The 144,179-nt window shown below is 42.3% G+C and overlaps 3 protein-coding genes and 1 pseudogene across 4 annotated transcripts; 2 read left to right on the top strand and 2 right to left on the bottom strand.

Annotated features, from left to right (window-relative positions):
- Positions 1-23,473: 23,473 nt before the first annotated feature.
- LOC124527990 (60S ribosomal protein L39-like) lies at positions 23,474-23,630 on the bottom strand (annotated as a pseudogene).
- Positions 23,631-82,555: 58,925 nt separating this feature from the next.
- CCN6 (cellular communication network factor 6) lies at positions 82,556-108,999 on the top strand. The gene is made up of 6 exons (XM_047103007.1): positions 82,556-82,760; positions 83,721-83,809; positions 98,056-98,353; positions 102,206-102,448; positions 105,799-105,992; positions 107,282-108,999. The coding sequence occupies exons 1-6, from the start codon at positions 82,556-82,558 to the stop codon at positions 107,561-107,563; spliced, it is 1,311 nt and encodes a 436-aa protein (XP_046958963.1). The 3' UTR covers positions 107,564-108,999.
- Positions 109,000-109,070: 71 nt separating this feature from the next.
- On the bottom strand, positions 109,071-126,097 carry TUBE1 (tubulin epsilon 1). 2 transcript variants are annotated; one of them, XM_047102350.1, is made up of 12 exons: positions 126,008-126,097; positions 125,833-125,906; positions 125,118-125,170; positions 122,114-122,171; positions 119,487-119,602; positions 117,388-117,509; positions 115,250-115,437; positions 114,856-115,031; positions 113,875-114,015; positions 110,915-111,055; positions 109,924-110,098; positions 109,071-109,426 (listed from the first exon to the last, which is right to left on the bottom strand). In XM_047102350.1, exons 1-12 carry the CDS (start codon positions 126,030-126,032, stop codon positions 109,268-109,270), a joined length of 1,428 nt encoding a protein of 475 aa, XP_046958306.1. In that variant the 5' UTR covers positions 126,033-126,097; the 3' UTR covers positions 109,071-109,267. The 2 variants fall into 2 exon arrangements, with proteins under 2 accessions (XP_046958306.1, XP_046958307.1); XM_047102351.1 differs by lacking the exon at positions 109,924-110,098.
- Positions 126,098-137,301: 11,204 nt separating this feature from the next.
- Positions 137,302-138,999, top strand: FAM229B (family with sequence similarity 229 member B). The gene is made up of 2 exons (XM_047101805.1): positions 137,302-137,426; positions 138,882-138,999. The coding sequence occupies exons 1-2, from the start codon at positions 137,302-137,304 to the stop codon at positions 138,997-138,999; spliced, it is 243 nt and encodes an 80-aa protein (XP_046957761.1).
- Positions 139,000-144,179: the final 5,180 nt, after the last annotated feature.

Genomic DNA, 144,179 nt, shown 5'->3' with positions numbered 1-144,179 from the left:
AGGCGACGAAGGAGGCCACACTGAGACCCCGTGTGAGAGGAATGAGAGGAAAATCAGCCTCCACTTGCAAGAGCTACAGGGAGGAGGAAGCTTGGGGCTCATCCCCGTTAGGCCCAGGGCTCCCCTTCTGTGACAAATATTTTGAAACGCTCTGGCAAGGATAAAAAGGAAAGTAACTTACAGTACGATATTTTATTTTGACCTGTAAAAATGTTTGGTCATGACCTCACTAAAAGGCCTGACGAAGTTGCTCGCTGTATGAACCCATCAGGGGAACACTGCGAATGGGCCAGATCCGCAGGCAGTCGGTCAGAGGAGTGCGGCCTGGATGGGATTCTCCAAAGTTGCTGTGCAACTCTTAAGAAAGTGCCCCAAACAAAGTGCCCTCTTCCCTCAATGTACATGGAAGTTTTATTTCTGGGAAATTCACTATACTTAAAAACAATGTCAAAAATACTTTGGGTTTATACATAGAGTACAGGTCAAGTCTAGCTTTAGATGATTATAAACAGAACACAGAGCGATTCTTCATTGTGCGGGGCTGTTTAGCTCATTGCAGCAAACGCTACCCCATCACCCACGACTGACGTTTTAGCTTTCCAAAGTGCTTCCTAACCACGTGACAGGGGACGGCTCAGAGATGAAGCTGGAGGGAGATACAGGGGTTTTTGCAGATGAGACCTCAGGGTTCTGGAGGGCAGAGTGAAAAAGGATCTGGCAGGTAGCGGGGTGTTCGCAGCTCTAGAGATAAGAGCCTGGGTGGCAAGAAGCCGGCCTCCCCCGTGGAGGGAAACAGACAAGTGAGCCCTGACAGGAGCTACTCCCAGAGGTCTCCCAGGGGAGGCTGGGAAATCAGGTCAAATTACAGCTTCCTTCTCAGATGGGCCCAGTAGGCAGTTTGCTGTAGAGAAGCGGGGCTGTGCTGAGCCTGGGGCAGGGCCCCCTCAAGGGAGCATTTTTTCCACATTTCCTCAGTCTTCATAGTTGTCAGCTTAATGACTGCATAATGTTCTGTGGTGCTGGTATACCATGAATTATTAAACTATTACCCTATGTTGGAAATTTAGCTTGTTTCCCTTTTTTTCTTTCTTTCTTTTTTTTTTTTTTTTTTTTTTGCTATTTAGAATTTGTTGCAGAGATTGTTTTCAAGTGTATATCATTTGGCTTCAAATACCTCCTGAAGATCAACCTCTAGTAGTCCATGGGTCCAAACACCTTTTTAATTTTTTTTCATGCTACCATTTGCTATCCAGAAGGAGTTTTTTTTAAAACCAATTTACGGTGCCATCAGAATTTGTGAGTATATTGGTTTCACAGCAATCTCATCAAAATTAAGCGTCATTTAAGCTTTTCCTTTTTACACTAGTGGTTATAAAATGCGACCTCAAGATTGCTTTTAATTTATTTTTCTTTTATTATCAGCAAAAAGGATTTTTCCATGTTCATTTACTCTTTGCATTCTTCTGTGTGAATTGTCCATGACCTTTGTGCGTTTCCCTTTGGAGGTCTCAATCTCTTTGTTCTAAATTTGAATGAGCTCTTCACAGAACGCGCATACACACACACACACACACACACACACACACACACACACACACATCCATGGTCTGTCATTACTGATACAAAATTCTGCCTTCTACGCTGCACCCCTGCCCTATCTCCACCATTCTGTTTTCTTTCCCTTTTTGACACTCTGCTTTTGATGAAAAGCTAGGCAGTATTCAATTTATTATTAATAAGTTGTGTTCCTAACGCAGAGGTTCTCAACTTTGGCTGCACACTGGAATCACCAGGAGAGCTTTAAAACCTATGGATGCCTGGGTTTCACTTCTGATTTAATTGGCCTGGGCATTGGGGTTTTTAAAAGCTCCCCAGGTAATTCTAATATGCAGCCAAGGTTGAGAGCCATAATACCAAAATTTGTAGGTTGGTTGTTGGGTTAAAATGAAGTGGGAGGTTGTGGTGAGGATGATGGAAGTAGCTGGAGTGAGGAGTAAGCCTGGGCCTCTAGGGGTGGTGGTCGGACAAGTTACTGTTGAGGGTGGGAATTGGGGTGAGGGTCTTGGCTTCCTGCTTGCATAGTTCTTGGTCCTAGTCAATGCCTGCTTTTTTCTGATTTCATCCAGACACAGGGTGCTTGCTTCTGATTTCCTAGCACTGTCCCTTCTAAGCAGGCCCTTTCGTCTAAGACCCACTATGGGACAGAGCCTACCCAATCTTGTAACTTCACCCCTCTGCACCCAACTGTGAAGCAGTCATGTGGCTTTAAAAAAAAGAATTAGAGAGTAAAGTCTCTCTCTGAGCATTTCCCAGAGTCCTCTCCAATCCCCTTTTCTCTCTCTCTCTCTCTCTTTTTTTTTTCCCAAGGCCCAGTGTGGAGCCCAAGGCAGGTCTTACATCACAGTCCTGAGGTGGAGACCTGAGTTGAGATCAAGAGTCAGACGCTGAACTGACGGAGCCTCCCAGGAGCCTCCCTCCTTTCTCTTTTGATTACATTTTAGAGACAGCAAGATAACATATGTATCCCAAATCACCCCAGTTCTCACTGGCTTTGGATAACAATGAGATTACATTAACCTTAAAGCCTACCTTTTGCTGGTTTGTTGCTTCTACTGACTGACAAGGCCCTCAGCCTCCCAGCTGAAGCTTCCTCCCAGGTATTTTTAGAAGTCCCAGGATCTGTCTTCTATGCACTTATAAGCAAGGGCACTCCTATTTTTCTGCTTTAGCCTTATTACTGATATCAACTCCTACAAACTCATTTGAGGATGGAACTGCCTCTGTTGGGAAAGCCTCTGTTGCCTTGGTTGCTACATAAAACCATCCACATAAGTGTCCATATTTTATTTATTTAAGTTTATTTATTTTGAGAAAGCGCACACACACGCATGTGCACACACATGCACATGGGGGAGGGACAGCAAGAGAGAGAAAAGGAGAGAGAATCCCAAGCAGTCTCCATGCTGTCAGGGCAGAGCCCGATGCAGGACTCAGTCTCACAACTGTGAGATCATGACCTGAGCCAAAATCAAGAGTTGGATGCTTTACTGACTGAGCAACCCAGGCGCCCCTAAGCATCCCTATTTTGGAACAAAACCTGACTTAGGTTCTACTGGGCATTTCCTCACAGACTCTAATGAGTGAATTCTGGGATAAGGCATAGGAGGGACTTCTCGAGAAGGAAATGAGGAAATGGCACCAGGCTGCATCAACAAGGCCAATGCTGGGATGATGGGACCTCCCTGTTCCCATCATATTTCCCCCAGACTGCAGCCGGGTTGGGGTGGGGCAGTGGCAATTGCAAAGAGCCACCAGATGATAAAGGAGAGGAAAAGCTGTGTAGAAAGAAAGCTATTGTTCCCATCGGCCACTTCAAAGGCCTGAGACTGCCTTGGGAGACAAAGTTCCCTGAGGGCAGAGACATTGTCTTGTTCGCTGTGTGCGCGATATCTGGTGCCATCTCCGAAATAGGTGCACAGTAAATAATTATTGGATGAATCTATGGAGTCAGACGATTTCCCAAGTCCTACTGTTTCTATGTTGGATTTTCTTACCAGTTGAATTACTACTGAACCTTTCTTTTTTTCAAAGTTTTTTAAAATGATTGAATTCTGCTCGGAAGCTGTGTCAAGGGGAAATGAAAGCACAGCTCAACCACCTAAACATTGAACTGATCATTTACTACTTGAATCAATCAGTAAGATTCTGTTTGCTGGACCGTGGAAGAGGGATAACACTGGCCATTTTCACAATGCCGTGTAAAAAATAAAAATTGCTTGGAAATAAAAACCAGAATTAACTGAAGCACACCTAATTTATTATCTTGAATTAACCAACACTATTTGCTCTTCCTCACGTTTGGATTTCGATGACAAATAGACAAATGGCAAATAAACATAAGATATGTTGGTGTATTAGATGTATATTTTAAAAAGTCATTTTGAGGGGCACCTGGATGGCTCATTCAGTTGAGCATCTAACTCTTGATTTCAGCTCAGGTCATGATCTCTGGTTATTGGATCGAGCCTCATGTCAGGCTCCTGGCTGAGCGTGAAGCCTACTTGGGATTCTTTCTCTCTGTCTTTGTGTCTATCTCTCTCCCTCTGCCCCTCTACCCTGCTCATGCTCTCTTTCTCTCTAAAAAAAAAAAAAAAAAAAAAAAAAAAAAGCTATTTTGAACAACTTCTAGAGGATACCTTGAAGTAAATAAATATTTAAAAAAATCATTGATAGTTTTTAATAATGGAAATATTGTAAGAATCTGAATCATTAAGCAGTATGTTTAACTGCATGTTTAACTAATATATATTTATGCATTTAAGATCTTGTACACTTTATTCTCTGCTTATTCCATCAAGCTTAGGTTTTATTATAAAAAAAAGATTATATTGGGGCGCCTGGGTGGCTCAGTCGGTTGAACATCCGGATTCGACTCAGGTCATGATCTCACGGTTTGTGAGTTCAAGCCCCATGTTGGGCTGTGTGCTGACAGCTCAGAGCCTGGACCCTGCTTTGGATTTTGTGTCTCCTTCTCTCTGTCTCTCAAAAATAAATAAATGTAAAAATAATAATAATAATAATAAATGATTATAAACTACCAATGTTTAAAGTCTTGTCTTCCAGGATTTCTCAGAACACCTGTTTTTGAGATCACTGAATGTATTTTTTTTAATGTTTATTTATTTATTTTGAGAGAGAGAAAGGGACAGAGAGAGAGGGAAGGAGAGAGAGAATCCCAAGCAGACTGTGCTGTCAGCTCAGAGCCTGACTGAGGGCTTGAGTTCACAAAATGTGAGACCATGACCTGAGCCAAGGTCAAGAGTTGGATGCTTAACCGATTGAGCCACCCAGGCGCCCCATTGAATGTATTTTGAATAAGAAGTTTCAACATTGTTAGTAAAAAAGTTGGTATATTTATGAAATGAAAAATCTTAAGCAAGTAACTTATTTTTTAAAAAATAGAATGATCGTGTGATGTCTCAAATTATGGCAGTGATTGTGGGCTTCAAGCTCTATTAGAGTAGAGTGGGCTGTGTGTTTGCACATTCTTATTAAAAGCAAATTAGAAAATCTTGATAATATGTATATAAATGTATTTTTAAATGGAAAAGTTAAAATCTTGTACAAAAAATTATCAGGTCAGTCTTAGCGAAGACAAAAAAATCTGAGAGGAAAACTATTTTTGCCCTAAAATCATTTGCCAAACTGCTGAACCCAGCAAACCTGAATTTGTTTTAATGGCCCGAGGGCCTAAGGAGACAGAAAACAAAGCCAGGGCCTGAACAAGGTAGGGATCTAATGGGAGACCCTACTCATAAAACTGGGACCCCCAAAAGGCTAGACCCTCAGGGTAGGGGTCAGCCAGAAATAAACATATCATTCCTACTCCCACCTCCAGTGGACAGATGGTAAGAAAAGTAGCTTTGGTCCTGAGCCAGTATTGGTGGAACTGGTCCTGACACATCTTAACCACAAAAATCTGTCCTCATGCATTTTTTTTTTTTTTTTAGCATGAATTCACATCATTTGGGTAGTTAAAAAACTTTAAGCCTAAATTTAGATCAAAGTGGTCAGGGACAGGCAGTGGCCTCAGGCAACTGGGCAAAAGCAATAGCAAATTCTGTCTGAATGAAAGCCTCTTCATAATAGGCCACAAAGAAGTCCCACAAATCAGTTTCCACGGAAAATGAGCAGCAAAAAAACAACTAAGCACATAAGGAAATTGGCACATTAAGGAAACCAATAGGAAAACAGAAGAAATAGATCTACAAAAGCTTCAAGTAATAGGTTATTACACTCAAGAAATAGAAAGCCACCATACTTACTAGGTTTAGAGAAGTAAAAGACAAACTTGAAAATATCTACAGAGAATAAGAAATTTCAAAGAATAGCTAAACTGTGTTGAAAAAGAACCAAGTAGAACTTTTAGAAAAAACATAATTGAAACTTAAAGCTCTTCATATGGATGAAAAATAATGGATGAAGATAAAGAGAGAATTAGTAAAGTAGAAGATAGGTCAGAAGAAATTGCCCAGGATGATGTTTTTTTAGTATGTGTAGCATCAGACACAGTGTTCCAGGTCTCATATGGGAAAGAAATGATAGCAATAGGCTTTTCTGCATTACAAATGGAATATGGCACTTCTGGGTACAGTGTCTCCAAAAGTACGTAATTCTGGTGAACTTGCAGTGCTGGATGAAAAATTTAACTTTATTTGAGATTAGAATGGAGTTCAGTTTTAAACTTTTACTGATTGTCCTTCAAGACACCACATGTCCATATCTTACTCATTCTATAAGTCTTTCTCTACGTTTTCTAGTCACTTTATAACCTTTTTACATTTGGCCTTTGAATTACAGCTATGTATATTGTGTGTCTGTTTCTTGCTAGATGGAGGTCTGGGACTCTGCTGGTATACTGTTTGATCTAGCAGGTGCTCCAAAACATACCTGTCACTTGAAAGAAAGGAAGACTGGAAGAGAGAGAGAGAGAAAGAGAGAGAGAGAGAGAAAGAGAAAGAGAAAGAGAAAGAGAGAGAGAGAGAGAGAGAGAAAGAGAAGAGAAAGAGAGGGAGGGAGGAAGGAAACTTCCTAACTAAATATAGGGTGACTGTAAATGAATTTCTTTCAAGAGGATGTTTCTGCAAAAGGATAAAGAGAATATAAAATAAATTCAGGATTACAAATTTTGCAAAGGACTAGAAGAAACATAGTTTAAATGAAGTTTGCAGATGCTGCCATTTGGGAGGAAATGCAAACACCGAGAAAAAAGTCAATTAGATGTGAAAGGATGTAAATTCATAAGATGGGTGGAAAGAATAAAATGACTTTTCACTTTAGAGAAGCACAAAACTATGCATCCGTAGAAAAATAATTTAGGAGATGCAAAATTGTCTAAAGGTAAGTGAAACCTGCAAAGAAACATAAGCCTGGGGAAAAATAACATTAATAGTTCTATTAAGAACTACCACTTAGGGGCACCTGGCTGGCTCAGTAGGTAGACCATCTACCTGACTCTTGATCATGAGTTCCGAGATCAGATGAGATCGGGCGCGTTCAGGGTGGTATGGCCGTAGACTCTTGATCATGAGTTCAAGCCCCATATTAGATGTAGAGGTTACTTAAAAAAATTTTTTTAATGAATTAAAAAAAAATTTTTTTTTAACGTTTATTCATTTTTTTTTTTAAATTTTTTTTTTCAACGTTTATTTATTTTCGGGACAGAGAGAGACAGAGCATGAACGGGCGAGGGTCAGAGAGAGAGGGAGACACAGAATCGGAAACAGGCTCCAGGCTCTGAGCCATCAGCCCAGAGCCTGACGCGGGGCTCGAACTCACGGACCGCGAGATCCTGACCTGGCTGAAGTCGGACGCTTAACCGACTGCACCACCCAGGCGCCCCTATTCATTTTTGAGACAGAGAGAGACAGAGCATGAATGGGGGAAGGTCAGAGAGAGAGGGAGACACAGAATCTGAAACAGGCTCCAGGCTCTGAGCTGTCAGCACAGAGCCCGACGCGGGGCGAACTCACGGACCGCGAGATCATGACCTGAGCCGAAGTCAGACGCCCAACCGACTGAGCCACCCAGGCGCCCCTAATGAATTTTAAAAAACGCATTTTAAAACCACTTTAAAAAAAAAAAACAAAAAGGTTTTTTTTTAAAAAACTTTAAAAACATTTTTAAAAAACAAGAACAGCCACCACTTAGTTGAGTACATCCTATTTGCCAGGTACTGAGCTAACCACTTGGCACACCTCATTCCCTGAATACTCACAGCCATCCTATGTATCGGATTAGAATTCCTCTCTCTCTTTTTTTCTTCTTAAATCAAGGAGACTGAAGTTCACAGAGATAAGATAACTTGCCCAAGCTTGCATAGCTGTTAAGGGACAAAGCCAGGATTCAGCCCAAACCTGTGTGGCTCACATGCCTGCTTTTTCCTCTTCCTCCCGTACTTCCGTCCCATGGGACTACAGATAGTTACAAAATGCTGACAACAAAGAATAGTTTTCCAGCAAAAGTTAATCCAATTCAGGGAAATGACTTCAGATGTTTATAAAAGAGAGAAAGTTGAGGTCAAATACAAAAACTAAAAATCTCACTTTTATGACCACACTACCCTTCAGGAGATGTAGATTCAAATCTGACAAAGCAGATAACTTACATGTAGAGGTAAGCGTGCTGGAATTAGAAAGGCAAGACTGACTTGGTAGGTTAAAATAAACCTTTAATGGGGATAGAATTATAATGAACAATGGCAGGGGTAAATTATAACATCTTAAATGAAAAGAATCCATGAGTCCTTACTGGCCAAGTTTATAAGCAGTGAGGAGGTAAAGCACTTTAGGATGCCAGCTAGAAAATGTGGAAGCAATGACAGAAACAGAAAAACACCACTTTATGGCCACCATAGTATTAATGTATTCAGGCGAGAATCATCAATGGATTTTTTAAAATTTTATTTTATTTTTGACAGAGACGGAGACAGAGCATGAGCGGGAGAGGGGCAGAGAGAGAGGGGGATACACAGAATCCGAAGCAGACTCCAGGCTCTGAGCTGTCAGCACAGAGCCCGATGTGGGGCTTGAACTCACAGACCGTGAGATCATGACCCGAGCCCAAGTTGGACGCTCAACTGACTGAGCCACCCAGGCGCCTGGAATCATCAATGGATGTTAAATTAATTGGGTGAAAGACTGTTGGGGAACAGAATGCTTAAATAGGCTCACAGAATCCCCTACAGATTTCCTATTAATTATAAAAAGAAAAAAATACCTCTGTAATGGAGAGATCTAGTGGACATCACCTTAACCCCACAATCAAACTTACCACCAATAACAGGACAAACGAGCATCATGTATCCTTGGTGTGACATAAAAGGAGGGACACAATATTCCTTATGTATTAAGTTGAAATTATCAGTTGCATAAGCTGCATGAAATTGCTAATATTTGACTGGTTTTGGTCTATAAAATAACCATTCCGTGATTCACCTTAACAGTATTTCGGTTGTTTATTGTAGGTTTAATGATGAATAAACACCCAGAGAAATCTAAACTGAGGGCATTCTGCAAAACAACTGGCTTGGCCTCTTAAAACAGTGTCAACATCATGAAAGAATTAACCAGAAAAAAAAAAAAAAAAAGCTGAGGTTTTTGTCTAGATTAAAGGAGACAAAAGAGACATGAAACCAAATACAATAATTGCTCCTTGTTTAGATCCTGGGTGTGGGGTGGAATAACTCAGCTATCATGAATAATATTGGGGTAAATGGAGACATTCGAATGTAGACTGCATACTACATAATAGTATTATGTCAATTGTGAAATTTTATGAGTATGTTAATTGTACTGCAATTATGAAAAGGGTTTCTTTTTAAATAGCAGATATATGTTGAAGTAATTGGAGCAAAGGGTTATAATGTCTGCAAATACCTCCCTGAAGATTCTCAGGTTTGGCCAAAAAGGAGTGTGTATTACATATGTATATAGAGAGAAGGCATAAATGTGGCAAAATATTAAAATTGGCCAGTCTAGGGGAATAGTATATGAATATTCATCGTACCTTTCTTGCAACCTTTCTGTAGGCTTGAAATTTTGCAGATAAAACATTGGTGGGGAGAAAAAAGAATTGTCAATAGTTTCATTTAGCATTTTCATTCAGCATACCAGAATGCTGGGCTTCTGGGTACTTTCCTGAATGGAAATCTTTCGACTCTACAACCAACCGTGTAATGGGGATGGTTTTAAAAAAGACCCAGTTGAAATTGAAAGGAAAGGATAACGATGAGGAAAATGAAGAGTTTCCACTTTTCTGCTACTCGAACCGCTAAGCGACATGGTGCATTCGTGAACAGAGTCTTGCTTTGCACAACACAGCTGTCCATCAGCACCTCAGTGGCCACAGATCCATTTTCATTTGTGCAGTAGCATGAAGCTCCCTCAGAGATTCAGAGATTTTTATTTCATTATTTTTAAAAATTTTTAATCTTTATTTATTTTTGAGAGACAGAGAGATGGAGTGTGAGCTGGGGAGGAACAGAGGGAGAGGGAGACACAGAATCTGAAGCAGGCTCCAGTCTCTGAGCTGTCAGCACAGAGCCCAGTGCAAGGCTTGAACTCACGAACTGCAAGTTCATGACATGAGCCGAAGTCAGATGCTCAACTGACTAAGTCACCCAGGCTTAAATTATTTTTTAATGTTTATTTATTTTTGAGAGAGAGAGACAGAGCGTGAGTGGGAGAGGGGCAGAGAGAGACAGAGACACCGACTTCTAAGTGAGCTCCAGGCTCTGAGCTGTCAGCACAGATCCCCACTCTGGGCTTGAACCTATGAGCCTCTAGATCATGACCTGAGCTGTGGCTTAACCGACTGAACATGCAGGCACCCCAAAAGAGAATCTTAAGCTGGATCCCACCACTGGGATCCCACCACTGGGATCATGACCTGAGCTGAAATCGAGAGTCAGACGCTTAACCAACTGAGCCACCTGGGTGTCCCTGAGCTCCAATTGTTTATTTTATATATATATATATCATATATATATCATATATATATCATATATATAAAATATATATCATATCTATAATAATATATATCATATATATGATATATATATCATAAAAACTCATATAAAAATATATGAGTTGGGTTTTGACTGGAGCACTAAGGGTGTAGTGTAGGCAGGTGTTCCACTCTGTGCTTGGCCACCCCCTGCACGGTGCCACCTAGATTTGGAGGGGGGACGTTGAAATGGCCTTTTCTTTTTCTCTCCTAAGGACTTCATCTTCTCCTGAGCACCTCATTGTTGTTTTAGCTCTAGTTTGCCACTTCTCACGCCAGGCTTCCCGCCAAGATTGTCTTTGTTTTATCCCTGGCCTTCAGTCAGGGTTTCAGTTCTTTGCAAGAACCCCTTCCCGTCTGCCCTGGCATCCTTCACTCTTTTCCTTCTGTCTTGTCAGCTTTCCCTTTGTCCTTTTGGCTTTCCTGCTTGCTCTTCCTGCCAGCAAGTCTGTATTATTTCCCCCTGTTCCTGATCTTATTTTCAATGTAATTACGTTTCTTTGGGAGATGGAAATAGACGGATGAAGGAGAAAGTCATCTTTTATCTCACACACACACACACACACACACACACACACACACACACACCCACTGCCACCCCAGGATGATGGTAAAGTAAGAGATTGTTAGTATAAGGAAATTTCTTTCAGCTAAAGTTTTGATTTCTCTAAAAGAGTTTAATGGTCCTTTTTAAAGGCTCATATTAACCTTAAAGTATTGGCTATCGAGTATAGCATCCAGATCTGGATTGAAAACCAGTTTCACCATTCAGTGCGGAATTTACCTCGATATCTCTGGTGTTTTGTTTTGCTTTCTTAAATTTGAGAAATGGGTGTGATGATAGTGCTTTCTTCAAAGGGTTGCTATGGAGATTAAATGAGCCGATGCATCTAAAGTATCTGGAGGAGGGTAGGCTCCCTCCGGGAGCTTGCTGTCACCATGAAACTCCTCAGGACTTTGCTGACCTGCTCAATCAGACACAAGCTCACCCATTCCTCCTTAAGACTCCTATAGCATAACTCTTCCACTGGTTATTAGACTGTCCTTTATTGTCTTTCCTCCTGCCTTCTTCTTTCCTTCCCACTATTCTCTTTCTCTCTCTTCCTCACTTTACATTTTCTTCATCTTCCCTTTGTTACCTTTCTTGTTTTCTTTCCCTCCTTCCACTTCCCACAAAGACTTAAAAAAATATATATATATATCCAACACAAAAAGTCAAAATTAATAGTTGAAGCAAAAAATAGGTGCAGGGAAAATGGGAATAGAGATAACACAAAGTCAGAGTTAAGAGGAAATGTGTAAGTACATGCTATGGTTAGGTGTAATTGCTAGTTGGGACCACCATTTTACTGAGCTCCCTAGCAGCCAAAGGAAAGATAGAAACAATTAAGGGTAGTGAGGTCTATGAGATTAAGGGGATGCTCAAAAATTGTGGTTCTTTTCCCGAGCACTTTTGTAGATTCTCATAAAAGGAATGTTAGGTGATATAAGGAACTGATGTCAAACATAATAATGAGTCTGCTTTCATAACAGATATGATAATAAACTGCAGAGAACTGTTTCTTATGATGCCTTTCAGTATAGGCTGATGATATATCGCTGAAGTTCAATCCAGTAAAAGCATTTTTATAAGAAACTAAAATAGTGTGCTCAATGTATGCAATCTTCCACAGTTTGGCATGCTGCAAGGATACATTTTAGAATACGTGGAAGAATAAATAGACTCATGTCCTTCAGGCAATCCTCCATCAACATGATCTCTGGCAACCAAGCTTTTGGAAAGTATATGAAAGTAGAGTCCGAGGCAAGTCCCTGAGTATGGATACCCTCCCTTGTTGATGAAGGACAGAGAGATCAGACTGGATAATCAGGTAGAGAAGAAGACCAAGGCCTTTTTTGTAAGAAGTAAGAGTCAAGCAAACTTACCTGCCCGAACAGAACTACCCCATTTCTGCGTGTGGGAAGGCTGAGAGATCATGTAAAGGCAGCGTCAAAATAGTTCATAATTCTGACACTGGGTGGTACTTTATGATATGTTACTAAGTGATGAGAAAAGCTGGATACCATCTTGGGGACAAAGAGCACAAACACAGGCACGAAAAGACAATCCAGCAAAATGTTGATAGAAGAAACCTCTGGGAAGTAGGATTTGGGGTGACGTTTCTCTTTTCTATGTGTTATTCTACAACGAACAGATATTACTTTCATTATAAGGGAAAAAAAAGAAAGCAATGACAGTTATTTTCAGAGGAAAAAGAGCTACCGTGGACTTCTTCAATACGTGGGGTGAAGAGGTAAAAGCAGTCACAAAGTTCTACCACACTCACTGAGTTTTAGAATCCCTTAGGCACCTTTTAAAAAATACTGATGCACTGCGCCTCCCCCCCCCCCACGCCAGATCAGTTGAATTAGGACCTACAAGGGTAGTACCCAGGCACTGGCATTAAAAAAAATCCCCTAGGTAGTTATGATGTACAGCTAGGTTGAGAGCCACCACCCCACGCTATAGACCTCACCTGGGATAATTTAACCCTGGACAATGTCCCAAGCAGACAAACTCTTTTCAGTGGCCAAAAGGACCTTCCATGACCTGGTCCTGGCTTTTCTCTCCAACATCAGTTCATTCCAGTCTTACTCACTCAGCCCCCAGAACAGTGGCTGGCACACAGTAGGTTCTGAATTTAAAGCAAAGTAGGACTGAATGAATCCATGGATATGGTTTTCTGACTGTGCCCACAGAAAAAATCATCATCCATGTCGAAGCAACATAGTTTTCTATGAATTATTTACGAATTGTATTGTATCGATTGGTTTTGATGTCTCAATAGACTCTTTGAGAATAGATTGAGGATAGAAAGGGTGATAATTAGTTCTTTTGTAATCATTGGGTATGAGGACCATTTATTTGTTAGGCCAATTTAAAAACATTTTTTTAATGTTTATTTTTGAGAGTGGGGAGGCGGTAGAGAATGAGTGGGGGAGGGGCAGAGACAGAGAGGGAGACACAGAATCTGAAACAGGCTCCAGGCTCTGAGCTGTCAGCACAGAGCCCGACGCGGGGCTCAAACTTGGGAACGGAGAGATCATGACCTGAATTGAAGTCAGACACTTAACCTACTGAGCCACCCAGGTGCCCATTAGGTCAATTTTTTTTTTCAATGTTTTTATTTATTTTTGGGAAGGTCAATTTTTTAATGCATCAAAAGAATGCATGCTCCATGAGGATAGGATCTTCCTTTCTCACTGCTATATCCCCTTGACCTAGGAAAGTCTCTGGCTCATAGTGGGCACCCAATAAATACTTGCTGAATGCATATTCTTCAAGTAAATGATAATAAAAGTACAATATTCATGTAGAGGTAATAAAAGCATAACATTCACATAGAAGGAAGTATGTATCTTTCTACTCTCTACACGATGGGTTAGGACATTCATAGGGGGTGGGAGGAGGTGTGCACACACTCATGCAAAAATAGTGTCAAATTATTTAGACAATTGTTGAACAAAGAAGTGACTGAAAAGTTAAAACATCATACTGAAATGTGGCTTTGGAACTCATCTTTTGGTACATGAAAGGATTAAATGAGGCCTGGCTGGTAGCAGTTTGGTCTCTGCACAGCCACCGGAATTATCTTCTAAAAATGAAAAGTCAGATCATTTTTCTCCTCTATTCAAAATCCTTCAGGGGCGCCTGGGTGGCTCAGTTGGTTGAGCGAATGCCTTCGGCTCAGGTCATGATCTCACGGTCTGTGAGTTCGAGCCCTGCGTCGGGCTCTGCGCTGACGGCTCAAAGCCTGGAGCCTGTTTCAGATTCTGTGTCTCCCTCTCTCTGACCCTCCCCCATTCATGCTCTGTTTCTCTCTGTCTCAAAAATAAATAAACATTAAAAAAAAAAGAGAATAAATACTCTCAAAAAAAAAATCCTCCAATGATCTTATCTCACACCATATAAAAAATTAACTCGAAATAGATTAAAGACTGAAACATAAGAGCTAACACTATAAAACTCTGAGAAGAAAACACAGGGGGAAAAGCTTCACGACATTAGTTTGGCAATGGTATTTTGGGTATGACACCAAAAGCACAGGACACAAAAGAAAAAGTAGATAAATTGAACTTCATCAAAATTAAAAGCTTTTGTGCATCAGAGGATACTAGTAAGAGAGTGAAAAGGCAACTTACAGAATGAAAGAAAATACTTAAAAATCACATATTTGATAAGGCATTAATATCGAGAATACATAAAGAACTCTTATAACTCAACAGTAAAAAGCCAAACAGGGGCGCCTGGGTGGCTCAGTCGGTTAAGCGTTTGGCTTCAGCTCAGGTCATGATCTCACCGTTCGTGGGTTCGAGCCACGCATCGGGTTCTGTGCTGACAGCTCGGAGCCTGGAGCCTACTTCAGATGATGTGTCTCTTTCCCTCTCTGCCCCTCTCCCCCTTGTGCTCTGTCTCTCTCTCTCAAAAATAAAATAAACATTAAAAAAATTAAAAAAAAATTAAAAAAGCCAAGAAAGCCAATTAAAAAATAGACAAAGGACTTGAATAGACATTTCTGTAGAGGAGATGGACAAATGATCAATAAGCACATGGAAAGATGTTCAACATTTCTAATCATTAGGGAAATGCAAATCAAAGGCACAACAAGGTACCGGTTCACACCCATTAGAGTAGCTATCATAAAAAACAAAATGGAAAAATAACAGGTGTTGGTGAGGATGTAGAGAAATTGAAACCCTTGTGCAATGTTGGTGGGAATGTAAAATGGTGCGCTCAGCAAAAGCAGGATGGTGATTCCTCAAAAAATGAAACATAAGTTACCATATAATCTCACAATTTCATTTCTAGGTATATAACCAGAATAATTAAAAACTCAACGAGAAACGTGTACAGCTCCATTCATAGCAGCATTACTCACAATAGCCAAAAGGTAAAAGCAACCCAAGTGTCCACTGATAGATGAATGGATAAACAAAATGTGGTGTTATATCCATACAATGGAATCTGCCACAACATTGATGAACCTTCAGAACATTCCGCTAAATGAAATAAGCTGGTCACAAAAGGACAAATCTTGTCTGATTGCACTTACATAAGGTACCTAGGGTAGTCAAAATCATAAAGTAGAAATCAGAAATCAGGAAGTAGAATAATGGTTGCTGGGGGGTTGGGGAGGTGGGTAGTAAGAGGGAATGGGGAGTTAGTGATTGATGGGTACAGAGTTTCAGTATGTGACGATGAAAAAGTTCTAGAGATGGACGGTGATGATGGTTGCACAATAATGTGAATGTACTTAATGCCATTGAAATGTACACTTAAAAAGACTTAAAATGAGGGGCGCCTGGGTGGCTCAGTCAGTTAAGCGTCCAACTTTGGCTGAGGTCATGATCTTGCAATTTGTGGGTTCGAGCTCTGTGTTGGTCTCTGTGCTGACAGCTCAGAGCCTAGAATCTGCTTTGGATTCTATGTCTCCCTCTCTCTTCCCTCCCCATTCATACTCTGTCTCTTTCTCTCAAAAAAAATTTTTTTAAGCGGTTAAAATTACAAATGTTATATTACATATATTTCACAATAAAAAAAAATCTTTACAACCCTGCTTGGAATAGGTATATTATTCTGTTACTGTCCCCATTTGACAGGTGAGGAACTTGAGGTTCAGAGTAGTTGATTTGCCCAAGGTTGCCTAACTAGTGAGTAGCCAAAAAAAATGAAATAAACCCTCTACTGACCCCCCCACTTCAGAATAAAGGCCAGAAGTCCTTAGCATCTCTTTAAAAAATTTTTTTAATGTTTATTTATTTTTGAGACAGAGAGAGACAGAGCATGAATGGGGGAGGGTAAGAGAGAGAGGGAGACACAGAATCTGAAACAGGCTCCAGGCTCTGAGCAGTCAGCACAGAGCCCGACGCGGGGCTCGAACTCACGGACCGCGAGATCACGACCTGAGCCGAAGTCGGATGCTTAACTGACTGAGCCACCCAGGTGCCCCCTTAGCATCTCTTTTAAATGACCCTCTGTAATCTGGCCCATGTCCGGCCACTTCATACCTCTCTAATGCCTTCTCTTATCCTTTCCCTGTGGTTTACTTTGCTCCAGCCACACATGTCAGGGACACCCCTGTCGTAGGACATTTGCATTTGCTGTTATCTCTGCCCATGGTGCTCTTCTTCTCTCCTTTACCACTTTCAGGTTTTTGCTTCACTGTCACTTTCTCAGTGAGGCTTCTCCAACCACCCTATTTAAATTTCAAACCCCTCCTCCACCACATATATACCTGTGTTCTTCCTTCTTCATTTTGCTGATTATCATTTATCTCCATCTGACACAATTTCTCTCTCTATATTTTACTTACATTTTCCTATCTGACTTGCTCCATAAAGACTAGAATTTTTGTAAGATTAAAAAAGTGTTTATTTTATTTATTTTGAGAGAGAGAGAGAGAGAGCACAAGCAGGGGAGGGGCAGACAGAGAGGGAGAGAAAGAATCTCAAGCAGGCTCTGTACTTTCAGCGTAGAGCCCAAAATGGGGCTTGATCTCATGAACAGCGAGATCAGGATCTGAGTTGAAATCAAGAGTCAGATGTTAACTGATTGAGCCACTCAGGTACCCCAAGACTAGAATTTTTGTCTCATACATTATCTGCTTTATTCCCAACATCTTGAGCAATGCCTGTCACATAATAGGTGCCAAGTTAATATATGCTGAATGAATGAATAAATAGTGAAAATATTTGATGCTTACACTCTGATGAGTATGACATGTCACTCTGTTTACCTCTATGCTTTTGATTATCCATTCACCTGTGTATCAACTCTAATCTCTGTTAGCTTATCCGTATCAGCTTCTGTCTCCCCAAAGTGTCTACATGATTCAAAACACACAACAGTTGCATATATGTGTATGTTAACTGAGCATTTGTGGAAATGAAGACTCGAATGTTAAAGAGAACCAGTAGGTTATGTCACTGTGTCACCCTCAGAATACCTCATCACAAAATTTCCCAAATAAACTCATGGTCTGGTCTTGGGACAAAACGAAACTGTTCATTATCCGTAAGTGCAGTCCTACTCTTGTGGTCTGTCTTCAGATTGAGAAAGTGAAGCTAATCAGATGAGAAGTTTAACTACAAACAACGTCTCTGAATTCCTGCCTCTCAGAGGCTCAGGGCAAGCACAGGTTAAGGGAGACACATAGGCATTTTGTAGAGGGCATGGCTTTAGGTACTACTTAAGTAAAGAACCCTCCCTTAACCTTTAGGCAACACAGCCTACATGTCTTGTTTTAAGAGTTGACTGCAATTGGGGTGCCTGGGTGGCTCAGTCGGTTAAGCATTTGACTTTGGCTCAGGTCATGATCTCATAGTTTGTGAGTTCGAGCCCTGCGTCGGGCTCCTTGCTGTCGGTTCAGAGCCTGGAGCCTGCTTCAGATTCGGTGTCTCCCTCTCTCTCCACCCCTCCCCCGCTCACTCTCTGTCTCTGTCTGTCAAAAAAAAACGAACAAACGTTAAAAAGAAATTTAAGAGTTTCCTGCAACAGTCCAGATATCTCTTCATTTCAGAAATCCTCAGTGGTGCTATTGGGAGATTCTTGGCCTTTGTTTCCCTACCAGTGAATGGGTCCAGCCCCAAGAAAAGGAAAATACTCAGTAGTAAAGGACCTGGGGTCTGGAAGAGATGTGCTCCATCTGCCAAGGCATTTTCTGCAAATGGCTGGGTTTTTTTTCTCCCTACTTTTTTTTTTTTTTTTAAACACTTGCCCAGCAAACTGCACAGTAAGTCATTTGTGCCAATAAAATGACACTCTTCTTCTAGGCCACAGATTAAGAATATAAATTATCTGCTAGAAATTGGCTGAGGCAAAATATATATTTTTTATTCCCCTACTCCTTCCCAAAGCCTCTCTCTCCCCCTCTCTGTGTCACACACATGTACACAATTGCACACTCATAAAAATTGGATTTCCCAACGTCTCCCACTTGCCTAGGAAGCAAAACACAAAGTTGGATGAGGAAACGTGACTCAGCCCCCTATGTTTGGTATTTACTGCCAAATAACAGATTTTCAGGAAGAAAAGTCCTATTTCCCAAAGCACCACCAAAGTGAAAGGAATCGGATCCCCAGCGTTTGCCTTGGAATCTCCAGGAGGCCGTGGTCGATTGAGGGACAGCGGCTAGTGGTAGCGGGAGCCCCAGAATGCTTTGCGGCCTCTGGTGGGACAACATTTTCGGACAGCTATTGACAATTCTCATATCCACGTGACAGAGTCCATATGGTCAAAAGAATGTGACCCAAGCCTCCTAAAAGCAGCAGCATGATGTTTGTACTTGGAAGCGTGTTCTGTTCAGGGCAATTTTAATGGAACTGAGAGTTTAGTGGGCAGTGGTACAAATAACCACAATCGCATGATATTTCAGAAGCAACCCAGGCTTCTCCGAGCGACAGCCTGATTTTGTGGTAACAGAATAGTCTGGGCTCTGGGAAGTCCAGTCTGAACAAAGACTCTGAGATATGCACTTCCAGGACTCTCTCTGGGTGTCGTTTTTTCTTACCTGTGGAATCAGATGCCACTACATAGCGAACAGAAGTGTCGAAAGGACTGGTGTTTTATGACGCTCGTGCTGGTTTCCTTAGCCTCAGCCACAGCTATTCTCCATGACTTTCTGCTGGACTTTGAAGAATGTTGGTATGATAATCGCAGGAAAGACCCTTTGCCTCTGGAAACCATGTGTTAGTGCACATTCATGGAGCCTCAACTCCGATTCCAAGTCCAGGAGGGACTATGTAACTCAAGGGGACAGTCCCCGCCTCTTCACCGATCACGTTTGAGGTGAGAAATATGGATCTCTGAATGACTAAATGTAATGGTTTGGGGAAGTCAGGCTTGAGTTTTGTATGGTGTGGACTTAAATTCCATTTCTCTCAGCACTGGGACAGCCCATGGCTATAAGGGAAGAGTGAGCAAAACAGAGAACATGTCATTTCAGTTTTGAAGATGTTGCACTTTTAATAATGTTTACAGAGAGGTTTGTTCCCGGGAGCCCCACAGAACAGTGTGGTTAGGTTGTCCAAGGAATAAAGACATTAGTAGAGCTGTCCTCTGGTCTCTCCTCCAAACCACCGTCTGTGTGTTCAGGGGAAGGAATCTCAGCTTATTCATGTGCAGCGCTGTCTTTCCACAGGATATGCATTGTTTTGAAAATAGGAGAAAACCTCAACAGCTCTGGAGCATATAATTATGCTTTCTTATTACCCAACAAGAATGTTCTCCGGAGTGTTGTTGTGATGATAATAGTTGCAAGTACTTGGCAGAGGGAAGGGGAGCCGAGGAGGAGGGTGGGAGGCCAGGGAGCAGAGTGGCTTGACTTCCATTCTGCCGATTCTGTCTTTCCTGTCTAACAGCTCTCACGGCTCTGTGGCTTTTCTTCAAGTCAACTAGGTAGATTTTGGTGTGGGTTCCCAGGCTCCGTGTGGTTATCAGTGTAATAAGTGATTTCAGAGTATTAGGGCAGATTCCACTACCACTGAATCATATACAGATTCAAGGCCAGATGATGACATCAGAAACATATGCGTTCGTCTGGAAGCAACACTTGGCCGAGGAAACAGCAAGATCTCCAGTGGGAGAATTAGGCTTTCGTTGGCCTAAAAAGGACCCCAAGAGGTGAGTTTCTTTATCTCTCGCCTCCAGGCGAGGAGTCACTTAAAAACATCCCCCTTACTGGTTGATACGCTGTTCTCGAATATTTCTAGTAAAGCTTTTTCAGAAAGCTAGCTTAAGTGCTTCACAAACAGGGCAAAGCTTTGCGTGTGAGGAATAAACTCCGTATGCTATAACTCATAATTACTATGATTTTATAAACCTGGAATTTCCTAACCAAGCTTTATTTTCATTCAGAGCGGCATCTGTGAGATATTTCTTCACCAATCACATCTGCCCACCCAGATTCCCATCCAAATTAAAAAAAAAAAAAGGTATATTCCCAGATACGTGTTTTATATAGGCACATCACTATATTGGGTGTGGTAATTCCTCTAAATGCTTTTTATCAAGCCATGGGGCAAATTTCAAATCATTTTATAACTTGACATCACATTTGAGCTTTATGCAGTCCCTGTGGTTTCCATAGTAACAAAATCACTTCATAGTATAAGAAATATCTGGAAGATTATAGGAAAAAAAAGAGGAAATCCAAATTGAACAAAAGGCAGGAGCTAAATTCAGAATTTCTTGGGCTGCTGGTTTCATTACTGTTTTACTTATCTCAAAAGATGAGTACAAATCCTCTTGAAGCTACCAGGTGCAAATTGCATCAGTGTTCTTGCAATCTTTCAGGATCCAAGATCATCTTACTCCAAGTTATGATCTTACAGATGGCTACATCCCCCATTGTGTGTGTGTGTATATCGATGTATTATCTATGTACACACACACACATACACACACACATACGTACACACATTGAAGATCTGTGGTCTTTTATTAAAAAATTGGTTTCACCATTTTAGATTAGGAACTGGTAGTAAGATAACTTTCCAAAGGACCTGCCTCATTTTCTCTTTTATGCACACACAAGCACCAAGACACTCTGACATCTCCAAATAAATAGACATGCTATTTATTTATTTGGATAAATGGTGTGGTTATTTGGCAACGCCGTTCATTCACTCACTTGCTCATTTGTTAGAACCATATTTATTGAGCATCTCTTATGACAGATAGAACCCTTGTACCAGACACAGAGCTCTAAATTGACAAGTTGGATACCTGTAGGTACAATGTGGGTAATATATGAGAGGTTTAGTAGGAAACTTCCTGGTCTCTCAGCTGGTCTCTGTGACCAATAGTTCACATTCCCCAAGCTTCCAGGTTTCTGGGCAGCTCAGGTGGCAACATGGGTCCCTCACCTAATGGACTCTTTTATTACAGGATCGGGTTGTTGGATCTTTCACTTATTAACTTCTCTAGATGAGGAGGCTCATGTTATTAATCCTGCTTTTCCTACTATTCTGATTAGATGAACCCAACATAATATTAGCATTTTGACCTAAAGTGATGAGAACTAGGACAGGATTAGCTGGGAATGTTAAGACAGCATCTATGTTTGTGACGCATCATTAAGCGAGTACTAGTTGTCCTGGGTGATGAATTTCCCCTTTGGGTAGTGTTAGAAACTGGAAGCAAAGGGAAGCCCTTTGCCCCAACTCTACTCGGTGATAGGGCATTGGGACCATTAACTGCAGGGCCCGAAGAAATGTCCTCTTTGGAGAAACATCTCCTTAGAGGTTGACAGAGTGAATTCTGACACCCTCCTTCTGTGCTCACCAAACAGCTGTTTGGACAGTTTTGGAGGTCTTTCTAGGGGATGGGCAGGCTCACGGTGAACAGTGGAGAGGGCTTAGCTGTGATTGCTGCAGGCTGCAAGGTAGGCGTGCCCAAGAATACATCAAAGGCATTACTGCCGATCTCTGGAAAGAAGCACTGGTAATTAAAATATTTGCCATCTTTCTCTTTGAGGAGGACTTCTGTCCCATGACAACATAATGGCACTAATAAATGTGATCTGTCAGAGTGCGTGACTGGAAATGCATACGTTGGGTAGGGACTTAACACTGCTTTTAGTGAGCCTCTGTCCCTTCCATCTGGGGCAAACCTCTCCTCTTAGGCATTCAAGGCTACCCTTCTGCCTCCTTCAAGACTTGGTTCTCTCCATTATTCATTCCTTCTGTCTTGTATCTTCAACTATTTTCCTTACTTTGGCTTCTCCCTCATATACATAAATAGGTGCAAACCTCCTCAAACCTTAAAAAACAAAACACACAAGGAAATGAAACCTTGAGGTCAGCCCCCTTTTTTTGACCTCTTACAGTCCAGCTCTTGTCTCCACTCTGCCAAAATTCTTGCTGGGGTTACAGCCATCTCCCAACTGCCAAGTTCAGAGTCCTGTTTCTGCCTTCAGACTTGCATCCTCTGTAGCAGTTGAGGCTCAAGAACACCCTTTCCTTTTTGAGAAGCACTCATCTGGCTTCTATACCATTACTCCCTCTTGAATTTCCCCTATATCTCTATCTTCTACCAATTCTGTGCAATATCCTTCACCACTTCTCCGTCTCTGTCCATGGCCAGAAATCAACATTTCCCAGGTAATATCCTACCCTTGGTACTCACCTCTTTTCTCTTACTCTGTATATTTTCCCATATGAAATACTCGCCCACATGCCAATTGCCATTTTTGTAGATAAAATGTGACCAAATGTTAGCAATTTCATACAGTTCAACCCAAAATAATTTCCCCATCCCCATTTCCAGCCCCGATCTTTCTCCTAAATTTAGACAAATATTTCCGAAGATCAACTGGACATTTCCAGTTGGATTGTCCTCAGTCACCTCAAAATTAATGCATCTTAAATGGAAGCCTTATGGAAAGCATAAACTCCTTTACCTCGAGTATTCTTGATTTTGACTTATGGTGTTACTACCTCCTCTCTTTCCCAGGTTAGAAATTTCAGTCATTCTTGACCTGACTTGAAAAAATGAACTTTTTCACTTCCATAGCCAATCAGTCACAAAGCCAGAGAGTCCCACCTCATAAAGATCCCCACTACATTATCTTAGATTAGACCACCGCCCTTTTTCACCTGGGGGATTGCATTGGCTTCATCTATAGCATTCCTGCTTCTATTTGCACTGCATTCCACTTCATCCTTTTTTTTTTTTTTTCCAATCAAAAGACCTCACGTGTTTATTACTGAACCAACCCACTGGTGCAGAAGCATAATAACAGAGAAACGTCATTTCCTTGATGAAAACACATCTACCTTTCAGGTAGTAGGGAGGTTTACAGAGTGGTGGGATAGGGACACATGACCTTCAGGCAACATAAATGTGTGTCATCTTATGTATGATCCCTTATAGAGCCAGCTTGGTTCTTCTCCAATGCCGCCTCTTGGAAGTTGTATCGGATTTTATTACCAGTTTTCATCTGAATCCACCGGGTAATGGGACGATTCTGCTTTTGTTTCTTGGCCAGGAATCGCATGATCCTGAAAGTCTTGTGAGAAGACATGGCGAGACACAGTCAGCAGCACACAGCATGATGGTGGAGAAAGGAGAGAACCCCACTTCATCCTTTATCCTGCCCAAAAATATCTTTCTAAAAGGCAAACCTGGCCATGTGACTCCAAGATGCCTCATAATCCACTTCTTACGGCTCAGCTTCTGTGACTCTGACCCTCAAACCCTTCACCAGAGTCATTCTGATGGAATAGCTCGTTGTTTCCTGAAATGCCAGACTCTTTCACAACTCTGTGCTTTCTTCAGTCTGAATTGTTCTTCGCATTCTCTTAGAAACTCCAACTGAGCCTCTGAGAGCCAGTTTAAAAACGTTCTCTTATATCAAGCCTCCCCCAACTCTTCTAGCCAAGTTGGTCCTGTGATTTCCAGATGCTTTGCCCCATATTTCTATTTTAGCACTTTCCAGGTCATCTGGTAGTTTAATTTCTCCATTTACACATCGGTTGTCTCCCATAGATTAAAAACTCAGATCATGTCTCTCTTCCTTCTATATTCAGAGTATGTCCATTTCTTCTTTTGTTGAAGTGATTTGAGTGAGGCTCCCGTGGGATTTCAGAGGAAGTTGTATTCAACCTTTCCTTTAATATTCCTTGACAAATTAGAAAGACTCCCTTTTGACATAAGGTCTCTGTCTAATCTTGATGATCAGAAGGGAGGGGAGCCCAAAGTTGTTAGATCACGGATCTTCAGGATGCCAGCTGTTAGCAACACCCACTGAAACCCCAGACTAGAACAGAGAAGGAAAGAGGAAACCACATCCAAGTCAATAACTCAGAGTTAATATAAAGAATTGAATCTCTGGCCATCTTCTCTCAGATATGGTGGGCTGCTCTTAATATGGCGAAACTGCCCCTACATTGCTTGGCCCCTGCCTAGCACACTGACTGCCATTCCATGCCTCCTGCTTGAGGCAGTACCAAGTTATTTGTATTTCTCTACATACAATGTACTCTGAACTGCCTCTTTGCTTTTGCTTATGCTGCTCTCTCTGCTTAGAATTATACTTCAGGTTCCCCTGTCCAGTTTTTTAAAAGTAGGCTTCATGCCTGGCACAGAGCATGTGGGGTCTGAACTCACGACCCTGAGATCGATACCTGAGCTGAAATCAAGAGTTTGATGCCTGGGGCACCTGGGTGGCTCAGTAGGGTAAGCATCCAACTTCGGCTCAAGTCATGATCTCACAGTTCGTGAGTTCGAGCCCTGCATCGGGCTCTGTACTGACAGTGTGGAGCCTGGAGGCCACATTGATGTCTGTATCTCCCCCTCTCTCTGCCCCTCCCAAGCCCCTGCTCACATTCTCTCTCTCTGTCTCAAAAATAAATAAACTTTTAAAAAAATTAAAAAAGAGTTGGATGCTTAACCTACTGAGTCACCCAGGCACCCCTCCCCTAATCAGGATAAATTCAGCCATCACTTCTTCAAACCCATTTCTGACCCATTCCTTTTCCTTCCCAGGGTGGGTTAGATGCTCTTCTTAAGTGCCATCATGTGCACTGGCACAGGTTTTTTATGGCATAATGTTGGCCAGCTGAGGAAATAAGTTCCTGAAATCTAGCCCAAGTTCCACTGCCTAGCATGTGCCTTGAGGGCTGAAATTGTTTTCTTTTTTAGCAGGGCTCGAACTCATGAACTCCGAGATCATGACCTGAGCCGAAGTCGGGTGCTCAACTGACAGAGCCACCCAGGTGCCCCTGAAATTGTTTCCTAATACACACAAAGGCAGACTCATAGTGCCTTGTGTATATCCCCATCACTGTCATGACCAACCTCAGTGTACTATGAAGATCTGTCTATTTCCTCCACTGGAGCCCTGGGGGTCCAGCTCCTGTACCTAGAACAGTGTTTGGCCCTGAGTAATCGTTGAAAGAAATGTTTGCTGGATCCTCACAGTTCTTAAGAATTAGACACTGTTCTAGGAATCTTAGGTGCCTTAAGTCATTGATTTCTCATGTCAATCATTGCACAAGAGTGAAAACGTTAGCACCAAGCAGTGAAGAAAGCTGCACACGTCACATGGCTGGTGAGTGTGGAGCGGGGACTTGCTGTAGCTGGGCTCCATGTAGCCCATTCTCTTAGCCATCGCACACACCACCTCTTGACTGAAAACTTGTCCGGGCTCTGCTTCCGTGTATTTCTCCTCCTTCAGGAAAAATATGTCCTCGTGTGCAACATCTGGGAACCATACTCCCCATCAGGGCACTCCCAGATATCCATGTGTCTCCTTTACACTGTGTAATCTCCTGTGCCCTTCTGAATGCAGGTTTCTAGTGGAGGCTGTTCCTGGCCTGCTTTTCTAGAGAATTCTAGGATGATTCCACATGCAGAAGGTGAGCTGGTCATGTCTTCTAGGCAAAGGTGTGTGGGTGTGGGAGTTGTTTGCAGCAGAGGCAAGGCATGTATTGTGTAAGGAAGAGAGAAAACAGAGATGATTGCTTCAAGCAGAGTGACAGGAAGACAAGGACGAAGGCTAAAGCCACGGGTGTCCTCACTGAGAATAATTACGTACAGAAAGGGAGGTACAGACCTAGAGTGCTCTGAGAACGGAGAGAGGCATCTGGAAAGCTTGGTGCTTTGTGGTCTCACATTCCTGGGAGAAAACTCCCAGGTCAGGCCCAGATTCTTGACCATGTCTAAGGTCCTCAGATGCTCTCTGATATGTGCTCAACCATTCCTCCCTCCTGGCCTCCGCCCCTCTTGGGCCGCAGCATCCTTGTTAGCTGTGGAATGAGAAGGAGGCCTCAGAAGAGGCGTCTGGCTGGCTCTGGGCTGAGGCGAGCCGCTTCACATAAGAAATGCCAGCGGTGGGTGTGAGGCCAGGCCAGTGGCGCAGGCGGTCGGGAGTCGGGAATTTGGTCTCTTGCCCTCAAACTGACTCAGCCTGTGGCCTGTGGGTCACAGCCTACGGTGACTCGGTTTCTCAAACCTTGACACAGGGGTAATGACACTCGCTACTTTGTGAGGGGTATTAATTAAGGGTTGCAAACTGCGTGGCAATGCAGGGATGAAAGGGGTTAAACACAAAGTGTAATTGTGACGCATGATCCATGTCAGGGAAACATGTGGGGAAGCATATAGGGAAACATGCTACCTGTGTTGTGTATTGGAGTCACATTGGTCCCCAAACTAAAGTCAAGAGGAAAACATGGATTTGTATGTGGGATGTGTGTTCAAAGGCTGACACTTTGCCCTGTAGTTTTGTAAACAGGAAGAGGACGGAGTCTCAAATGTCACATAGTTCAGGTTTTGCTTCGGAGACCTTGCTCCTTTACCGTTCAAACCCCACAGCGATCTTGCTGACAGAAAACATGTCCCAGGTGAGCACAGCTGGACAGTGGGTGGAAGGTAGGCACATCCTTGCTTCCAGAGTGGCCTTTCATCAGCGGCTAGAGAATGTGAACGTGCTTCAGTTCTCAAAGGCCTGTGGCCCGTCCCACTTCCTCCTGGCACCTGACCCCATTCCACCACCCCGGAGCACCTTGGGACAAGAAGCCACAGATGATGTGGCTCATGACAGAGCTGTGATTATAGAACGCTACTCTGCTCTCTTTGTTTCACCTGTGCTGCCCTGGGATCCTGGCATGGCTTCTGCTGAATCAGTCAACCTGATATCGTATGTGGGCCCAATTTTCTGGAAATGAAAATCAAGGTGTCTTGTTGGAGAAACCAGAGTGCCTTAGAGACCGCAGAGGAATGCTACAGATGTCACATCACTGTGTGTGTGGAAACTGGGCAGTGACATGCCTGGTGGATGTTTGTCTCCTCTGTGCCTTGATGTGTGAAGAGATTAAATAATGAAGAAAAAGGGTCAACCCTGTAATGTCCTGAAAAGCTTTGGATTCTCCAAGGTTCATCAGGTTAGGCAATAACTGGACCATCAGATCATCAGGGAGTTCATGTTTTTGTTCAAGAGCTGTACTGAGCTCTTTTTGAGCACTTTCTGTGTGCCAAGCACTATTCTTGGGTGTTGGAATGTATGGCAGTGCACGAGCCAGATGAAAAACTTGTATCTTATGTGGGTATCATTCTGGAGGAGAGATGCCCATAGTGGAGGAGAGTTGTCCATAGTGGAGGAGAGATGCCCATAGTGGAGGAAAGTGCTTGTAGCATCACCGCTTGAATGATTACTTCTGTTTCTGGCTGTCCTGTCTCTGTGCAGGATTAGGACCTTGGTCCAATCCTAGTCCCACTGCTGCCTTCTCTATAAATGAGCAAGAATGAAAATGTCTAAAATGAGGGGTGGTGGTAGTTGTTTTTAACTTAGAAGTGGGAGTGATGTTAAAAGTATTTAACAACTGGTATAGCATAGGTGCTGAAGCATCACAATGGATACTGTGGTCCCGGCTGGGCCAGTGTTAACCCTTTAGTTTCTGGGTCATGCCAAGGTCCAGAGGACTCAGAAAAAGAGCCGAGGTAGCTGAGATAGTGAGAGGCTTCACAGAGGGGGTGTTTGGGGAACATCTGTTTACCAAGTGGAACAGAAATATTCTGATACTTGAACTGCTGTATCCGCATTGGACAAATATTGATCCTACTCTTGAAAGGCTCTAGAAGAAGGATATGCCCATGTAAGGTCTCAGTCAACATCCAACAGCCAATGGAGGAAATGCTGTTAATTAAAAAAATTTGAATCTGGGGTGCCTGGGTGGCTCAGTCAGTTGAGCGAACGACTTCGGCTCAGGTCATGATCTCGCGGTCCCTGAGTTCGAGCCCCGCGTTGGGCTCTGTGCTGACAGCTCAGAGCCTGGAGCCTGTTTCAGATTCTGTGTCTCCCTCTCTCTGACCCTCCCCCGTCCATGCTCTGTCTCTCTCTGTCTCAAAAATAAATAAACAAAAAAAATTAAAAAAAAATTGAATCTGAGTTGGGACTGAGTCTCCACAACCTTATGAGCTAACTTTGAAAACAAGGTGGCCGGGGCGCCTGGGTGGCGCAGTCGGTTGGGTGTCCGACTTCAGCCAGGTCACGATCTCGCGGTCCGTGGGTTCGAGCCCCGCGTCAGGCTCTGGGCTGATGGCTCAGAGCCTGGAGCCTGTTTCCGATTCTGTGTCTCCCTCTCTCTCTGCCCTTCCCCCATTCATGCTCTGTCTCTCTCTGTCCCAAAAATAAATAAAAACGTTGAAAAAAAAATTTAAAAAAAAAAAGAAAACAAGGTGGCCTTAGAAGTCATGGGAAGTGGCAGCCGGGTGGAGCAGAGCTGTCCGGGACACCCAGGCCCAGCGAAAATAAACAGTCTTCAATGAAAAGACTGCAACAGCCTTGGGACATGCTCTGATGCAGTGATGTTTTCTTCTGGATCTACCCTTGCCTGGCCAGTGCTTGGTTCACAGAAGAGCTGGCCAAGGAGGAAGCCACACCCCTTGGCAGGTAGACTGGAAACGCTGTTGGCAAGGAGCATGTGCCACGCAATCCTAGTTGTGGCTGCTGGGGTGCCAGCATATTACTGGTCCTTCAGGTTTCTAGTTTGTCATCATGGCTGACAACACCTCCTGGCTTTTATTGAAGGCCTAATTGGAGAGTGTCTGATGCCCAGAGGGCTTTGCTGGTTGACTACCTTGAAAGTGGTAGAAGAGAGATATTGAACTGAGGTGAGCTGTTCCCCGTGCATTCTTTCCTCCCTCACAGGTGGAGCCTGGCAAAAAATATCTTCTCTATGGGATACACACAATAACTCCAAGATGGCTCAAGCGATTAGAGGCTGGCTACCCGAGAGAGTTATCCGCCCACCTAAAAAGGAACATAGCCTAATCTCATTAAATTTGCTGGCAAATTATTTGTGGGGTAAAAGAGGGATGTCAATTACACTCTTTTCCAGGGAAATGCCCCATCTATGGCCTCTGTTGGGTTCCCACATTTACACCGCTGACAAGTGGTGACAAGAGGACACCAGGAGAGTTCATTCACAGACTTGCCAGAATACTGTGACGTAGCACACAAACAGAGAGCTGGGCCAATCAGGTTTCGCCCCTTGTGAATGTGGCCCAGGAACTATAGAGAGTCTGGGATGGGGATAAGTAGGGGCGGTGGCTGACAATCACTGGGTGGAGTCAGAGTAGGGGTGCTTGAGGCATTCATGGCTGTGCAGGTCAGATGGTGGAGGCGGAAGTAGGGGAAGAAAACAGGCAATATTGGGGTGTAGCTGCTTCATTGCTTCATTCAGCCATTATTAATGAGTACCTACTCTACATCAGGCACTCTTACAGGTGCTGTGGGTATAGCTGTGAACACAGCAGCCCACGTGGAGCTGACGTTCTAGTGGGGAGACATAAAATAACTGAGAAAAAGAAAAATGCATTAGATAGTGACAAATGCTGGGAGTTTTAGAAATAATGCGGAAAAAAATGGAGGGGGAATAGATAGAACAAAACTGGTGAAATTGAGACATCTGATCAATGATGAATGGAAGGGTTTCGTTATACCATTTTGAGCATGTTTAAAATTTTTCAGGGGCGCCTGGGTGGCGCAGTCGGTTAAGTGTCCGACTTCAGCCAGGTCACGATCTCGCGGTCCGTGAGTTCGAGCCCCGCGTCAGGCTCTGGGCTGATGGCTCAGAGCCTGGAGCCTGTTTCTGATTCTGTGTCTCCCTCTCTCTCTGCCCCTCCCCCGTTCATGCTCTGTCTCTCTCTGTCCCAAAAATAAATAAAGGTTGAAAAAAAAATTAAAAAAAAATTTTTCATAACAAAAAATTTTAAAAAGAATTCAGGTAAGTTGGAGAGGAAGTATTAAGGGAGGGTGGGCTTACAATTTCAGATAGAGGGAAGGCTTCACTGAGAAGATGACGTTTGAGCAAAGACCTAAAAGAAGTGACAAGGAGAGAGCTGGGGATGAGTATTCCAGGCAGAGGCAACAGCAAGTGCAGAATCCCTGAGACAGGGATGTTCTTAGAGTTTAAAGGGTCACTGGGTAGGCAGCATGGCCAGTCACAGCAGTGTGACTGAGGCGGGGGGAGTGAAAATCATATAGGATCTGTGGGTCATGGTAAGAATTTAGTCTGTTTCTCTGACTGAGATGGGGAGCTACTGGAGCATTTTGAGCAGAGCAGTGACGTGAGTGGACACAAGTTTTGGCAGATCTTGGAGATTTTGGAGTGAAGATCTATTAATTTCTACCTCTGAGGTCAACTGAGTGTCCTTGAAGCCACAACCACCCTCAGTGCTTTCAAGACCTAGCTCAATTATAGCTCCTGGTCTTGGATGTCCTTGGAACTCTATATCTTCTTCATTTCTTCTGTGGACCCATAATAAATCTTGTTGATTTGACTTGGCTTCAGGGGGTCTCTACTCCTCAAATCGAAACAAATCACAAGGAAAGCCACTTTTTTCTCATTGTATGGCTGCCACTCTTGGAGAGCAGGCAAGGTACGCTTTAGAAGCACTTAGGCTGTTGGTAGCTCAGAAGGTAAGGAGACAACACCATAGCTGAGAAGGTGAGGGGACAACATCACCACTCAGGAGGTTACAGGACAACACCACAGCTCAGGAAGTGAGAGAATGATACCACAGCTCAGGAGGTAAGAGAACACCACCACAGCCCAAGAGGTGAGAGAACGCCAACACAGCTCAGGAGGTGAGAGAACGACACCACACGGCTCAGGAGGTGAGAGGACAACACCACAGCCGAGGAGCTGAGGGGACAACACCACAGTCTAGGAAGGGAGGGGTTAACAACACTACAGGCCAGGCGGATGAGGGAACACCACCACAGCTGAGGAGGTGAAGGGATAATACTACAGTCTATTCGAAGTAACACTCCCTCTGATTTCATTAGCTCTCAGATAGTCTAAACTTCTGAGTTTAGGTATTTTTGCTTAGAAACTTCAGAACAAGGACTACACTTGAACCAAAAATAAATTTAGATACATTTATTTTTAAATCCCTGTTATGAGAAATAATAAAATCCAAGGCATTCCCTATGCTCCTCAAGTACTGAAATGTGAACCACTACCCAGAAGATGTATAACTGAGTCAAGATGGCCATTAAGGAGAAGAGATTTTAATTATTATTTCTTTTGCATTTGGTGGTTCAAACAGGTGCCTTCCTTCAGTCGTATTTTACTTGGAATTTTTCATGTCAATAAAGTTGAAGAACTCCTAAAAATAGCACCTAGTGCTGAGTCTGCCAGATTTCCAAGCCCTCCAGTCCCTGAAGTCAACTTCTCTACTTACTCCGATCTAAACCCAGAAAAGCCACCCCTTCCAATGCTTTCATGTGAGCCTTGCCCACAGATAACTCTACCAAAGCCAGGACTCACACATGTAAATGTGCTGAAGGTGCCCGTGTGACTTCCTCAGATGAGAATGTCACAAAACCAGTTCGTTAGACACCTCTCATGCTCTAGCTAATGAATAAACAAGTATGAGCTGGACAGCTTCTTCTAATAATGTAGTTTGCCTGTGGAATCCTTTTGTACCCAGAATGGGTGAGCCAAATGCTATATTTTCTCCCCATTGTAAAAGTTTTACTGAGAAAGGAAAATTAAAAAAAAAAAAAAGATTTTTTTGAATCTACTGCACTCTTTTTAACTTGTGATAGGAAGACCTGCCCCCCGTATTGAGGCTAAGTAGCATGTACCTAGCATTTATATACAGTGTTCTATATTTCCCTTCTACGATAGTCTATAATCCTTTAATGCCTATCAACTACCTCTCTCTCATGAAATTGACTGCTTTTAGCAATCTTCTTTTATGGAAAATGGTGGGTTAGGTGGAGAAGGTGGCTGAATCCTTTTGAATCCTTCCTGGGAGTGTACGGGTGCAGGGATAGAGTCAGAATGCACGTTAGTCAGCGTTGGTGCACGCAGAGAAGCAATGATCTGGAGCTGGGGCCCACCTCAAACCACCATGGCTAAGCCCTCTTACAGTTGTTACCCCAGGCAAACTAGTGTGAATTTGTACCCTCATCAACATTATGTCTTTCTCTAAAACATGATAGAAACGTGGGGAGAAGGGGGCTCTTGCCTATCCTTGTGGGCGTGTGTTTTTTTGTGTTTTGTTGTTGTTGGTGGGTTCTTTTTATTTGTTTGTTTGATTGGGTTTTTTTTTTGTTTGTTTGTTTGTTTTGTGTGACTCAGCCTGAACACCTACACTCAAGGAAGCAAAATTGCAGGATGGTCCCCAAAAGTGAGGACTCCATTGTCACAAGGGCATTGGTTCTTCCAGGCCATGAGGATATTTAGAAGGGTGCTGGCAGAGGTTTCTTTCCCTCAGTTCTGCGTCAAACTGAGCCCCAGAGAGAATGACCTACGTATTGAGGAGATTCTGGCTCAAATATAACTTTGACCCCATCTCTTTTTTCGATCCGAAGTACCTAAATTAGAATAATCTCAGTTTATGACTATGAGCAGGGAGACAATGGGAACTATCAGCCTATGCACAGCTGCCAAAACCTTCCCCAAGAAGCAAACTGGTTTTCAAAGGATGATTAGCTAATAACACATTCTATAAATACCTGCCACTTTATTAATATGCCTAAGCCAAGTTAATTTGCTCTGGCTTTCCGTCGAGGTCACCCAAAGCTTGAAGCCAGTGTTCTTCACTCTGGTGTGGTTTTTCAGTTCAAAACAATGACAGAGATCATTTTCTTCTGACTCCCTATGGGAGTATTATCATTTTGCTTCCTGTATTAGCTGCTATAACAAATAGACCAAACATTTTTTCATGGTTAACACAATAGGAGTTGATTTCTCCCTCATTTCCTGACTGGCAGGCTTTTCTCCATTTGATGATCCCGAGACCCAGGCTTCTTCCATCCTGCCTGATGTCTTGCCTGAGATCAGTGATAACTCTGTGCCATGAAAGAGGGAGTAAAAATGTTGATGGACATCTAGCCATTTATGTGCATTATTTGTTATGGTCCTTTAAAATGTGGTGTCACTTTGGAACATGCCCAATTTTTATATTCTGCCTCTTATACAAAATCTTTAACTGCCCATGAAAGTCATGGAGGAAAAGTCAATATTACATACCTAGTGTGTGTGAATTCAGGCCCGTCAGGGCCTGTCAAGAGTCTGGGAGGAATTCTGTCTGCCTGAGATCTGGATGAACGTCAAGGAGAGACAGCATGTGGCTGAGCTGGCCATGAAAATAGAAATCTTTTACTTTGCAGACAGTGACCTGGATGAGGAAAGAAGCACTATAAGAAAAGAAAATGGTCTGAAGCTTCTGGGTCTATGGATTCTGCAGGGGTGCATGGGGCTGGCTATAGAGAGAGATAATTAAGGATAGCACTATTGGGACTTTTGGGACTTATAAGAATCAAACCTCCTACACATCTTACTATTTACACATGACTTTACCATTCTACTGTATTCATCAGATAACTTAATTATTCTAGAAAACTCTTATCTGGGAGGTAAAAGTTGCAGATAATTTGGGGCACCTGGGTGGCTCAGTTGGTTAAGTGTCCGACTTTGGCTGGGGACATGATCTCGTGGTTTATGAGTTTGAGCCCCGAGTCAGACTCTCTGCTAGCAGTGAGGTGCCTGCTTCGGATCCTCTCTCTCCGCCCCTCCCCCACTCTCTCTCTCTCTCTCAAAAACAAACGTTTTTAAAAAGTTGCAGGTAATTTTATTGATTATTGCAGGAACTTGCTGATAGACCTGTAAAGTCTTTAATTTGAAAAAGCCAATAATGGAAACAGCCCAAATGTCCATCAACTGATAAATGGATAAAGAAGATATGGTACATATATATATAATGGAATACTACTTGGCGATTAAAAAGAATGAAATCTTGCCCTTTGCAGGAACATGGATGGAACTGGAGGGTATTATGCTAAGCAAAATAAGTCATCAGAGAAAGACAGATATTACATGATTTCACTCATATGTGGATTTGCGAAACTCAACAGATGAACATAGGGAAAGGGAAGGAAGAATAAGATTAAAGACAGAGAGGGAGGCAAACCGTAAGAGACTCTTAAACACAGAGAAAAAACTGAGGGTTGCTGGGTAGGGGCATGGGTTAAATGGGTGACAGGCATTAAGGAAGACACTTTTTGGGATGAGCACAGTGTGTCATATGTAAGAGCTGAATCAATGGGTTCTAATTCTGAAGCCAAGATTACACTATATGTTAACTTGAATATAAATAAATTTTTTAAAAAGCATTAAATGATAGCTTATAACCTAGGACTTGTTGAAGCCTCTTGCTTCAAAATCTTTGCCTTGCTTTGTCTACCAATACTAGATTTCAATATCATGATGCTTCCTCAGTCCTGAACATGCCCTCACATTGAAACACCTGTCTCAAGCCAGCCTTCAAAATCTCACTAACTGTATCTCCCTAGCCCCTCTTGCTCTGCAGTGTGACCGAGATTCTGAGGACAAGTGCTCTCCTGCACCGTTGTGAGCAAAAAGCTCGGCTTTGCCTTATCAACGAGTCGTTTGGGTGCTAGTTTACACAGCCAGCTTTCCACGATGCCTTCCGGTCCAGAGCCTTTGTGCCAACTTCCAAAGGGGAGGGAAAGTGAAACAACATGAAAATTGTACTTGAATGAAGAAAGTGTCCCATGGCTGGCCCAAGCCACTGAGTAGGCCCAAATGTCTCATACTTCAAGTTACTAGAGGTCTTTTGAACAATGTGAGAGAAAGACCCACCTCCAGACTGTGATTCAGAGAGCTACAACAAGTAGCCAGAGTTGTTGCAGGATAGCAGGGGGCAATGGTCTTGTAGGAAGATCCTGAGGGTGGAGAGCGGCAGAAGGAAGAAGAAAAATAAATGGTGTCCAAGACTACACTCAAGACACCTGAGTGGCCCTTGAACAGGCAGCAATATATATTCCGTGGATAAGGCTCTTCACCCAGATCCTAGCTACTTTTTTCTACACTGTGCTCCCCAAGCCAGGGTCTGCGTGGTTATGCACAAAAGTTGGCATTTGGGAGACCTCTGGTCATAAAAGTAGAGTCCCTCTGTGATCTGTTTCTATACACCTGAACAGCCATGAGAAAGAGAAAATAGGAGAAGAGCAAAAGGATGTCTATAAGCTGCCCAGAAAATGAAACTGAGAGACAGAGTAAAGGCTTATAGGCTCTGTGCTATGGAGGAAGAAAAGAAGAAAGGGAGTTAAAAAATAGAAGATATCCAGAGTAGGAAAGAGTCGAGATCACAGGAGAACAGTCTATCAGGAGAGAAGCTGCCTTCTTCCTGATGAACTGAGATCTCAGCCCTGAGGACACTAGGACAGTGGAGCAACATCTAATTCGGGGCTGGGTTAGGGATGGGGGGAAAAATGAGGAGAATCTGTAATCTCTACAGGGTAAATATTTGCATTAAATGCCACCGATAAAACCTTCACTTTTCCCAAGAAAATTGACAGGTGATCCGTCATTCACATCATAAATTAGTGAGTCGGCTTACTTGCCTCCTGATAGTTACATGAGGAGTGAGAAAATCTGAGTTTGTATGAAGGTAGGGGAGTTGGAGGGGTATAGGGGCACTGGGGGAATGAGAGGGAAAAGTTGTGTAGAGCTTGACACAGTTCAGAAGAGATCAGATATGACAGGATGTCACCATGGGGCCCTGAAGCCAGAGGAAGTAGTTTGACATTCAATGTGGGGGAGGGGGGCGTGGGGGGTGCAGGATGTTCTCACAGGGGAGAACAGGACCAGACAAACTTACTTATAAATTTATTTCCCAGGCCAGAAATTCTGGGAATTGTATTGGCTAGAGTTTTTAATTTGTATGATGCAAATATGGTTAGCACTGGCCCCCGTGCCTGAAAAGGGAATGCTTTACTTTACGAGGTAGTTAGGAAAAGATCTTAAGAATAAAACAGAAACCTCAAAGATCTGAGCTTTATATATAAAGACAGCAGCCTGTTTTTCTGCAAGTGGAACAGATCATCTGCTCAAGGATGTAGGCCCTCTTCACTCTCAAGTCCAAGTGCTGAGAAACCAACACTGAGAACCTGGAAGCTGGGTTTGTGTCCTTGGAGAGCCCTGGTGATGTTCAGCTGAGCATTCCGTTCTATGTGTTGAGACCCGGTAAGAATTGTAAGCTCTCCTTTCTCCCAGCTTTCCTGCTGCAAAGCAGAAAAAAATAAATACAAATAAGGGCCAGAGAGGTATTTCACTTGGAGAAGGTCCCAGGAAGACACAAATAATTTATTAAGTGGAGCAGATGTGGCCAGAGAAAAAGACTGGCCAGAGAAAATCCATCGGAAGAGCCTGGTCCTTGCTGATAGTTGATCTGGAAGACATCCTGAGATTTCTACACCCTTTAAAAGTGACCCAGCATCACCTGCACCGCCAGCCTCATCATGGTAAATATTTATTTAACACACATATACATAGAGTATAGAACATTGCATTTAAAAAAATAACATTTATTGAACTTACCTTTAATATAGAGGAGTGTGAAGAAGTAAACAAACAAAAGGATAGGTTATAATCTTACTTTTGATAAAATAGATCAATAAACAAACCTATCCACATGGTCACAAAACACAAATATACAGAGAGGTATAATCCATGATTTGTTTATCCAGTTCCTGATTGATGGGTACATTCTCTTTGTTTTCCTTTTTTTTTTTTTTTTTGGTACTACAGATTTTGCCACTAAGAATATCTTTGCATGAACACCTTGGTGAACATTCACCCAGATACCCGTAGGTTAAATGTCTAGCATTAGCATGGCCGAGTTAAAGGGATATGCATAAAAATCATGGCAGGTTACAGCTACCCTTCATTGAGCAATTATTATGGGATGCAAAGAGTTCTATATATTATTTTTAACCCTTACAACAACCTTGAAGGCCCATTAATGTGATCAGTGGTTCCAGGAGGGGTGAACTGGAATTCAGGTGGAAGAAGACACCTGCCTAGGTAACGGAGCTATGAGTGACAGAACTGGAATTGAGTTCCAAGTCTTTCTGATTCGGAACTGATGTGGTCATCTAAAGGTTACAAATCACATTGAAGAGAAGATCATCACACAGGAAGGGTCTTGGCCAGCTACTCGTCCAAGTCTTTTAATTTCAGATATGGCAGAGACACCTCGAATGTTTTGCCCAAAGCCTGTGGGGCTGGGTCAGGACCAAGGTCCCTTCTCCCGGGACAGTGATCCTTTAAGCACATCAGTGGGTATGCATGTTTGGGCCCACAGAGGCCCTTCACCCAAAGAAAAGCTTGTATGAATCATATAAACTCAGAGCTGCTCTCCTTGAATCGAGGGAGGAGGCCCAGAGCCTGGGTGGCCCTCATTCTCCACATATTCTCTCTGTCGGCACCTTTGTGGAGCAATTCGAAAACCACTGGTGTGGAAGCCACATATGTGACCTTAATCATGCTTGGTGTCCTGGGCAACCCCCGAAGCTCTGACCTCTCCCTCCAAACACCTACGGCCTTGCGGGCCACCGTTCACTCTGGCGTCCCTTGCCCACATCCCCCTGCCGATGGGAGGTCTTGTGATTGGCCCATGAGTGCTTCCTGCTCATTGCACATGCTATGACAGCAGTTTGTACTGAGGACCCTGGGGTTATATATATATATAAAAAAAAACAAACAACCCACCATTATATAAAGAGGAAAAGTAGAAGGAAGAAGGAATATCTTTTAAACATTTTTAAAATATGAAACTTTCCTCTCCTGCCTGGGGTAGCATTGGTGAGGTACCACTGCTAAACTGACGAGTGTGATAAGCATTCTTGGGCCGGATGCACCATGAGAAGATGGATAAAAACACCAGGAGCCATGCAGCTATAAAGGAAGCCAAACAGGAAATTTGATGTGAATCATCAGAAAACAGACTGTACGAGAGGGGCCACGGGGCTTAGTCAGAGATAAAGCACGCGTTGCGTTGTTCAGGGTGGTGAACGGGAGGAATCACATTAGCCAAATCGAAGCTAGAGGTGCAGAGCGTCCAGGTTTACGTAAAGCTGATGTTAACGGATTATGCTGTTGGAGACAGGACAGTTTAGTAAATTGGAAATGAACTCTAGCTTTAGGCACTATGAAAAGAGGCCACATTGATGTCACCAGTGATGCCGGGTTTCTGAGGTGCTATAAAAACCTTTGGCAGACCGTGCGGCCTCAGCTCATCTCATGTCCACTTGTCCACCCATTTCTGTGTCACCTGCCACCGAGGGGGGGCCGGGAGGCAGTTAGCATTGTCATACTTGCTGGCGGGCACGGAACAATTGGAGTTACACACAGACAAGCCGGGTTCCATTCAGTAAGACTATCATCCAAAGGGGAGTGAGGCTCCCTGCATTCTCGGCCCTTTTGAGGGAGGTCCCAAGAGTTGTCGCTCCAGGCGAGGGTCTTCTAGTCCCTAGTCTTCTCCTCTAACTGGTCTCTCCCACATATGCAGGGAGTGGAAGGGAAAGGTGGGAGCAGGTCATCAAGAACTGTGATGCTGACCGAAAGCTGGACAACCCCAAGCACTGAAAGAGCCCAGGGCTCCTTTTCCCCAGAAGGGAACTTTGGAGGCAACGCTGCCTCCTGCTCACACGGGCCCCCACTCTGAGCCTCAGAACTGACAACATTTGCAGATCCATCGATACAATACCAATAAGAGGAAGTCAAAGTGGTTTTGAAGATGTTCAAGCCCTATCCCGTGAGGACACTAACAGGCTGGAATGGAAGTTAGCAGAAAGTGTGGTAGAAGGAGCCTGGGCTTGGACTCTGGAGCTCTGGTTTCAAGGGCCCCTCTTGCCCCTGGGCTTAGGGGCTTACATTTTGTTTCTTTCCTTTCCCCTTATATACAGAAGAGGGACTAGAGGATCTCTGAGGCCAGTCCCACCAACACTGGTGGTAGGGTGCTATCTCCTGACTGCCTGCCCCCCTCCATCGTTCCCCTCTCCAAGCCACCTCATGTAGTGATGAATGTAACGCTTACTGAGTATCTGTTATGGCACTATTCACAGTGCTTTATGGATATGCACTCGCTTAATCTTCATACAATCCTATGGGGTAAATACCACTATTTTTATCTCACAGATGATGGAACCGAGAGAAATTAGCCCTGCGTCACATAGCTAGGAGGTGCCAAAGCCAGGATAGAAACATCATACTGCCTCAAAAGAGTATGGTCATTCCAAAGCGGGCAGAGGACTTGAATAGACATTTCTCCGAAGAAGACACAAATGGCCAATAAGCCCAATAAAGATGTCCAATGTAACTAATCATTAGGGAAATGCAAATCAAACTCATAATGAGATACCACTTTACCCATTAGGATGGCTATTTTATCTATCTATCTATCTATCTATCTACCTATCTCTCTCTCTACCAAACCCAGAAAATTACAAGTGTTGGCTGAGGATGTGGAGAAATTCGTATCCTGTGTTTTGTTTGTGGGAATGTAAAATGGTGCAGCTGCTGTGGGAGACAGTTTGTTCTTCAAAAACTTAAATATAGAATTACCGTATTGATCCAGTCATTCCATTCCTAGGTACATACCCCAAGGACTGAAAGCAGGATCCCAAACAGGTCCTCGTACACCGACGTTCGTAGCAGCTGTATTCACAACAGCCCAAAAGGGGAAACGACCCAAATATCCATCTACAGATGAATGAATAAACAAAACATCTGCCCATCTACAGATGAATAAATGAGTAAAATAAAACAAAACAAATACGCAATCGAATATTATTCAGCCTTAAAAAGGAAGGCAGTTCTGACCCCTGCTCCAACATGGATGAACCTTAAAGACATTATACTACATAAATAAACCAGTCACAAAAGGACAAATATTGCATGTTTTCACTTAGATGAGGTACATAGAATAGGCAAATTCATAGATACAGAAAATCACATGAAGGCCACTAAGGGCTGGGCAAAGGCAATGGGTCGTTGTTTAAGGGGTGCAGAGTTTCTGTCTGGGACGATGAAGAGGTTGTGCAGGCAGATACTGGTGATGGTCACACAACAATGTGGATATATTTAATGTCGCTGAATGACAGACTTAAAAATGATGAAAATGGCCAATCTTATGTATATTTTGCCACAACAAAAAAGAGTGCAGATGCCTCCCTAGAAGCATCATGTCCCCCCCCCCTTTATCACTGTTGGTGGGTCCCCACTTCCCCTCCAACTGAGCCACAGCACATCGGCTGCAGGCAGGAGGTCCCCTCACAAAAGCCAGGCTCCCGTCTGCTTCCCTACCCCTGTGCTCCTAGCCCCTTTTCACGACCCTCAAGAAGTGGGTGCAAGAAGTCTTTGCCTGTCTCCACTGGTGCTCTGGGCACTTTTAGGAATTTCCTGAAGACTTGAAGTCTGTGCCACGGTCTTGTACCCGTGTCCGCAGGTGTAACGACTCTGCGTCACCATCTAGATGCTACTTTGGATCCAGAGTAAAGGACAGAGGTGGAAATGCAGCAAACGATAAATAAATGCTTTGTGACTTGCCTTGAAACGAAAGTACTGCTGACTTATACATCAACTCTGGCCTCTATCTCGCCTTTGCGACTGCTCTGTGTGGAATGAATTGCAATTTCCAAAGTTAGAACTAAAGAAGGGACAGACGAATGTAATTAGGAGACTTAGGAAAGGAATACCAGGAGTCCGCCAGACCGACCTCTGGGTCATTAATAATGGCCTTCGATTTGGATACTGCTCTTTGAGGAGAAGCTTTAGAAATCTCTGCATCAGGTGAGGCTGTAATTGCTTACAGTGTTATCGGCTCTGTTGTCTTGTCATTTTATTTCTTAGCTGTTTTATATTCTGGGCACAGAACCAGCTGGGAGGGATACAAACCCAGTGGCGTCTGTGGTCGTGGCTAGCTGCAGGTCTGGCTGGTATTTAAACCTTGGCTTTTATTCAAGTCGGTCTTATTGCACCTTCCTCCAATTGCTTGTTGGGTCACCTGGAAAGAAGTGATACAGCTGGGCAGTGGAGGAGGGGAAGGCATAGCAATAGGGGAAGTGTTCAAATGCAGCGCTTCGAAAAATTCTTAATTAATTTGAAGCACCTCTGATGATATGCTTTCCCCCCCTTTTACACTTCCGTCTGTGTAAGGAAGGGCAAACGTACTCGCAGGTGGGTGCATCCTGACGCACCTGGTCTGGGTGTGACCCAGCAGATTTTCCTGCAGCGGGAGCCGGCTGGTTGCTCCCTCTACGGGGAAGACGGGGAAGACGCCAGGCGGTCGGGCCTCACCGGGAGGAGAGGTTGGATTGTGATGAACAGCGACCTCTAGCGCGTGGCTCAGGATTTGCACTGGGCTAAGAGAATGAAAATAGCAGCAGGGACGCGAATTCTTAAGAAATTCCCCCCCAAACAAAGGCGAGATAGACATTTCCTCATTGTTTTCCCTGGTAGAGGCGCTCAGGACTGACGGCTGAAGAGTTCCTTCCTTTGTGCCGCACGCTACCATCAGTGCTGGGGATGCTACTCAAATATTGCTGGTTTTTTTTTTTGTTTTTTGTTTTTTGTTTTTCCCCTCCAGCAGATTTCCTCCACAGAGATCCCTGGGATTTTTTTTTTTTTAAGGTTTTTCAGTTGCCTTTAGAGCTTAAACCAGAGAGTTCACCCAGGAGGACAGCATCAACGTCTCTGACCGTGGGTGTATGCGCGTGCTGGAGAGAGGGCTGAGGCCAAGAGGAGCAGAGAGGGGAGCGCAGAGGTGGCGTCCCCTGGGAGCTGTGGGGATGGCGGGGGGCTCCTGCTCACCCACTCCCTCAGCCACAGCAAGTCTCAGAGGTGCTGGGCTCTCCGGTTCTACTTAAGGTGGTAGGCTATTGAGGCCTTCCTTCCCTCTCCCCTGGTGCTTGCAGCGGCACAGATCGGCCAGCCCAGAAGGCTATTACCCTCTCTTCTTCCCTTGTATTCTGCCCCTCCCGCTCTTCTGAAGCCAGGTTCTGAGTCTCAAGGGCCGAGTTTATGTCAAGCTAGTTCACGGGCTGATGATGTTCATTCCCCCTGAATAATGGGGCCAGAGGGAGACCTCCCAGCTCTTTAGGAGCCAGGAGGAGATTCTTTGGAGAAAGGCTAAAATCCCAGTTCCTGGCCCATGACTTTGCTGTTTTATCACGGGAATAGGGGTTTGGGGGTTGGGGAGGGAATACATTTTCCTATAACTCCAACCCATCGAAGGTTGATAGAGTCAAGCACATGTTTACTGTAACAACTGGGTTTGCCCTGCTGCTGCCTTTTAACAAAGCTTCGGAGTAGAAATGCTGCATCTTTACTTATTTATGATTTATTTTTCTTGCTGTGGTTCTTCAGCTGTGAGCACATCACCGTGCTTGGGCTTTTCAGGTTTCATCAGTGCCTCCTCCCCCTCCCTGAATGATTAGATCAAGGATCTAAGCAGTTGCCTCGAGAAGGAGTCATCCTCACAGTTGAACCCGTAGATTTATACCATACTCGGTCACATGCTCCCCTGATGTCACATTTCTGTGCCAGGGGTGGGGAGCTGACGGGTGAGGATAGGCACACCAACGCGGGGACAAGATGAAGGGAGTGTGGAAATTATAAGATGAAGGGAATGTGGAAATTACATGACCTGGTAGAGTCAGGGAGGCCTGTGGCTGGTATTGGCTCAATCAGCAAGCTTACCCAGACGGCATGGCTGAGCCTGTGGCCCAGCTTGGGAACAGGTTTGGGGCAAGGAGAGGGACAAGTGAAGAGGCCAAGCTGGGCAGAGGTCCCTGGTTCCCGATACAAATGTTCAACACCTCAGGCTCTGTCTTTGGTGATAGGGAAAGCTGTTAGAATCCCAGCCCAAGAAAAGCAAAATAAAAATGACGCTTCAATGAAAGCAATACCAATAGACGAAGGTAATTCTGGCTGAGGTGGTGAGGTTCAGTGGAGGAGGGTAGGTAGATTCAGAGGGAAGAAATTGGAGGAGGAAGAAGGTTTCCAGGGGAAAGGATCGGTGTCTGTTCTCAGGCTGTGACAGTACAAAGAGAAAGATAGGTAGGAAGGCTAAATATTGAGAGAGGAGGGCAGGATTTATTAACGAACTGGATTAGAAAAGACTAAAAATGCACTGAAGCTTTTTCAGAAGTTTCTGTCAGGGAGTTGGCAAAATGGTGGCATTTACTGACTGGGCACTCAGGAAGAGCCAGCTTTTTCTGGAGGTCGACGGTGAACCAGGTGAGGATTATGCCTTGGAAGCAGGGGCCCTGCTGGAGAAAGACCCAGCTCACTCTTGATTCTTGCCGTTCCCCATCTATAGCACCTCTGCCTCCATTGGCACCATTTCCATTCATCTAGCGTGCACATTCACCCGGCCCACGCCAGTGGCTGTCTGTCCTTCCCCAAATCTCCACACTGCCTGCCTCTCCTTTCTCATCTCATGCTCTTACCTCTTACTTACCAGAGTGAGCTGAGACACCCAGAAGGAAGCTACCTGCTTGCCCCCATCTGGGTTCTTCGCTTCCCCAGATATTTACTTGGCTCGCTTCTTCATTCAGCATTCTGCTCAAATGTCACCTCCATGGCAAGGACTTTTCTAGCCATCCTATCTAAGATAACACCCCTGCCTTCCTCTATCCCCTTACCCCGCTTTATCTTTTCTTTATGGCACTTCATTGCCACCTGATGTGTATTTATCCGTGCTTTCTCCTCTTCCCCACTGGACTGTGACTCTGTTGTATTTAACACTGAATCTCCAGGACATCCAACAGTGCTGGGCACATAGGAGATGTTCAATAAACATTCATTCGGCAAGTGACTTACAGATGTCTCTATAGCTAACATTGTCGGCATCTCTTTCCTTCTGGAAATGCTGTCCTCCTTACAACATTACTTCTTGTCTCTTCCTCTTTGACAACAATTTCTTTGTTTTCTGTTCTCCTGTTTTTCAAGGCGCAGATTCTTCACCTGTGTTTTTCTCTTTCTTCACTTTATTCACTGGGGACCACACGTGCTCTCAGAGCTTTATCTCTCACGTCTATGCCCCTGTCTTGGCATCTCATCTGAGTTCAGGCCCATATTTCCAGCTGTTTGGTAGCCATTTCCGTTTTGAAATCTCATTGTCACCTAAAGCCCCCAAATCCCCTGTCAGACTCCCTTTCCCCTCCCAATGTCACTACTTTCCCTCTTCCCAGCTAAGCCTGAAACCTTTCAATTTCTTTGCATTCCTATCTTTAAAATTTTTCCCAAACCACACCAAGTCCTACAATTTCTTCTTTCAGAATTCATTAACTAAGGAAATATTTATTGCCTAGGATATGGAAAACACTGTGTAAATGCTTTGGAGTTGGTGCTATAAAGATTTCTTCTTTACCCTCAGAGACTTTGTAACCAAAGCTTAGAGGTAAAACATGTTCAGGAATAGTTTTAAGGAGGAAAATAATGAGTTACAGATTCAGGTTATGAGGATATAGACGAGAGGAAAATTACTTCCATTTGAGTTCAGGAAGACGTCTAGAAAGAGGGACATTTGAGATGGGCCGTGAAAATTAGGTCATGCTTGGACATGCTAACCCTGGGGTTGGCCTTTCAGCCAGTGGGAACAGCATGAACAGAACACCAGACACAAGACAGCCATAAGTGAGGAGGGAGGATGATCGCTGAGCTGGGCTGGAGCTTGAAGTAGGGGTGGGGGGAGCTGGAAGGAAGGTGAAGACAGGCCGGAGACTTATTTCTGTTGGAAGGCAGGGGAAAAGATTCAACAATACGGTGCAGGTAAATAATGCATCGGAGCTGTGTTTCAGGGAAGTTAATCTAGTTACAGCTTTGAAAATGGATTGGAGATAAGAAATGCAAGATAGAGCATCATCATCTAGGCTGGAGGCCACAGCAGTCTGAATGTGGGTGGTAGGAGTAGAAGCAGATGTGGGAATGCAGCCACAGGGGGATGGCAGAGGTACTGCTGAGGTAGAATGAACAGAACTTTGCATCCAGTTGAACATGGAGGACAAAAAAAGAGGGAAGAGTAGCAAAAATGATACTGAGATATTGACCGCAAGGGTCCAATCCCCAAATCAGAAATAGGGAAGAGTAGAGAACCACATGTGAGGAGGAAAGTTATGAGTTTAGTTGCAGTCACAGTGCATGTGAGGCACCATTGTGACATCCAAGTGGAGCTTTCCAATGGGTAGTTAAACCTGTAAGCCTGAAACTCACGACAACGGTCAGACCTAGAAGTAGCAATATGGAGGCCATTACCAAGGTAAGGGTTTAGGTCGAGAGATGGGTCACAATTGCCAAGGGATTGTGAAAAAGAGAAGACAAGATGGCCAAAAATGGTTCCTTGTGAAACACTTACACTGATGAGACAGGAGGAGGAAGGATCCAGAGAAGGCCCATAAAGAGAGGAGAGAGGAGAGAAAGGGTCAGAGAAGATGAGGGTGGCAGTGTCAGGAAGGAGTCATGGACTCTGTAACCACTAAGATGTGGGAAAGGCGAAGGTTGAGAAGAAGCTGTTTAATTTATGTAACCTCATGTCCTTCCTTCATCTCACTCTCACCCATGCTCCCCTGGCAGAGACCCTCACTTCCCACATCTGGGAGCCTCCCTTCTAAGGTCTCATCCCTGCTCCCATAGTCCACCAACTAGACAATCTCTCCCTGACACCATTTTCATGATATCATTTCTGCATTCTGTACAGAGGCAGAGAGGTGTAGTGGGAACAAAGTTAGACAAAGGGTCAAGAAACCTGGTTGTCTGGCTCTGCCACTAACTAACCATGGGCGCTTGGGCATGAATTTGTCCAACCTATAAGGGACAAATGGGTTGTCCCTTGGGCGCCCATGGGCGCTTGGGTTGAATTTGTCAACCTATAAGTCCTCTTTCTCTCTAAATTCTAGGATTTCTTTCTACAACATCAAGGCCTAAACAGTCCTCCCAGGTTTATTGGGGTCTCCCCAAATTCTGTCTCAGTCTGCCCTCTCCAACCTTACTTTCCAGGTTCTCTAAATGCACCCTACTCCGGTTAGACTGGTGTCTTCCTGGTCCTATAACGAGAACGCACAGATTCCTGTCTCTGTGCTTTCTTCTACTTGGCTTTTCTTGCCTGCATGCCTTCTGATCTCCCCCATGCATGTGCCAATCCTAAAATCCTCCCTGGGCCAGCTCAACACTCACTTCTTCCATGAAATGTGCCCTGACTCCTCCAGTTCTCACTGATATTTCTTTCTGCTTAACTCCTGGGCATCTATACAGAACATCTAAATCCTATTTTTATTATTAAAAAAATGCCACTGTTTTAGGCACTGTTAGTTTTGGTTTTCCTATGAGTTGTAAGCTCTTTGGGAGGAAATGGACCACATCTTTTGCTTCCTTTGTATTCCTCACAGTATATTTCTTAGCATGTCACTGAACACCTAGCATGTTCTTTATGTACATGTGTCAATCAGGTTTCCTTCGAGAAATGTTCACACACACACACAGACTTATTTTAAGGATTGTCAGATATGACTGTGGGGTTCTGGAAAGTCCTAAATCTATAGGCAGGCAGAAGGCTAGAAACTCAGGCAGAAGTTGATGTTACAATTTTGAGGCAGTATTTCATCTCCAGGAAATCCAGTTTTTGCTCTTAAGGCCTTCACCTGATTGGACAAGGCCCACCCGCAACATTGAAGTTCATCTCCTTTACTTAAAGTCACCTATTGTAGATGTTAACCACATCTAGCAAATGCCTTCACAGAAACAGCTACATTAGTGTTTGATTAAATAACTGGGTACTATTGTCTACCCCAAATGACACAAAATCAACCATCACAGAACACTTGCTTATGGAATCATATCAAGGAGTAATTCATTGTATAGGATTCAAGAAGGTGGAATCTTCAGAATAAGAACGAAGAAGGATCACCGAGAGACATTGATAAGAGGCAGTGAACCTCCAGGACATTCAGAGAGCGGAAGCCATGTGGTGTTCCGGGATGAACTGGTTGGCAAGAAGCTTATAAATCAGTAGGCATCTGCAGATTCTGGATATTTGAGGGTTAAAAGGAAGAGAGGGGGACACTACTCTTAGAAGGTACTGGAAATAAGTCCATGCAGAAAAAGAGTGGTGTGGGGTTGGGGTGAGATAAGGAGAAGAGAAGAAGCAGGGAAAGAAAGGAAGAGAGATGGGGGAGGGAGGAAGAGAGAGAGAGAGGAAGAGAGGGAGGGAGGAAGGTTGGAGGAAGAGAGAGAGGGAGACATACCCAGGATTTTAAAATCCCAAGTCTTTGTTTGTTGTTTATGGTTAAATGAAACTAAGGTGAATTTAAGTGGCTTCAGAATTAGGAAGAAATTTTGCTTTCTTCTCGGGGAATAGACAGAGGCTAATGAGAGACTGGAAATATGAGAATGAAGTCAAATGGAACCTACAGAAGGCAATGCAGATACCTGTAGTGAGGAGAGAGTTCTTGATGGATTTTTCAGATGACATAAAGCCAATTTTTATCTGGAAAGGTTTATTTCAAGCAAATTTGTGTAGCTAAAACCTTGGGGGAGTAAAAAAAAGCCCCCAAAACAACCCAAACAAATAGAAAAGCCAAACAAAACTGCTTACAGCAGAAATCCAGATATTTGCTGCAAAACAATTAGTAATAGCATTGGCGAAACATTCTCGAAATAGACGAGCTTCACCATTAGCCTTCTGTGAATTCAAGCAAAGAGGCATCATTATACAAATTATACGCCTGGAGAAGGGGCTTCTGCATTGGGATGAACTTGTAAAAAGAACATTTAAACCAACGGCAATTTTGCCTATCTGTAATTTGCTCTATTCCCCTCGCTATCATTGAAGATATTTACGCTTGAGCAAATTTCTCACTCTCACTCCGATTTCTCCTTTTTCTTAATCCAGCCATGAAGTCATAAAATCCCCTGTTTGGGACAATATGATTTGCTGCCATGGAAACAATTACCATGTCACAAATTCATCTTGCCCCATGAGATGAAAGAGGAAAAGCAATAATACTAATATTTTGCAGTTCAATAGTGCCATTCATCCAGCAGTCACTAACTAGTAAATACCATCGATTTGCAGGTGGGGAAAACTGGAGCAGCAAAGCTCTCGTGCCTGGTCTCAAGCTCTGGAATTGCAGACTGTGGCAAGACTGTCCAGATATTTCTAATTCCCACCCAGAGTAGAAGCTAAGGAGCCAAACTCTTGGTCTCCGTTACTCTTTTCGGATGGGGAATGAGAGTCGGCTCCTCTCCTGGCGCCTGTACTTCACCAACTGTTCCTAATTATGAGAGTATTTGATGGAACCTAGTTTGATAAACAAACGAAAAGCCCTTGGTAATTGTCACAGCGGTGAAAGCATTTACATCCATAGGAATGGAGAAGAAGTTTTGGAAAGCGCACTGAAACTCCAGCACTCACAACCAGCTCCACCTTGGCCTGACACCCCGCCCTCCATCCCACCTGGATGCTCATGGGCTTGGCTCCTGGCCGTCATTGATCTTACCTGGAAGCTAATGGCATGTAAACCCCGGGGCCCCCTCACGTGTCCAGACCCCTTCCCGAGACTCTAAGAGGTGCCCTGGCAGTGTGTTCACTCAGACCGACCTTTAAAAACATCTACACTCTAACTTCCTCTTGTGTTGGGTGGTGTTGGAATAGCCTTTTGGGATTCTGGTAAGGGGAAGGGAGTTATGAATGCCTTTGGATTAAGAGGTTTTAGTCACTTCTGTTTATAGTGGAATTATTGCTAGCCATTTCTGACTCACAGAGGCTTCCAGGAGTACTCTTACTGCCCTGATCCTCATGCATGGTGAGAGGCAGTAATAGGTCTCAAGAGCCCATTCCTGGAATCAGGCATTGTTGGCCTTCTTTCTTCATGGAGAGATGTGCAACATGCAATAATTTATCCTTTATTTTTAAATGGATGACCTGGCATTCCTCAGATCATTGGACACCTTTTTTTTTCTTTCTTTCTTTTTTTTTGTTGCTATAGGTTTCTGAACCTTCATAGGGTTTATTTCCTAGCCTCCTGAGTGCATGTGGCTTAGTTAGGTTTGCAATGTAGTAGCCCCTTGCTCATCCAATCCAATTAGCATAATGTCATTAGTATAATGGGCCAGTGTGATATTCTGTGGGATGTTTAACCAGTCCAGGTTTTTATCTTGGACTACGTTATGACAGAAGGGAAGAGAGTTAATACTGCCCTCAAATCAAACTATAAATATACAGTGTTATGTGTTTCTGATCCTCTTTTTTGATAGGGATGGAAAATAATACATTTGCCAGATCAGTGGCTGCATTCCATATACCCAAGGCTATGTTCATCTGCTCTAGCAAATATGCCACATCTGGTATAGCAGCTGCATTTGGGCTTGATTGAATGGCAGTCATTTACTGTCATCCTCCAGGATCTGTCTGGTTCTTGCAGGGGACAGACTGGTGAATTAAATGGAGGTCAGAGGGGGTTTGCGAGCCCTATATCCTTTAAGCATTTTTTTTCCTGCCATCCCCCCAGAAAGCTACAATGCTTTTGATTTACCATTTTGAACTGGGTTTGGGAGAAGCGTCGTTTCAGAGGTTTCCACTTGGCTTTCCCACAGACCAATGTGGGTGTATGTGCACCCATTTTTTTATTTGGGGACTATGGAAATGGCAATCAATGGGTCCTTAGATTCAGTGGGCCCAGTGTAAGCCAGACCTGGGCCAGACTACCCTCATTTATTACCTAGAACCCACATGTCCTCAAGAAAAGGAGGGCCATATCGGTGCTTTGAGTCTCCAGTTACAAATGTCAAGTCAGATCTCATATTCGGTAGACCTCAAAATGTTTCACATCCCCCTTTCCTTAGGGTGCCCATGGCAAATGGACTGGAGGAATCCTTACTGGCTACACTTGCCATGATGTTATAGGGTCCTTCCTTCCAGGACCCAGCCTCCCCTTTATTAGGTTCCAGGTCCATAAAACTTGTTCACATCTGGGAACCGGGCAGGGGATCATGGCTTTTTATTGGGATGATAACTCTCAGCGTCCCGATCATTTGTCCTTGATAACTCTTAATTTCAGATTGAGTAGCATCCTTGCTGGGTGCCCATTAATTTTGTCCTGGGGATATTAATCCTTAATAGAGAACAACAGGTGCTTCTGCAGTCTCAGAGGTTTCAGAACAATCTGGAAATTGAAGACGGTTGAGGGCATTAGCCCACATGCCCCACCCCATGTATCACTTGGATTAAATGAACTCCAAGGTTCATTTTCATCCTGAAATATCTTTAAAGACTGACCTTTTCATCCATGTCTACCTTTCCCTTAAGGGGAAGCAAGGAACAGACTGTGGGAGCAGACCACAAACGTTTGAATTGTGACTCTGGAACTTCCTAGCTGTGGGAACTTGAGCAAGCTACTTAATATCTGAGCCTCAGTTTCTTCATCTGTAAAATGGTCACAACAAAATACCACCCCTCAGAGGATGAAATGAGTTAATATGCATAAAGCACTTATAATAATGCATGGCATATATTAGGTACTTTTCCATAAGTATTTGTTGCCCTGGTTCCTTCACTCAACAAGCGCATGCTCACTTTCAGATATGGGCATTCGTTTCTGCTGCCACTGTGCCTCTGTGGTGGGTTGCATTTCACCTTTATCACAGCACTCAGCACATTCGTTGTGGTGATTTGGCCTGTCTGATTTTCCTGCCTTGCTCCGAGCTCTTCAAGGGTGCAAGTGTGTTTTGTCACCGCTCCACTCCTGACACAGTGCAGCTGTTCAGCAAATGCTCTTGTGGACAAATAAGTGGGCTTGTGGGACAGGGACACCAGCCTGCCTTAGGCTGGGGCCTCAGGTGATTTTGGGGCCCCGCCTTTTCTTAGTCAGCTGCAGCTGGGTTCTCTGTCAGGTGTGGGCATCTGGATCCCTCGGTGACTATTCTCAGGCTGACCCTTCTGGCAAACAAATCATCCTCCAGGAACTCATGCCTCGATCGTTGCTTCTGTTGTCCATTTCACCTACTTACCCTGTGTTCCGGCCCCTTGCTTGTTTTGGCTTTGGGGCACTACTCGTTCTCACCTCTTCTCTGGTTTTGGGGTTATTCATTAGCTTCTGAAAACCGACACCCCAGATCTGCCCACCTCTGCTTTGACCTCCCCAATTCTTTAGTTTTTGTTTTGCTCTCCAGGTGGTGCAAGCAAGTCCCTTGTCTCTGTTCTGGCTTCTTGTACTAAGACCCTTGCCTAGCTTCTGGCATCTTATAGCTGGAAACATCCTTGACATTTCCCATCTCCAGCCTGGGTGTTTGGTTGGTCTTGCCTGATCATCCCTTCTAGAGGAGAGATAGCACAGTCACTCACAACCACTACCCATTCTGTGTCCAGGGAAGACAGAGCTAATCAATCACAGCACTCTTTTAGTGTCCCTATGAAGTTGCAAAGCATGTGCAAATTGATACTCCCCGTCCCATCCTGTTTGCCATTCCTCGATTACATGATGGCCCTTGCCCATGTAAATTCATCTTACTATTTCTCCTCTGCTTCTCTGCACTTGGCCTTTTTCCTGTCCATTTGACAGATGAAACCTGCCTACCATTCTTCTTAGCTTCTGGCCCCCTACCAGACATCTCTGGGGGCTGTTGGGCTTCAGCTACCAGGTTGCTACAGAATCTGGCACAGTTATGCCCATTATGGGCCAAACTATCCCTCTATCACCAGGAAGCAGCCTCTCTGCCTCAGGTTTGAAGGAAGCCCAAAGAAGTCACAGATCTCTTCTGAAATAACAAAGAGCCACAGACTGGGAGCCTTAAGGCAAAATAAATTTATTTCCTCATAGTTCTGGACACTAGAAGTGTAAGATCAAGGAGTAGACAGGTTTGGTTTTTCCCGACACTTCCCTCTTTGCCATGTGGATGGCCATCTTTTCTTTTCTGTGCCTGGTTGGTTATAGGATTACCTTTGGGACAGAGCCAGGTCAGATTGATTCAAAGTGTTTTCCCGGGAATCACTCAAAATTGGCCTCCCAACTAGGTTCTACGGAGAGCCCAACTCTTCTGTGCATTCACGTGTCCTCCACAAAACAAATCCTTACTCCATCCTTCTATCCCTTAGGACCATAGTGGTGATGTGGGTCAATGCCATTTTTTAGCCCTGTGCTGGGGGTGGAAGTTGTGGTGTGAAAGGTAAAAGGTTGAAGTAGTCTTCCTTCCACGTTGTAGTTTGTTAAGTCTCCCTTCTTCTCGTTTGGCTCCTTGTCACCTGGTACCATCTCCTGCCCTAGAAAGGCCAAGAAGAATCAGGCTGGAAGCCTGGGGCAGGATGCTATACCCCAGGGCCCAGGCTTTTGGGAGAAATGCACTTTATTCCTTTGTGCTCTTTCCTGAGGTTTGTCTTCTCTCAGCCCTTTGCTCCATTGCAGGGCCAAGATCAGTGTGTCACTGAAAGAAGGGGCTCGGGAGGCTGGCCACTCTGCCTTTGATATTGGCTGCTTACACTGCCTAATCTCAAGAATCTCAAGGGGTTGTCTCAGCTGTGGGGTTCCAAGGAAAGCTGTATACCTGATTGAAGAGGTTACAGACTAACTGCCTGCGGGCACTAGAGGTTGTATATTTTGAAGAAATAAAAACTTAAATAATAATGCTTAAAACGTGAGGATTTCACTCAGAATTCCTTATTTCTGTTTTCTCTTAAGAAATAAGATGTTATGTCAATGTTGGACCCATATTATCATGGCACACATTGGCAGAAGTCAAGTGATGGCTCCTCCTTTAGATGGTGTCATGGGCTAAATTGTGTCCTCCCAAAATTTATATGTTGAAGTCCTAACCCCCAGTACCTCAGAATGTGACTGTATTTGGAGACAGCCTACAAGAGGTAATCAAATTAAAGGGGGTCATAGGGTGGACACTGATCTAATATGGCTGGGATCCTTATAAGACGAGGAGATGAGGACACAGGCAGACACGGAAGGAAGACTATGAGGACACAGTGAAAAGATGGCCATCCACATGGCAAAGAGGGAAGTGTCAGGAGAAACCAAACATGTCTACTCCTTGATCTTATAGGTCTAGCCTCCAGAACTATGAGGAAATAAATTTCTGTTGTTTAAGGTCCCCAGTCTGTGGTACTTTGTTATGGCAGCCATAGTAACCTAAGACAGATGGGGATGTTCTCCAGTGGGCCATGCTTCCCAGCACTCCTCTTTCTGGTCCACTTCTGCCATCTCCATCACTTCTCTGACCCCCGAAGGCATTTTGTTTGTGATCCAGGCCTCACAGGAACAGAGAGAGTGTTTTTTTCCTGGTTGAAGGGAAGGGACCTCCACCTACTTCCCTCACAATCCTACAAAGTGGCAGATTGATAAATTCTGAATCTTGGCCAAATATGTATACATTTCATCCCAAATAACCTCTTTTAGGTATTTAGGATTTATTTATATTCTGAGTGACCATGGGTAGCGTGGGCCAAGTATATTCATCTTGGACTGGCAGTCCTGGGACTTCTCTGACCAGGCATGGGATTTAAGAGGCTGAGCTGGTGTGGGGGTAGGCGAAGGTGACTCTCAGCAGGCAGGTGGAATCAAGAAAGATCCAAAAGAAAGCTGAGGCAACATCTGAAATGAGGGGCATGCAGAGGCTATACATGGAAAATTAATCTGAAGAGGCAAGGAAGAGTCTTGGAAACTAGGTCTGAGGCAACAGGACATGGAATGGAGACATAGGTCAGAAATATGCTTAGGGTGAGGGAGGAAGTAGGGAGAGCTGGCCTGAGCTGGAAAAAAAATCCATCAGGTCATTTGTAGAGTACCTATGGTTTTGTCCCTGGGGTGGAGGGAGCTGTTAAAGGTCTAGAAGAGAGCAATGTTGCCCTGCATTCAGGAAGGACAAGCAAAGACACTCCTCTTATTTGCTTCTCAGTACAACTTATATACATTGTAGGCCTATATTTGAGTCATAAACCAAATTAAAGTGTACAAAGTCCACAGAGGACAGACTCCCCACTTACCCCAGCACCATAAGACCTCACCAGTTCACACATGAAGGATTAACAGGGAACTGACATTAATAGTAATGCATATAGCCCTCTCCCTCCACTACTCTATCCTATTGTTTTTGTCCCAGAATATGATATTCTTCTTTTGATCCCTTCTATGTGAGAGGATAGGGAATTGTTTCCTCCTTCTGAGGTTTCTGTGAGGATAGTTTTGTTTATGCTAGTGGAGGAAAAGCAGGGATTTTGAGTAATAGATTGAACAAAGGCCAGTCTTTGCCCAAGGTGGAATAGACCATGCCAATAATTGTCCTCGTCGCCTATTTCCTAGATTTATCAGTGCTCATGAAGCAATGCTGGCACCATGGCTTTATTATGTCAACTTTCCACGGTATATAGAGAGAATAAATCATTTTTTATCCTCTCTGTACCATAACTTTATACACACAAAGACTCATGGCTCCCCTTAATCTCTTTCCTTACAAACCAAACATAGTCCTTCTTATTTGTGTTTTCTTGTAAGCCTTATTTTTCCAAAAAAAAAAAAAGAAAAGAAAAGAATTCTTGTTCTCATTTTCTTCTGAAACTTCTTTGGTCTACATTGATTTTGAAATTTGGAACTTGAAGAAGAATATAGTTAGTATCCCCACTGGGTCTGGACTTATGAAGGCCAAATCAAGAGTAATAAACACATGCCTATTTGACCTTGGAGTGAGTCCCTGCATCCCAGCCCAGCACGCCATTGTTGGTTGTTGCAGTGGGGCCCCCTGTGGACCTCCAAATTATTTATTACTCACACTCAGCCAGACCAACAGTCCCAATTCTCAACTTGCCCCATGTTTTTTCATATGGGAATCAACTTTGCTTTTTTAAAAATTGAGTCTCATTTTATTGATCTGAGCCCAATCTCTAATTTTGACAATGTACATGTTTTATTATCCTCTCTCACACAATAGGCCATTATTTTCAGTGCCCTGATACTTTATCATAAACATTTTGGCCTGACAAGAATCACATCTTTTGAAAATTCACATAATGGAATTTCAAATTACAAAATAAATGTACCAATTGTGTTATTATCCCCTAGCCATATCTATCTTATGAAAGGAAGCATTTGCTTCATTAAATAAATAGTAACTTGTATTTTAATGCTCCCCCCAAATCACATCTGTAGAGGATGTATTAAGTTGGCTAAAGAAAACTTTTCACTAATTTATTCATACTTTCAGTATTATTGTGATTCCATTATGTGCAAGGACTTGGAGGACATAAGGGAGATGAGACATGTCTGCTCCAGCCTTAAGGAGCAGACTCCTCTTTTCAACTGGCCATGAATGGTAACAGGGACTGAGTGTATATTCTCTTCTCTCCGTAGACATAATTCAGATTCACAGTAATCAATAAAGGCTTATTCTACAACTGAGCATAGTGGAGAACTACTTCCAATAAACCACTCCCCTTCCATCCTCTTCTCCAAATACACATACCATATTTGCCTCTGGTCTAATGCATGGGAAGTTTTATTTATTTTTTAATTTTTTTAATGTTTATTTATTTTTTAAGAATGAGAAAGACAGAACGTGGGTGGGGAAGAGGCAGAGAGAGAGGGAGACACAGAATCCAAAGTAGGCTCCAGGCTCTAGGCTGTCAGCACAGAGCCCAATGCAGGGCTCGAACTCACAGAATGGGAGTCATGACCTGAGTCAATGTCGGATGCCCAACCGACTGAGCCACCTAGGTGCCCCGGGAACTTTTATTTTGTAATAAGAGCAGGAAAAGAAGATAAGATAGATGGAGGAGATACTGTAACATCTGTCCCCACCCAGCCCAAGGAGCAGCAGTGGGGTTATGCAGGTGAGGAGCTGGTGGAATCATTCAGACTGTGGACATAAACTCAGGTTACAAAGCATGGCCCAGAGTGGTGAAGGAGAGAGCTTTTCTCCCAGCCACATCAGGAATCTCATGTTGTTCTGGTGCTCTGAAGACTGGACATGTCGGGACCATTAGGAGATAACGCCTCTCATATGGGGCTCTAGATTCTCAGAGAAAGGATGGCCATTTGGAGTGTACGGGAAAGTCTCATTACTGCTAACTTTGCTCCCCTTCTGAGAATTCCTAATAAATGTAGGAAATGGGGGTGTGACAACCAGCTTAGAGACTTAATGGGTAGTATGAGATAAAAGTTGAAGACTCCTAGCTATGGTGGAGTGGGGAGTTGAAAAAGGGAAAACTAATATCTTAAATTTACATTACATATCTACATATTGGGTACTTGACATATTTTGTCTTACCTTATTCACATGATAGATACTGTCTTCCTTATTTTCAGATAAGTAAAGGGAGACTAAAAGAGGTTAAGTAACTTAACCAAACCAGGATTTGATTATGAGTCTGCTTGGCTCAAAGGCTATAGTTTTTTCCATGACATTATTGAATTGTTTTTATGAATGAGATTCCCTTGTATGCTCTTCTATTGTCATGTCATATGATCTAACCATGTAAACTTGGTTTACTTTGGGAGGGAGACCTCTCATAATTTTATAATGATAATGTGACTCATCAATACTCTTCCCTTATAGAACACTTCCAAGTTGGGGCACCTGGGTGGCTCAGTCGGTTGAGCCTCCAACTTCTGCTTAGGTCATGATGTCACAGTTTGTGAGTTCAAGCCCCACATCGGGCCTGCCAGAGCCTGCTTAGGATCCTGTGTACTCCCCCTCTTCCCCTCCCCCACTCGTGTTCTTTCTCTTAAAAATAAATAAGCATTAAAAAAAGAATACTTCCAAGGAAACAGTGAGAGAGTATACAATGTTTTAGTATATTTCTCTCCTGTAATAGAAAAGGCATCCCGGGGCGCCTGGCTGGTTCAGTTGGTAGAGCAAACTACTCTTGATCTTGGGGTTGTAAGTTTGAGTCCCATGTTGGATGTAGAGATTACTTAAAAATAAAATCTTAAAAAAGAAAAAGAAAAGAGAAGAAAAGAAGAAGAAACAGAAAAAGGGTCCCAAATCTGATCTGGGGCAGAACTTTTCTATGTGATAAAAAGCTATGACCTCCTTCTGGAAAAAAAGTGCTTATGGAATTTTCTGCTTGAACTTTAGTAGAATGAAGATTTGGTCTAGGTAGTTAGTTACCTACCCACCCAGCTGACTCTCAGCTGATTGTCTGAAAGGAGTTCACAGGCCTTTAACCAGACATTCTTTTTATTTTGTACCTAACAATGATGTTTTCACTATTCTCTTTTCCTGTAAAATATCTCTGACTTGGCCTCTTCTATAGGCCTTTTCCCCTTGCAAGCAGGATATTAGAGATATTTTGATACTCGCTCATAACTAAATTATCTGAAATTTTTTCCTCAACGCAAATAATAATAAACACTAATAGTGAACATTTATCAAATTCCTACAACATAAGGCAAGGTTCTAAGCACATTCCATGTGTTATTTTGTCTTCATAACAACTTGATAAAGTAGGTACTATTATCACCCCCATTTCAAAGATGAGAAAATCCAGACAGACTCAGGGAAGTGAAATAATTTGCCCAGCATCTCACGGCTTGCTATATGGTGGTGCTGGTCTAGGGAATCCTGACAGTCTTCTTCCCCACAATGCTTGAAAGTCTACTCTCTTATTCTGAAAGGTTTGATTACTTTTGCCTTCATGGAACTTTGAATGTGGATGTACTGATGGTGTCTATTGGGTTTTGCACTGGCTTTTCAGTTAGAGAGAAAAGAGGCAAAATGTTACCCTTGCTTATCTGGTTGAAATGTGTCATAATCATCTCATCTTCTTTGTTTGAACCAAATTCAAATTTTGGCTTTTGTTGGGGGAGGTGGAAAGGTTTTGAGCTGAGGAGTGACATGACCTGAGCTGTATTTTAAAAGGCTCACTCTACGGTCTGTAGAAGAGACTATAGGAGGACAAGGGCAGAAGTAGGGAGGACATTTAGGAGGGGGAATGGTGTCTAGGACCAAAGTGTGAGAATGAGCTAGAGTCTAGTATATTTTGAAAACAAAATGAAAAGGATTGGTGGGTTGGCTGGGGTAAGGAGTCAAAGATAGCCTGAGCAAAGGCTGGATCTGTGGATGCGAAGGAGAAGAGGGCATCCTCTGCACCATCTGCATGAGGATAGGAGCAGTCTACACCAGCTCCTCTCCACAGACCAGGATTTCTGCAAGCCTTTACCTCTACTCTGTTGAAATTTTCCTAAACCCTGAGGGAGAGAATAGCAAGGTTTTTAATTTTTTTCATTATTTTTTATCTTTTAATTTTATTTGGGGGGGGAGGGGCAGAGGGAGGGAGAGAGAGAATCTCAAGCAGGCTCCATATTCAGCACAGAGCCTAACACAGGGCTCAATCCCACGACCCTGGGATCATGACCTCAGCAGAAATCAAGAGTCAGGTGTTCAACCGACTGAGCCACCCAGGTGCCCCACAAGAATGGCAAGTTTTTGATGGGTCATGCTAGTCACGGTTCTTTCTTCTTGAAGGTTTTCTCTTTCACCTGTTTCCAGCACTGCATATTCTCATAATGCTCACAGTTTTGATTTGATTCTTATTTTTGTTTTAATTTCCTCCTTTTAAGCTGTGTTTTCCGTATTGTATTAAATATCTTTTGAGGTATCTTCCCAGGCCATGATCCCCTTCTTCTGAGAATTGTCTCCCCCAATCTCAGGTGAGGTCCTCATTGGCCCTGTAATTTTTTATAGACCTCCTGTGTAATCCTTTTTTTAAAAAAAATTTTTTTAACGTTTATTTATTTTTGAGATAGAGAGAGACAGAGCATCAACGGGGGAGGGTCAGAGAGAGAGGGAGACGCAGAATCTGAAACAGGCTCCAGGCTCTGAGCAGTCAGCACAGAGCCCGATGCGGGGCTCAAACTCACGGACCGAGAGATCGTAACCTGAGCTGAAGTCGGACGCTTAACCGACTGAGCCACCCAGGCGCCCCTACCTCCTGTGTAATCCTTAACAAAAAAGTAACTACTCCCTAATTTATCAGTTGACAAACCTGGATTTTCTTATGGAGGTTTAGCCTGTGGATAAATCTTACTAGTGCTCACAAGAGCATTAATGGCTTCATGTTAGTAATAGAACAGATAGTAAGGGATCCATATGTATATATGTATCTGTATATAAGTTTATGCATATTACACAGATTCGAGCAGGACCCACTAGCCCACCTTACTGAGTGCTTGACAAAGTGAGGGACACCCAGCTGAAACTGACTTACACACAAACATGAATTCTTTGGCTTCCGTAAGTGAAACATTGAGGGCAGCCTAGCTTCAGGAATGGCTGAATCCAGGCAGTCACATTACATAATTAGGAATTTGTCACTTGGCACTGAGAAAGAATAACATCTGGCCATTCGCAGCAACGTGGATGGAACTGGAGGGTAATATGCTGAGTGACATAAGTCAGTCAGAGAAGGACAGATATCATATGTTCTCACTTATATGTGGATCTTGAGAAACTTAACAGAAGACCATGGGATCTTGAGAAACTTAACAGAAGACTTATATGTGGATCTTGAGAAACTTAACAGAAGACCAGGAGAAGGGGGAAAAAAAGTTACAGAGAGAGAGGGAGGCAAACTGTAGGAGACTCTTAAATACTGAGGAAAAACTGAGGGTTGATGGGGGGTGGGGGGGGAGGGAAAAGTGGGTGATGGGCACTGAGGAGGGCACCTGCTGGGATGAGCACTGGGTGTTGTATGGAAACCAATCTGACAATAAATTATATTAAATAAAAAAAAGGAATCTGTAGCTCTGCTGTTTTCGTCTGTGTTCTCAGTCAGGCTCTCCTGACCTGAGGAGCCCCAGCAGCTCCGGGCTTACATCTCACCAGCTGGAAACTTCGGTGAAAAGAGAGCTAATTTCAGTGATTGAACGATATCATCCCAGTGAGACCCATTTTCCTGACCCTGCTCCCAGCATCCTCCCCAGTGAGGATGGTGGGACACAATACCCTTTGGCTCTACAGAACGGGAGTGGGAAGGGCATAGTTTTCTGATAAAAAAATTATCAGATGAAGGAAGATGGATGCCAGGCTGTCCATCAACAGGTGCCCTCTTTAAGATTTAACTTCCGTTTCTGCTCCCTTGGGCTCTATCTTTGGTGCCAAATATCTCCCACTGGGGCCCGGGTTACCAGTGCCCACTGAATTCCCAACTCAAGACCCAAAGTGCCTTTTTGAAAGTGAAACAATGAGGTTGTTTCTTAAGGAGCTTTAAAAAAAATACTTCCTCCTCCACTGCCCGCTTGAATTTAATCTTTTATATTTCCATCAGAAATAATTTCTAGTGTTCTTTCATCTGCAAATAAGCAGTGGTGTTGTCTTTGTCTGCATGTATTATTTATCATTCAATTCATGGTGTGTATTTGTCGATCAGCCTGTGGGCGTCTGTGCCTGAATTTAAATGAGAATTTATCTGTGTGGTCAAAGAAACCCTTTAGGAAATCAACTCCCAGAAGAGGCCTGGAAGGCAGCAGCTTGGCCTTGTGCTGTGCTGGGAGCAGGAAGCTACATCAGAACAGCTAGACCTACAGAGGGCAGGGAGCCCCTCTCAGCTCTAAGATCACCAGGCAAGTGTGGATCTAGAAACATCGAGGGCATCTTACAGATCAAGCACAGCCTCAATGCAGCCCCAGCGAAGACTTTCTAGATTATATGACAGCAGTGATACAGAGTGGATGGTTAGCTTGCATCTCACAATTGATGAGAACTCACTGCCCATTCTCCCACGTTATGGTTTATAATTCCCCTCAAAAGGGACAACTGCAAGGAAAAGGAAGTGAGATACAGTCCACTAATTCCCTTCTACTATTTTTTTCTAACATTTATTTATTATTTTTTGAGACTGAGAGAGACAGAGCATGAATGGGGGAGGGTCAGAGACAGGGGGAGACACAGAATCTGAAACAGGCTCCAGGCTCTGAGCCATCAGCACAGAGCCCGACGCGGGGCTCGAATTCACGGACGGCGAGATCATGACCTGAGCCGAAGTCGGACGCCTAACCGACTGAGCCACCCAGGCTCCCCAATTTCCTTGTACTATTAAGCGGTTATGAGTTTTCAGAGTTTGTTGGTAGAAATTACAGTCACTACTTGCAAAACAATAACAAAAACAAAAAAACACGTCTCTGCATGTAGTCTGTTGAAAATAATAGTTCTCCCTCCGCACCAAAGGGCTTCTGTCCCCATGGCAACAGGCGAACTCCTGGATATAAGCTGGAGTGACAAACACTCGGAGACCTTTTTGCTCACTCTGTGGACCCTGGGTTTGGTTTTATTTGTCCTGGCTGGGAAACCAGCCAATGGCCCATGCCCTGGGAGCTGCAGGCTGAACGTGGAGCCGCCCAGACTTTATCGTGATAAATCCCTGAGTGCAGACCTCTCCTTTTGATGCACCTTTAAAGAGATTTTATTAAAAGGACGGATGCTTTTTTTAAAAAGAATCACAAGTTGAACATTTTCCTTTAGCGTTGTTGAAACGAAATTTTTAGGCCTTATCTCCACAATGGGGTTTCGGTTTCTTTCCCCTCCTTCTTTCCTTCCCCAAATATTAACGGAGCGAATGAAATACAAGGCATCGCTGCCGCCAAACTGGAGAGGCAAGACTCACGCATGAATCAACACAACGTGTGGCAGCTCCCGCTCAGCCCCGCCCTGTGGCACACAGAGCAATTCACACAGGGCACCGTGACCTAATAAACTGGAAGGACCGTCAGACTACAACAATTCCCTTTGTGAATCTCATTCAAGAAAACATTTCAACATCCAACCAGTCCCTAGAGTATTGTGGATTTTGCATGCTTATTGGACAGGCTGTCCTTCTAAACGCTGCCAGAACCTGGGCGGCATGTGAATCATGACCCCGGGGACTATGACGGCCTTTCCTCATCCCTTGTGCTTCCTTTCTTCCGCCTGCCTTTCCTGTCTTGCATTCCCACTTGCTAGAGAATCTCTCTTCAGTCCCTAACTGCATGGTGACTTACCTTCATTCTTGATGGGGAACATCGTCTCCTAAAATTTCACAACATAGAAATGTCAATTTCAGAACGCCTCGCTTCCAGCCGAGCGCACGGGGTGTGGGAATTTGCCTGATGGAAGCCCCCTTTTGACACTTGAATTGCTTACTATCTTTTCTCCTTTGGGTGACAGAGTTCACATACAGCCTTCTCTTTGTCTCACGAATACGACTTTTCTTTGATATATGATGAGGTCCAATGCAGCGTGCCTTCTAGAGCCCCCATCAGGTGCCAGAGAGCTTGGTTGTGGGGGAAAAGGGCAGACTGAGGGGCCAGACACTCTGCCATTGACACAGCGTGGTACTTTGGAAAATCCCTTTTCGCTGTGCCTTCATTTGCTCCTCTTTCTAATGGGGACAATGTACATCATAGGGCCATTGTGGAACTTATGAGTTAACTTACATAAAGCACTTAGAATAGTGCTTCGCACAGAGTTAACTACACATTAAGGATAGCTATCGTTAGTCAGAGTGATGATACTGTGGCTAACGTCTTTTAAATGTTTAGTAGGGGCCAAGTATTATACTAAGGGTTTCATGTGAGTTATCACATCTAATCTGCATAAAGCCTTATGGGGTACATACTTGTTACCTTGGTCTTGGAGATGAAACTTGTCACGCAATGTCCCTCAGTTAACTAGTAGCAGAAACAGGCTACTAACCTGGTTTCGTGTGGCACATACACTTAGTTACTATGCTGGGCTGTGTGTATGTGAGTTTTTGTTTTTGGTTTTTTGGTACTGGGAAAGTTCTGGGTAGGAAAAAGCAACCTTTTCCAGAGAGTGATTTTCGTCTTAGTAGTACCACCTCTGGAGTCGAGAAGCTAATTCCTATCCCATAATGACTAGATCTGCGCAGATAATTTTAAACTAACGATACCAGTGGGTCCTCCCCGTGAACGTCTCGGTGTGCACACGCCTCTCGGATTCCTGGTAGATTATACATGGCCAGGGAAAAGCTTGGCCAGTTTCAGAGATGGATCCAAAGCCACATTGAGGAAGAGGAGTGGATAGCGGCTTGAATGGCACTTAAGAGTGCTTCTCCTCCCTAACACCAGCCCTCTGTTCCAATAAATCAGTTTGGTTGTCACCTCAGAGGGAACTGAAAACAATGGAGTCCAGAACACAAATTCTGAAAAGAACAAGAAGGGGCGGGAGTGGGGGCTCTCCACAGGGCAGAGGCCTGGGCAGCTGGGAGTACTTGAGGGTAGTAGACACCTGAAGTCCTCTGGGAGCCCCTTAATGAAGAAGATGTCTATCAGAAGAACTAGTGATGATAACTCTGCCTAGTTCTGGCCTTGGGTAGCCCGGGAAGGTTCTGGGAGCCAACAGCTATCGTCCTCACGTGCCAAATCTCAGCTTCACCTGCACTGGTTATTCTTTGGGAGTATTTAGTACTGGTGTGTGAAATTTCACCCTGTTAAAATAATTGATGTGATAACAACAGCAAAAAACATCCTACTGGGCTCATGGGCTCTAGGGGAATTGAAGCTGCCCTTTGTTCTTTCCCTCTTTAACATGCATTTTCCAGCTAACTGATAAACCAATCCCCAGCCTCCTTCGATAAACTCAGTGGACTGCTCTGTCCAGAAATGAAAGTCTCTGTATTTACAAGAAGCCATCCCCTACCCCACAGCTTCTATGCCGTTTGTGGCTCTGTCTCAATTCACAAAGGACATGTTTCATTTTCTTTTTATAACGGAGAATTGTAAACTATATTGGCTATTGCCAATAGCATTTGCGGATGCTCGCAATGAAGCAGGCTGGATTCTGTACATCAGCTGTCTTCTTGAGGTCCTCGCTCTGTCTTCTTTGAAGAACGGTAGTCATGTCACCTCCATAAGAAGAGGCTCTAACTGTCATACTTCTTTTTTTTAAGTTTATTTATATATTTTTAGAGAGAGAGAAAGGAGGGGGAGGGGCAGAGAGAGAGAGAGAGAGAGGGAGAGAGAGAATCCCAAGTAGGCTCCACACTGTAAGCACAGAGCCTGATGCAGGGCTCAAACTCACAAACCACACGATGATGACCTGAGCCGAAACCAAGAGCCAGACGCCCAACCGACTGAGCCCCCCAGGTGCCCTCTAACTGTCATGCTTCTGCATTTATCTGTGATTCCTGTGCCAATGGCATGAAGCTGTGTGACTTCACAGAGCCTCATTTTTCCCAACTAGGACATGAGTCTATCAGAAGTAATCACTGCACAGGACTCATGTGACGATTAAATAATAATGCCCAAAGCCTCTGTATATGGCTCATCACAGAGTAAGCACTCAATAAACAACAGCTCACGTTATCCCTCCAGTCTTGTTGGAGCCTGGTCTTGTGTCCTCCTCAGTGTCACAGTTATGAAAAGGTAAGCTTCTATCTTCTAGAAGCTCATGAGGGAACCTTATGATTTTTTTTAACTAACTCCTTACAAGCTGGTGCTAATTTACTTACGCTTCCCTTCATTAGCATTAAAGTAATGTCTCACACTTCCTTAAACCTAAAATTAAAATCAGAGGCTGCAGTTATTGCCCTCCGTTACAGGAGGCATAAATAAACTTCTCGGAGAGACTTAGAAACTTGCCTAGTTCAAGGTTAATTAGCTCTACATCTGCAGAGCATGTGCATAATGGAGCATTGCTCCCACCAACTTAGAAACCTCATTATTAATAGACCTTTCAGTGCTTGGAAGCAGGCGATATCTCATCTCTAAGGGTTAAGGCATTTCTGCTCGTGTTGGGGCATGGGTGAGGGTGTGGTCCATCTGACTACAGTGATCAAGGGTTTCAACTTCATGGGCACGTCTTCTTTGGGGAGTTTTCAGAATGTAGTCAGCCTTAGCAATAACAAGAACAAGGACTCACAAGGCAACAACAAGTGCAAAGACTGTTTTGGACAAAACAGTCAAGTAGAATTTTTAGCATCCATCCTCTTTGGATCCTAGAATCTCAGCTAGAACAAGTCCAGCGGCCATTTTCTCTGCTGTTCTAAAAGCTAGGGCAGGTAAAAAGATTCTTTCGGGGCAGCACGGGAGGAGATTCTTTTTGGTACTGCCTTCTAGGACAAAGCGCTTTGAACAATTGTCAGTGCATGCTGTCTCCAGTTCCTTCTTTCCATTCTTTTCTGGGACCTCTTGCATCAGACATTTGTCCCCCACTCTACATCGACTTTTGTGGAGATCAATGGTGACTCCCATGCTGCCAAGCCCAATGCTCTATGATCTTGTTTTACTGGACCCATCAGTGCATTTGACATGGTCAATCATCCTCTGCTGTTCCAGAAACATTCTTTGCTTGCCTCTCAGAAGCCTCCCGGTTTTCCTCTGGCCTCTCCAGCTGCTCCTCAATTTTCTTTGCTGACTTCTCCCAATATCCCAGACCTCTGATCACAAACCCAGGTTTTTGGACATCTTTTTTTATCTACCTGCCCTCCCTCGGTGGTCCAGTGTCATGATGGTAAATACCACCAATATGCTGATGCCTTGCCGATTCCTACCTCCAGCTTGTACCTATTCCCTGTGATTCAGACTCGTATTGGGAATTGCTTATATACCATCTCTGCTTGAATATCCATAGTAGGCTGAGGAACGGCCCTCGAGACCATATCAATGTCTTAATCCCTGCCATCTATTATGTTACCTTAAATGCTGAAGGAAGACTTTGAGGATGTGATCATATTAAGGTGGGGAGATTATGTAGAGATAGGGAGATGATCCTGAATACCTGGTGGGTCCTAAATGAAATCACATATAACTTTACATGAGGGATGCATAGGGGGATTTGACATGCAGAAGAGAAGAAGGCAATGTGACCACAGTGGCCAAGATGAGAGTGATGCAGTCACTTGGGGCACCTGGGTGTCTCAGTCGGTTAAGTGTCCAACTTTGGCTCAGATCATGATCTCATGGTTCATGGGTTTGAGCCCCACATCGGGCTCTGGGCTGACAGCTCAGAGCCTGGGGCCTGCTTCAGATTCTGTGTCTCCCTCTCTCTCTCTCTCTGCCCCTCTCCCACTCTCACACTCTGCATCTCTCTGTCTCTCAAAAAAAAAAAAAATGCAGGAGAGTAACACAGCCACAAGCCAAGGAATGCCAGCAGCCTCCAGAAGCTGGAAGAGGCAGGGAATGGATTCCCCCTTAAAGTCCTGGAGAGGGCATGGCCCTTCTGACACTTTGATCTTGGCCCAGTAAAACTGATTTTGGACTTCTGGCCTCAAGAACTTTGAGAAAATACACTTTTGTTGTTTTAAGCCACCTAATTTGTGGCAGTTTGTTACAACAGCCATAGAAAACTAATACCATATCTACTGGGCGTCTGGAAGACTAAGCATCCAGGACCACACTCCTGGGATTCCCTGCAAACCTGCTCTTTTCATAGCTCTCCTTATCTCAGAAAAACGAAAATCCTGTACTTCTAGCTGCTCAGGCCAGAAACCCTGGAATCATCCATAACTTCTGTCTGCATTTCACATCTCACTTAGTGAATCCTGCTTGCTTGATCTTCCAAATGTATCCAGAATCACCGTCAGTGCCACTACCATCCTGAGTCATCATGTCCTGCTGGAATCATTGTAAAAGCCTCTAACTTGTCTCCCTGTGTCCTTCTCTTGCCCCGACACAGTTGAGAAGACAGTGTGGCAGCCAGAGATCCTTCTGATGGCTCCCATGGCACTGAAAGCAGAAGCCAAGATTCTTATGACTTCCAGGCCCTCTTGGACTTGGCCCCAGTTACCTGCCTCACTTCGTCTCCATCCCCTGCTTCTCAGCAACTCTCCTTCCACACCAGCCGCTCTGGCCTTCTTCCTCTTCTGTACTACTCCTGCTGTGGGCCTTTGCACCTGCTGTTCCTTCTTCCTGGAATGCTCTTCTCCCAGATATCTGATGGCTCATCCTTCACCTCTGTCAGGTCTTTCAAATGTCACCTTCTCAATGAGGCCTCCCTGGTCATCCTGTGTCAGATTGCCCGCCCCCCCCCCCCCCGTGTAAATGCTGCACCCTACACATCCCTGCTTCCATTTCATTCACTTATCTATTATGTTCTCTTTTTTCCTCTCAACAGAATATGAGTTCCTTGAAGAAGTGGGTTTTTATTTTTATCCACTGCAATATCCCAATGCCTAAAACAGCACCGAACGCATAGTAAGTGCTCAGTCAATACTTGTTGAGGGACTGATTGAATGAATTTCCTGGTGGTCATTTTGGCCAGGAGAGTAGGGAGAATCACAGCCTTTCCCAAAGAATCTGTGCAACAAACACATGTTTTAATTGAGGTTCTCCAATGGCTACATCTCAGAAGACTTTTGTTAAGCAAAACATCCTTTGTTTAAAGTGAAAAGAGAATGATAATTCCTGAATTTTTTTTGACCTCGGCCATTCCCGCATTGGCTGTTTCTGTCCTTTATTCATAGGTGTTTTATTTCTCTAAGTTGTCCTACTCTTTTGAGTTTCCAGGGTTGTATAAATTATGAGAAAACTAGAAATGTTCAGCAGAAACTGATGACAATCTAGGATCATTTTGCTTTTTAATGGTTTAGTATCAGAAACAAGAAAGCACTGTAAAACATTCTTCTCTTCAAGGTCACATCTGGCCATGTGAGATCCTTAGCTCTGCACCTTGCATGGCTCAGTCAAGTGTCTAGTGAATAAAAGTAATTGCAAAGCACCTCGGCACCCATCACTCTCGATAAACCCGAGTCCTTTTACATATCCATGCTCTACACTGAAGCTACATTAAGAAATGTCACAACCCAGCAGAGAGTTGTAAATTAGGACTTACTACACCAGAATTTATGACATCAACTCCTGTCACTGCTACATGGAAAAGGAGAGAGTTTTGACCATTAGAAGACCTCATTGGTCTTCTGTGTCAGGTACCATTTCTAAGCACTCTAAAAATATTAGCTAATTTAATTCTCATAACAACTCCATGAGATAGGTAGCATTGCTAACCTCATTTTAAATGGAACTGAGGCACAAAGATTGATTTGCAAAGGCATCTGTATTAATTTTCCCAGGGCTGCTATAACAAAATACTACAAACTCTGTGGCTCAAATAACAGAAATATATTGTCTCACAGTTCTGGAGGCCTGAAGTCTGAGATCAAGGTATCACTAGGGTCATGCTCACCCTGAAGACACCAAGCAAGGATCTATTCCGGCCTCTCTCCCAGCTTCTGGTAGCTCTTTGGCTTGTGTCCATGGAACTCCATTCTTCGTAAGAAAGTCTCCCCGTGTGTGTGTGTGTGTGCGTGTGTGTGTGTGTGTGTGTGTGTGTGCTTGTCCGAATTTCCCCTTTTTATAAGGATACTAGTCATACTGGATAACAAGCCCACCCTACTCTAGTGTGCCCTTATTTTACCTTAACTGATTACATATGCCAACAGCTCTGTTTCCAAATGTTCCAAAAACCTCTCATAAGGTCACATTCTGAAGAACTAGGGAGTTCAGACTTCAACACAGGAATCTTGGGAGGACGTAACAGCAATCATCCACCAGTTAGTAAGTGGCAGAGCTAGGACTTGAACCCAGTTCTGTGTGTTGACACCACAACATGCTATGGCTTGTGCATGGACAGGGTATATAGTAAAAATGGTGGTGGTGGTGGTGCAAGGTGGGGTACTAAGTACTTGACCATGGTAGTTGCAGTTATTGCCATTTTATGGTGTTCAGGGTATTTGCTCTCATGTTCTACCTTCATGGAAAAAAAAATAGAACTATGGCAGGTGTTTCATAATTTCAATGGATTTTAGATGCTATTAACCGTTCTATTGCATTTCTGACAGTTTTTATGGTTCTCTTCTGGGATTTTAGAATGTTATGAGGGGACATCATTGAGTAAAGGATGGGGGTAGGTGGGCATGATTCCCTCTACCCTGGGACTGGCCTGAAAGACAATAACTTATTTTTGCATTAATTAATTAGTAAATAGTTACTGAGCTCTCCAGTTTTGCTGGGCTGTGTGCTGGGCACAGGAATAACCCGTGGCCATGTCAGCATAAGGCCTGCCCTCTCAGAGCTCATAGTTTCGTAGCAGATGGGAAATTATGATGGACGCTGTGGAGAGTGGTTGCTGTAGGCTGCAGAGGTCCAAGATCAGAAACCATGCAAGGCAGACAACTTGCAAGTGGTGAAAGCCAACTTTTAATATTGATGAACACCAAGTACAAGTATGAAAAGCTCTGAATATATTTTCATATGTAAAACAAAAAACAATACTGTGTATAGCATTTAGATTGCTCTCCTATTACTCAGCGATGAGAACGGTGAGGGGGTGGTGTGGGGAAAAATCAAAATGGCTGCTTTCCTATGTCCCTTCATTGTGATTTTTTTTAACGTTTATTTATTTTTGACAGAGAGACAGAGCATGAGCAGGGGAGGGGCAGAGAGAGAGAGGGAGACAGAGAATCTGAAGCAGGCTCCAGGCTCCGAGCTGTCAGCACAGAGCCCGACGTGGAGCTCGAACTCACAGACCGTGAGACCATGACCTGAGCCAAAGTTGGATGATCAACCGACTGAGTTAGTGTCAAGATCAAGCTAGAATACAAGCCACTGGACAGTTAACAAGTGTCAGGAGTCTTGTTTCTGCTCAAGATAGGATCCATTTTTATCTCAGTCCCCAAACACCAAAAATAGCTCTTTCCATCACATTCTTCCCTTCCTCCACTGCACCTCCACAGTGGTTCAGGGCACTGGTAGGCCCAGAGAACACACCCAGAACAGATCTCAGGGCAGAGAGTGCGTGTAAAGCCAGTGCCCAAGAGACAGAAGAAGATCCAGCTGGCAGCCAGCCTGGTGCAGTGTGTGTAGGACACAAGAAGCAACGACTCAGCCTGGCAAGAAGCCAAAACAGGCAACAATCCTCAGAGGAGGGCCAGTCGAGACCGGGCAACACAAGGGGAAGAGAAATCTGAACACATCAGAACACAAACCAAGGATCTGGTTTTCACTAGTTCCTGAATGATAAAGAAGTAGAATTGTGTCTCAGATCCCAAGGCATACCCTCATCTGAAGTTGTGTGTTTAGAGATTTCTAAGTAAGCTGTGTGGTAACATGCATCTAGTTCTCTTTCCAGTGTGTTGATCTAATCTTTTCCCAGCAAACACTTTTGGTATGTTCCTAAAGTCCTAAAGGACCCTCTCAGGGATCACTTTTGATGGTTGTCTAGATGGAGTTGACCCTACCTAATAATTCAAAGCTATTCAGTGGCTGTAGCAGGAAAACTCAGAAAGCCACCTTCCCTCCAGAATGGAGCTTAAAGAAGTCTACTTCAGTCTGACTCTGTTACACTTTGCACCCCTACTACCCAGCAGGGACTGTGTCTTGATTTTTACTTCCCATAGTGCCAAGTATTGTGCATGCTAGGCATTCAATAAATAAATATAAATATATAAAAACTATATGTTGAATTAAATTACATGTTCTGATGCTATCAGTAAATTCTGCACATTTTGGGCAGGGGTTTTCAGACACCCTGTTCCATCTAGCTCCATAGGGCTACCAAGATCTATGAATCTTGACCATCTAACCACATCCTGTTGTGCATATGTACCAGCAACCAAAGTGCTTGCCAAGCAGTTGACTCTACCCAAGTCTCATGTGATAAGAGATTACCCATGATGATATTGGATGGTTGTCTCTAGGGTCATGGGAGGACTGCTGTTACTGTTTGTTAATCAGGTGTGAGCTGAGATGGTCCTTGCTGAATGTAGAAGAGGGCAGACCCCAAATGCACCTTTCACAGAAAAAAATCTCAACCTCCCAACTGGTCTTCAAACAAATTCTCTCACCTTATGAGGCAAGATGCTTGATACACAGAGTAAATAACCCCAGTTAAAAGACATGGCCATTAGTCAAGGTATAGATTTGAATTCTTCCTGAAAGGGTCAGAGGACTGCCACCCTCCTAGTGGGAGCTTTTAGTGTCATGAGTCTGGGTTGTGAATTCCGTGGTGGTAGGGTGATTATTGTCCTCCAAAAGGCCGAGTCAGAAGAGCCTGGTTTCAGTCTGCCTTTGCCGCTCCCTCCCTCCTCCGTTCCCCCCAGTTCTCGGAGCTCACTTTACCAAAGTGTGGGCTTGTGAGGTCAATGACCTCCGGGATACCTACCTAGGTAGAGGTCAATAAAACTTGGATGGAGTAATGGGTTTCGAATTTGAACTCTGTGTATATATCTAAAAGTCTCTGTGACTGGTCACTCCTTTATATTGGCTAGATGAAATGCAACCCAAATGATACAGATAAGTGTGAGATCCAGAGAAGCAACAGGCTTAGCCAGTGTTTAATGATGATGCAGTCAGGTGGCACAAAAAAAACCCACAAAAGCATAGGGCCTTCATGGAAAGGCCCAGCTTCTTCCTACACGAGTCCCATATTGTGAGAAAAGGAAGGACCACCGAAGAAACACCTTACTATTTAACCTCCCTGACTCCCCACATCCCTCATGGACAACCCCCTGCTGGTACTCATTGCAGACTTCTTGTTCGTGAAGAGGATGACCTGGGCCCAGTAGGTTTTCTCTTGTTCTTATGTTCAAATTATTAAGGTTGGGCTGGTACACAAAGAGGCAGTTGCCCCTGGACTGGTCTGAGGATCAGATAAATGTGGGGTCATGGTTTGTGTGCACAGACAAGGCAGGAGGAGGGATGGGAGAGAACGACAAGATGCCCACCATTGTTCCATCCCAGAAGATTCAATGAGATCTCTGCTGAAGGCTGTTTGGAAGCCTCCTCTGTGGACTGGAATGCTCTTCATCTGGAAGACTTCCCTGCTTAAGATTCAGGAACCATCTAATTTACTCCTCACCATGCAGATTTCTACACGTTCTGTCTTTGACACGGTCAAATACACAAGATGCACTAGAAAGGATCATAGGGTGAGGAAGGCACAGGAATCACAGTATTTAAGACTCAATGGTTAGTATAGACCACTCCCTCGAGAATGCCTGCTCAGGGATGCAGCACGCGCATGCATAGTTGATCTCCCTGGGGCCTTGCTCGTGCAGGAGGAGAATCTGATCTCAGCAGTGCCTTCTTTGCTCTCACTCATCATTCCTCTGCTGTTCTGCAGTTAGTAGGGGTGCACCCGTTGTGTACCAAGCACTGTTCTCTTTCAGCTTCTCCTCCTCTGTTTCCTAGTGATCGTATCAGTTCAGGGAAGTCAAAAGTCACTGTCTTCAGGAAAAGAGTGGCCTCAACCCATCCGTAATCTCGGAATAATTCTACAAAGATGTGATTATTTTACTTGTGTTTGACACAATTTGACACCAGTGATTTAGAGAAGGTGACTGTGTCCTGGGTCTGGGACAGTACGCTCATTTAAAATCATATATGCAACATTTTTTTTAAATGTAAAAAAAAATCATTTATGCATGCATGCATTCCACGGACTTAGGCACCCACTGTGCCACCAAACTTTAATTAACTCTTCTGAATTAACCTCCTTCCTCTTCAGGCTTTTTGTGATATGGCCCCACCCTACCTATCTGATCCTACTTCCCACACAAGTATAACCTCTTTCACTGTGTTCACACGAGGGTAGATCATAAGCATGCTGCTGCAAACCAGCATACGGTGCTTGCTGTCCCCCAAGCCCGCTCTCCGTGATGCTGTTGGTCCTTACTATACCGCATCTCACCGTGGCAAGCGTGCAGCGCATCTCCAATAAAAATGTGGCTCCACAGATTCATCCGTGAAGCCACAATCTTTGAACACCCACAAGATCATCAATAAGGAGCCGCCTGATGCAAGAGAAAAAGAGGAAATGTTGAGAAACAGGAATCTAGGGCAGTTTCTGCTTTGAATTTGGGACTGAAGCTAATTTAAAAGGCTGCCAGAAATCTGGAACCACTTTGCTGGCTGGAAGTCGTTGGTGAAAGCACAGAAAAGAGTGTTTCCTTTTTCTCGTGGCCAGTTTGTAACATCCTGGAAACGGCCCTTGGACCCCAAGTCTCTGTTCTCCATGCCCTGCTGCCTTCATCGGGGCCACGTCTTTTTGTGTTGTTGGGGTGTCCTCTCCCCAAGACTGAAATTAACCTCAACCTCATTATATTCCTTCAAGTCTTGCCTATTCCCCACCTCCCAATATGTGGACCAGTATTGTTAATCCTCTTCTTTATTCTGGCTCCTAATTCATGATCATCCTTTCCTCCTTCCCCAGAGATGAGCTGAAAGCGTACCAACATCAAAATGATCTTCCTCCAAAGTATTTATTAAATGACTCTTTGCAGGCAGTTCTGGGCTGGGCAGAGCACCAAGTGAGTTCAGGGAGCAAGGTCCATGCCCCTCCGGGTGTCTCACCCTTCTATAAACACCAACATGGATAGAATGTTGGCCAGTTAATACGTACTTTCTCTTTAATCTTTCCTGTGCATTATTTCCTTTTGTTGTTTTGTCAGCAAAATGAGAATAGGATCACTTGCCTCACAGAGCTCTTTAGAGGAATAAATGAAGTAATTTACCCAAAAGCACTCTGACAACTATAAGGGCTCATCTACATGTTTGACATTATTTCAAGCACCCTGCATAATACCTGGCACCTTGGGTGCCTGATCATTTTTTGTTGAAAGAATCAGTGAATGAGTGAAACAAACAAACAAACAAACATAGCCTCTACACTCTGGTTAGAGTCAGGTTGGCAAGAATCAGGTTGGGAACACTCATGAAATACCATGAGAACTGTGTGACCGCACCTCATTGATGGAGATGCCCTTTTTGAATAGCAGCAATGATCTGGAACATAGTTGAAAACCAGTATTCCCAGATGAGCCAGAATAAATGTCCCTAAATGCATGTACTAGAGCGCATGCCCCTTATTCATTAAGGAGGGTTTCTAACATAATTGATTTATTTTTATGATTTTGCTCATTCTTCTAACAAACATGTTCCTCTGGGCTCCTAAACTCACAGCAACACTTCAGAGCAAGTGGAAGGTGGGAGCTTCTTGCTAAAGGGACTTTACTGTGGGTCCCAGAGGTATTGCTGTAATACAGCCAGTTGTCATAATTGATATTTTTAATGATGGTCATTGGTGATCAAGTGATACCTACAGGAGACTTTGCATTTTCTGCAATCATTTAAATTAAATAACACATTTTAGAAATGTTAAAAAGAAAAGAAACTTACACACTTAAAACGTCAAGTCCAGTGGTTAGAAAAATGTTGGATAAGGGTAGCATGGCCAAATCAGCAGATGTGGAAGCAATGCTGTCCAGGTTTAGTGCCTAAGTGCCGCGAAGCAGAGGCTTCAAGCAGAGGCTATTCACAGTGGCTGTCTCTTCTCAGAGGAGAGGGTTGAACAATAATAACAGTTGGTATAGCAGGTGACTTACTCTGTGCTCTGCACTATTCTGGCTTTGTCTGCATTAACACATTAAATCCTTGCAACGACTCTCCGAGGCAGCCTTTGCTATTATCAGCCTTTTGAGGATGATGGAACTGAGACGCAGGGCAGTTAACTTGCCCAAGGTCACACAGTGGTGGAGGTCAGTCTGGCTCCAGACTCTGTGCTCCTCGTCACTGTGCCCATTGCTTCCCCAGGTTTTAAATGAGGAGAATAAAACTCACTGATAAGGGAGAACAATAGAAGCAACGTGCTGAGCGGGAATAATGAAGGAAAAAGGAAATGTTAAGACAGTACGTTAACAACTGTGAGATCGCAAAGAAGCTGCTGTGAAAAAATCCATGAAAAAAAAACTGTGGTTTGGGGAATTGTCTGAATGCTGTCCCAGGAGAGACCATCACTCAAAAATAGGGCACATCATATATAGCAGGGATGACGATGATTCCATACTGTGTGTGTGTGTGTGTGTGTATGTGTGTGTGTGTTTAAAGACCACTCAGGCCATAAGCAAACGTGGATTCAGCACCTACCATGTAAGGTCCCCTGTGTTAGGCTACTCGGGCTCTTGTAGTTTGGATTTGACAATGGTAGGTTAAGTGATGTAATGATGTAAAATTTAAAAACGGCAGATGGGAAAATTTGTCTTGAAATGGGAGCAAGAAAACAAAGTCCTCTCCCTGCTTGTCTCTGTAGCTTGACAAGCTTCAGCTTAAGCATTGGCTTGAACTCTGTTTTCATTTCCAGTGGGGTATGCTCGGAGTTGGCACACAAATGCCATGTGTGAATGGTGTGGGAGTTGAGAAAGTTGCAGTGCTGGGTCTCTCTTTAAAATTAACAGTGGAATCCTTATGAGAGCAGTGTAGGCTCTGGAATGTGCCCCACACGGTTCTCTAACCGCATAATTAGGGAGGTCTCCATAATAAAATAGTCCTCATTCTTGCCCAAATTGGCACCCCCTCCTCCACGGCTTCCTTCGAGAGGCAGCTGACTGACAGCTGCTCTTCAGGCTCCTCCAAGCCTAGAATTTTGCCGTCAGCATCACATCCACACCCTGGTCATTAGAGTCTCTCAGGTGAGCTTTATGGATGTGTCTGCCTGCTCTGAAGTCCTGTTGCCATTAGCTTCCTGGCTGTTCTGAATTCACCGTGCATACCTCACCGATCTACGGGACGTGCACACACTCCCCTGGGCGAGATCAGTCCCCAGTGGCTCACTGCTACCTTCGTAGGGAAAAGCTCTCTACACAAACCTGCTTGTCACAGAAGCTTGCTGAAAATGATGCATACGAAGACGCAGAAGGAGTGCTTCAAAACCTACGTGATGAAAAGCGAGAATGGAGACAAGCATTCGTACGCTGTACAAGATTCTAGAAAGGCACATGCATGAGACACAGAGATGTGCTGCCCAGGGTGCCTTTTGGGAAGGAGTTGCATACTGTCAGAGCCATTGGCCCTCTCAGTGAGGACTGCTCCCCACCCAAGGTCTCACTCTTGGGGCAGCCCGTAGCCTGGGACTGAGCGAGGTAGAGAGACAAAGGCCCAGCCACTTGGCTTCACCTGGGGTAACTGGGACAGGCAACACTCCCCTCTGCCCCAATAGCCCCACTCCCTGCAAGGGAGCGCCTTCCTGCCCAATCCAGCTTCCTCCCCTTCCTTCTGTAGGTGTTAATCTCTAATAAACATTTTGCACCCCAAGCTCCCTCTCGGCCGTCTGCTTCCAGAGAACTCACCCTGTGCCATTAAGGGTAGGATGTTAATAAATATTGCACTAAGATATTGATTAGTTTGTCTATATGCTTATACATTTATAAATTCAGGATGGCTGAATTTTTTAAAAATCATCTCCTGGGGGAAATTGGGTATCACCTCCTGAGCAAACTCTTATTTGCATGTACTCGGTATTCCCATTACTATTGTATTCAGGCTGGTTCACTCCCTGTCCTCACATCCCACATGCTGACCCCTGTGTCCCATCCCATCCCACTCATTCCTGCTCTGAAGCTCTGCCCCATGCTGTTCCCTTTACTGCAAATGCCCTTCCTTCCACTCTCTTGTACATCTAAATCCTACTTATTCTTTAAGATCTTCAAGGAAGGTACTGCGCCACCCAGGCGCCCCGGTTGTTACCTTTTTAAATCGTAGCTATTAGCATCGCTGTGGAGTTGTGTTGGATAGAAACGAGCTCTGGGAGCCACGCTTTGGCAGATAGCAGAGTTGATATCAGCTCTGAGAGCACAGTTATGTGATGCGAGAGTGATGGACTCTCCTGGGAGATGAACTGATGACTGTCATTCCCAAATCCAAAGTGGGCAACACGGCCCCACAGGCAGGTGAAGTGTGACACACCGTTCCAAGCACAGGAGGTCAGGAGTAGGAGTAGGAGCAGGGAGAGGGAGAGCTGGCAGTTAATACCAACGACTCCTGGGTTAAGGTTTCCCCGGGGCAGCCCGTCTCAGCTGTGGCTGCATGTTGGAGTCAGCTGGGAAACTTTAAAATCCTGGCACCTGGGGGCGCCTGGGTGGCGCAGTCGGTTAAGCGTCCGACTTCAGCCAGGTCACGATCTCGCGGTCCGTGAGTTCGAGCCCCGCGTCAGGCTCTGGGCTGATGGCTCAGAGCCTGGAGCCTGTTTCCGATTCTGTGTCTCCCTCTCTCTCTGCCCCTCCCCCGTTCATGCTCTGTCTCTCTCTGTCCCAAAAATAAATAAAAAACGTTGAAAAAAAAATAGAAAATAAAAAAAATAAAATCCTGGCACCTGGATCTCACCCCTGCAGATGCTGATGTCATTGGTCTGAATTGGGTCCTGGGATATTTAAAAGATCCCCAAGTGATTCTAATGGTAGCAAAATTGAGCTTTCCCTTTCAAAGCCATGGCTTTAAGGAAAAACGGTGATAGGAATATGTACAATAATGTTTCCTTGTAGGTTTCCTTTGAGTGTATCTTGCTCCACCAGAAATTGCTCTGCGAAATTGTCACCCCCGCTACGTAAACTGTCTGTGTGGTTCCTCTTGGAGCCTGAGCCTCCTACTCCCAGTCGGGTCTGAGGACCACCAGCACCGACACTACTCCAGAGTCCATTAGAAAAGCAGAATTTCAGACTCCACCCAGATCCTGGATCGTGATCCCCACACTATTTGTATTTCTTTGAGAAGAACCGGGCGAGGTAGAATTGCCCCGTGAAACGCAGCTCCACTCCGCTTAAAATCTGCAGTTCAGAGTGTCTATCTGTGTGGCTGCATCTTAATTTATCTTCAGATCAAAGCACGTCTCTCCTGGCCAGCAGTCACCCTGGCCTCCTATACCTCAGTTCTGCTACCCTGGTGGATGACTGCCATCTCTTGAAGGAGCCTCCAGGGTCCCGAAATTGAATTTTTCAGTTGGTCAATATTTTAAATTTTTAAAAATATTTATTTTTGGGAGACAGAGAGAGTGCAAGCAGGGGAGGGGCAGAGAAAGACACACACACACACACACACACACACACACACACACACAGAATCTGAAGCAGGCTCCAGGGTCCCAACTGTCAGCACAGAGCCTGACGCGGGGCTCGAACCCACGAAATGCGGGATCATGACCTAGGCCGAAGTCAGACGCTTAACCGACTGAGCTACCCAGGCGCCCCAGTTGGTCAATATTTTAAGTTAGGAAATCTGTCTAGCTGCGTTTCCCTGATGTGGTCAAAGCGGAAGAAAACAGAAATGTAATTTTTTTCATATAGATAGCAAACGTTGTCAGAAATGGTTCTTTTCATCCTTCGTTTTGCATTAAAGAATGGGGCAAAATCAGAAATGTAGTCCTCAAGAGATTAGCCAAATCATCCAAATGGTTGTGAGTCAGCTATAGAACAGTCTGTTATTCCAGGTGTTCCTGGAGCGCTGAGCTGGATGAATGAAGAGAGAGGAGTTAAACAGAACCTTCAGTGCCAGAGACGAACTCTTAATGGCGGAGGGTTGTGTTAGCATATCTAACTCTGCCGTCACACATGATCACAACCTGACCCATCACTGTGTGCCTTATGGCTTGAGTCTAAGCCTCCCGCTGGGTGTGCTTGTAACCTTAACAGAAGGACTTAATTGTAAATTTTCCTCACAATGGAAAACAAACAGACCAAAACAGCTTCATATTTTTGCAATGAGATGTTCTGGATCATCAGCCCTGTTCTTTCTTCCTCCGTTACCACACTCATGGAAGGTCTGTCATTACAGAGCGAGCCCGAAGAGCTGACTCCTCATTCTATTCTGGTATAGTGCTTGGGCATGAACTCATTAGCTCCCTTATTCATTTGTTCAGCAAACATTTATTATCTACTTTTCTTTAGGAATAGTGCCAGGTGCTGGGGATGCACGCTCTTGTGTATGTAAAAGGTCAGAGAAGAACACATTGTGGATAAACTGTCAAACTTAAATTTTTGTTTTTCAAGAAGAAGGTTATATGAGAAGGTGAAGCTATAATATATTACTTCATCAATAGAGAATACTAATTTATTAATGTAAACGGTAAGATTGCTGTTAGAGATGTTCCGGCACATCCATTTTAAATAGAAGATGAAATGTTGATATTTGTATAAATTCAGTCATGGGGAAAACAACTTATTTTCTTCTCTCCAGAAGAAAACCACGAGCCCCTAATCTGCTACTGTAACTTTGAAAGCAGCGTGGGATGTCTGGTACCTGCACGGTCCTTTTGACCTCTTCCATCACAGTCTGTGCTGTGGTATAATAATCAGGCCAAATGTGGCCAAGTGGAAGTCCAAGCACCACAGGATTGTTCAGGAATCCATAGAAATGTGCCCACCTTGGGAATTGAAATAGTGATGTTAGTTACTGGTGATGCAATGAAGGACCGAGGAGCAAGCTGTGTGCATTTTTGGTCACTTAATTCCTTAAAAGCGTGAAAGGGAAAGGCAAGGTTCTTGGTTACAGATCAAAGACCACTGCCTGGCTAATTTATGCAGAGAAGGAATCCACTGGCAACATTTTAGGCAGCTCACAGAATCCACAGGAAGCCTATAGAACTAGGCACAAAAAATGGGAGGCTGGGCAGGGGGAGCCTGTGAGGGTCATATTGCAGGTGCAGTCTGGTAAGCACACTGCCATTGGTGCTGCCCTCTCCACAGACAGGCTCTAGACGACAATACCACCGTCACCATGACAACCACAAGTCATGTCTATGTTGTTCTTTCCAAAGTCCCCATCGGGAGCATTCAATTAGTCCAGCCCAGGTCACATAGCCACATGGTAGCGGCCAATGGGTGAAGAAAAGTATTGTTTGGCAACTTCTGGTTCCTATAGTAAGAGGTGGGGCCCTGTCTCCCACCAAATGCATATTCTGGAAGGTTCATTCCCAAATACGAAGAGGGTATGGCTGGGCAACCAAAAATATAGGAAATGTCCACTAAAGATAGTAAATTTAAGGTTGTGTTCGTCTGAGCTCCTATTCCATGCCCTTCACCTGTCGTCGGAGTCCATGGATGGTCAGGTGCCCCTGGCTTTCTGCTTAGGGAAGAAAACAAGTTGAAATTCCAAACAAACGGCAGACAAGTTACATCTCTGCTGGCTACAGTTACCAGAAGCCCAACCCAAATTAGCTTCAGCCAAACAAAAACACTATTTTGAAGACTATGCGGGAGGAATGTGTCTCATGGAGCCCAAGAGCTGATAATTGCTAAGATTTTGGCAAATGATAGCAACTCGAATGCTGTCGGGATTCTGCCCTAATATTATTATAATTAATAGTAATATTTATGAAGCACTTATTATGGGCTTGAAGTTATTTTTAATAACTACTCTATGAAATGTGAATGAAAATCACTCCCATTTTACAGAGAAGGAAGCCTGGAGAAGTTAGGGCCTGTGGCCAATGTCACCTAGTTGTAAGTAAGAGAACAGATGTGGACCCAGAATCTGTGTCTGCGACCGTCACCACACTGCATGCTCCCGCCTTGGTGCCGATCCTCGGTTCTGCAGACCCCGCGTTTCACACCTGCTGTGTATCCATCAACCCAGGGAGAGATCACACCTTCCTATGTCCCATGTCCAGCCTCTCAGGAAAGCAACTGTGATTGGCCAGCTTGGCTTAGCTGTCAGCGGTAGCGTCACCCTGAGTGGCTTTGCTGCAACCAAGTAGATGGAATGGGTGAGGGTGCGAGGCTTCAGGGGTAAGACGACCGCTTCCAGGAAATAAGGGTTGCTGGCAGCTACACAACGGTCAATGGCAAATTTCAACGTTGCCTTTTGCGTGACTTTTCATTCTGCCTTAGTCTAGCAATTTAGAAATAAATTACATTTTCAAAGGCAACGGCTAATTCATTCCATGTGCCTGGGAGCATCTATTTCTCTACTCACTTTTACAGAGCTGTTTTCTTCTTTTATTTTCATTAGAAAATCTCCATTTTCTTCCTTCACGCTGCACTTGGTTTCTTGGGTAAGTGACCTTAGAACCTTTATGGAAGTGGGTGAGGGATAAATCATACGTTAAAAGAGAAGACGACTACCCAGTTGAGCTGTCCAACATGGTAGCCCCTAGCCACATCGGACTATTTAAATCTGAGTTAAACTAATTGAAATATTAAATTCCATTTCCCAGTTGCACTAGCCTTATTTTAAATGCCTAATAGCAAGCGCACTATAGCTCCATATTCTAGAATATTTCCATCACCGCAGAACGTTCTACTGGACAGTGTTGCTGCAGAGGGTTCCAACAACAGCACGGACGGTCTTGAAACAACAGGCTCCCTAAGGAAAGTGGCTTGCTGACCTGGCGTGACCCAGCAGCTCCCAGGAGCTGTGAGTTCCCGTTCTCTTTCTCGCTGCTGTGCTTCCTGTTGATCCAGTCCTGATTTGCATCCATATTTTCTCAAAGCCAGCATTTACACCACACACGCTTGCGTTCTTTCTTTTCCATAGTAGAAAAGATGTACGCCTGTGACAGGAAGCTTTTGGGCTGGAGGGACATTGTTAACGGATACTGAAAATTTAATGCACTTGCTTGATTGTAGCTGGGACCGAAGGAAGGTGGGAGCCTTCCTAACAGACACTGGTTAACACCTGACGTGTTTGGATGTGGAAATGCTTCAAGAGCCCAAATAAACAGAGCCCGCATGTTCTGCATGGTGGACAAGTTTCCATCCCCCTCTTTTTTACAACTGACCAGAAAAAACCCAAAATATTCGTGCTTGAGACTGCTCTGAATCTTTAACGTGACTTTGTCCCTATTAGAACAGAACTTATTTCAATGCTGCGCCAATCCACGAACTCGGTTTCTACTACCCCCTTGGTTCTGAGGAAGGTCCCGAGGAGCCCATCTGAAAGGGCTTACAGCTGTCACTGTTTACAGTAAATTCTACCCCAGGGTGGGAGGGGGTAGGGGCCTGTCTTTGGCGGCAACTGGACGGTGAGGGAGAGATTCTCCTCCAAGACTAGTCAGAGGTCTTGCGAGAGTGGGGGCTGCTCTCTAGTCCTTGGCTGTGTGCTGTGGAGATGGCAGGACATCCCTAGGGGTGACCCAAGCCAGAGAGAGTGGACCCCAGATGCAGGACCTTCCAGGTCGCCGATGATTCTCAGACCCTGAGGGTGCGGCAGGAATAGCAGATCTGGGAACACGGGGGCTGGAACAATGTGGCCTGTGTGTTGCAGGACAGGATCAGGATGGAGCAGGTGCCGGATAATGATTATGATTCAGCTGCCCATCATCTCTGCGGAAGGGGGACGTGGAGCCACGCTCAACCTGATTTAAAGGATGCTAAAAATATATGCTATTTATTGTACATCTGCATTGCAGAACCAAAATTCTTGCTTGCTGCGGTGAAATGTACTGGCTGAGTTTGGACATAGTTTCTGAGGCCGGGAAGGGCAGCGTCTGTGTGGCTGGCACGGGACATGGATGGTGTTCTAGCAGCCCGTGGCCAGAACTGAAGAGTTGCTTCCCACAGTCTGAAATGCTGACATGCGACTCACGCTTGGAAGTGTTTTGTGGGGAGCCTCATCAGCTGACAACCCTTGCTGGGGCTAAGAGTGAGCTCGGCTCTGTTCTGCCAGGTCTTAAGACAGATCTCGTGTGATTTGGCGATGGATTCAATTACATTACATGTGGATTTGGCTAAGTGATAGGTGAGTGTATATTTTTTTTATCGGTCTCTTGAAAAGTGATTATGGTTTTTCTGAGTTCAAGTGGAAGCTCTCATCACTGACCTCCAAGTAACGGATTGGCGAGACGAACTAACTCTCCATTTCCTTTGTGCAAGAAACCGACTGTAATGGAACTGATATTTACATCCCCCTCAAAATTCATATGTTGAAATCCTAACCCCCAATGTGAGGTATAGAAGGTGGGTCTTTGGGAAGTATTTAGGTCCTATTCATGAATAGGATTGCTTCCTTTATACAAGAGACCCCAGAGAGCTCTCCCCTCACCATAGGGGTGCTCAGTGAGAAGGCTATACTCTATGAACCAGGAAGGTGTCCTCACCGGAACACAACCATGCTACCATGCTGATCCGGGGGCTCCCAGCCTCCACAACTGTGAGAAATAAATTTCTGTTGCTTATTAGCCACCCAGCCTTGGTATTCTGTTATAGCAGCCTGAGCTAAGACGCTAATGCCCATGGTCCACGGAGGCTAGTTGCCTACTGTGGCAGGAGAGGGCTGTTTGTTAGTCCACCGTGTGTGTTTGCGTCTCTCCTAACCTGTCCGTTCCATTTGATTGTATTCCAACAGTTATACATTTTGACCGCCTATTATTAAAGCCAGCAATGCAAGGATACCCAAGAAAGTGGAATGTGTTACCAATGAAAATCTCACTGCTCTGGAAAAACTCAATGAAGGAAAGTTGTTTTAAAAAGCGTTGCTAAATTATATTTGATACTTCTCAAGAATCTAGAAGGATTCTTGAATCAAGATGCTATGGACGGTCTTTAAAGTCTCATTTTGCTAAGGTAACCCAAATGCTACAACATAGAGGATATCTTATGTGAGCGGTTCGCCAAGCAAGGGGACAAGACAGCATTCTAACCGGCAAATCCATATTCAAAGACCATGCAGGCACTGGCCAAACAAAAGGACTGGTGAGTGAAAGCACATTTTAAAGATTCCTGTTAGAACACAATGTTTGCTGTATATATGTACCTTTTGGGTGTGTGATCCCCCTTTTTGTCCGAATGCATTACCGCCCTCTACTGGTCAGGAGGAAGGGACGCCACCCATGGATCCCGTGGAAGCCCCACCCACTGTTTAGTTTCAGAGCATCTATTTTCACTTAGAACGTTCAGATTTCCGGTTAAAATGCTGGCTGAAAATGTAGCCGTGGTTCCGTCAATATAATGGCATTGTTTTACATCGACAGTATTTTCATGTATTTATAGAAGAACGTTTTATAATTGGGTGATGAACACCCTCACTGCACACCCCCCCCCACACACGATTTTATTGCCTTTTAATTACACTCGGTAATATTTTAAAATAGATGTTGATTTCAGAGGCAGTGGCTTTCCCAAAGTACAGCTTCTATTCTTTGGTGCCGCCATTCACAGTGACAATGCGAAATAAAAATGGTTCTGACTAACGAAAGGGTCCATCTTGCAATGAATGGGAACAATAACGTGCGTGCTAGCGAGAGCTCGCTCCTCGCACATCACAGGACTTTTTGCAGGGAGGGAAGAGCGTTCCTGAAGGGACGTAGGCGATGCGGCAGCCTTGGCGAGATGGCGGCGGGCTCCTCCCACCTCTGCGGCAGCGTCACAATCAATAATGCAGGGCTCTGCGGCAGAGCCGCGCCTTCTTCCTCCACGGCGCCCGCAGCGCGCGCGGAGAGGCTGCTGCGTTAGCCCACTGCGCCATCTAGAGTCCGTCCGTGCTCATTGCAGGTTGGCCCTGGAAGGTCAGACACTGCCATCTAGGTGGTGCGTGGGGCAACGCGTAGCCTTCGAGAGGGGATCGAATTTAAAAACGCAAAGAAAAATGGAGCGTGCGGCTTATTAGTTTGCCTGCAAGGCGAATAATTTTAAGGCTAGAAATTCCAAGTGCCAATCGTGTAAACTTGAATAATGGCTAGCAAGCATCTGCCAGTCATTTTGGGGTACCAGGGCTATGCCAAGGAGTCTCATCAGTCTTCACTTTCACGTAACACAGCCTCGTAGGGAAAAATCCGTGTAAGCATACACCCAGTTAAATTTGAACTTCTGGTCAACCACGAACAACATTTTTTGTGTAAGTGTGTCCCATATATGGTTGAAATTTTTAAGCGGGCATCCTATTATTTTTATTAGCTAAATCTGACATCCCTATAGGGAAACAGATGATTGCAGTACAGGCCCAGGGGTGGTGCACAAAAGGTTTGAGGAACTTTGGGGTGCTGATTGGGATGGCTTCTCAGGGGAAAGTCACTTATGCAAGTGGTTCACCAGACCAGGAGACGGTAGGCAGGTTGGGCAGCATAAGAAAAGGCAAGAGGCTGGGGGCGTGGAGGGGAAAGCTCACAGCACAGCAGTTTTGTGCCCCTAGAGCACAGGGGTGAGGAGGGGACAGGCCCAACGGGAGCTTGCTGCAACACAGAGGGCCTCTACCGTGTTACCCAGGAGCTGGATTTCCTCCTGTATGCAAGGGGGAGTGAAAGAAAGGTTTCTCTTCTTCCTTTCTTCCCTTCCTTCCCTTCCTTTCCGATTTTCTTTTTAAGTAGTCTCTACACCCAGCATGGGGCCCAAACCCACAACCGCAAGATCAAGAGTCCCATGCTCCACCTACTCAGCCAGCCGAGCGCCCTGAAAGAAAGGTTTTGAGTAGGAGAGTCACATGGTCAAATTTGTTTTTAAGGAGGTAAATCTGGCACAGTATTGAGGATGAAACAGGGGGGCTAAGAAGCCCAGAAGAGGGGTTGGGGGAAGGCTGTCTAAGGTCAGTGAGCTAATAAGTAGAACTTGGATGTGAACTGGGGTCTTCTGGCTCTAAGTCCAGCCTGCCTGTCACCTGGCCAAGGGGCCTGCCCTTTCATTGGATTAGGATTCCCACCTGCAATCATTTTTAAGATCAGGAATGCCATACCACGTTGTGCATGCTGCTCTTCTCTGAAAGATGAGCTCCACCCACATTTGGAAATAGGGGAAAGAACCCCATCCTCGCCTTCTCTCCTCTCCTGCTTCTCATGTGGCGTCCTTGGTGCCTGCCTCCAATTAACTCAACCCTCTTTCCCACGCAAACCGGACTAACACGGCCAAGTGACAAAGAGAATTAGATCCCTCTGAGGTATTTGGTCTTGTTTTCCTTAGGCCACAGCGTCACTTTTTGATGCCCTGGGAACGAGGCGAGGGCACCTGCTTCTTTTCTAAAGACGCTGCTGTGAGCCCCCACGCAGATGGCAGGGCCAGGTGTTTTGTGGTTGTTAGGGGCTGCTTGTTCTTGGATATGGTTCGCTAAAAGCTGGACGGGAGGGGGCCGATGACAGTGCCTTAGCATAGGGCAGCCACTCAGAGAACAGAATGCACAGGTGTTGGTAGACCAGGCTCGCGCAGGTTAGTGGAGGAAGCAGTGAAAATACACCTGCTCTCTCAGGCTGTGCCACAAAAATCACGGCGCAATCTTGAGGCTGGAGCTTTGTAAAAAGATTGGGATACGTTTAAGATGAAGACATAAAAGGGGGCGCATGGGTGTCTCAGTTAAGCCTCCGAGTTGGGCTCAGGTCATGATCTCACGGTTTGCGGGTTCGAGCCCCACATTGGGCTCTGTGCTGTCAGCTCAGAGACTGCTTGGGATTCTTTTTCACCTTCTCTCCCTGCCCCTGCCTCACTTTTGCTTTCTCTTTCAAAACAAACGAACACACTTAAAAAAAAAAAAAAAAGAAGAAGAAGAAGAGGGGCACCTGGGTGGCTCAGTCGGTTAAGCATTTGACTCTTGGTTTCAGCTCAGGGCAAGATCTCACGGTTTGTGAGTTCAAGCCGCACGTGGGGCTGGCTGCTGTCAGCACAGAGCCTGCTTCGGATCCTCTGTCTCCCTCTCTCTCTGCCCCTCCCCAACTTGTGCCCTCTCAAAAACTAGTGAGCATTAAAAAAAAGATGAAGACATGTAGGAAAAAGGTAAGAAGTGCAATAATTAGTAATAGTTAGAAAATGAGCATAAAAAGATGCAGTGAATACATGTATACAACATGATAGTCGTGCTTCGCTATGGTAGTAAGAGTGTGATTTTAAAAGGAGTCCTTTTAATGTTTCTTTATTTTTGACACAGAGACAGAGCATGAACGGGGGAGGGGCAGGGAGAGAGGGAAACACAGAATCCAAAGCAGGCTCCAGGCTCTGAGCTGTCAGCACAGAGCCCAACGCCGGGCTCGAACTCACAGACCTCGAGATCATGACCTGAGCTGAAGTCGGACACTCAACCTACTGAGCCACCCAGGCGCCCCTTAAAAGGAGTCCTTTTAAATGACCAACAAATGTTCGTTGAACACCTGCCGTGTGCATGTCCTTCCGCACTGTTATGCCTGCGGTAGCAATCTGGCTGGAAAAATTACTGAATTATTAGCGATCGGGTTGCAGGCCCTGCTGGGAGAGGGCAGTGAACCAGAGGCGGTGGTGCAGAGGTCCCCAGCTTCCATTTTGGTTCTGAGGCCTGTGAATTTTCAGGGAAGAGAACCCAGTCAGGGAGCATAGCAATCTTGCGAGACTTAGAGGGTTTGTAGCAAGCATGACGGGACTCTACAAGTCATGTAGCGGAGTGTAGGAAACGTCCATTTTCGTCATTTTCTTCAAATTAAAATTAAACACTTATTAAATTAAATTAATTGATTAAACTTTAATTAAAATTAGAATTAAAATTAAAGCAGGCTCTGAACCACCCCCCGCCCCGCCCCCGCTCCGCCCCGTCTCCTCTCCATCTGGAAAGAAATTTATTCCGAGCTATCATTGGTGCGTTCTTTGCGGCCTCCAATACCAGCGCAGACACGATCAGAGGCTGAGAAACAAGCCAGGAGGCCTCGCTGGTGCCCAGGAAAGAGGCCAGGCCCCTGGTCTTCGCTTTCCGAGCTCCCCGCCCACACACCCCGATGCTCCGGGTCTGCGCGCGCACTGGAGGCTTTGCAGGCGCACAGACGTCTGCAGGACCCTGGCTGATTGCAGAGCCTGGATCTGCTTCCAGAAAGCACCGTTGAACACCGAGTCCCTCTGGGCTTTGAGGCTGTCACTGCTATGGCCTGAGCGGCCATGTGGCCTTGCTCGTGGCCTCCTCAGAAGCCAAACAAAAGATGTACCCATCCTGCGGTGTTGCCTTGAGCATCAGGCGAGTCAGTGCGGACACAGCCCCCAGCACAATGAAGGGACCCCTGAGCCCTCCCTGTTAGCGGTTACATTCCATCTCGTTTCACCCGTGCGAACCCGGACCCTCCCTCGCAGCGCACTTTCAGCGTGTTCCTGTAACCAACAGGGTCTCCTTCCCACAACTGCCACGAGAGGGGAGAAAGGAAGAAGGTGTGGGTTTGGACCTTTGCCTGTCTGGGCGGCTGATCGTCCCAGGGGAAGGGAATGTTCTAGCTGTGATGATGCTCCTGATAGCAGGATTTGGGGAATCTGGTGGGAAGGGCAAGTGGGCTGTGCTCTTAGCAGATGCAGGTCGTCACCATCAGAGATGAACATTTTGCCGGTGGAAAGAGCACTGGAGCCGGAGTCTTCCCCAGCTCTCCAGTCGGCTTCAGCTCTCAACTCTCTAAGTGCCATTTCCTCAGAGATGTCCTCTCTGCTCCCTGGTCTCAATTAGCTCCTCCCTGTCATTCTTTCTTGGACTCTCTTGTTCTTTGTTATTAGCCTTTACTCAGTTTTTAGTTATGGATACTTTGTGTGTGTGTTTGGCGACTTCTCTCCCAGTAGATTATATATAGCTCTAGAGGGCAGGGATTAAGTGTGTTTTATTGACCAAGCACAATCACTTAACTTCAAGTTTTTACTGTGTCAAATGAGGAAGGTTAATACTGCTTTTGCCTACCTCACTGAGCTGTGAAATTAATAAAGATAATAATGTGAAACTTCCTTGTAAATCATAAAACGTGATGCAAATATTAGCTCTGCTCAGCGCCATGTCCGTTTGAATGCACATCCCAAGCTTGTGCATCGGGCTCCTGGACGGATGAGCATTTTGTTAGATGAGATAATAAAGGAAAGTTCTCAGTACAGGATGCACCCCACGGTAGCTCTTATTGTCGGAAGTCGAAGAGGACAGCCCCAACCTCTAAAAATGTCATATTCCCTTAGTCCACCTGTAGTAGGCTTGAAATAGTTAACTAGATGCATGCCCACGGCTGGGGACATGTAAACGTGTGACAGTGAGTAACCGCGAACCAATCAATTCTCTACACTTCAGTGGGGGAGGGGGCTAAAAGTTATCAGCCAAGATGTTCCTTTCCTCCCAAGACGCAAGGATAGTGAGTAGGATGCCTTCCCCTGCCCTGTGCAGAGAGATTACAGAGGGAGGGAAGACATTTCCAGAAAGATGGCAGCTGCTTTCAGAATTTCACAGAGAGCGAATGGGAGGAGCATGCACAGATAGGGGCAGTGTCACATTCGGAACCGTGGGTGCTGGGGCAAGAGGGATGGAGTTGACCAGTACGCTGGTCCTCAGCCGGGGCTCCTTTGCTTTGGATGGACCAGCTAGGAGATGAGAAAAAAATCCATTCCGATGGCCAGTGTGGGACATGAATCACTGAGGCTGGGAACTCAAAGATCAAACAGTCTTAAGCCAGAAAGATAGAAGAAATAGATTGGACTGGACCAAAACAGACACATTTTCCTTCACTAGGTCTTTCTCAGGTTTAATCCTGTTTCTTAGGGAGGAAAGCTAAAGAATTGACATCACAACCACACTGGGTATTCCTTGCTGTTTGGTGCGATTATAATTATGGTTTAATTGACTACTTAGTAATCTATGTGGAGTTTGTTTGCACCTTATGGAGTTCCTGGCTCTCTGAAGCCCCCAGATTCCCTGTTGTTGGCAGAGGTCCCAGATTTTACCCAGCCCCTTGGCACTAGGCTTTACTTACTGTGTCTTTGTTTTTCTTAATGTTTTTGATTTGGGAGAGGGGGAGAGGGGGAGAGGGGGAGGAGTAGAAAGGGAGACACAGAATCTGAAGCGGGCTCCAGGTTCTGAGCTGTCAGCACAGAGCCTGACAAGGGGCTCGAACCCACGAACCATGAGATCATGACCTGAGCTGAAGTCTGATGTTCAACCAACTGAGCCACTCAGCCACCCCAACAGTCTTTGTATAGCTGTGACTGCTTGAACGAAACAAAGGTGAGCAGAACACCTAGCAGAGGTCAGGTAACAGAAAAGATAGGATGTGTAAAGGGTCAAAGAGAACAGGGATAGGCCTTGGGATGGGGGCAGGATGGTGGGCCAGACATGGGGTCCACGAGAGGACAAAGCCCCAATGCAGAGGCAAATCAAGATGCATAAGCCAAGACCAAGGCTGAGAAGGTGGGATGAACAAAGGTCACACACAACTGAACACAGGAGGAGATGGGCTGGTGGCCGCACACACCACAGAGGTGCGATTTAGGAGGAGGAAGAGGGGCACAGACCTGTCATAAAATTTTTTTCTTCAATCTTAATTTGTTCAGCGATTGCTAACAGCGTAATTGTTTTATCTTAGCCCAAAAAGATGGGGGTTAACTTGACTTCATCTGTCATGGGGCCGTGGCCCCAGAGAGGGCCTTCTCTCAGGCCGGATACTCTAGGTGCCCACCCATGTTCCATCTCCAGTCCTGAGCCAACTGGTGTGAGAAACGCGCCGGGATGAAGTTAAGTGTAGGGCACCGTGGGGGCGTCTGAAGGAAAATCAGGAGCCGTTGGGGGTGGGGGGGTGTTCAGGGAAGGCCTTTGGCACCCCGTTTTCGTTGTGAAGGGAGAACTCCAGAACAGGCTGTGGTTGGGGCTGGGGGAGCAGAGACCAGGCCAGCGCTCTGTGCTCCAGGGCCTGGGAGAGAGAGGGCCTGGGGCAGGGCAAGCCTAGGATGGAGAGGCTGAGGGTGAGGAAGGCGAACGTGTCCAGCTGTACCATTTAGCCCAAGGGGAGACTCTGATCTCTGGGAACTGGTGGAACAGCTACTCAAAGAAAAGTTACCACCCGACCTACCCTTCTTAGTCCCGGAGGAGAGCGCTCACACCCTCCTGACACTCCACGCCCACCCTCCCTCGGGAAGGTAAATAGGAGGAGAGTCTGCGAAAGAAAACAGGGTATTAAAGCAGCTCCGTGAGAGCTAAAGCCCAGCTGAGAGTGTGAGCACGAGGTCGGTGTCCCGCTGAGGAGACAGAGGGCAGCTTTGTGTGGGGCCCCAGCCGCCTCCTATCTCCCTGCTGCTGGTTCCTGGGGAACATGCGGGGGCTCCTGCTTTCCACACTCCTGGGCGCTGCTCTGGCACAGGTAAGCTCCCCCCCTCCTCACCGCTTCCCCTCAGGAGTTTCAGATTTCTCCAGGTCAGAAATTAAAAAGGAAGAAGATGGGGGCGGGGGGGGGGGGTAAATACCTTGTGGGAACACTTCATGCCAAACGGGGAGCCATTTTCCTCTCCAAATAAAAGTTGTGTTTAGTTTAGAAGCTTCGGGAAAGAAGTGGAAAACATTTCTTCCGTTCAGGTAACGGCACCGAATCCACTTTCGATATATTTGAACAGCTCCCAGACTTGAATAGTGTATATTTTTGGGGGGGGGGTACGACACACACCGCGTGGTCCGGAGGCGGCCGCCGGGGTGAAGGAGCCCCTTCATCTGGGCTCCAGGCTGGGGCTCAACTTTCCGTGGCTGTGTGCGAAAGGTGCAGAGAGCCACTGGAAAAAATGATTCTGACGACTTCCTTCAGCTAAGCCTGTCCTTGTTTGAAAGGAGCACTTGGGCTAAACGTTTATATTTTTAAAACGTTCTGTTACTTTGTCTCTTCTCAAGTCATGCGTTTCTCCCTTTTCATGAAAAGGAAGCGGTCCGTGAAGACTTGGGAATAGTTTCAAGCAACAGACCAAAGGGAAATTTAATTTGAGAGGAGCAAGTCGTTGCCTTGGGATTTTTTAATAAGAAGATGAAAACAGGGTGACTTGTGTATGTGGATTTATTTACATGGAGGAGGTTACTGCTTGCACAGAGGACAGAGCTTTCGAAACCTTCCAGTGGTTGGGGAAACATGGACGTGTCTGGGAGTTAGTAGCCCAGTAGGGCGCTCAATTGTGTTTTAGGAAGCAGGAGATTGAAATTTGTTATATAGGATATGGAGATTTCAGACTGTAGAAGAATCCTAACAAGAATGCCACTGGTGTGGTTTGTCTCCACTGCTATATGGAGGGGCACATTTTCTCCAGGGGAGGTGAGACGGAGCTGTCTCCCGCTCCACCCTTCTTGAGAAAAGGCCCGTTGTTGTTGTGGATTGAACAGCACCTATCCCGACAGAGAGGTGTCCAAGATAAAAAACAAAAACAAACACAAAGAGGTTAAGACACGGCAACAAGAAAGTATTATTTTGCTTAATTTTGTCATTATGAACTTTTGAGGAATAATACCTACTCCTTGTTGAATGTCTGCTACGTGCCGAGCACCGTGCTAGGTACTTTAGTCATTATCTTAATCCTCAAAATAACCTTAGACGTGGATTATTATTATTATGAATCCCATTTTACAGAGGAGGATTGAGGCTTAAAGATCAAATAAATGATAGTCACCTGAGATCACAGAGCTGTACCAAATCTCAGCGCTGGTGTAAAAACCCTTTGTTTCTGGTGCAACAGAAGAGCCTATATTGGTGTCCCAAAAGAGTTCTGTTCCATTTCTTCTCTGTCGCACCGAGTCTTGAAAGATGGTTTCACTGGAGATAGAACACCAGGTTGACAGTTGTTTCTTTTTGTTTTTCCTTTCAGCATTGGGTCTTATTCTCCACCTCCCCCCACCTTCCTTTTTTTTTTTTAAAGGCTTATTTATTTTTTTCCCAGAGAAGCTTTAAGGTCACAGCAAATTTGAGAGGAAGGTAAAGAGATTTCCTGTCTACCACTTGCACGGCCTCCCCGCTTATTAACATCCTCCACTAGAATGGTACCTTTGTTACAACTGATGAGCCTACGTTGATAGATCAGTATTACCTAAAGCCCATAGTTTACCTTGGGGTTCACGTTTGGTAGTGCCCATCCCAGGAGTTTGGACAAATGTACGATGACACGTATCCGGCATCACAGGATCATGGAGTAGTTTTGCTGCCTTAAAAATCCTCTGTGCTCCACCCCATCCCCCAATCCCTGGCAGCTAGTGATCTTTTTAGGGTCTCCGTAGTTTTGCCCTTTTCCAGAATATCCTATAGTTGGAATCATACAGTAAGTAGACTTTTCAGATTGGCTTCTTTCACTTAATAATATGGGTGTCTTTTCATGGGTTGATAGCTCATTTCTTTTTCGTACTGGATAATCCATTGTCCGGATCATAGTTTATCCAAGGCACCTACTGAAGAGTATCTTGGTGTCCTTTTGATGGGAAGTCAGAGCTCTCTCGTTGTTATTCTCTTGTATGTAATGTAATGCTTCTCTTTACAGAGTAAAGTACAGAGTAAAGTTATGCTTTTCCGAGTACACTTTCAAGATTTTCTCTTTATCCTTGGTTTTCAACAGTTACCTTGTGGCCTCAGAGATTGTATAGAAATGTTTCAAGACAGGAAAGCGAAGCAGGTGTCCCCAGGTGGGCAGTGTGGAGAGTAGGCATTTCCTTGAAAGGAAGCAACATGAGGAAAAGCATGGAGGAGGAAAGGGACCTGGTGAGGCTCGTAAGCAGTAAGGTGGAGGAGGAGAGTGCATTGAAAGCGAAGGCTGGAGAGGAAGGCATGAACCCGCACAGGCTTCAGATAGCATGCTCAGAATTTTGCACTCTATGCTGTAGCAGTAGGGAACCACTGGTGCCCTGTACAAGGAGGGGTAGTAGAATCAGACAGGTTTTCTAAACAGATCCCTCCAGCAGAAATATGGCAGATTCATTTGAGGAGTCATTATTGAGGGAGGAAGACTAGTTAGGAAGTTATTGCAATAGTACTCAGTAGCCACGCAGAAGGGGGTAGAGTGGCTACTTGTAGGAATAGGAGGACAATTCGCATTAGGCACTGAACGGCTATGGGAAGTGTGGGAGACGACGACAAGGAGGATTCCCGGCATCCTGACTCCAAACGTTGGAGAAGCTATCCAGAAGGGGGAGGGGGGAGGGCAGAGACAATGAGTTTGGGGAATGAATTTTTCCCATGGGACATTCTAGTGGCACTGTCTCATAGGTAGTCAGCTGTATGGCTGTAGAGCTTGGTGGAGAACTCCTGGATGGAAATTTGGTTTCGAAGCTTGCACAGGGTGGAAATGGAAGGCAAGGGGGTAGAGGAGATTGCCAAGACACTGTGTAGAGTGAGAAAAGACAGCAAGGTCACAGAACACCAGTTAGTCTAAGTGTAAGTCAGATTTGGGGTAATAGGAGTCTGCAGAGGAGAGTGAGAAAGTAGATTGAGAGGTAGGGGTAGACCTGGGAGGGTCTGGCGTCATGAAAGCCAGGGGAGAGGAGAGGATTAAGAGTCAAACAGGGGGCACCTGGGTGGTTCAGTTGGTTAAGCATCCTTCTGACTTTCGATTTCGGCTCAGGTCACGATCTCCCAGTTCGTGGGATCGAGCTCCACATCTGGCTCTACACTGACTGCCCTCATGCTCTCTCTCTCCAAAATAAATGAAGCATAAAGAAAAAAAAAAAAGTCAAACACCTTAGAGAGGGGGCAAGAGGAAAACAGAGGGATTCCATGAACATGAGCCCAGCTGGGAGGCCAGTGAATCTGGCAGGAAGGCCCCGGCAACCATGGCTGAACCAAGGCAAAATTGAGAAGAAGACACTGTTTCTACTCCCTTCTCCACTTCTGTATTTCCAGTCCCCGCCACCACCTCCTCCAGAATCCCAGCACAGTTTATCCTCAAAATCTATCCTCACGTGGTCTCTTCAGCTTGAATTGTAGCTGAGAGGGTTGCTCTGGGGAATTCGTGTTACCAGTGATAAGCAAAAGGGCTGAGGTTGTAAGGGTGGAATTTCAAACTCATACTCTTAAATGTAGGATGTTTTGGGTTGGAAAGAGGTTTAGATTTCTGGATCAGTGCAAGTGCCTTCAGGCTATCAAATAAATTGAGGGTTAATTATAGAAATTACTTGCCAGGCACTGTGCTAGGTGCCAGTATTAATTACAATGAACCACAAAGTCCCTGAGGATGGGTAGCTTTAAGCGTGTGGAAAAGACAGACACTTACACAAATGGTTTCAATTCAAGAGCATGTAAAAGAGAGGGGGGTGGGGGGTGGGGAGAGATCGTAAGAAGTTTTCTGGAAAAGGCCATAGCTAAACAGAGCTGGATGAAGAGTGAGGGCCAGTGAAGAACGTTAGAGCCGGATGGAACAGCATCAGCTATTCAGGGAACGGCCGACACTTGAACTTGCCAGAACCTAACGGATGCTAGGAATGCGGGAGATTGAGGAGGGCCCTGAATGCTGTGCTTAGGAGCTTGGACTTTCCCAAGTCAGTCACTTTCGGGTGTGAGGGATGAAGGAGAGGAGCAGGTGAGGTCCATTTTCAGCTTCCTGGCTTGGGGAGCTCAGTGGTTGGCCCCACCATTCTCTAAAAAGGGAACTAGGTGAGGAGCAGTCTGTTGTGGGGAAGGAGAAAGGGAGATCCTCGTGGGACAGCAAAGTGGATATACCCAGGGGAAATTAATGAGTTGTAAGCTTAGGGGGAGAGGCCTTGGCTGGAGAGGAGAGACAGATGAAGATTAGGGGGTTTGTTTAGTATCAAAGCTGGCTTGTGGTGGGACCCGGACGAGGGAAGGAGCGAAGGTCAGGGTTGAGAGCTCGGGCTCTGAAATCTGCCTGTCTAGTTTAAATCCCTCTTCTACTGCTTGATGTAGGACTTACGACAGGTTAAACAATCTGAGCTTCAGTGGCCTCATTTATAAAATGGGGTGTATGGTTTCCTCCTGCTCCTGTAACCCGTTACCACCGATTTAGCGGCTTAAAACAACACAAATTTATTATTTTACACTTCTGGATATCTGTAGTGTGAAAATGGGTATTAGAGGGCTAAAATCAAGGGTCAGCAGGGCTCTTCCTTCTGGAGGGTCTAGGCGAGAGTCTGTTCTTTGCCTTTGGCAGCTTTTTAAAAAAGCTTAATTACTTATTTTGAGAGAGAGAACGGGAGAGAGGGCAGGAGACAGAGACAGAATCCCAAGCAGGCCCCGAGCCATCAGTACAGAGTCCCTTACAGGGCTCAAATCCACGAGCTTTTGAGGTCATGACCTGAGCTGAAGTCAGACACTTAACCAACTGAGCCACCCAGGTGCCCCTGCTTTCTACAGCTTCTTTTTCCTTTTTAATGTTTTTATTTATTTTTGAGAGAGAGAGAGAAAGAGCAAGCGGGCGGGAGAGGGGCAGAAAGAGGAAGACAGAGGGTCTGAAGCAAGCTCCAGGCTCTGAGCTGTCAGCACAGAGCCCGTCGCAAAGGCTTGAGCTCACGAGCCGTGAGATCATGACCTGAGCTGAATGTCGGCTCCACCAACTGAACCACCCGAGCACCCCCGCTTTCTGCAGCTTTTAAAGGCTCCTGCACTCGTGGCTCATGACCGCCTTTCAGCTGTGACATCACGCCTGCCTCTGCTTCCATCCCATCTTCTCTGACATTCCTGCCTCTTTCCCATTGAAGGATACTTATGGTTACATTGGGCCCACCTGGTTAATCCAGGATACTCTCATCTCAAGACCTTTACCTGCATCTGCAAAATCCCCTTTGCTGTGTAAGGTAGTATCTTAACAGGTTCTGGGGATTAGAACACAGGCATCTTTGAAGGAACACTTATTATGCCTACCACATGTGGCTAACAACTCCATACTCTTCTAATGAAGGCTAAATGATATTAGGTAAGGCGCTTGGCACAGAGGAGGTACCATGTTCTTTCATTCCATACACTTTATTACAGGGAATAAGACTGCAAAAAAGCTTGCCCTTTCAAGAAGCTCACATTCTTGATGCGTGACTCAGAAGATAAACAAGTAGAATACACAGGAATAAGACAGGTGGTAAGAAGGTCTGTGGGCTAAAAGGCTGGGGCAGGGTCTGTTTTACAAAGGGTGGACAAGAAGGGCCTCACTGATAAATTTGAGCACAGACCTAAGCAACTGAAAGAGTGAGCCACGAAGATACCTGCGGGAGGAACATGCTTGGAGTATTCAAAGAATGGGGAGGCCAGGTGGACATGATGTTGCAGGGCCTTCGAGGGTCATTTGGCTTTTACACCGAAATGTGAAGCCGTGAGGAAGCCACCTCTTATGAGCAAGGAGTGACATGAATTAAAGTATGATTGTAAAAAGATACACATATTTAATGTATACCATTTGATGAGCTCCAGGATAAGTATATACTCATTAAACCAAAACCACTACCAAAGCCCTAAACATATCCATCACCTCCCAGAGATTTCTCCTGCCCCTTCTATTATTGTTTGTGTGTGTGTGTGTGTGCGCGGTAAGAACATTTAACATAGGATCTACTCTCTTAGCAAATTTTAAGTATATGTATAATGCGGTAACTGTTAGCTACAGGCACTGTAGCTTATTTCATTTTAACCATTGTGCTGAGTGAAGAATCTGGAAGACGAAGGGGGAAGCAAGGAGATCCTTTAGGAGACCATTACAATCATCTAAAGTGAGAAATAATGGTAGCTTGGTGGTGATGGGGGGGTGCTATCTAATCATTTCTGATTAGAGTTGGGTACATTTTAAAGGCATAACCAACAGGATTTACTGATAGGATTGGATAGAAAATGGGAGAGAAGAGTCAAGAATGACCCGACCCCAAGGTATTCTGGAAAAGTGAAATTGGCCTGTGTTCAGCAGGGATGTGCACGGAAGGGTATCTTGGAAGGGAAATTGGGAGTTTGTTCTGGTCACACTGAGCTCGCTGTGCCTGTCAGATATCCAAGTGGAGACCCGGGGCAGTTCGCATCTGAGTTCCAAAGACAGGGCTGGTGGGAGACAGGCGATAGAGAGAGGGAGGAGCCTTCAGAGGTGTTCACCGCAGGGGGCTCCAATTAGAGAGTGAGAAGGAGCAGCGAGGAGGGAGGAGGAAGAAGAACGAGTGATGTGTGGGCAGCTGAGTGAAGAAAGGTTTACGGAAAGAGGCATGGTGACAGTTCCCGATGGATATTGCGACGCTCCCCGCTGCAATCTCCCAATTCAGGGGAAGCCTTCGGTTTCTAGAAATCTCTGAAATGAGTTTGAGGCATGCTTTCTAATGGCACCTGTGTCATCCAATGAAGTTCTGCTGCAGGGCGCAGGGCGGCGGGCCGTCAGACACGCCGCCTGAAGGGAGGCCTGGAGAAGCGTCGGAGGTGCACCAGCGTAAACAGTTCTGTCACTGGCCCTGTCAATGCCCTCGCCAGAAGCCCAGCTGCCCTCCTGGAGTGAGCCTGCTGAGGGACGGCTGCGGATGCTGTAAAGTCTGTGCCAGACAAGCAGGGGACATGTGCAACGAGGCCGACCTCTGCGACCCGCACAAAGGGCTGTACTGTGACTACTCGGCAGACGGGCCTAGGTACGAGACTGGAGTGTGTGCGCGTAAGTGTCTTCTTCGGGACCTGCCGGGACAGGTGGAGCCCAGACAGCATTCCCCCCTCCCTGTAACTGTTGATTGGAATAGTCAGCTTAGTTTGGCTAAGTTTGAGGTGGGTTTGGTTTCCACACACCGGTGGGACTGGCTTTGTCATATTGGACACCATGTGTTCAGAAACCTGTTCTTGTTAATTGCACTGACGTGATCGTGTAGTGATTCTCAGGTAATTGCCTTTAGTGATAAAAATAGGGGAAATTAGGTAAATAGAGCCTGACTTCTTAAAGTGCCACGAAATGACAGCTTTTGTCACTGTGGTCAAAAGCTCAGTCTGAATTCACCCTTTTCCGCAACTTAAAAATAATCTTGCTTGAAATGTAAGGATGTATATCCTGCTTTAATCTTAGCGTTTCCAAATGATCATCAAGTTACTGTACTTTTAAATGGAAGCAGATTTGTAAAAAGGAGGGTAGCGGGACCCCAAATCACAACCTGACCCTCAGATTTATGGATTTTAACTCTGGAGACTGATGGAGACCATCTAAACCTGCACCTTGACAATAACTCAGGATCCTGATTTAGTGAGGATTAAAAACTAAGATTTCTAGGGCACCTGGGGGGCTCGGTTGGTTAAGCATCCGACTTCAGCTCAGGTCATGATCTCATGGTCCGTGGGTTTGAGCCCCACATCAGTCTCTGTGTTGACAGCTCAGAACATGGAGCCTGCTTTGGATTCTGTGTTTCTCTTTCTCTCTGCCCTTATCCCACTCATGCTCTGTCTCTCAAAAATGAATAAACATTAAACAATTAAAAAAAAAAACAAAAAAATCTAAGATTTCTAAGGGAAGAGAGATATCCATGTTAGCTTCACATTTTAGTCAGTCTACAGAAAAGACTGTGTGGGCAGGCAAATTACTATCCGGTTTTGTTGCGAGCCTGGAATACGAACACATCTTTGGAGTATGACTGAGTGTGTAGAGCCATTCAAGTTTGATGGCCTGATGCCCCTGTCAGCACTAAACTACATTGGTTAAGAATGCAGGCACTGGGTTCAAATTCTGGACTTTATATGCTGAGCGACCTTGAGGTCACGTTGCTTAACCTCTCTGTGCCTCAGTTACGTCATATATACTTCCTCTTACAGAAGTGCTAGGAGGAACACATGAAATAATGACACAAAACCCAAAGCACCTAGCAGAATATCTGGCAGGCAGTAGACTCTTAGACATGTTAGCTATTATTTGTGGAAATTCAACAGACCTATCAGACTCTGGCATCAGGATCCTCCTTTCTCCCAAATGGTGCTGGGCAAATTATTTCATTACCCTAAAAAGCTCTTAGCGAACCGCCACTAATGAGCCAGGCACTGTGCCCAAAGAAAACAAGAAAAGATAGAGGCCCTGCCCTCACAGAGTCAAACCTTATTGTGTCAGACAGAGCTTTCCACAAGTGATTTCACATAGAATGTGATGAGTATTTTAACAGAGCATAGCCATGAGGGTGGGGGTGGAGATGACCTGAAATGGGTCACAAACTATGGCCCAGGGGCCAAATCTGGCCCAGAGCCTGTTTTTGTAAGTCACATTTTATTGGAACACAGCCACACTATTCAGTTCCGTAGTCTGTGGCTGCTTTATGATAGCGGAGCCCAGTAGTTGTGACAAAAACCAATGGTCTATAAATGCTAAGATATTTACAGGACATTTGCCAATCCATGATACAGAACAATGATTTTTAAACTTTGCTCTGAGGACCCATTTAGTCTCAGAAATGAATGAATATCCAAAGAGCTTTTGTTTATGTGTTATCTCTATTGGTATTTAGATGGATTAGAAACTTAAAAATATTACTGATCCATTTAAAAATAGAAACCCCACTGCAACTTGATAGGAATAATATATTTATGAAAATATTTTATTTTCTAAAACAAAGAAAAGATTAGTGAGAAGAATGGAGCTGTTTTACACTTGTGTACCTCTCTAATGTCCAGCTGAACAGAAGATAGCTAGATTTCCCCATCTGCTGCTGTTTTCAATCTATTGCTGTATGTTATTTTTGTTGAAATATATGAAGGAAATCCAGTCTTACATAGGTAGGTCATTGGAAAAGACAGGAATACTTTAACAGGATTTTCAGATAATTGTGAATATTCTTTTTGATATTAAAACTTGAGAAGTGGTACTTTTTAAAAAAAAAAATTTGTTTAATGTTTATTTATTTCTGAGACAGAGAGAGACAGAGCATGAACAGGGGAGGGGCAGAGAGAGAGAGAGAGGGAGACACAGAATCCGAAGCAGGCTCCAGGCTCTGAGCTGTCAGCACAGAGCCCGACGCGGGGCTCGAACTCACGGACTGTGAGACCATGACCTGAACTGAAGTCGGTTGCTCAACCGACTGAGCCGCCTAGGCGCCCCTAGAAGTGGTACTTTCTTGAAAATTAGCTGCATCATGGAATCTGAAACCCTATCAATGAACTTGGCAGAGTCTGTGACATCAAAATGCATTAGTCTATCCAAGACCTAGTTGGAATGGGTCTTTTACTCGTGTATAATTTTGTAATACCAGGCATTGGTTATTTGGAAAATACTAGTTTGGGAAAAGGTAATGTCGATGTTCCAAATATTGATATACTTTATACAAGATTAAAAAAACACATTAACCAATACCAATCTAATCATAAAAGTCTGCATATTGGGTAGCTATAGAGATCTTGGTGGTGGATATAGATTCTCCAAACTTCTAATTTTTGCTTGAAAGCCTGAATTCTGTCATTGGCCAGAAAAGTGTTTCCCTTGAAGTGACACGCTCACCGTTGATTTTCAAGAAAATGTCTGCCAAATACCTGAGTAATCATGGTTTATCTGTCAGTCATCTCTTTAGGTGAAATCCTCACTAAAAAAGTGGTTTCGTTCAGCCCCAAACTCAAACAATAGAATAGGTGCTTCTCAAGACAATACAATATCTACAGAAATGCTCTCTGTAACACTGCCTACTCTGTCACACAGGATATTAAAATGACATATATTTGGTGATTAAGATCTAGTAAAATTGGTAATTTCTACTGTTATTAGGACATTATTGAGTAAAACTAGATTTTCTTTTTTTTTTCGAAAGCACATTTATGTACAAGTGCATTGGCAGGGAAAAACACAGTACTAGCCCGTACGGTTTGATTCACGCTAAGGCTCCAGCAGCAGTTTCAGCCATCATTGCTCTTAGACCCTCAGTGCAAATACCAACACGGTGAAAAAAAGTCAGGCACATCTCAGTGTTCTGAAAGGGTTTTGACCTTGCGGATTCTCTGAAAGGGCCTCAGGTACCGCCAAGAGGCGCGAGGGGTCACACTTTTGAGAACCGTTGATCCAGGTCAAGAATACCTCTCAGAGGAGTGAAAGTTTCCTCCAATTCTCTTAACAACAACAAAATTAGTTGCTGTGCAGTACTGTAGTTAAACAAATTATGGTTTCTTCAGCCATTCACGTATCCTCATTTCCTACAAACACATCCTTGCCTATTGTTGGACATCTGGGAAACCTCAGTCTTACCAGCCACCAATCCATCTCTCAGACTTACATTCAGTGTCTCAGTGCGATACTCCTACTGATCCTGGATAGGGCCTGTACTTGGTCAGATTCTGACCAAGATTCTGAAAGTGACTGACTGGAGCAGATCGCCTACAATATAATGGAAATGTCTCATTTCCACCTTTTACACATGTTCTGAGAAAGACCCAGATGGGGCCTGAGAAGCTGAGAACACTACTTCATAAAGGAGATAGCTATTACCCCTGTGATTCATAATGGGAGGTCTGGATTATCAGTGATGGCTTCTTTGGTGATTCTGCTCTTCTCTCTTTTCAGATCTTATAGCTGTGGGATGTGAGTTCAACAGGGTACATTATCATAACGGCCAAGTCTTTCAACCCAATCCCCTGTTCAGCTGTCTCTGTGTGAGTGGGGCCATTGGATGCACACCTCTGTTCATACCAAAGCCGGCTGACGGTCACTGCTCTGGGGCTAAAGGTAGAAAGAAGTCTGATCAATCAAACTGTGGCCTGGGACCGTTCCAACAACAGCTTTCAACAAGCTACAAAACAATGCCAGGTGCTTAAAGGCATATTTAGTTCTCATGTATGGCTTCCTGTGATCTTCTTTCATGTTTCTTTTATGTACCACAGGTACTCAGTAAGTACTTATGGCTTAGTGGTCAGTCTAAGAGTTAGGTTGGGTGTGCTATCTTACTCAGTCTCTGCCTCAGATAGGTAGTTTTCTAAGTATCCCTAAAGGAAACTTTATAATGTTTTAGATTTTTCCAGTAAAATATTCCAGTTTTTAAAAGCTCTGCTCAGGTCAGAAAAACTCTTCTATGCCCCTGGCTCATTCCACTCAACCTCTTCTAAGGGAAACTGACCAAATATTGTTCACATGCACCCTGAGAAACTTTTACTTGTATTGTTATATTATGGGCAAGACGTGTGACCCATCCAGTTCCAAAAATTTTCAAAGGCAACTCCTGTGTATGACAAAAGCAGAAATGGAAGCCTGCTTATTAAAAACATTTGAGAATATGTTTTGAATTTGTAAATATTGTTTCTAAACATAGGAAACTGCTGACATACGATTATTCTTTCATTCGGTCTGAAAATGCAGCTCTACAGTTACCAACCTCTCTCTAAATAAACACACATACAGGTATTTTAAAGTAGGGTCCCCAGCTATGTATGTAGTCAGAAACCCGTAATGAGACTCTTTCTCACTCATCGTGAGCACTTGGCCATTTACAGTTAGTGTCCGTATATTCATAAATACTGCATACTGGTCTGCTTTAAGTTAACATCTTGTTTAAATGCCAGGGCATTTTGGGGACAGGAGTTTCAAAAACACCCACAAATGAAGCACAGATGAGGAAGGACTCAAAAGGGTCAGTATTCATGCCTGGTTATTATTCACAGCTCTGTGTTTTTACCCAGAAATCAAGAATGCCTTTTTATTGAAATTTGGAGCTTAGTAAATGAAAGGTGCCATGGAAATACAGGAGGAATATTTATATATGCTAAAAACTTCTAAGTACAGTTACATTATGTGGATATTTAACAAAAGCAACTATAATCAAGCAATGAATTTTAGTTATTTAAAAAACTAACTCTATGAAAAGAACATTCTCAGAGACTTCCATCATGCCAATTAATTTGAAAATAATTGAACAGGTTGTAGTGAATTTGCATTTACCATACTTGGTTATTTAGCTAACAGCACGACGCCACTAATGCTCTAAAACCTCTAAAATTATAAGCCAAGCTGTTCTTTTTTGCAAAATGTCCGGGAACAGCTGATTTTCTGAACTGGATCTGAGGGGCTCCGTCTAAGTTCTTGGGCCTCACGCATGAACCTTGCCGGTGAGAAAATGCCTTAGGGCAGCAAGTTTCCACTAGAGCATCCTTTTGGATCAAGTTCAGTCGGTCTCATTTGCGGAAGGAGAGTAGTTGCAGAGGATCATTGGAACCTGGCTGGAGGGGGTCTTACATGGTCAGTCTCAGTGGCTCGTGCTTTGCTACAAAAAGTGAGAAATTCTGCCACTGTGCTCTCTGGTAACTGAGACCACAGGTCTAGATATGTTAGTGTATGTTCAGTCTAACGTCTCTCCTCTGCTTACCTGTGAAACTGTGGTTAGGGGCTCAAAGAGCAGTTTGGGTTTTAAAAGCAAACAGTGACCAATATACACGTTAAGGTGTATTTGGGCATACTTTACTCCAGATGGCCTACGGTTGGATTCTAGCTTTTGCTCGCTCACGATGAAGCATATGCAGTGACATAATGCCCCCATGCCATGCTTTTCTCACTGCTCACCAAATACTAAACTCTTACTTTAAAAGCTCTTCTAGTCTTCTTGCTTCTTAATGTTAACTTCCTGAACTGCAGCTCTTGGCTTAACTTTTTAAGGGGGTTATTGGTAATGTGATAATCTAACCTACCTTTATTTATTGCAGATGCGTGCCAGGCTTTTAATCTGCTTCCTGCATTGAGGTCTTTAAACTGTTGTCTACCTTCCAGGTATCTTCATGTTTCTGCTTCCTCTCCCTCAGTTCCTTGTGCAATTGCAACATCCTACCGTTAATAACACTGAAAGCAGTAAAGTATCATTTATTCGAAGACGGCACACACTTCAAAGTGACTGATATTTCCTGTCAAGAAGGTAGTTGCGGGGAGGGGGGCATCTTTTCAGAGTTTTATTTTTCCATTTTGAAGTAATATAGCCAGAATTTTGCTATATTCAACTGCAGACTCAAATCACAACCTTATTCCAAGTATCCGTTTTAGGATGCATATTAACCTTAAGGAAATGCTTTGAGACAACTAAAATGTAGTGTTTAAAATGAACCAATGGCCTGACTCATTCATGAGCAGAACAAGAAGCTCCCAGTGGATTTATAAGATGGAGGAATTACTATGCACTCATTATATTCTCATTATTCACCCCCCCTTCCCCTCCCTTCTGCTAAGCATCAATCAGTGGAGGGGCTCCATCTGTCCAGCAAATTACCCACCCGCCCGTAGATCTATCTTTTCCTTTGCCATTTCTTTCTATAAGTGATTTGAAATGGCTGGCCAATGGAAAGAATACCATGGGCCTGATACCATAGGGAATGTAGCAATTAAGCTGAATGAACAGAATAGATTACACACTCACTATGACTTAGTATATGGTTATTTTGATTAGTTCAATGTAATGTAGAGAATTTTCTAAAAGACCACATTAAAACAAGTAGAGGAAAAATAACTGGCCTTAATAGTTTATTCTCAAACATAACTTTTGTATTTTAGATTTTAGCATGCCATGAAAGTTAACATTAAGACATCATTCTAATACCTTGAATTTCTTAATCCTACTAATGTCTATTTCATTTTTGAAAATAATATCTAGCAAGAGGCAAGTAGTTTGGTACTAAGAGAATGAGCTAGTAAGCAGAAGCAAATGGATACATTTACTCAGATTTTCAAAGATAAATTATCTTTATTCTTCCTAAGAAACTGTACTGTAACATTTGGCCAAAAGGTAATTTGGGGACATCTGGGTGGCTCAGTCGGTTGGGCGTCCAACTTCAGCTCAGGTCATGATCTCACAGTTTGTGAGTTCAAGCCCCGCATCAGGCTCTGTGCTAACAGCTCAGAACCTGGAGCCTGCTTCGGATTCTGTGCCTCCCTCTCTCTCTGACCCTCCCGGCTCACATTCTCTTTCTCTATCGAAAATAAACAAACATTAAAAAAAAAAAAAAGGTAATTTGAAAGTAGGAGAGAGCATGATGAATTAGACTGCACGTTTATTTTATTCTAAGTTACACTGCATAAAAGGAAAAGTTCTCATCTATTTACTATTAGCTTAAAAACAATTATTAAAAGTTGTCTGTGTGAGTACATAATTATGTATACACATGTACTTTCCCCCTTTATTTTAGCTTATAGGAATCTCCCACTTATTTGGAAAAGAAAATGTCTTGTGCAAGCAACAAAGTGGACCCCTTGCTCCAGAACCTGTGGGATAGGAATATCTGATAGGGTGACCAATGAAAATAGCAACTGTGAAATGAGAAAAGAGAAAAGACTGTGTTATATTCAACCCTGTGACAGTAACATATCAAAGAGAATAAAGGTAAAATTTAATCAGATTTAGTTTCATTGTAATTCAATATTAAGACTCCTGAAAAGTATGTGTTTTAGAGGGATAGACAGTATGCGATTCTTGTAAAAATAAAATCACCTCATTGTAACTTTTTTTTTTTTAACGTTTATTTATTTTTGAGAGAGAGACAGAGCATGAACGGGGGAGGGGCAGAGAGAGGGAGTCACAGAATCTGAAACAGGCTCCAGGCTCTGAGCCATCAGCCCAGAGCCCGACGTGGGGCTCGAACTCAGGGACCGCGAGATCGTGACCCGAGCCGAAGTCGGATGCTTAACCGACTGAGCCACCCAGGCGCCCCTCATTGTAACTCTTAAAGTCAAACGTCAAACTATTTGGGAGGAAAGCAAGTATTAATCTAATTGCATTTCATGGGGGGAAATCTTACCAAGCAGGGAGGTACTGTTAGCCTGCTGATTCTAGATACTCTAGTAGCTTAACGGTGTGGGTCTTGATCAGCCTGATTTGTTGTGGTACACCCACTATGCATGCTTTTAAAAAGCAAATCCTTTTCAGAGTCTAACTTTTAAAAAAATATGTTAATTTTATGTAGTGGAATCAAAGCAGTGGGTAAAAGATTTTGGTAGCTGTATCATAATTATAAGAACTGACATTATGAACATCAGAGTTCTGATCTTGGTTATAGATCACCAACTTGGAGGGAGAAACCACCATTTCCAAAATGCTCTGTGCTTATTAGATAGTAAATTTGCCAAAGGACTATGATAAAATATTTACCCCGGAATTGTTTGGTATAATTAGAGCTGGTCCTACTTCTAGAACAAGGCAAGATGACTGTCTCAAGAGTAAGTTTTGGAAATGCTACAAAACCTTTCTCATCCCCAAGTTATTCCCTACCATATTAAGTTGACAACTCAGTTTTAAAGGGATTAAGATATTTATTCATCCACTCAAAACTGAGTTTTGTTAGGGAATTTGCTAAGCCTTAGGTAAATAAACATCTAATAAGATGTGGCCCTTGATATTAAATAAGACAAATTTTCATTGTGGAAATTGTGGAAATGAAGGGTGGAGAGCAACAAAAACAGGGAGTGGGTCCTATGATGGAGCAAGAACAGGGAGGACAGACGTCTGGGTGGGGGGGGGTGGGGGGTGGAATTCAAAGGTAGAAAAGAGAGTGCTGATTCGCTAAGAAATATTAATGCCCTGGAAATAATTATACCTGTGTGTTTGTGCTATAAAAATGTTCTGTATACAGTTTCACTTTTCTAATGACTTCTTAATGTTATGTACCTTTTCAGATCCCTAAAGGAAAAACGTGCCAACCCACTTTCCAACTTCTCAAAGCTGAAAAATTCATCTTTTCTGGATGCTCAAGCACTCAGAGTTACAAACCCACTTTCTGTGGAGTATGCTTGGATAAGAGATGCTGTGTCCCTAACAAGTCTAAAATGATTACCATTCAATTTGATTGCCCAAATGAAGGGTCATTTAAATGGAAGATGCTGTGGATTACATCTTGTGTATGTCAAAGAAACTGCAGAGATCCAGGAGATATATTTTCTGAGCTCAAGATCCTATAAAACCAACTTTATATGGGAAAAGTTAAGTTTAGGTAATCATGTCATTACATCATAAAATTAGAATGGTTTTAAAGGGTGGCAAATCTACCTTATTGATTTAAAACAGTAAGAATGCCTACTTATTCTCAAATGACTGTATTTAAGGCAATAGAAGCTTTTAAAAAGGTTTGTTAAAAAATTATATGTAAAACTTAAAAACCTTAAAAGTGAACTCTTACTTTAAAACGTATAATTATGAAATACACAGATACTTGGTTCCATCTACATATTCCATACATAATGGAAAATTACACAATTTACAAGAAAACATTTCATTCTATAAAGTGATCTGGGATACTTTCTTGAAGATGTGTTAAAAAGTTTAAAACTCTTAAAACTAGCCTTTAAAACTTTGTGTACTTTGACAATGTAGCCTAGGATCCCATCAGATGATAATCATTACATGGTGAGCAAGATTCTAGGTTAATTCTTAAAAAGGAATAAGATTAAACTGTAAATATATTTATAGCTTCCATTGCCCTATCCTGAATATGAGTTTATTAAGGTTTCTTTTGGAAGGAGAAAGTAGAACTTCGTTGGCCATTGTTAACAACTGTAGACAACTGTAATCTAAAAGTTTATATACCAAATAATGTAAAAAATTAAATTTCCAAGATAAAGATCAAAAGCAGTATCCTTACTTTGAAAAGGAAAGAAACTTAAGAATATAACACTAAAGAAAAGCACACAATGGATTATTCTGGCTTGAAAATTGTCCCTAAAAATTACTTCCTTAAATGACAAATCTATCTATGGACTTAAAATATAAATTATTTTATTTAAAGATAAATTAACGTTAAAACCTAGAGCTGGAGATTATAGTAACGAGAACACTTTCACTAGCCTATTACAGCCATTTGCTGCAAAGTTCAGAAGAAGGTATCAGGCTAAGTAACATTCTGTTTGCTTATATAAATGGTGACAAGCAAAACCAATAATAATACTGTTTAAAAATATGGACATTTATTATTATAAAATCAACTGGTTTAATAAAAAGCATTATATTTAAAGATAATTTAATACAAATACATGTTAAAATAAATGTAAAAATTCTTTTCAGTGCAAACAGGTGGTTACCCAAACAAGAAACAAAACCTCCCTAATAGCTGTAATAAAACCTATCCCTGAAAAGTTAGTGGGTATTACACAGAAATTTATATTGTGTTCTTCTATTACTCCTCGTACTCACTTTTAAAGAATCAGGAGAATTCAACCAAATAAATTATAAATTTATTTAACAGCTCTAGTTATACCAAATAATTCCAGGGCAAATTCCAGGGCTGACAAAATAAATTATAAATAAATATATGAAAATCTGTGTAAGATTTTTATTGAAGACATGATTACCATTGTATGAATGCCTGAATATGAAACTCTAAATAAAGTAAAATGTTGAACTCTGTTTTCTCAATTTTAGAAAAGGGGAACTTTCTGAAGATAAATGTTTGAAGTCAAAGGTACTAGGACTTTCAATAATGTCACACACTGGTATCGCCCACGAATTGTAATGAAAGGAAAACCACTCTTTTTTTTAAGGCAAAAATGCTTTCTAATATGAAAAGTGCAAACTAGACTTTCTGAATCACAAAAGTTCTGAAAACAGAAAGATAAAGTGACCAAAAAATGTGAAATTCAGAATAGTAAAAGTACTTTTGGGGTTCTGTTTTACACAGCTACGCTTAGTCTAGGTAAATCTTCCACAGGCATGCTTCGTGTGGCGTCCAGTTGGTTATACTCCTCTATGAGCGTGGATAAAGATGACACGGCTTCCATGAAACAGCTTTCCTCCATCCCTTCAATTTGTAGATAGTGATGAAGATGAGCCTACAAACAAAGGATAATGTTGACCATTTTCAGGAAACTTGATACAAATGTAACTATCCTAAGACATATTCTTTTTTTTTTATGTTTATTTTTGAGAGAGAGAGAGATAGCATGAGCAGGGAGGGGCAGAGAGAGAGGGAGACACAGAATCCAAAGCAGGCTCCAGGTTCTGAGCTGTCAGCACTGAGCCCAATGTGGGGCTCAAACCCATGAACTGTGAGATCATGACCTGAGCCAAAGTCGGACACTTAACTGACTGGGCCACCCAGGTGCCCCGAAACACAGATATACTTTATTAAAATAATAGTTCACTCAATTTTACGAGAGAAATGAGAACTCAAATCCTATAAAATCAGGAGATTTCTCATTTAGGTAGTCTGAGTACAACGAATATAGTAGTCAGGAGTGCCCCTGATTTGTAACAGTATAACTCACAAGAATACATCTTAAATAGCCCAAATAAAAACACACAGTTACAAAAGTGTACTGATAATTACCTTTTTCTTGTAGAGCCTCATGAATCGCTCTCTGAGTTCCATGAAGGTAGGCTTCACGCATGTGTTATTTGCTAGAGCTAATAATGAATGGGAATGCCCCACGGGAGGTACTGAACACAGGCTGGTTTTCCAGCCTTCTTGATTCCAGGAGATAAACTGTAGAGAAGGTTTTAATCTGAGATACAAAAACTCAAAGGTGAGAATGAAGGTAATGAAAACATCTGCCATATATGGCAATGGACATTACTAATGGTAATTACCATTCTAATTGCTTAATATATAAGGTAAAGTTATCTACTTTTTACTATTAACAGTATCATGGTACAGTCTGACAGTGAACTAATGGACATTTAGTTAGGAGGACATAAAATCTGGGGAAGAAAAATGAAAATATTACTTTGTAATTCAATCGAGTAGTTTTCCTAAAAAACAGACGGTCAAAAAATAGTATAACATAAACTTAGAAGCAGCGAAGTGGTGGTGGTGGTAATAAAACAACAATAGTTAAATTGTCTGAACATTTTCAGAAAATAAGACATCTTAGAGCACCTGGGTGGCTCAATTAAGCGTCCAACTTTGGCCGAGGTCATGATCTCGCAATTTGTGAGTTGGAGCCCCGCATTGGGCTCTGCTGACAGCTCAGAGCCTGGAGCCTACTTTGCATTCTGTGTCTAGCCCTCTCTCTGCCCCTCCCCTGCATGCGCGTGCGTGAACGCTCTCTCAAAAATAAATAAACGTTAAAAAAAATTGAAAATAAAAAAAGAAAATAAAACATCTCCTGTATCATTCACTATTCACAAATAACAATTTTGTACTATTATTCTTGTTTTACATTTGAAAAAAGTAAGGCCAAGAGGGGCTAAGTAGTTTGCTCGAGGTCACGCTTTAGTTAAGTGGCAAATGCTAGAATTGGAAGACAGGCCATCTGAACTACCATGCTACGTTGTCACAAGTGGTACACATAAATTATCAGTAAAATATAAAATCAAACCTTTCAATATTTCTGCGAAGATCTGAAACCTGTACATTTCCTCTAACCATAAGGGCACAGGCGAGGTAGAGGCTATGTTTGGGGTCAGCCCGAATTAGCTGGTGATCTTTACTAAAGGCATCTGAAAACATCTGATCCAACCTAGAACAATGAAAGAATCACTGTTTATACTAAATATTACTTCTATGTTTATACATACAAAATGCAGGGATCATCATCTACAGGTAAATACATACACAAATACATTCTAAATTTCAGCTATCATTTTCTCAAAGCAATCTTGATGAAAAATACGAAAAAAGAGGACATCTTTTATCCTTCATTTAAAGAGAGGAAGAAAAAAGGTGCTAACAAGTTTATATCTAACAATTCACAGCATCCTAGGCCCTTCCTTAATATAGCCCCAGTCTCGTTCTCAAATCCCACTTGCCTCAATAGAAATATGATTAGGTTCCTTAGATAACTCTAGCCAAGATTCTGTATGCGGAAACTGCAGAATGTCTGGGAAGTGCTGCAAAAATCGCACTGTGCTACCTACTCATTCAGCAGTTATTTACCAAATGCCTATTATGTGCCAGGCACTATTTAACGTGCAAGAGACCCAGCAGTGAACAACAACAAAAACTTCCCACTCTAATAGAGTTTACATTCTGTCTTGGTTATGTGACAGCAAGAACAGAAGTCTCCTTTAAGGAATGGTGAGTGCTACGGGGGATTCATAAATCTTTTGCTACTGTGTTCAAAATATTGGTGTGTTATGTGCTTCTGGGCATTTTTATGGAGTTAAGGAAACCCAGAAAAGGTTAAGAACCACCATACAGAAAACGAGCACACTTACTTGTGATTTATTTTCTGACACAAAATATAAGAACTAGTAAGGAGCTATTTGTAAGTTTGGGACACTTATCTTTATTTACATTAGAAATACGGGATTTCGGGGCGCCTGGGTGGCGCAGTCGGTTGAGCGTCCGACTTCAGCCAGGTCACGATCTCGCGGTCTGTGAGTTCGAGCCCTGCGTCAGGCTCTGGGCTGATGGCTCGGAGCCTGGAGCCTGTTTCCGACTCTGTGTCTCCCTCTCTCTCTGCCCCTCCCCCGTTCATGCTCTGTCTCTCTCTGTCCCAAAAATAAATAAAAACGTTGGAAAAAAAAAATTAAAAAAAAAAAAAAAAAAGAAATACGGGATTTCAAGAAACATGCACATACTTCTCAGATGTGCTCATTATTTTCATGTGATAAAAATGGGACTAGGCACAGAAATGACATTTATTAATAAAAGGTACAATAAAAACCATTCTCATTTGTTAGAAACCATTAATAAGAAATTAAAGAATTTTAAAACTATGACTTTTAATAGTACAATTTTAAAACATTTTATTACTTTACTCAAGGATAAATGTGTTCATATGCTGATATGGCAGCCTATGAAATATATACAGTACAGCAGAAAAAAAGAACACAGAGATAGAAAGAACATATGACAAGCTCTTTAAGAGTCTAAAATCTTTAAAGTCCCTTATACATTTTCACAAACACATTTTAATTAAAAATAATCCTTTGTAACAAATTATATGAATAAAAACTGTTGCAAGTAGTGTTATTTTTATCAAAATATGCCAAAAAGCAGGATTAAAAAGAAATTTAATTGGCTTTGAAACATTCAGGTTGAAGGACCAAGTCAAACATTTTCTCCTTTATAGCTGTACTTAATTAAATGTAAAAAATGTCTGGATTATCACTAATGTATAATAAATAGTTTAGTATGAATTTACATTGTATGTGTCCACATTAATGATGCACATTTTATTTAAATACATTAATTTTTAATACATTGGGCTGATAAAAACAGTGAATATTTAATGAATGATCACCATGTTCTATACACTATGCAAGCTGCTTAACTTAAGGTCATCAGTATCCTATGCAGAAAGAGTCCGATCTATTAGTTGGCACAACCGGTTATTTGTTACCAGCTTAAATAAAAGTTAATATCACTGTGACATTCCCACAGTGTAGAATTGTTATTTTGCCAAAACTTAAAACTATAAAAACTTTAATCCAGTTTTTACTTTATAATTTACATACTATCCTCTTACAGAGTGTGACAGGACCTTTACTCTCAACTGTGGATGCCAGTTGGACCTTTTCAAGCTCATTATCACTATATATGCTAACAGTTTTTTTCAACTAATTTTTTTTGTTGCCTCTTAAGTTTTATGCTTATAAATGACACACACTTACAAAACAAGGTGTTCTGGAAATTTTAGGTAACAGCTACCATAAACAATAATATGGGAAAGCCTAGTTCTGTGGTGCTAGACCGTGATAGCTTTAAAAGATACTCTTATTTAATATAGCCAACAAGGAAAAGAGATAGGTGCATTAATTCTCATACTTACAGATGAGAAAAATGGAAAGAAAGTTTGTCACATGCCCAAGGTCCTGTAGCTAGTGACATAATTAGCATTTAGACTTAGTATGTCAGACTTCAAAGCCCTTAAATCCTTTTCAATAAAAACCGTATCTTCATTTAGTTAGCTTAAAAATTTAGATTTAATTCCAAATAGCTTAATATTGACTTTTTAAAGTTTATCTTGAGAGAGAGAGACAGAGAGACAGAGAACATGAGTGGGGAGGCACAGAGAGGGAGAGAGAGAGAATCCCAAGCAGGATCTGCATTGTCAGCACAGAGCTAGATATGGGGCTCAAACCCACGAACTGTAACCTGAGCTGAAGTCAAGAGCCCAAGGCATAACCAACTGAACCACCCGGGTGCCCCTTAATATTGACTTTTTAAACAATGACCTGTAAATAAAGAAGAATTCAAATCATGGAAAAATGGTTGTCATCAATTATAAATGATATAAAGAAATACCCAGAGTTATTACAAACTTAAAAACAATTCTTTTAAAAAAAGTAATTCAAATTATCAAGTAACTGGAATAAAATTGCTATACTTTACCTTCGGGTAGGAATATTAACATCTGCCAGTGTATACAGAGGTGTTAGGCTTGACACAAGATAATGCAGTTGAGGAAAAGGAACTAAATTCATGCTGATTTCATTAAGATCCATATTAAGTGACCCTTCAAACCTTGCAGAGCTAAAAAATTAACATTAAAGCAAGAGAAAAAAAATTAACTTAAAAATTTTATACTTTGAATGTAGCTTGATTTATTCAGCAGGCACTTTTAAATCCTTTTGTACATTGTTCTTCAGTTAGGAAATATATGCTCTTTTTTTTCTGTATTAGTGAAATTTAGTGTCATGAACATCATGTATAAAGATAATTAAAATATAACATACAACATCTATAGCAATTCTTATTTGTGGATTATATGAGGTGTAACCAACACACTGTTATGCTGCACGTTACATACACAAAAATATCTTACTTAAAATGGACTTTAGGTGGAGTTAAACACATACAGGGCAATAATTATTTAATTATCCTATAAATTTTACTAAATTTGTTAAGAGTCTGCTTAGTGTGCTCTATAATTTGGAATATAATAAGGCCAAAGCAATCTTCTAGATCGAAGTCAAGGAGAAATTTTGGACAGCTAATGAATGAGGAGGTAAACATTAGCTGGTTTAAAAGATGGAAGACATTCTACAGCCAAACCAACCAACCAACCAACCATGCTTACTTTTATCTAACTAAGTTCTCAACTGTCTCTGTGACAATTTTTTTTTTTTCATTTGATACCCATTAATATTCTATAGAATGTATCTGAGGAAATGTTGCTTTGGAGCCGTAGAAATTACAATTCTGGTCTGTCACTCCAAGATCTCAAAATACTAGACAAAATAAAATAAAGAGAAGCTCTTATGACCTAGAACAACTAAAAATTAGTTCTACTACAAAAATGCTACTGCAAGCATCATCAGAAGCAAAGTGAAGTCTGTAAACTGTCCTTAGGTATACCATCAATAGGATTACCTGGTTAGGTTCAGCAGCAAATTTGCCACAATGTTGTTCATCGCATCAAAGGGCTTCTGGTGCTGCTTTTTCAAAGCCCCAGCACTTGAAGTAACCAGACTCTTTGGCTTTATAGTTGTACCCAACTTTCCAGAATTCACCATGAGGTCAATTTTGCTAATGATGTCAAATAAAGACTTTTAAAGGAAAAATATTGGGAGAGAAGCTATTAAGAGCGGACACAGATGACATTCTACCAGGAAGAAAGGAAGAGAAAGAAAAACAATTTAAACTTATTTTTCCTCTTAGGTGGGAAAGCTGAAAGGTGAAGACAATGTTTCATATGCACACACATGCATAACATAGGACTGAATGTATACATGATATATCCATAAGTTACAATGTCATTTCTTACTTGGTTGTCAATGGGCAACACACAGTCTGCATGCTCATTAAGTTCCTTCATTGCCAAGATGCTATTATAAGGTGAGGTTATGACATCATCCTCACCAGAAGGATAAATTGAAGTCACAAATCTGTATACTTCTGGGAATTCGTCCTCAAGCACCTTTAAGAGAAATGTGCCAAGTCCAGATCCTGTTCCTGAGGATTAAAATTGCAAAGAAAGAAAACAAAACTCAGCACAAATGATTTAGAATAAAATTGTGAGGAACCTGGAATTTTATGGTTGTTTTTTTTTTTTTTTTGTAGAAACATACGTTAAAAACCAGAGCCATTATAGAGAAGACAGTTTTAATTCCATTAAAGTATTTTAAAAGCCATATAAACATATACATATAGAACCCATAAACAAAATAAAAAAGGCAAACTAAGAAAAAAATCTCCAAAGCATATGAAGGACTAAATTTCTTTCATAAAGAGGTCTCACAAATCAATAACCAAAAAACCATGAATAATAGAAAAATGGGGAAAGTATGTAAATATGTAATTCATAATAAATCAATTGGTGAATAGATATGAACGTGCTTAACCTTTCTTCTAATCAAAGCCATCCAAATTAAAACAATCCAATTTTGAATATGTTAGATTCAGGTCTTCTAATAGTGTTGGTGACAGGGTGGGGAAATAAACTTGTATAAATTATTGGTAATAATATGGATTGGTGAAATAATGTGGCAAGGTATTTATTAACATGCATCAAAATTTAAAATGTACATATTCTTTGGTCCCACTTTCCTTTTGGGAATATTACCTACAGCTATAGAGGCACAAATGAGCAGAAATGTATGTATCAGATATTCAACTGAGGACTGTGTTTAATAACTGAACACCATAAACTTAACATCTACTAATGAGAAACAGACTTTAAAAATTATTATATTAACACAATTGAATTCCATGAGACAGAGATGATATTAAAAGACATTCGGGAAAGACAAAGTGAAAAAATTACAGAGTAATAAGCATCTCATGATCTTGTTTATGTAAAAATATACACACATACGTAACAGGCATAGAAAATATCTGGAAGGACAGACATTGGCAAACTCGATTACCTGTGAGGAGAGAGACTAGGAATTAGATGTGAGAGAGGAGACCATTTTTAACCTTCACTATTATTTACTTTTGCCAGTAAATTATGAATAAAGTATAATCTGAGATTTTGAAAAGATGGATTTAAAAAGGGACCATAATGAAATATAAATCAAATTGTTTCTTTTTTTTAAAACGGATCCAAACGTGTTGGTTAATTAATTATACTAGTACGAAGAGAAAGTTGTTTCTTAATTCAGTGATTACAATGGTCCTCTAAAGGCATGGTTTACATAGCAATTATAACTTTAATTTTAAAATGCTATCATACTGCATAATAGATATGTAGAAAAAATCAATTTACATAACCTGTTGAATATAAAATCTTAATATCAGCGTGAAGAAAAATAGCATGGCAAATTTTTCTTTTAAAACTCGCTAATCCTATTTGAAATTAGCAAAATACAATATGTTTCTAGTTCATAGAACAGAGGAGCAAAGTACTTCCTTTGCAAGGTACAGGCTTTCCAGGGAAAAGAAAGCAATGCAGATCATTTATTATAGGTCAAGGTAATTACCATGTAAGGAAAGATTTAAAGGAGCTGACTAAAAGGATTTCTTTTATTTATGTCTCTTATTGGACACAAGAAAGGTCTGAAGGTAGTTGAAGAATACAGACATTTTTAAGCCAGAAATGCTTAGCTCTAGTTAGGATATGAGATTGCACAAACAAACCCTTAGGAGGAAGTCAGCATTCCCAGAAAGCTCATATATACTGAAATATAGTCCGAAATTTTATAAAAGAAACTAAAGGTAGAAGAAAAAAAATTCAGATTCAGTTCTACTATCTCTTAAAAGGGCTTAAATTTAAAAAATGATAATAGGAACAAAATTTGACAAAAATCTAAAATAAAAAGCAGTTATGTACCTACTCATAAACACAGAGTGTTAAAAGTTCTACCTTTATTCAGCATAGGTCTGAAAACATCCTTCAGTTTGCAAAATGAGTTCCCATTTACACTTTCACATGATTACAGGGAAATGAGTGAATAACTTTACCTCCTCCCATGGAATGTATTATAAAAAAACACTGTAAACAATCACAGTGCTCTGCCGACTTTCTGAGTTTCTCTAAAATCTGTTCTTGATAAAGCCTGCCAAAAACTTTGTGACCCACAGCCCTGAAAAAAAAGACATAAATCACAAAATCACCCTGGCATTTATTATTTCAAGATTTTATTATTTCTGATCCAAATGAAAAGATTATAGAAAAACCTGAAAAAGTATTTTTACTGTATTAAGTACATTCTTCTGGTTTCATATCAATAAATCATATGATGATTATTTCAAAGACACTAGGTAGAAAATGTAACAAATATATATATATCTATAATCCTCAAATATCATGACAAAATAGAGCATTATCAATGGCTATTAAACTATGGTTTTCTAAATTAATCTTCTCTTTTTTTTTCTTTAGGCATAATTATAAGAATTCATTTACATAGCTGTTTCTCATCTCCATTTAAAATAAATTCTGATTGCAGTAAATTTTACATATTAAAAAGCAGAACACAGTCAACTAGAATGACAATAAAAATAAAGACTTTTGAACATATTGGTTTAATATATGAGAAAACATAAGTCATGTTGTGTTATTAGATAAACTGGCACACAAAAGAACACTGATACTTATAAGACTGCAAGCTTTTTTGGTTAATCAGATTTGCAAGTAGCACTTTGATGCATTAAAAATGATTAAATGATTAAAAAAATGAATGAATGATTTTCCCACAACATATAGTCAGGTTGTATAACTCAAAAATTACAGAAAGATTACACAATAATTAGTGGAAAGCCAGTTAAGTAGGCATATGGATTCATTTAGTGACTGGTTCTCCCCAGATGAATCTCTAACAATGCAAAATGTAAATTCATGCTTTAAATTTTTGTTTATTTAAGTAATCTCTACACCCAACATGGGGCTCAACCTTAGGACCCATCGATCAAGAACTGCACACTCTTCTGAAAGAGCCAGCCAGGTGCCCCGTAATTACACATCACTACACATTAGGAACTTGAGGGATTGCCTGTAAATAGATAAAATAACAAATACTAGGTTTGCAAATAACAAGGAGCTACTTAATTTTTAAAAAACAGCAAAAACTGGGGCGCCTGGGTGGCGCAGTCGGTTAAGCGTCCGACTTCAGCCAGGTCACGATCTCGCGGTCCGTGAGTTCGAGCCCCGCGTCAGGCTCTGGGCTGATGGCTCAGAGCCTGGAGCCTGTTTCCGATTCTGTGTCTCCCTCTCTCTCTGCCCCTCCCCCGTTCATGCTCTGTCTCTCTCTGTCCCAAAAATAAATAAACAAAAAACAAAACAAAACAAAACAAAAAAAAACAGCAAAAACTGTTTCAATGGAAACTATTAAATGATCATTGTTGAAGCTTTTTACCCCATTAAGGAGATCAGACCATTATATATTTAAGAGCTAAACAGCCTTGGGCTGAGCCTAAATGCTGGGACACTGGTCTGGCTTGCACCTCTTATCAATTCTATTAAATCTGACCAACTGAGAACTTGATAGAGTCAAATAACACAGGTAAGAGAAGAGTTTCTAAGAATACTTAAACTTTTGTTACTATTTAGTAGTATTATTATTTTTTTTAGAGTTTATTTATTTTTGAGAGAGAGAGAGAGAGAGAGAGCGAGCATGAGTAGGTGAGAGGCAGAGAGAGAAAGGGAGACACAGAATCTGTAATAGGCTCCAGGCTCTGAGCGGTCAGCACAGAGCCTGATGTTGGGCTCGAACTCACAAACCGCGAGATCATGACCCACACCAAAGTCAGATGCTTAAACAGCTGAGCCACCCAGGCGCCCCTAGTATTATTTAAGAATCAATTTACAAGGACTTTGGTAAATCAATTATTCATGATTTTTTTCTTAAAAAAAAATGAGAAAGAACTATGATACAAGTGGCTTTTCAGCACTGAGAAACACCATCATTTATCAAGGAAAAGATGATGGGCTGAAAAGCCTAGAGGTAGGTATAGCAGGTTAGATCTTGCTTTCATGTTAGCAGGACCTGTTAGAATGAAGGAAAGATTGTTCCTTTTTTTTTCCAGAGGACGTTCAATTTTTACATACAGCACATTCTCACCAATTATTCCCTGAGCCAGAAATATCAGTGATGAGCTGCTTGCTATCAAACACATCTCTCAACGGTCCCTGCAGAATTTCATTTACTACTCCTTCCTCCATGTCAATCAAGACAGCCTGAGAAAGAGAAATAAAATTTAATTAGCATATTTTTCTTTAGAGCTAGTTATTCTGTAAATTAATTTATGAACTAAAAGTTGCATTGTTCTTTTTACAGTTTAAGCTTAATCAAATCTTTATTTAAATCTTTATGTAGAATCTGTTACAAGAATGAAAAAGTAATTTCACTCTCCTCAGGAGGTGGAATACAATTAAAAGATGGATTCTAAACTCTTATCCTACTCCAAAATACCATGTGGGGGAAAAAAGGAGCTGAATAATCCCCTCAACTGATTTTCTAACAATTCTTTTATTCATGTGCCTACGTGACTGTAAATGTTTTGGGAACAAGGTCTCAGAAATTTAAAAGGTGCCTAACTAGAAAAAAATTCTCAATAAATGTAGGGTACATTAATGCATATTTGCTCACTAGAGCAACCATGCTGCTCTTCATGAATCACAGCCCCAAACTGTCCAATTCAAATCAGTAAACTTATTATTATGTGCGAACCAAGGCACTGGATCAACGTTAAAGATGACAATAGGGCCCCTACGCCCAAGAAAACCTAATTCATTACCACAAACATTATTGACATGGGAGATAACCTCTATTCCTCAGAGGAAAATGAAAATATAAAATATAAAATTAACTATGGAAAGAAAAATAGAAAAGACTGGAGGAAAATACAGCAAAATGTAAGCAGGGATGGCAGAATTATATTTGTACTTCCCACATCTTCTACGCTGAGGAAGATGAGTGAAAAGGGAAATAAATAAATTAAAAAGCTAAAAAAAATATGAAATAACCTTCGGGCACACTATGAAGCTATTAGCTTTGATTCAGTGTCACAGAGAAAGTGCTTGGTTTATGGGCTTCTTCAGTGCTTGTGACCCCGTAATGTTAAGCGCTTATGACATGGCACTGTTCTAAGTGCTCTGCATTTGATCCTCACCTTATGCGTAGGTACTATAGTTACCCTCACTTAACACGTGAAAAAAACTGAGGCCTAGGAAAGTTAAATAACTTTAGCCCAGCTAGTAAGTGACAGAGCTAAGATTCAAACCTGCAGAATCTTCACTCTTAACCACCAAACTCTATGCTCTACTATCTCATTGAGAGGAGCCAGTCAAGTTCAGTATTTATGGAATACTAACTGTTGTGAAGTTGTAATTTATGCCCATTTAAATTCTGTGAATTAAACTGTGTAATTAATGATGCTATTATAAGCAAGCAATTTAAAAAATTATCTTACACAGTATATCAGAAATATTATATTTCTAATTGTTTAATAGTATATCACAGTAGTGTATCAGAAAGACTACACGATAATTATGTACTGCAAATGCAATCTTTTGTATATAGCAAGCAATATGCATACACTTTATGTATACTGGACTATATAGGGCTATTTACTGGTAATTTAGGGGTTTTCTAGGATATTTTACGATGATATGCAATTTTTACCTTAAATGTTGACTTTAACATCTAATCAACCACATAAGAGACACTTCACTGTCTGGGCAAACTGTAGTGTACTACAAGTTGTGTAGGATTACAAAGAGAAAAAAATTAGCTTATAATGGCAGTGTTCCAAAACAGACTTAAGATAATTTGTGGGAGATTACCTAAATTACCTTAAAGCAACATGCAAAATACAAAGTGACATTCAAGCACCTCTGGAAGTCAGTTTTGATAGAAGCATCACAATTCCTCCCATAGCATCTAAACTGCCTTTCTTGTTATAAAAATAACTTGTCACCAACTGGAAAAAGCAGTTTGTTGTAGACAATCACGGAAGAGAAGTGTTGCTGGAATGAGTTTAACACTAAATATGGGCTACTGACTCGAAGCATTTTTGTTCAAGAGGTCTTACATGGTTGTGGTATTCACTATAACGTGGCTAGATCCATGCTTTGTATTGGGAACAGTAATTCTGATGCAAAGAAATCTTCCACTATCTTCAAATGAAAAATTAACCTGCATTAATATATGTTTCAGGCTTAGAGTTAAGGAAATTCCTTTTGTTATCATCTATCTAGACGTAGCTCTTCCCTGAAACATTCACACACAAAAAATGCTAAATATGCAGTGTTTTTATTTAAAGCACAAAACTTTCCCCCTAACGTTTCAGGTAGACATAAATGTCTGCTTATTTATATTAAAATGTGACTTAGTACTTTAAAAAAAAATTTTTTTTTTCATGTTTCTTAATTTTTGAGAGAGAGAGACAGAGTGTGAGCAGGGGAGGGGCAGACAGAGAGTGACACACAGGATCCAAAGAAGGCTCCAGGCTCCAAGCTGTCGGCACAGAGCCCAACACATGCGGGGCTCAAACTCACAGACCACAACAAGATTATGACCTGAGCCGAGGTCAGTTGCTCAACTGAGTGAGCCACCTAGGCGCTCCAGTAAAAACTTTTCTTAATTTGAGAAGTCAAATTAAAATTTTATTCTCATGATAGTTACCAAAGTATAGTTATTTTAAAAACACACGTGATAAAAGAATCTAAGCATATATATGATCTTACTCGTGCTTTCAAAGAACAAATTTTCCCCTTGGAAATATTGCCACCATCACCAACCACTCTGAAAGATAAAAAATGAGAAAAGGTCATAAGATCTTCCAAGGCTAATAGTGCTATTAGATAATAAAGTTAACTCCCACTTATATAATAAAGCTACTTACAGGCCTAGAGGGGCAGGCACAAAAGGCAACAGCGAAGATGCCATTCCTCTACCTCTCCCTTCCCTACCCTCCTATTAGGCTGAAAAAGTGAGGTACTTTTTCCCCTGGCTTTCTTTGTAGTTAGGGCTGGCCATGTAATGCAGTTCTGAGATAAAAAGCAGGTATGCTGGGGAAGTGTTTCTGATAAAGAGGACCAGATGCTGTTGGTGCTTGGCATATAAACATGAATATAGATGCATGGAGTGAATATAGATGCATGGAGTGCACTTTACAGTTATGAAATAATAAATATGAGGACAAGAAGCTGACACCACATGAATAATGAAGCGACAGTGCCTCGGTCTTTAAGGCACTTCTCCAAGCCTAGATCATGTGATTTCCAGATTTCTTTGTATGAGATATCTGGATACTTTTACTGCTTAAGCCACCAGTTATATATCACTGTATATCTCAGGCTGTTCCTAGAATTTCATGTTGAACAAAAGTTACTAAAATAACTACATCTATGACCAAACATAGATATAAGTTTAGATAAGTCAATACAGTAGATAAGAAGACAGAATATATGAAAGGAAGTTGAATTGACCACAGATGATGCTCTAGGTCGAGCTGGTAAACTACGGTCCTTGGTCCAACTCTGACCAGCTGCTTATTTTCCTACATAAAGTTTTGTTCAAACACAGTCTTTCCCATTTGCTTGCTTATGCACTAGTAAGCTATACCTGCATTCCTGCTACAACAGCAGAGTCAAACAAATGTGACAGAACTTATGGTCTGCAAAACCTAAAATATTTACCATCTGGTCCTTTACAGAAACGGTCTATTAACCCCTAGTATAGGTAAATTCCTAGTATGCTATTAAAAAGGTATGGTCTGGGGTGCCTGGGTGGCTCAGTCGGTTAAGCGTCCGATTTCAGCTCAGGTCATGATCTCGCGGTCCGTGAGTTCGAGCCCCGCGTCGGGCTCTGGGCTGACGGCTCAGAGCCTGGAGCCTGCTTCTGATTCTGTGTCTCCCTCTCTCTCTGCCCCTCCCCCATTCATGATCTGTCTCTCTCTGTCTCAAAAAAATAAATAAACGTTAAAAAAAAATAAAAAAAAAAAGGTATGGTCATCTTGTCAAATAGATATGGAAGTGTATACAAATATGTGGTCTTGGTTTTGAAAGATTTGTTTGTATTAATGTGGAGGCTCCCAGGTGTTGATAGTACATAGAATACTAAGATACCAAGACTCAGCTCCCCTTTTTGGAGAAACTCGGGATTGGGGAAATAAGAATGTTTTCAGGTTTACATTACAAAACAGAATAGATAAGAGTACAGTTATGTAGTCAATTATTAAGAACCAACAGCTGCCAGACTGAGTCTCAACTAAGCAATGCTTGAAAAAAAAATTTTTTTTTAATTTATTTTTGAGAGAAAGGGTGCCAGCAGGGGAGAGGCAGAGAGAGAGAGGGACAGAGGATCCAAAGCCTGCTCTACGCCGACAGGCTGACAGCAGTGAGCTCGATGCAGAGCTCGAACTCATGAACCGTGAGATCACGACCTGAGCCAAAGTCAGATGCTCAACCGAGCCACCCAGGTGCCCCTCAACTAAGTAATACTTAGTGAAAGGATTGGCCATCTCAAGTAGAGGGGATGAGAGTGAAAATTTAGTTAGAAGCATGTAAAAGGAAGTATTACAAAGGCAAATTTTAGTCTCTTAACAGTATTTAGGGGGAAAGGATGCTCTAGAATCTAGTTTTAGGTTCCGGGGAATCTAGATGGCAGATATTTCCACATAATAAAAATAAATGACACCAGCCATTAAGGTACTACACCTAACTTCCCTTGGCCTGATTCCATGGTCACCAAGCAACTTTCTACTATTTAGCTTTTCAGGTAGATTTCCTACAGAAGAGAATGCACTTTTGAAAGTAAAGGAAAATCTAGTGCTCTGGAGTTACCGTCCCTACTGTCAATTACTACATTGACTTTCTGCTTTTTAATCTCCCATTCTCTTTGAGTTTGGTTTACCGACCTGTGCTGGAGAGCAATGGACTTATTCTCAAGATGTCAACAAGTTTTCTAAGTTTACAAGCCTGAGGGTCAGACTCTGGAATTCACCAGGGAAGTGGGGATTCATTAGCTTTCTCTAGGAGATAACTACCTCAAATACCCAACAAACTAATTCAAACTAGAACTCGAATTTTTATTGAATTACGATAAAGATGGATATTCACTATAGTATAGACTTTTCAGTTCAAGTCCACCACAGTTTAAGTAAAACACACACACTTAATGATTAAACGTTAAACATTATGGACACACCTTGAATGTCAAAATTACTCTCTCAGATAAAAGATAGTTATATAGACTCTTTATTAAAATAAACAAAAGTAATTTGACAGTTGCTTTCCTTCTTTTTAGCACATTCTACTTATAGAGCAAATATTCTTGACTACAAAAATCACAGAAATGTAAAAAAAAAAATACATTTTTCTTTCAAAAGCTGGCCATTCCTGAATGCATTAACAAGATACACTTAGGGAAATTTTCAGCAGTCCTTCAGTAAAACTTTATTTCAAGGTCATGTTAAAAGAAGGCCCACTAAAGGTTCTTTTGTTCCTTAACATGGTCTTAGAAGGAAACCTGCTGTCTTGCTCTGCAGAATAATATGAGAAATATTAATGATATGGGAATAATAATGGGAAAAAATGCTTTCAATACTGAGAAAAACAAACTAACAAACAACCCAGACAACTTCTTTATAGTTATCAACTATTTTATTATCCTTTGAAGAATTCTCTCCCAATCTGATGACATGAAAAGAATCATTATGCTATGTGACAGACTTTAATCCCATCTTACCTGGTATCCACATTTCTAAAGAAGCTGCTTATTGCCTCGTCATAAATTCCTTTCTAAAAAGAAAAAAATATATTTATAGCATTTGATTAAGTTTTGCTTCTTTCCCAAATGAAATCCTTTCGATTTAATATTCTCACAATATTGTAATGGCTGGTATTTGGCTATGATAACAACAACAAAATTGCAAGTTATCAAAAAATGCGCAGACTTCTTCCTCCCTAAAAGGTAAATGCCGTAGGATCTATGGATAAAGTTTAGCTGAGGGCGCTAAAGAAAAGAGACCCATAGGATTAGAGAACAGGTGCATCAAAAGAGAGCTTTCTCTGGATTCCTGGTGATCATTTTAAAGTTGACTAAATTCAGGAATATAATACCACACACGTTACCTATTTTACAAAGTACTTCCCCAAATACTATCGCATTGCTCTTCAAAAGAATCCCGATAAAAATGAGACCCTAAGAATCAGGGAGGGAGACTTAAGACTTAAGGTATTTGGCTAGCGTTTGTTCTGGGTCTAACGCCACCAAACGCTTAAAAAAACCAGTTCGTGTTTTCCTGAGAAGACCCTATACGACCTCTCTCAGTATCTATCAGTAAGATAAAAGGTCAAATGGACTGATTCTTGCTTATTTGCTTATCTGTTGCTTATTCTTGCTTATTTGTTGCGCGAGCATCGGTAACAGGCGGGTGGTCTCCGGGAGGGTGGGTCGGTACCTGGTTGACCGCGGCGTGCTCCCTTAGCGCCAGATCCCAGAAGCAGCAGCCGATCTGGTTTCCGCACTGGCCGACTGCGATCAGCGAAAGGAGGGAAAGAGAGTAGCCATTAGGAGGAAAAACAAGGCCGGTTGGCTGCGCGGCGACAAGGTGCCCATCCTCCCGCGCAGCTTACCCTGTACGACCACCGACTGGGTCATGCTGCTGCGCGTCCGGACTGGAGCACCCAGGAGCCGGCAGCCGCGTTCGTACTCCCCGCCCGGCTCCCGAGATGAGCTCCCTGAGGGCCCGGGCAGCCGTAAGTCAAGCTGCTGCCGCAAGTCGCTGCTGTCGCTACGCTCTCCTCTAGGTTCAAGCTAAGTTTTTCCGTCCGAAGGCCTCGCAAGTGCACTTGCGTCCCACCGTTACCATAGCGACTGGGCCTCGGACCGTAGATCCTAACTGCTTGCCAACATCTTTGAGCTTCGGCAGCTCCAGAGGCTGGGGTAACTGGCGGGTAACTAGGCTTTGGAGTGGGATTTAAAAATGTATGTCTTTAAAACTGTTTATGGGTTATCAGAGGTCTAGTTTTTGTTCAGTCTCAACATCCTGGGACGCTGCTTTAATGCGTCTAGCCAACAAGCTCTTTGTTCTAACAGAAAACGGTGTAGATGCGCACAAAGAAACCCCAAATAGGCGTGTCAGGGTACACCCGAAACTAGGCTGTTTATACACTTTGACAAAACGCTTCAGAGACCCAGTCACTGTTCGTTGAAGCTGTATGCTTCCAGCATTAACTTCTATTTTTAAAAAAAAATTTTTTTAAATTAACGTTTATTCATTTTTTTGAGACAGAGAGAGACAGAGCATGAATGGGGGAAGGTCAGGGAGAGAGGGAGACACAGAATCTGAAACAGGCTCCAGGCTCTGAGCTGTCAGCACAGAGCCCGACGCGGGGCTCGAACTCACTGAACGCGAGATCATGACCTGAGCCGAAGTCGGACGCCCAACTGACTGAGCCACCCAGGCGCCCCCCAACATTAACTTCTAGCCCCTCTAGGATATTCAGAAGAAATCAAGGCATAGATCCAGCTCCAAGAAGCGTATAATCTTAAGACACACGTGAAATACTAACAAAAAAATACTGTGTGTTGCTGACTGTAAGGATTCAGTGAATGAGGATGTAGATCAGTCAGTAGAAGTCTGGTGGAAGAGATGAAATTAAAACTAAGCATTTGATTTATGTAAACTAGATGGAAGAAGACTAAAAAAAAAATCAGGCATTCCTGAAAATTACCAAGTACTGACAATTGTCAAACACTGAACAATACTCTGAACTCTGATCAATTTAGACCAGATTTCAATGAAGAACCCCAGCACTTCTTTACTGAAATTCATATTGTCTACAAATGCTTTAATCAAGAATGTTTTGCGATTGCTGAATTTTACTCTTAACTGCTTACTGGTGAGCATGGAGTCAGGGGTGGAGGTGCAGTCTAGAACATCCAACACGTCACTTCACGTCTTGGTGCTGAATTCCCAAAGTCTGAGCCTTTCAGAATTTGCAAAGTTTGGTCCAGTTTGTTGGCAGTGATGGAAGTAGGTCTATGCCAGTGAGTTATGGTGCCAGCTCATCTGGTATTCTGGCCTCTCAGAGCCCTATGTCTCATACTGTAGTTAGGTCTAAGTCATTATTCCCCAGGGGTCATACATGGGAACAAGTTAAATTAAGAAAGTCCTAACAACAACAACAACAACAACAACAACAACAACAACAGCAGCAACAGTCCGAATAAGTCTCATTTATAACTTCAGTCTGGAAAGCATCCGACTAACAGGCGATTCTGCTTAAGAATCAAGGTAGAACCTTATATACCAACCATATGTATAGGCAGAAAAACTTTCCAGGATTTATAGTTTCCAGGAGTCCACACCGAAGTCATATATTTGAGCGTATCCTGGAGTTGAATGCATTCCTCATTAGTTGGATTGAGACCTCATTTAAGCTATTCAAGTTCAATAGATAGAGTGAGCAGAACCCAGGCCGTCCTGGGGGTTGGATGTAGAGAGCTGTACACAGCTCTAGCGGAGTTCTAGTATACCTCCTCTGATACAAACACAGTGAAAAAAAAATATGAGTTACCTTTCAAATTCTAGCTGTAAGTGGAAAAACTAGTTTTAGAAAAGAAGAATTAGAAGCACGAGGGAGCAGACTAGAGAGCTGAAAATCAAATTACTGATGTAGATGAGAAGTTTGAGAGAATCACGAGAATGCTGAGGCAAGGAGAAGGTATTAGAGCTCTTAGAAGGTAATATCTATGAAAGAGACAAAGATGGCTCAACATAAGATTAATAAGCGCCCCTGAATAGAGAACACAGCAACTGGAAGAAGAAATGTCCTTACTGATATAAAACATAATAAAGGAAAGAAAATCTGTAGATTAAAAGAAACCAGGATTGAGGATTATAAGAAAAATAGAGTACACTGATAATGATGAATACTGAGTAATGTATAGAAATATCTAAAACTAATATAATAGGATATGTTAATTATACTTCGGTAAAAAGAGGATATACCACGATCCATGGAAAAATTTCTCTCGGACAGTCAACACGAGGATAGAGCCTAGTTAAGCCACTCAGTTTTCAGGATGAAAGAATTCTTTGGGTACCCAGTCAAGAGAAAGAAGTAGGTAGTGGTGGAGAAAAAACAGGATTTGTTGGATTCCTGTAGAGTACATTTAGTACTGGACGACTTTGAACATCTGTTACAGAGTTCTGAGGGGGCATACAACGTGTTCCAAGAAAATTAGACTCTTAATTTTCCCAGTTGCGACTTAAATAAAGTTAGAATGTGTGAGGCTCTATTCATTTTTAGTCCTGTTGGCACACTGCATTTCTGAGCCCATCTCTCTTTCATATAACTTGTCAAGCATAAGCATAGCAGCCAACGTGTTACCAACATTGTGTTCTCACCTCTTCCCCTAGAATTCAAATTCATCAGTAAATCATCTGTCTTCTAGGTTATCACAGGAATTTTGCAAAGACTTTTTTTTCCCAATACATTTGTCACCAATAACATAAATAACTGTCCTTTCAGCTTCCAGTAACAGTTTCCTTGTCACCTGCTGCCTGACCACTATCCTACTGACATATTTTAGATTTTTGTTATGGAAGTTCTTAAGTCTGGACCTAAGTCTGTAGAAGTCATGATACATTTTGCTAAGTTATGGTAACCACTAATCCCTAAATCTCAGCCGTGTAAAACAATAAAGGTTTATTTTTTTGGCACATGATCCATGTCTTTTGGGAGGTATCTGTGACTTTGCTTTACATTTTCCTCACCCTGGCGCCCAGGTTGCTGAGCTACCACGATTTCGTACATTCTTGGCTTTAGTGGCAGAGAGAAAGAGGATCTTACACTGCAGTTAATGGCTGTTGTTAACCCACCAAAACTAGTCACATGGGCTCTGAGTAATCACGAGGGGGCCAGGAATTGCAATTTCCAGAAGACAGAAAGCTAGAAATATTTGATAAACAACATTCATAAGTACATTACAAGTGTTCTCAGACATGACAGAATACAGCTTCTGTGGTAGGCGACCTCTAAGATGGTACCTAATGATCTCTGCCCTCTGTTTTTGTGTAATCCCCTCTGCTTGAGTCTGGACTGGACCTAGTGATTTCTTTCTAATGAATAGAGCCCACACACAGCCCGGCAGCCATCCTGAGTTGGGGAGACAGAATTGAAAATTCTGGGGGACAAAGGCAGCTAGAATCTCCAGAGCAAAGTGCAAGAGAACAGTGAGAGTATAGAGAAAGCTCTGGAGACCTTCAGGGAATTTCTCTGAGCCTTACACTGAGTGCTGATCAGTGTGTGCATGTGGGGAAACTGCCCATACTGAGGAATGAACCACTGGAAGAAGCAGGCAGAACATTTTTGGGAGTACACACAAGGGCGGAACTAGTTTACATTCCCAACATCTTGAGTGGAAGAACCTTGTAATATCTGGCGGTATTGAGTTGAGTACAGTAAAGGAACTGCCTCAGCAGTAGAGACAAATTAGCCATAGATGAAAGGCTGTCCTGATTTAGCCTAGGAAAACACAAAATCAAGCCTTCAAAGGACCAAGCTATTTCCAAATAATTGTCCCAGATCAAAACCTGAAAGTGCTTAGAAGACTAAAAATAAAATCCAGCATCCAACAACATAAAATTCACAATGTCTGCATCAAATGAAAAATTGCAAGATCTGCGAAGATGTAGAAAACCACACTCCAGATGATGTAAAGGAATCAGTAAAAACAAACCAAGAAATGGCACAAATGAAGGAATTAGTAGACAAGGACTTTAAAATAACATAAGTGTCCTCCATATGTTCAAAAAGGCAGAGGGAAGCATGAAAAGATTAAGAAGGCACAAATATAAAAGACCCAAGTCAGACTTCTAGAGTTAAAAAATGCAGTGTCTAAAATGAAAAAATACACTGGATGGAATTAAGCGCAGATTAGACATTGCAAATGAAAAGAGTAGTGAACTTAAAGATTTAAGTGAACTTAAAGATTTAACAGTCGAAACTATCCAAAATGAAACAGAATCAAAAGATGATAAAAAAGGATCGGTGAACTGTGGGACAATTTCAAACAGCTTTATATGAGCTGTGTAACTGGAGTTCCAGAAGGAGGAAACAAAAACATACTTGAAGAGATAATGTCTGAAAAGTTTTTCACATGTGATAAAAATTATGCACCCACAAACCCAAGAAGCTCAATGAAACTTTGGATACAGGAATAAAGCCACACCAAGCACATTATAATCAAATTAATATCAGTGGCTAAGAAAAATATTAAAAGCACTCAGAGGAAAAAAGACACACTACATAAAGAGGAACAAAGTTAAGAATAAAAGCAGACTCTTGGAAACAATGCAAGTCAGAAAACTTGAGCAAAAATCTTTAGCTACTTAAAAAAATAAAAAGCGTCACAAAACAAAACTGTTGACTTAGGATTTTATACTCAGCTGTTCAAAATGGAGAATGAAATACTGTTCAAAAATGGAGATGAGGGGCACCTGGGTGGCTCAGTCCGTTAAGCGTCTGACTTCCACTCAGGTCATGATCTCGCGGTTTGCAGGTTTGAACCCCACATCAGGCTCTGTGCTGACGGCTGGAGCCTGGAGCCTGCTTCAGATTCTGTGTCTCCCTCTCTCTCTGCCCCTCCTATGCTCATGCTCTGTCTCTCTCTGTCTTTCAATAATAAATAAATGTTAAAAAAAATTTTTTTTTAAAATGGAGATGAATTGGGGTGCCTGTGTGGCTTAGTCAGTTAAGTATCTGACTTTGGCTCAGGTCATGATCTCACAGTTTATGAGTTTGAGCCCCGTGTCGGGCTTTGCTCAGACCGTGTGGAGCCTCCTTGGGATTTCTCTCTCTCCCTCTCTCTCTGACCCTTCCCCATTTGCTCATATTCTCTCTCTCTGACCCTTCCCCATTTGCTCATACTCTCTCTCTCTCTCTCAAAATAAATAAATAAACTTAAAAAAATGGAGATGAAGTAAAAACATACAAAAATGGAATGAATTGATCACTAGTAGACTAGAACTGTTAAATGAAAACATTCATTCAGATAAAAGGGTAATCTTGTTGGATGGAAATCCGGACCTACTCAAGGGAATAAAAACACTGAAAATGTGGGTGAGTATAAAAGACTTCTCTTGTTTTTAAAAATTTCTTTAAAAATAGTTGCTTAAAGAGAAACTTGTAAATATATGTGTTATAGGGTTTATAATATATAATATAGAATATACAAGTAGAATGTATGACAAAATAATACAGGGTAGGAAAGGGGAAATGATTCTTTCAATGTGAGTTTGTTTTTAAAAAGAATTTTTAAAGTTTATTTTATTTTGAGAGAGAGAGCAGGGGAGGGACAGAGAGAGAAGGGGACAGAGGATCTGAAGCAGGCTCAGCAGAGAGCCCAATGTGGGGCTTGAACTCATGAAGTGTGAGATAATGACCTGAGCCAAAGTCAAACACTTAACTGGCTGAGGCATCCAGGCATCCCAGTGTGAGTTTCTTTTAGTGTAAGTTTCTTTTAGTGTATGCGAAGTGGTATAATGTTATTTAAGGCAAACTTAAAAGTTAAAAATGTATACTATGAACTCTGAAGTAACCAAAATCAAAGCCAAGGGTTGTAAAGCAATAAGCCAATAATGGAGATAGAATAGATACACAAAATATACTAAGTTATTTCAAAAGAACAGACTAAGAGAAAAGGAACAAAGAACAGCATAAAAACACAAATAGCAAGAGGGCAAGAAAATTCAATGGTATCTATCACACTAAATGTCAATAATTGAAACACCTTAAATAAAAGTCAGAGACTAGATAAGAAAAAACAAGACTCAACTGTATACTGTTTATAAGAAAGCCACTTTGACTATAAAGAAGACCAGATAGGTTAAAAGTAAAAAGACAGGAAGAGATAAATTATACTAACACTAAGGAATATAAAGTAGCTATATAAATTTCAGACAGTGGATTTCAGAGCATAGACTATTACTAGAAATAAAGAAGGATAGTTTTTAATAGTAAAGTCTGTTTATCAGGAGGACATAACACTACTAAATATTTATGCAACTAATATCAGAGCTTCCAAATATATGATGCAAAAACTGGAAGAATAGAAAAGAGAAACAGATACATTCATAATTATAGTTGGAGATTTCAACATCCTATTTCATTAATTGATGAAGAATACAGAAAATCAGTAAGAATACAGAAGACTTGAATAACTCTGTCAGCCAACTAATTGCATGGATAGAACACCTCACCCAATGACAACATATTCTGCTGGAACATTTACCATGATAGTCCAAATTCTGAGCATAAGCAGGTCTCTATAAATTTAAAAGAATTACAATTATATGAAGAATGTGCTCTGCCAACAATGGAATGTAAGAAATCAGTAAGAGAAAACTAGCTAGAATATTTCCAAATATTTGAAAACAAAGAATACAGTTCTAAATAACCTACAGATCAAAGAAAAAAGCAACAGGAAAATTTTTAACAGAAGGTAATGAAAATACTAAATTTCAAAATTTTTGGAAAGAATATAAAGTAGTGCTTTGATGGAAATTTATAGAATTAAATGCTTATATTGAGAAGGTAGGTCTCAAATCAATGGCCCGAGCTTCCATCTTAAGAAACCAGAAAAAGAAAACCAATTAAGCCCAAAGTAAACAGAAAAAAGGAAACGCTATAGATTGTAGAAGAAATCAGATAAATAGAAACCAGAAAATTAACAGAAAAATAAGTGAAACCTAGTATGTTTCCCAAGAGATTAAAATTCTTTTGTGAGCTCCCTTGCTCATAAGTTAAAGTCTAAAATCTTTAAGCGGGTTCATGTTCTTGGTTGGTTTAGCCTCTACGTATTTCTCTGACATGATTTCTTTTTTATTTTCTCTGCTGTGGTTATGCTGGCCTTTCGTATTTTCAGTTGTCCGCTCGACTGGCCCATGACTTTTGTACATGCTATTTCCTCTGTTTTCCCCCACCCCAACGGTCTCAATGTCTTTATTTCCAACTGTATTTTCAGCTAGTTAATGCCTTCTCATCCTTTAGATTTATGTTTGATAGCCTCATCTAGGACATACCCTACCCTAACCTGTAAACTCTACTACCCTAACCTGTAAACTTTACTAGGATAGGCACTGTGTTTGTTTGACTCAATATTTTATCTTCAGCACTTAGCACATGCCTGGCTCGTGGTGGATTCGTAGCAAATTATTTGTTGTATGAATGAATTATTTCTAGTAGTGGATCTATTTTCTTAGGATATGCTAAGTTCAAGCATTACTCCTTTCCTGCATCTCTTGAATCAATATTCTGAGGACTGGAAGATTATTATTACTCTTGGGCTTATGAGGAATAGGAGTATGTAGAGATTTCACCATCTCCCACCCCCCCCACCCCCTGGTACTTCACATATTCATTCATTTCTCTATGAAGATCTGCTGGAAAGTCAAGTTCATTTTGTCTTCTGATGAATATTACTCTAGTGCTAGAAAGTTTCATCATTAAGACCACTGTTTTTTTGTTTCATTGTATCACCCATACTAAAAAAAGAAACTTGGTACAACTTGTGCCAAATAGCTAAAAATAGTGGTAAATTAAAGGATTTTTGATTATTTCACATGCAGATACTTTGTAGCTTAAAAATATATCAATGGCTGAAACGTGAAATCAATGTTTCAACACTCTGATTTCAAGAATTATGCACCAAGAGGTTATGTGCTGATGGAATTTTGTATCCCAGACATCGACTTTATTACATGTTGGATTTTTTTTTATTCCTCAAAATAACTCCATGATGTAGAAAGTAATACCATTTTTTTTTAAGGCAAACTTTTAGTGATTTGCTCACAGTCTCAGAGCTAACATAGTATTAAAATACAAACCTAATTATCATGTCAAAACCCATCGGTTTTCTACTGCCACCTCTACTAGAAAATGTAAACTATTAAACAATTTTGCCATCCTAAGGATCCAATATTTAGGTCCTCATGATACATTAGCTAACAATTGCCAGCAATTATTTCAGTTTGTCTGACTAAGACACAGTCAGTTGAATGGTTTCTCTAAGCGAAAATTGTGATCAGCTATTCACAGATAGCACCCTGGTAAGAAAAAGAAGTAGAGGTAAGATTTTGTCTAACATCAACTTAGTTATGTAAAATGCCAATTTCTATAACACAAATCATATGAAAACAGAGCAGTGGGAAATAGTCTAAAATGTAGGTAGGAAAGAAAATTTAAATGCTTAATGTCATTTAGTAGTTTGCCATCAACTATGAACGCTGAAAAACAAAAAAAGATTAGCTGAAGAGAAATGTTCTGGTTTAAGAGTTATACTTGAGTATTATATTCAGTGAGGTAAGCTGTTGATACAGAAATTGGGAGAGGGAGGGTAGTCCAGAAGATGAGTTGCATCTTGTTGCTGAGGCTATGAATTGAGACATTTTAGTCTTTAGCAGATCGGAACCTATGTGAAAAAATTCCGTCATTTCCGAGTGTCACTGGAACACTTGATCATCATTTCTTTGGCAAAGATGATATGAACAGAGGACAGAGCCTCAGTGTCCAGAGAACAAAACAGGACAGTACAGGATGTATTCTTATTTTCTCAATTGGGAGAAAATTGAGCCATTATTTCTGTCATCTGGGAGTTTCAAGGCTTTTGAGGAAATAGAAAAGAAGAGGTAGTCTAGGCATTAGGGAGAGAGAGGATGTAAAGAATCCCACATAGGAAGAGCCAAACAGAAGTGTGTAAAGGTGCAGTTTGAGGCCTCTTGTGTGGTATGAGGACATAGGTTGGATTAGTTTGTGTTAATAGTTAAGGAAAAAACTGGAAGATAAAGATAATGAGGAAAAGGGATATAAAGTGAGAAGAATCTCATGATTTTGTACAGATTAGACTGTAGGTTTAGAATATACATAAACTCATTCATAGATTAAAATATTTCATAGTGTTGGAGAATAAGGCAGTGACAAGAACAAGACTGTCAAACTTTAGAGACAACCTTTAGCTAAGCTTCAGCTTGCTGCTGGAGCTATGAATTGTGACCTTCTATTCTTTAGCAGATAGGAAACTATGTGAAAGAATCTTCTGATGTAATAATTTCTGGGTGTCACTGGAACATTTGATCATCATTCCTTTGGCAATTCCAGTCTTCTATGGAAGGTCAGTAGATGCAGTTGATTTATTCACCTCTGCAGGAATCAGACTCAGACTATTTTGGTAAGTCTATGTATTCTTGATCAAGTTAGCTAAAACTTCATACCTACGTTAGTTAGATAGATATACTAACCCATAGATTTTACTGTGGTTTTACTAACTTGTCATTGAGCATACCACTTTTTTCCTTGATAAAGGAAACACAGAGTCTATAAAAACCATTACACATAATATTCAAATTATTAAACTTTAATTTTATTATTACCATAACAAATACTTATTAGGCATAGAATACTGTTCTAGGCATAAGAAACCATAATAAGACATATTTCATTTTTCTTGTCTTTTGTTGAACATATGTAAATTTATGTTAGTTACTAACTACTGTGTGCAAGCCACTGTTCTAGGTATTAAGGATTCAGTCAGTGGTGGCAAAGACAGACATGAAATAGGGATGGGCGGGGGGTGGTGGACAATGATTAAGCAAAAACATTGACAAAAAATTAGGACATTGGTTCTCAACATGGGGTGATTTCTTTCCCTTCTCCACCAGGGGACATTTGGTAATGTCTGGAGACATTTTTGATTGTCACAACTTTTGGGGAAAGGTGATGTTGGCATGTAGTGGGTGGAGGCCTTGGATGCTGCAAAAATGTCCTACAAAGCACAGGCCAACTCCTTCCCTCCCCAACAAAAAAACTATCTGGCCTCAAATGTCCATAGTGTCATAGTTGAGAAATCCTGAATTAGAGTGATACCTATTACAAAGCAAAATTACAGAGTGCTGTGAAGACGTATATAATGTAGTGGTTATGGAAGGCTTCCCTGAGAAAGTGAAATGCAAATTCAGACTTAACGAATGAGTTGGTCCTAGCAAGTAAGGAGTGGGAACAGTGTGTGTGTATATGTGTGTTTGTGTGTACGTGTATCATATTTATCATATATCTCACATATACATTATGTTAAATTGAATGTGTGTGTGTGTGTGTGTGTACAATATTTACTAATGCTCAGTAGCATCTGCTGGGTAATAATAGTTAACATTTATTGAACACTGACTATGTGTTAGGCACTGTATTTTACATGTGGTTTACATTTTGCCTAATTTAATTACATTTTACATTTAATTACATTTTGCCTTATTTAATTCACATGATTACCCTGGAAGTAGATAGTATCATCCCCAATTTATCCTTGAGAAACATACTTGATCAAGTCCCTTGCTTAGGGTTACATAGTCAGTCTAACTCTTCTAAGGCACTTTCTCACCTAAGGTGCTATAAATGTAGAGAGGCAGGGGAAAGAATGATCATCAGGAAGAGGGTTGATGGAAGGTGTCATGGAAGATGGGAGGCTTGGCTATACTTCAAAGGAAGAGAAGGGCTTAGGTAGACAGAGAGGCAGTGGAGAGTGGTGGTAGGGACTCAACCTTGTTGACTGTAACAGCCATTTCAAGCAAACTTTTTTTTTCCTTCCACACAGTAGAAATAGACTTCCGTAATTTAACCATAGGGCACAGTTCACTTCTACCAGCTAATGGCTTTTTTATATTTGTTGCTAGACTTAAAATTATAGTAAGGAGGAGTTGTGTAATATGGCATTTATATACTTTTAAAGATATGTTAAAACGTCATTTTCAGCATGTTTCTATATAACTGTGACAAAATAATAACACTAAAGACTCCAAAGAACTTTTTGAAGACAACTCACCCCCACTCCATTATTTTAACTTTCTAATCTAGGTGTTCTGTGAATTATGCCTTTTCGGTTTGGGACCCAGCCAAGGAAGTTTCCAGTGGAAGGAGGAGATTCTTCAGTTGGGCTGGAATCTGGGCTGAGCTCCAGTGCTGCCTGTAATGGGAAAGAGATGTCACCAACCAGGTATGGTCTTCTCATCCTGATGGCTGAGGAAATGTGTAATAGCTATCATCAATATAAGCTTTGGTTGATGTTCAGTATTAGCAAGAAAAAAGCCTGGGACCATTAAATTAGTATTAACAAACTTTGCTGTTATGAAATTAGCATTAACAGATTCCAGGTTTTCTTAGCACAGTTTGTTTTTGGTACCTCTGTAAGTCTCAATGATAGACTAGTTCTTATTTTATTGTTATTATTTTCTGGTAAATCTTTAGCTAGATTGTTGTTGTTGATAGTTACAAGAAAGATAACATTCATTTAAATAAGCAAATCTTTAGCACTTTTTACATGCTAGGCACAAGGCTGCAAATATGAAGAAGACTATTATCTCAGATTTAGTGTCACTTTGGCTTTGATTTGACCTTTAGCAGAAAAATAGTGATATAGAGTATGAATGTTCTATAAAACAAAATCATTTTTTGCAAAATTGAAGAAAACTATAATAAATAGGATGTGTTCCACTTTTCTGCTGTTTACCATCAATTACTACACTCTTAGATTTCTCATGGCTTGGAAGCTTTTAGAACACAGATTTAAGCCTAATAAGGTAGGTACTTTAAAAATCAGAGTTATTTAAGGATGCAGTGGGCTATTTTGGGAAGCACTAAGCACTTGTCTTTAGAAATGTTTGAGGTTGGGTGATTATCTGGTGGGAATGATGGAATAGAAATTCAAGTACTAGATGTAGTTTTGGAGTAGATGTCATTTAAGGATTCAATCAACATTTGAATAGTACATGGAATAGTATGTTCGGTTTTATATTTTTCCACATATTCTACTTTTTGAAAAAATTTTCTTAACATTTATTTATTTTTGAGACAGGGAGAGACAGAGTGTGAGCGGGAAAGGGGCAGAGAGAGAGGGAGACACAGAATCCGAAGCAGGCTCCAGGCTCTGAGCTGTCAGCACAGAGCTTGACGTGGGGCTCGAACTCACAAACTGCGAGATGGTGACCTGAGCCGAAGTTGGACGCCCAACCGACTGAGTCACCCAGGCACCCCCCACATATTCTAGTTTTTAAATCACTCAATTGAAGTGATTTTAAGGTGCATATATATATATATATATATATATATATATATATATATATAAATTGCCATTAGTAGTACCACTATGTTTTCAACTATGCACTCCCCATGCACTTTTTTTTTTTTTGCCATTTAGCAATCACTGTATACCTTTCAAGATGGTCATTTAGAGGATTATTTATGAATTTCCTGTGATTAAGGGTATGGCAATAATCATAATTTCTTTGCAACATAAGTCTAAAATGTCTGGCTCATCAATGTCACTGTGTTATATTGTGACAGTCAAAGATTTCAAAATGATTTAAAGCAGTTGATATGCACTCAAACTTTGCTGCTTTGAAACAATTTCCTTTTTAGTATCTAACCACGTGTGCTTTGCTCTTTCATTCAGGCAACTCCGAAGGTGCCCTGGAAGTCATTGCCTGACAATAACTGACGTTCCCATCACTGTCTATGCAACAATGCGAAAGCCACCTGCACAAAGCAGCAAGGAAATGCATCCTAAATAGCATCATTAAGTCTTTTGTAGAGGTTTGACTAGGTCAAGGGTAATGGACAAGTATCATCTTATGATGTGATAAACAAATAAAAGCAGTGGCACCTTTGGATGATGACAACAGTTGAAATATTTCCTTTAAGTAAGAAAAGACAATGTCATCTGCAAAATGTGTAGTATTAAGCCATCAGTTATGTTTGATGGATAAGACAGAATAATATTTCACAATTAGAAGGTCCTTTAGAGATCATCTTGTTCACAGTGGATCATTAATATCAATGTTTCAAGATGAAGGTTAATTCACCTTGATTATCAGTCATGAAGGGCCTGTTCTAAGTACTTAATGTGTTTTAGGCTGGTTTCCTTTGTTTATATTTGGGTTGCCTCTTACCTGAATCCTTTTACTTGAATACCTTAATACCTGGCTTGATATCTTTTGATAATGTTTTGCTTAGGAATAATTATATTGGGTAAGAAATGGAGCCCAGTAGATTGTGCATTTGGGGAAGAATACCGAGACCAAAGAAAGTTCTTAGTCATGGTTCATCTGCAAATCATATAAACTGTTTGTATATGGGAGCTGAGGTTATTGGTTAAATTTGTTGTAAATGAGGGTGAGGGCCATGTCTCTATCCCCTATTTTCCATGAAAAAATTATGTCCCATCATTACACTGTCCCTTAGGTCCCAACCAGTCATCTTGAGATTGTTTACAATTGGTATTGAGAAGCCTCAGGTAGATCTTTTTGTTTGATCAGACCTACAAATAAGTTTTGAGGTCTAGGTCTAGGCCAGCTGCTATTTTTTTTTTCCCTTGCACTACTCCCAAGAAATTTATCCTGCTTTATTTTCCTTTTCATGGTTACCATCCACCATCCATCCTATGACATTGTCTTCTCCAAAAGACTAACTCTAGGGTCAAGTACAGTTTCCTTAGTTTCTTGTCTCCCTTGCTGCACCTGTAGATATACATATAGGCCTTTTTAAATGAAAGATTTATTAGCTTATAATTACATGGATATATGTACATGTGTACTACATGAAGTGAAAAAGAAAAATTTCCAGGGACTTATAAATGGAAAAATACTGAGTTTTATAATGTAATATATAACAATATATATTAATGCATAGCATATAATATAAACTGGAAAAATTCACACAGTGCCCAGAGGTGTTTGAATTCCAACCAGACAGAGTGGAAAGACCTTGTTAAACATGGAGCATTGAAGGGAGACCCCAGAAAGGTCACACCTTAGTAGGAGGTCTAAATTAACACTAGATTGAAAGCTAATGCATACCACCTTTAACAAAGGTTAAAAATAAGATTTGAGAGAGTCAAACCGATTCTTAAGTAACTTAATTACCTGACAAATAAAAATTGAATACTTCTTAAAATAAAATAACAAAATCCAGGAAGGAAATTGTCCAAGGTGGGAAAGAACAGTAGAAAAGGAGAAAGGAGTGATGACTTCCTCAGAGTCCATACAAGGCTGGAAATAATTTGTGTTTAAATTATACTGGAAAGATCTTTTAATACATGGAGCATTGGAACATTTAATAGAGTCATCAGCAAGATATTGCCTTAGTGGAGTTGGCTTTGGGGTGGGAGTTAGGAATAATTTGAGACTACAAGTTGTCCTGGACCTTCCCTGAGAAAGCTTAAGAGCAAGATTTGAAAGGATCAAACTGATTCCAAGTAACTGAACTACATTCAAGGAGGGAAAAAACCCATAAGCTTTAAAGAACTACAGGGGTGCCTGCCTGGCTCAGTCAGTACAGCATGCACCTCTTGATGGCCAGATTCTAAATTTGAGCCCCATGTTGGGTGTAGAGATTAATTAAAAATAAAATTTTTTTTTTTAACATGTATTTGTTTTTGAGAGACAGAGAGACAGAGACAAGAGACAGAGCCCACAGGGGAGGGGCAGAGAGAGAAGGAGACACAGAATCCAAAGCAGGCTCTAGGCTCTGAGCTGTCAGCACAGAGCCCAACTCAGAGCTCCAACCCATGAACTGTGAGATCATGACCTGGCTTAACTGACTGAGCCACCCAGGTGACCTTTAAAAATAAAATCTTAAAAAAAAAAAAAAAAAGAAAAAGATGTAAAGAACAACAATAAAATCCAGCATCAAAAATGTAAAATTCACAATGATCACCATCCAATAAAAAATTACCAGGTATGCAAGAAAGGAATATACAATCCATACTCAAGAGAATTATTAAATGTCAATGGAAACAGAATCAGAATGACAGATGATAGCATTAGAGGACAAGTTACTATAAACAAGTAATTGATGAAAGCATAATCATGATGAGAGATATGGAAGGTATAAAAGGACCTAAACTGAACTTTTAGAGACTAAAAATGCAGTTTCTGAAATAAAAATATACATGGAATGATATTAAGAACAGATTAGACACTGTAGAAGAAAAGATTAATGAACTTGAAGACATACAAATTATCCAAAATGAAATACAAAGAAAAAAGGACTGAAAAAATAAAATTTGTGTTTCAATATCAAGCAGTCTAACATATATGTAAGTGACTTCCCATAAGGGGGGGGGTGGGACAGAAAAATATTAGAAGAAATAATGGCCAAATTTTTTTCCACATTTAATGAAAGCTATAAACTCACAGATCCAAGTAGTTTAACCAACCCCAAGAAGAAGAAACATGAAGAAACTGAAATGAATGAAAGAAATTTAGAGAAATTTAATATAATCAAATTATCTGAAAACCAAGCATAAAGAGACAATTTTAAAATGTGAGAGGAAATTCATTCAGAGGAACAAAAATAAGAATTAGAGAACACTTGTCATCAGAAATCATGCAGGCAGGAAGGCAATAGAACAGTTTTTTTTTTTTAAAGCATCCTTCAAAAGCCACGAAGAAAAGACTTTTCAGCCAGAAAACAAAGTGCTGAGAGAATTCAACTCCAGCAGACCTGTATTATAGGGTATGTTAAAGGAAGTTTTTTTTAGGCAGAAAGAAAATGACATCAGATAGAAATTTGGATCTGCAAAAGAAATAAAGAGCACCAGAAATGGAGACTATGCAGATAAATATAACAGCCTTTTTCTCATTTTTAAACATTTAACAGGTAACAGTTTAAAGAAAAATAATAATGATGATTTAAAAAAAAATTTTTAATGTTTATTTTTGAGAGACAGAGAGGGAGATAAAGCATGAGCAGGGGAGGGGCAGAGAGAGAGGGAAACATAGAATCTGAAGCAGGCTTCAGGCTCTGAGCTGTCAGCACAGAGCCTGATGCGGGGCTCAAACTCACAAGCCGTGAGATCATGACCTGAGCTGAAGTTGGATGCTTAACCGATTGAGCCACCCAGGAACCCCAATAAAAATAATTATATAAAAGTATAACGTGTAACAAAAATAGCCAAAAGACAGGAAGTTTACTCTTACGTTGTAGACTATGAAATGGCATAATGGTATTTGAAGATAGACTGTGTTAAGTAAATATGTAATTGTAAACTTTAGAGTTATCTCTAAAAACAAATGGTGACAGAGCTAATACCCAATAGTGGAGATAAAATGGAGTAAATAGCACTCATTCCCAAAGAAGGCAGGAAAAAGGGGAAAAAGGAACAAAGAATGATTTAAGCCAAACTATATTGATATTTACATGAATCACAAAAGGTCTAAATACTTCAATGAAAAGGTGGAGAATCTCAGGTTGGCTAGAAAAGGAGATTATCTGAGCCCAATTTAAATACTAAGAGACACATAAATTAAAAATATAAAATATAAAACTAGATATACCATGTAAACATCAATAAAAATGAAGTTGGAATAGCTTACGTTAATAATAGATAAGACAGTTTTAGAGCAAAGAGTACCACAAGGAATAAAGAGAGACATTTCATAATTTTAAAAAAGTCTTAATAATTTTAGTGTTTATGCAGAACTTCAAAGTACACCAATCAAAAACTGATGAAATGGAAAAGAAACAACTGCATTCATTCATAATTGGAGACTTCAACATCTGATAGTAGAATGACTGTACATTTTTTTCACGTACACATGGAAAACTCACCAAGAATATATCACATCGTAGGCAACAAAACAAGTCTCAATGCATTGAGATGTAGGCAAAATATGCAGAATTTGCAAGCATATTCCACAGCAGGATTAAGTTAGAAATCAACGGAAAAATATCTGGAGAACCCCAAATACTAGGCTACTAAGTGACAGATTTTCAAATAGCCCACGAATAAAGAAGAAATGACAGGAGAAATTAGAAGAGTATTTTGAATTGAATGAAAATGGAAGCAGAACATATCAAAATGGATGGGTCACAGATGAATAGTACTTAGAAAATGTAAGTTCTTTCATTAGAAAAGAGGAAACATCGTCAGCGAATGATCTAAGCTTTCACCTTAAGAAAGCAGCAAAGACGAGCAAACTAAACCAAAAATAAGCAGTAAGAAAGAAACAATGAAGACCAGACATCAATAAAATAAAATAAATAACGGAGAAAAATCAATGAAGCCAAAAAAGCTGGCATTTTGAAAAGATCAATAAAATTGATAAACCTTTAAACAGAATTACCAGGGAAAAAAGGAAATACAAACTGCTGTTATCAGGAATTAAAGTGGAGACATTACTGTAGATCATAAAGACTTAATTCATATTAAAAAGATGAACCAATAAGTTTTCAACCAGTATGAATTCTTTAGTCCTCTATAGCCTCTGCCTTGAGTAAATGCCTTCCTACATAGCTCATATCGCTAGATATGGGCTTTCTGTAAGGGAATATAAATAGGTCTTAGGGCAACCATGTGGCATCAGGCTTTCACAACCTTCTTTCAGGTTAACATCAGCTCATTAACCCTTCGTCTTAGGTGTGGTCACCTGAAAGCATTTGTTGAGGTGGCTGACTTAGCTCCCTGCACTATGGTCTGGCTAGGCTGGTGAGGCGCCACCATTACTGTACTTCAGGAGCTCCTTGAGGGATTCCATTGCTTATTCCGGCTGGTCACATGCTAACTTCCTCTGATGTGTGTGCTTTGCTGTCCCATGCTTTGGCACATGAGAACAGGCTTTCATTCCTCAATCTCATCTACCCTCCACCTGCCCCATCCTGCCCCCCTAGCAGTGTCCTCTGGGAATGATGTCTTCTGGTGTTGCACAGTGTAAAAAACTGAATGGCCTTATCCACCCATGTAGCCATCCTT

Source organism: Lynx rufus, unplaced genomic scaffold (assembly GCF_022079265.1).
Source record: "Lynx rufus isolate CCGP_SWC_20201006 ecotype Redwood Valley unplaced genomic scaffold, mLynRuf1.p SCAF_6, whole genome shotgun sequence".
Classification (NCBI taxonomy): Eukaryota; Metazoa; Chordata; class Mammalia; order Carnivora; family Felidae; genus Lynx; species Lynx rufus.
This window is presented reverse-complemented; position numbering and strand designations above follow the sequence as displayed.

What these genes read in the sequence shown, in the direction of transcription:
- TUBE1 (XM_047102350.1), bottom strand. Translation starts at nt 126,032, where the DNA reads ATGACCCAGTCGGTGGTCGTACAGG. An exon ending in TTTAGAAATGTGGATACCAG is followed by an intron (nt 122,172 to 125,117) that starts GTAAGATGGGAT and finishes TTTATCTTTCAG; the next exon opens with AGTGGTTGGTGATGGTGGCA. An exon ending in GTTAATATTCCTACCCGAAG is followed by an intron (nt 111,056 to 113,874) that starts GTAAAGTATAGC and finishes TCATTGTTCTAG; the next exon opens with GTTGGATCAGATGTTTTCAG.
- CCN6 (XM_047103007.1), top strand. Translation starts at nt 82,556, where the DNA reads ATGTACTGGCTGAGTTTGGACATAGTTTCTGAGGCCGGGAAGGGCAGC. An exon ending in AACCCTTGCTGGGGCTAAGA is followed by an intron (nt 82,761 to 83,720) that starts GTGAGCTCGGCT and finishes ATCTTATGTGAG; the next exon opens with CGGTTCGCCAAGCAAGGGGA. An exon ending in CGAGACTGGAGTGTGTGCGC is followed by an intron (nt 98,354 to 102,205) that starts GTAAGTGTCTTC and finishes CTCTCTTTTCAG; the next exon opens with ATCTTATAGCTGTGGGATGT.
- FAM229B (XM_047101805.1), top strand. Translation starts at nt 137,302, where the DNA reads ATGCCTTTTCGGTTTGGGACCCAGCCAAGGAAGTTTCCAGTGGAAGGA. An exon ending in AAAGAGATGTCACCAACCAG is followed by an intron (nt 137,427 to 138,881) that starts GTATGGTCTTCT and finishes TCTTTCATTCAG; the next exon opens with GCAACTCCGAAGGTGCCCTG.